General features: G+C 38.7%; 2 protein-coding genes and 1 long non-coding RNA gene across 3 annotated transcripts in view; 2 read left to right on the forward strand and 1 right to left on the reverse strand.

Annotated features, from left to right (window-relative positions):
* Positions 1 to 839, reverse strand: part of LOC120424330 (uncharacterized) — a 21544-nt gene extending 20705 nt beyond the window's left edge. The window contains exon 1 of the long non-coding RNA XR_005606364.2: positions 704 to 839. This is a non-coding gene — a long non-coding RNA (uncharacterized LOC120424330). The remainder of the gene's footprint in view (positions 1 to 703) is intronic.
* Positions 840 to 10538: 9699 nt separating this feature from the next.
* On the forward strand, positions 10539 to 14340 carry LOC120424327 (POU domain protein CF1A). Its single transcript, XM_039588423.2, is given in 1 exon segment — positions 10539 to 14340. A coding segment is annotated over 1 exon segment (1602 nt). The 5' UTR covers positions 10539 to 11985; the 3' UTR covers positions 13588 to 14340.
* A 2594-nt stretch (positions 14341 to 16934) lies between these two features.
* LOC128093226 (uncharacterized) lies at positions 16935 to 82316 on the forward strand. The gene is made up of 3 exons (XM_052709234.1): positions 16935 to 18400; positions 81100 to 82124; positions 82192 to 82316. Exons 1-2 carry the CDS (start codon positions 18361 to 18363, stop codon positions 81969 to 81971), a joined length of 912 nt encoding a protein of 303 aa, XP_052565194.1. The 5' UTR covers positions 16935 to 18360; the 3' UTR covers positions 81972 to 82124; positions 82192 to 82316.
* The last annotated feature ends 61863 nt before the right edge of the window (positions 82317 to 144179 follow it).

A 144179-nucleotide genomic window follows, 5' to 3' on the forward strand; every position in this document is an offset into this window, starting at 1 on the left:
CACACTGTTGTTGTTGTTCTGTTGTACACATGCCCCGTAATGGGTACGTTCTGACGGGGACCGGACTCTCTTCCCCGGGGTGTTCTAATGTGACCGATGGTGACGAGATTTTTTGTTCCCCGCGCTTTCGATCGGCATTTTGGTTCCGGAATCCGGCTTGGAAAATGTGTATAATTTCAGACTTTTTAGAATAATTTTGTTTGGTAAACAGTCAGTGCTGCCGGAAGGTGTTTATTGAAAGACCGGGACCGTTGTGCTGGACGGTCGTTGTAGTGGACACCAGAGGTGAATTATCAGCAGAAAACACCGAGTTTGTTGCAGCACTTTTCCAGAGACTTTGAATGCAAATTGTGCTGGCTAATGTTTAAAATTTTAGCATTTGAAACATTTTTGAGCCTTGAGTACTACATACAAACGAGTTATTTAAAAATTAATCATCAAAATAATAGAACATATGAACTTTGCAGCACTGAAATGGGTGCTAAAAAGTTGAGCTTTTCAGCACTTGTATCTAAAAGTAAAATTTTTCAATATTTTTTCTTGTTTTGAACGTTGAATTTACTTAGTACATGGATGTTTGCCAAAAAACAAGATTGTTCAGTCGACTTCTTGAAACATTTTGAATTTCCTCATTAAAACACCCAGTTCATTCAAATCGCTTATCACAATTCAATGCTCACGCAAAGTTCTTCCACATGCTTACCTCGTTACAGTCAGTTTTCCATTTTTTCTTCGTTGAAGTCTCCCCAAGGAATTCCGCACAAAGAACTGTAATTGCGCGTTTAGATCCAAATCGATACCAACCAACCGACGACCTTCCCCGAACTCCGACCAGGGCGGTAGACTACTAAAACTTCCCTAACGACCTATTTAAAGCGGAACCATCCCTGCAAGTCGACAGCAGTCTTCTAGTATCGATCAGCTGAAGAACTCACACGGGAGGGGGTCGGGTCATGTGTCTTCCCGAAATTGTTTTAAAGCCTCTCTCCCACCCCCTCATGTGGCTTGATGGGTTGGTTTGCAAAACCGATTGTTTATTTTATCGATTTTCCAGCCAACCCTGAATACTAAAACATTTCCGCGTCGACGACCGAAGGCAAATAGGGCTCAACCCGGTGTAAAAAAAGACACAGTGTCTGTAGGCCCAAGGCTAGAGGGCACTCTGCTGGCAGAAAAGTGAGTCCTGTAGGTTCATCCTGGTCGTGCTTTATCGCATTTCATCACCCCTCTTCGCCGTCGTCCTGTTAAGGATTCCACCCGGTGTATATGTTTGCCTGTGTGCGTTAGGGTGATGTTTTCAATAGTCTCTCGTTATTCATCCAAAGTCGTTCTCTTCTTGCTCTCTTTTTGCGTCCTGAAGGATTCCAATCAGAATTCTTTTGAAAACACGTAATCGTATTAGATGGTGCTGATGATCGTCGGCCGAGAAGGGTGAAAGGATTCAACCACCACTCTAGAGGGAGGGGGGGGGGGGGGAGAGGAACGAGAGCATCAACGAGAGTGAAAATCAATTTATTCACCACATTCAAATTTAACCGGCACACCGACACCGACACAAATGCCATTGTTGTGGCGCGGCGAGTGCGGGGGAGTGGTGTTGAAATAACCTACAACACAATACAATAGAAGCCGGCAGCGGCAGGGCAGGCAACAGCAGGGTGGCGACTCACTTCGTTTTGCCTTCCTCACCTCAATGAGGAAAGGCTTTAAAATCACTCGAAAAATCTGGAGTTTTTTTTAATAGGTCCAAGAAACCAAATTTTCAGTTTTAGCTTTTTGAGTGTTTTTTAATACCCCTGACTCAAGGCGGTTTAAGAAACACCCAAAAATCAAAAACTGAAAATTTGGTTTATGGACATTTAAAAAAAAAAACTCCAGAAATGAACTACTTTATTCCACATCGTAGACCCACCTTCACGTGTATCTATCGAATCAGAATCAAATTCTAAACAAATGTCTGTGCGTGTGTAACTCTGTAAGTCCGTGTACGAAAAATATGCACACGATTATCTCCGAACTGGCTGATCCGATTTGGACCATTTTGGTCTGATTCGGTCCGTCTTGGGGTCCCACAAGACCCTAGTTAATATTATAATGTTCAGAAAAGTACTTCAAAAGTTATGCTAAAAATGATGTAAGCTAAACTTAGGAAAATTGAAAAAAGGTGTTTTTCGTCATGCTACACATTTTTAGAAAGGTATTCAAAAGACCTTTCCAACAAGCCCAAAACTTTGAAGTTCTGACAACCCTATTAAAAGTCATTACCACTTAAGTGTTATTTCTACACTTTTTAGTGGCCGGATCTCAGATATTTTGATGAAAACGTTGACCAGATCTACCATGCCACCTATCGTTGGATGGGTAATCAAGAGATCTTTTCAAAGAGTCCAAAAGATTGAAAACCTGACAACCCAATCGAAAGTTATAAGTACTTTAGTGTTTTTAATTCCATTTTTTTAGGCTGGATCTCAGATATTTTGATAAAAATAAGTGTTATTTATACAATTTTGAGAGGCTGTGTAGTGTAATCACTTTATGAATGTGACCAAACACCTAAAGGTGGATTAAGTATGGTTTTTGAGTCTAAATCTGGGTTATTGGGCAAAAAAAATTAAATGTTACAAAATTGAAATTACAGGCCACGGTATCAACATTTGAATGAAAAGAGTGTTTTAAAATGCATTATATACCTGTCCAGTTGTTTTGCAATCATGACATTTCAAGACATCTAAGTATTGAAAAAAAAAATTTTTTGGGAGAAATTTTTTTTTTTCGGTGCTGCATATTGTAATTTCTTAAAAGTTCAAAATATTTTTAATTGACCCAAACAAGCTAAATATGATTATCAATGCCGGAAAAGGCATTTTAGATTGTTCTCAGTTGATTAGATTTCTATTTCCATTGAAATTTTGATGTTAAAAAAAAATCTTTTTCGCCCCTTGATTTTTTTGACCAATTTTGAAGAGGGGAGCGACATAAACTTTGAAAAATATTTGCAGCGACTTAAATGCAGAAAAAGAAGCAATACATTGAAACAGTGAACCCAAACAAGCAAAAATTTAAGTCCTCATCTAATGCAAATTCTATCTGCTTTTTATCAAAAAAAAAAAAAAATATATAAATAATAAGTTGTGGAACTCGTTCTTGTGAAGTTGTGGATCTCGACTTGTAATGTGACGCAAAAGATACCTGTAGCGTCTCCTAAAACATGAAATATTAATATAAAAAAATTAGATTATTGCAATCCTGTTGTGAAACTTCTTTCTTTTTAAGGCATTCTCAATTGACGAATAGAAATAGTTTTCATCGCCAAAAAACAGTACTGAAAAGTACTTTTTAGCATCCATTCGAATGCTGAAATGTTCAACTTTTAAATCTTTCGTAGTTGGTCGTAGTAGGCATCCACATTTGAAAGTTGTTTTATCCTTATTTATGGTAACATTAAAAATAAGGTCAGGAATGAATATGAACTGAATATTTGAAATTGCTGCAGGGATGGAATAATTGCCAAAAAATCTTTTTCACGAGCAAAATCTTTCACCGCGAAAGAGAGAAGAGACGCAAAACACGCAAAACAAAATCGCTCCCAAACTTTAAAAAATCAAACAGCAGATTATTTTTTTGTGATTTTGATTGTAAGCACCATTTGAATTGATTTATTTAGTTTTGTTTACAACCATTATTCATCTACGAACAATGACTGGTCATTTTTGGGCGTTTGACATTACACCTGCAGGTGTAGTAGTGAAATCGATGTTTCGCTGAATAATCCCTGTGATTATTTTTTTCAGTTTCCATTTACCGATTTTTCGTGCGCCAGAGAGGATAGTCATGTTCCCTTCCGATTTTTCCTCATGATGAGCGATAAAAGAATATCTTTTGATGAAGATTCTCACGGAAAATGCCAGAGTTTGAATAAAATAATAATTTAATATTGGTGCCGATGCTTAATACTAAATGACTTACTGCCTTCAACAAAGGAAATCGCTTCGATGAAGGGGTCTTAGTAACCTTTCTTTAGTTTTTCATTTCTGGGCTGTACTCAACTTTGTGGTCTGGTCATATATTAAAGTTATTGACATTTATTTTACAAGTTTAATTTTTAAAATTTCCACAGATTACCACAAATTTATTGCGTGTTGAAATATTCTAATCTAATGTCGCTTGTTGTAGTCTCAAACAAATTTCCTGAGAATCGAGAGGCTAAAAAATTGCTGACTTCATGCTCATCTCCGCTTTATTGAGGGCAAATAACATTCCAGTGGAAAACAAACGTTTCCCAGGAAATGCAAATCAACTATCTGCAAAATTTGATTTATAGATGATATAAGATCAATTAACAAAATTCAAAAATTTTCAATGGCCTAACGATTTTTTTAAGGTGCTTAAATTATACATGTTTTCCCTGTTTTCCTATAAAATATTATGTTGTCAAATGTTTCAATAAAAACGTGTCTGTATATTTAACAATAAAAAAAATATGTTCTCCTAATTTTACCGTAATCTAGGGCGAATCGGGACTTCTGAATAGGGCAGTTTTTAGAGCACTTGTTGGTCTGAGTCTGTTCTAACTGAAACCAACCAGAAAAATCAAAATATTGTGCTCCCAGTTTACGGTTCTCATACTTCTTAATTTAAGAACGTTGAAAATGGGGAAAATTGAGAACTAAAAGACAAAAAATAACTACAAAATTTCAATGCAAATTACTATTAATGCCTAAAAAATCAATGCCTGAGGCATTGATAAAAGTTCATTTTTTTTAAACGAGTCCAAACATGCTAAATATGATTATCAATGCAGAAAAAGGCATTTTAGATTGTTCTCAGTTTATTAAACTTCTATTTCCATTGAAGTTTTGATTTTTTTCGAAAAAAATAATTTTTGGTCCTCTGATTTTTCGAACCAATTTTGAAGGCGACATAAGCTTTGGAAAATATTTGCAATGGCCTTAATGGTTTTAAAAATAATATGTTTTTGTTGAGATTAAAATATGTATTACATACTAAAAAATTACCATTTATAAGAAACTGATTTATAAAGATTTATTTCATGTTTTGTGTTCTAAGCCTGCTGAATTTCCTATCTAGTTATTATAAGAGAGCACAGAGGCGTCGATGAATTTATTAGCATTTGTCTAAAAATAAATAAATAAAATACGATAGAATACAATTTTCCATCGCTTTGAATGAAAATGATGATTTATGCTGATTGCATACTAGATTTCACTACGTTTTTGTGATTATTGAATAGTTTAGTTAACCTGGAAATTAATAATTTGGATATCTCTCGTGGTTTGAGTTATCCGTTATCAATACATCATACAGAACATAAACATAAATAAAATATTGAATGAAATCTTATTATTGCACTTCAAAAACATTTCTCCGACATTAAAATATCCCTTTTCAAGTGGCCACCCTGCCACCGCCAGGACTCGTGCAAAACATTCCAACAATCGGGTCGTCGTTGTCGTCGCCGTTCCGTTGGTGAGTGCCTCCAGGGCATGTCCCACTCAGTCGACTTGTGTCACTCTCTTCGGGGGCTCCGGAGGGCAACAGAAGAACAGAAAAGTTCCAAAAAAGCGAGCGCAAAAACCCACCGAGAGCAATTTATCGATTTTCCAATTTACTTTCAAACTAGAATTAAATTTCACTTTAACACGAGAGGGAGCGCGCGCCTGCGAAAAGTGCCATTAAAGTTCGAGGGGTCCATCACCTCTTCAACAACGTTGCAAAGTGAGTGAGTGAGTGCGGTAAAGTAAGACGACAACCACCATATTATTGACTTGTGGCTGTGGCTAGGTTTTTTTTTGACGTTCGAATTAGAAATTCAAATTTTTAGCAAACTGAATACAATAACCTCACCTCACACTCGATAGGTCTGATGTCTGCAACGCGGAGTGCACTTGCAGGGTCCGAGGGCAGGCCGGCGGGCAAACTCGCGATGGCCATCCTTCTTTTTTTTTTGCTGTAAACTAGACTTTGGTTGGGGCAGCGAGGAGTGTGGTGGAGGAAAAGACAACACTCAAAAGGTGTGAAATTGACTCAATTTTTTGTTAACACACACGCAATAATCGCGAGCTAAAGCGAGTGACGACATTTTGTATCAGATTCCAATGATCACTTAAAAATAATCTGCAGAATTTTTTATTCTGTGCGTCCTATCCAATACCCGTTCACCGGCAGCGAAATTATGGGAATATATTTGTATCAAACTTGGTTTATGTCGAAACAGCTAGTCTCAGGATAAGCAGGTATTTAATATGAGAAAATGAAATGGTTTATTACTACTGAACAATTCACTTCAAGAATGCAAACCTTCTAACAAGCGTCAAACAAATCTTCTGCTTTTCGCCATACATTTTGACGATTTTTCACATACAAACTTCAAGCAATTAGAGGGAAGGGTTCCAGTGGTCAGAATGAGCTCAAATTTTTAATTTAGTCTAGTGATGGGCCAATCTTTAATTTCTGGGGGAAGCCCGATTTTGGGCAACCCCAATGCTCATATTTTATGATTTTTTGAAATTGCGGTGTACAATACCACAGTAGTACTTTTTTTTCAGCACTACTCAAGTAACCACAAGCACTTAAGAGCGAGTTCACGAGCAAAGCATACCCATCTCGCATCGACCTCACCAATCTGCCACCAATCAGGGGCTGTTTTACATTTAAAACTAGCATCTGGCCAAAGCATGAGCACTCTAGGTCAACGGAAAGTTGGGCAAATCAGGACACTAAAAAGGTTCAACAATGTCAAAAATCTTAAAAAGGCTATATATAATAGGGTGGGTACGTTTTTCAAAAAGTTCTCGGATCAAGTTTTAGTATGGTTCCCCTTGTAGGGCATGCCCATAGGGACTTTCATGCCAAATATCAACTCATTTGGTTGTAAACTGGCTGCGCGCATCAGGGTTAAAGTTTACATGGGAATTACTATGGGAAATTGGAACTTTTTGTTCAAACGCTCCTACAGGTCTGGGAATATCACGCGCCAACTTCTGGTATGGTCAGGCCTATGGGGAATGGTCTGGAGAACACTTTTCCCGAAGAGAGCATATGGATCAGTTGTCCCTAGACCTGGTGCATCGGCAAACAATCCGATGTCTCCGAAATCAACGGTTTTCCCTCAAAAAGCATCAAATTTTCCTTAGCATGCTATGAAAGCTTGATGAACACCGCGACGCCATGTGTCAGACAGCTACCACGTGGGTGAGAAACGTCTGGAATATTTAATTGCAAACCTTCTTTTGACTAGAAAATGATCATTTCGAGTAATCCTGATATTATTTAGTCGAATTCAAAATCTTTGCATTTCAAATTTGTATTTTTTGCAAATATTTCAACCACCATATTATATAACTCAAGCAATTCAAATTAATTTTAAAATTCAAAATGCATCTGAAAGGTCCTTAAAATGCAACAAAATGCAGGGAGAAGCATCCCAATTGGTTAAATCTTATTGGCATTTTAGTGAAAAAATAGCACAATGTTTAAACTCAAATAAAAAAGTGTGCCATCCAGATATCAACTCGGTTCAACCTGCAGCTTGTAGGGGACATCTGGGACTACCATCTGAGACTGAGAACGCTTTGGGTAAGATAGTTTAACATATTAAATAGACACTTTTACTGATAGTGATTTTTGCTCGGGGACCCCTAAGATCCCATTTTCTGGTGATAATTTTATCATATTCGTGTTATAGCCTCTTTTAAGAATTTTGACGTTTCTGAACCTTCAAACTTTGTGTCCCGATTCACCCCACTTCCCGTTGACCTAGAGTGCCCACATTTTGGCCAGAAGCTAGTTTATGTGTACAAACAACCCTTGAAAATTTCAGGCAGATTGGTGAGGACCAAACGACATCCCATACAAAGGGGTATGCCCTGTTCGTGGACTCCTGGACTCGCTCTTAATTGAAGTATTGATTCAGTACTAAATCAGCAGTTCAATCACAAATTTTAGATTTGATCTTTTTATTCTTTTATTATATTCGAAACTGTACCACATTTAAAAGTTGTTAAAACAACTGCATTCCCAATTCACCCAAGTTAACGGTACACGATTAAATTATTTAAGGACAAATTATCAATAAGTTCATTCAAATATTAGGTATGGATATGGGTGAATAGGAATAAGAAGGATAATTTATCTAGCGATTAAAAAAAAGATGAAATATTACATTCGCTGTCGAATATACATTGGAGTAATGAAAACGACTTATCATTCCTGCTACATTTAAAATGTTTATTATCAGTTTCTCGAAAAGAATGCTAGTTTTTCGGAATCAAAAAATATATTTATCATTTTTAAAGTGAAGAAGAAGAAGACTTCCATCATTGCCATGATTTTTTGTTTAAAGATATAAATTTTGCGTTGCTATCAATATTTTGACAAAATTTCTTCTACAAGTTGTTCAGTATAGTGCCCTACACATGCTGATGTCCCTTTCCTTGCAAAGTTGTGGAAATTGTCATTAATCAATGATTTCCAACTAGAACGTCAATGATTGTGCCACAAAATTATATAAATTTTGAAACACATTTGATTTAGACCAAAAATTCTTTCAGTGGCTTCAATAAGGCAACAACTGGCTTATGCTGATTTATTTTGGTGCAGAAATTTGTTACATTTAATTCAATACAGAGAATTTTAGAATGATGATCAACGGCTTCACCTTAAGAAATATTTGAGCTGTTTTCTTTTTCGATTTTACATATTTTTTGTCATAATTTTTCTTGAAATAAAAAAACAAAAAAAACATTTCGTAACCATTTGCTTAAAACAATCGTGTTTCATAATAACTTTTTTTTTGCCGCTAATAACAACATAATCGTTCTTAGCCCCAATGGTTTGACACCAACTGTTGTCTTCACAGTAGGACGTAACATTAGGCGTGTTCAAGCAAAGCTACGTCCTATTGAAATATTAACTTAGAACGGAAACTTTTGTTTTGTTCAGTGGTTCATCAAATTAGTTAAATGATTACTCAGGTTTCCAAGAATATTCGAGTTTTAAATATTTTCAAACTATTCATAATATTGTATGTTTTTCCATCCGACACCTAATGTTGGCATAGAGCTTCTGAAAAGCGTTTCCAATCGATAACAAGTAATAAATAGATTCATTAGAAGTGAGTAAGCAAGTTTTTTTTTCAAAAGTACACATAAACTGTGATAAGCCTCCACTCTTTTCTGGCTAAACGTTAGTTTTCATAAGTTTTGAACTAGTCTAAATGCTGCAATTTTTCAAATTATTTGCTAATTATATACACTTGTCAATTGAATCTGAAGAAAAATATTTGTAGAAATGTACCATGTAACCACTGAACCTAAAATAAGTCACTAAGCTGCCCTGGCACAACGGAAGTGAAAAAATATTTTAAAAATAAAACAGGTATTTTAATCAATCTTCATTCAAATACAAAATAAAATTTTAAGTTTTGAAAGTATGTGTTTTCCAGTTTTTTTTTGACATTAATTGTTTTTATTGGAAGGCAACATTAATCTATCAACACTTCTGACTTATTTCCTCTTAAACTGTTTTGAAAGCTTTGATTATTAATTATAACATAAACTGAACAATCCTGTTGAATGATATTTTTTAAATTACCAAGCAATTGTCTCACATTGTCACTTTACTTCTGTTTAAATGTATCTTTTCCAATTATTCTTCAATTTCTTCACTTTTTAACTTTTGTTACTTACCTTTATTGCACTTAACAACTAAAAACATATATACGATCCTAGTACTAATTCTAACCAGAACCAAGAAATCCACCTCGACGCAGCACCTGAAATTCTCAGCTTCCGCACCTTGCTAAACTATAGAACAGCAAAATTTCCACCCCACGGCAAACAAGAATTTTCACCGTCGTCGGTTGGTTTGCGGAGAGTTTCCGCGCCGAGTCGGCCAAGACCAGCAGCAGCAGGTTGAGCAAAATGAAGCGCGCGCTCTTCGCGAAGTTCTCCCGCGGGTTGGTCCCAGCAGGCTGCCTCTTCCCGGTGGTGGTGGTGGTGGCAGCTCCTGTACGCATGCACCACTGTTTTGTGTTGTTTCTTCTTTCTTTCTAGAGAGGTACCGGCACCACAGCAGCTCGACACAAGTTTGAGTGGTGAAAAACGATAGAAAGGGATGGGGAGATGGAGCGCGTATAGTCGTGTGTGGTGAAGACACGAGGAGAGCAAGGCGCTTGTGGTGGTGTGTACGTGTACGCGTGAGAGAAGTGAGGAGTAGTTGCGCACTCGTTCTGGTACGCAATGGTTGCAGGTGAGAGCGAGGGAGAGCGCAAACGGAAAGGGGTGGAGCCAAGGTTTTGACGTTGAAGTTGGAAGAACGGAATGAGGTGAGATCAGCCAAAGTGGTGAGGTGAAGTGGATTTCGTGCGATGGTGTGTGTGTTGGTGCGATGAGTAGCGAACGAAGTGTGCCTTGAGCGCGACGCTGTGTCTTGTGTTGTGCTGTGGACCAGCTAGGCCTACTGCGAGTGTGTGCGTGGAGTCGTGTGTGGAAGAGCGACAGCAAAAAACGATCGAGTGAGACACGGGAACCACACCGAGTGCGGTGAATAGTTGAATATATTGTTTAGTCAACTTCTATGATTCGGAGCGTTTGCACGTATATGTCTCGATTGTGCGTGTATATTTATTAATTTATTTTTTATTTTACACACAACGTTTCTTTCCTCCTGGAGCGTTCGTCGTGGAGAGTGTGTTTTGCTTGAGATCTGAGCACCGCGCGATGACAGTACGGCGGTCGACGACGTAGCAGCGACGTGAAATCCGTTTTTCACCCGAGATCGTAAAACAATTTGGACAAGCACACACAGGTCGTGAACAACAGAAAATCGTGAACGTGAACGCCGCGAACGAGTCAAGTTCTGGCCAGTGATTGCGTTGACAGCGAAGGTTGGTTGACGCCGCCAAGTGATAACGAGGAAAATTTGAGTAACGAAAAATATCCAGTGAAATGTGAAGATAGTCGTTATCAAAAGACGTACCTGATACCTGAAATCTTGGAAGCGAGTTGATGCAAAAGTCAAGAACCAGCATCAGGCCACACTTGGTTTGTGACAACTGAGTGGAACTGCCATAGCGATCCCGAGTGAGGGTGAAGAAAACAAGAATAGCATCAGCAGCAGCAAGTGATCTAAACCGAAGAGCGCGCGCGGGATGTGTGCATAAGTGTGTTTATGTTTTGATCGTTTTTTTGTCAGTCGCGCGCGAGAGTTCTTTATGGTTCCCGGCCGGAGAGAGAGAGAGCGGGGAAAAAAAGGAACCCAAATAAATGCCACAATTAATTTGAATAATCTTGAATGAAGAAACAGAAATTAACATAATTCGTATACTCGCGGGACGCAGTAGCGGCTTGAAACAGCATCCAGTGGCGAACACCGAACGCAAAGTTGTACGCGCGAAGATACAAACAAGAAACTAAGAATACGGTTGAAAATTCCAGCGCCAGTAAAACAATTTGAAAGAGTTGGAGAGAAGCAAAGAGAAGTTATTAGCGAAGAGTAAACACCTGAGCGATGATTGATTGATTCTAGCTCTGCACTGGAGAATTGAATTATCGAAACTCACACACAGCCAGCAGCAGCAGCAGCAGCTTGGAAGCAAACACACAACTTAAGACAACGGCTCAGCGTGGACGCTGAAAGAGGAAGACAAATAAAACAAGTCTCTGATTTGATTACTTTGACGTGATCGACATTTTTTGTGAGTGTGTCTCCAGCGCGAGAGATCATCGGTGAGAACCAGGCGCGACCTGTTACTGCGGCCAGTGCAGGTTTCGGGTGAAACCTGATAGTAAAACGGGACAGCAAACGCCAAACGCCGGAATAAGGGCAGTGGAAGAAGCGAATTTTCGGTGCCGCTGAGGCGTGTTATGCTAGTGAACCATTTTTGTTAATATCGGAAAACTGAGCCCAAATTTGGAGCCCTACCCCGCCAGCGTGGACGGGCTTAACAGCCCGAGAGCGGTGGGGATGGCCGCTACCACGTACATATCGTCCAGCGGGGAGTTGGATATGGCCTTGGGAGGCGGATATCATACATCTTCACCGCGGAGTGCAGCCGATGCAAACGAGATGAAGTACATGCATCACCACCACCACCAGAGTCACCACCACGTGCCCTCGAGTCCTAGTCCTAACCCAGCCGGTCTGGGTGGCGTGACGGGTGGACTGGGCGGCGTAGGTGGTAACCCATGGGCCGCACTCCAGCCAACCGATCCTTGGGCCCTGCACTCTCACCATCCTCACAGCCACCCGCATGCGACAGACGTGAAGCAGGAAATGCATTTATCGCAACAGGCCCGGGCACAACAGGGCATGGCCTCACCACATGCTTGGCACGCACCGGTACATCCTGGAACGCACTACGCGACCGGGGGATCTCCACTGCAATACCACCATGCAATGAACGGTATGCTCCACCATCCTGCTCATCCTGCTCATCACCAAAGTGCACCACCTATGCATCCCTCGTTACGGGGTGAATCGCCTCAGCTACACATACCACACCACCACCTGCAAGGCGATCGGGACGTGAGTGCCGGTGAGGAAGACACCCCAACGTCGGACGATCTGGAAGCATTCGCAAAGCAATTCAAACAGCGACGAATCAAGCTCGGATTCACCCAAGCCGACGTCGGTCTAGCCCTCGGTACCCTCTATGGCAATGTTTTCTCCCAGACAACGATATGTCGATTCGAGGCTCTACAGTTAAGTTTTAAGAATATGTGCAAGCTAAAGCCACTGCTGCAGAAATGGCTCGAGGAGGCTGACTCAACGACGGGATCGCCGACCAGTATCGACAAGATTGCGGCACAGGGTAGAAAACGGAAAAAGCGAACCAGCATCGAGGTGTCCGTGAAGGGCGCACTCGAGCAGCACTTCCACAAACAGCCCAAACCATCTGCCCAAGAAATCACATCGCTTGCCGATTCGTTGCAGCTCGAGAAGGAAGTGGTCCGGGTATGGTTCTGCAACCGACGGCAGAAGGAAAAGCGAATGACGCCACCGAACACGATGGGCGGCGACATGATGGACGGAATGCCACCAGGGCACATGGGTCACGGTGGACACGGCTACCATCCGCACCACGATATGCACGGTAGCCCCATGGGTACGCACAGCCACAGCCACAGTCCGCCCATGCTCAGCCCTCAGAGCATGGGAGGTGGAGGGCATCATCAGCTTACGGCCCACTAGCAATCAGAGCACCAGGAGTCCAGCAATAACCCGGCGGTATTCCAACCGATACACCATCCGGCGATAATGCAACCGCATCATCACCACCATCATCAGCATACCGCCGCTGCCGTCTCCTCCGTCGCTGGCAACAGCTATAGCATAGCATCGACCACCACGAATACCTCTTCGCCACCGTCGATGACGTCGCCATCTACCGGGGCACCGATGCCCGGCGGATCGCCCTCATCTTCGGCGGCGGCTGCTGCTCAAATGTACATAGATCATAGGCATCACCAGCAGCAACAGCAGATGCACGCTAGACGGATATTTCAAGAATGGACTCTGCAGTTCGGACCAACCGGATCTGCGACTGGTGCACGATATCTCAACTAAGGACCCCCTCCAAGGACGGGGTCTTTCCCAACCGTAAGAAGAAGACGAAGATCAACATTCCCACAAACGGCAACAACAACAACAACAACTGCAACTTATATGAATACAACACACGAAACCAATAAGATGCAAGCTAGTAAAATATTAAATAATTTGATGCCCCCCTTAAATAAATTGTTTAAATAAAAGTTTAAACTCTAAACAACACACAAAAATCAAGCAAAAAGTGGTGACTTAAATACAATTGGTGAAACTCCGATCGAAACTGTGTTTACCTGTACATAGAAAAAGAAAACAAAACAAAAAATATGCAAAGTAAAACAAGTAATGAAAGTAAGCTAAATATAATCAGTACCGCGTAAGAAATGTATGCAAAACTTAGAATTTATAAATGAGATAACAAAAAAACAACAAAAAAGAAGCAAAACACACAACAGAGCTAGTTAGGAATGAATGGAGAGCGCGCGCGGAATTCCAAGAGCAAAACCAGAGAAGTTCTAGTGATATATATAAAAAAATGAGTAAAGTAGCACCGAAAACCCCCGAAAATGATACCACAAAAGTGTGTGAAATGTATAAAAAATGAGCGAAACAAAAAATATACTTTGTGCAAAATAGAAAATCTAACCATCGAAAAGTGAGTTCAAGCTGTAAGTATTCTCATCCAAGTGGGCACTGCGTTGCAGATTTTTCGTGATTGGCCGACGGCAGTTCGTGGCTTGCTTAGATTCCAAACTTTTGTTTTGCAAACAAGTTAAACTGGTGGCAGATTTTTGTACTGCCGGCCAAGGTGTTAGCGTTGCGAGGGAGATCCAACGGCGACGTCCAAAACGATTCCGGCCAAATAATCGTGAAATTGCTCTGCGGCAGACCTTCGGGAATACCCCGGGGTTGTTCGCTCGCTGCCGCGTGTGTGTATGTGTGCACGAGGTCGTAAATTTTTGAAGTATCGTTTTGTTTTCTGGGCCTGCTTTGTTTCTTCCTTGCACATCCTTGATTCTTCCTTGAGTCGATGCGCCCCGCTTGCTGTGTGAGTGTGCGTGACCTGTGTGTCTCGTGCGGGAAATTTCCTGTTCAGGAAATTCCGGTAGTATCCTTTTACGACCCGGAGCCCCGACGGCAGGCCGATTAGTGATGATTGTTTTTTCGTCCTGTTGCTTTCACACCTTTTCGGCTAAAGTGTCCTTTCGTGTTGGCTTGCTAAGCTATAGCCCAATTCGCTAGGTCAACAAGGGGCAGGGCAATCGATGGTTGTGCCGTTCCCTTTTTGCGCTGGCTTCTTCTTCCGATTTCTTCCAATTTCTGGGGATTCTTACGGAATTTCCCCGTAATCGTCCCGGTGACGAGTATTTATAGCTTGTGACCCCCGGGATGGTTTAAACCTGGGAAATTCCTCGCCACACTCTTCGCAAAAAAGGTGAAAGATTTCCTAGTTTTGGGTGTCTGGAACGGATCGTGTGTCCACCAATGTATACCGAACCCCCTTGGTATACATAAACGCAAGCAAAATATTTGTAAAACAAAATGTGAGATCAACCATAAAACAAACACTAGACAGATGTAGAGATGCGTCAGATGGAATCTATAAAATCAATACAAAAAACTGTGTACGAAACAATTACAAAACATAGAATACCAATATTTGTAAGGTCGGATAAGATCTACGAGGAGAGTAAAATCCCCAGCAAAAGTGCGTTCATCAAACATTCCAGAATAAAATTCCTTGTTTATTGCTCAAAAGTACATACATTTTTTGTTCTTTTTTAATTTCGTGAAATCCCTCAAACTTGATATTTTTACACTAAAACCCCGATGGTTTGACAACGATAATTGCCACCTCTTTTGTGCGAAGCTCATACGCTCTACCAATTGTTAGTATTGCTAGTGTGCATGAGCGTCGTGTAAAAAGTGACAGGTCATCATTTTAGTTTGGCTTTATCAAACCGACGGAATGCAAACTAAAGGATCAAATTAAATGATGTTCAATCAGTAGGTTAGTGTAACATGTTTTTTATCTGTTTTCACAAGCTAAAAATTCAACTGTTGAAAAATTCTTTCAATTAAAAATATTCCTTTCTTGTTTTTTTATGGAATTGGTTAAGAAGTCATTTGCAGTTTGTAAATCAACAAAAAATACTAATTCATTATCCATTCAATTTGATACGCATTGTTTTAAAACGAATTGGGTTCACTCTTGATTGAAAACATTAATTATAATCAAATACCATTGATTTATTAAACAACTAACTAAATTCAGATGTTTGAAAACTATTTGAAACAATTGCATTAAAAAAATACTCTGCCGTTTTTATTTGAATATCTTTGTAAATTTCTCCTTAACTAATTCTCCCACAGTTTGGATGACATAAAAATTGATTTTAGAAAAAACAACAATGGCTGAATTTTTTGCACTTAGAAAGATTTTTTTTTACATTTCCGTGAATTTGATTTTTTAAACCCTACATTTGACAGACATGTTTCATCTCATTTGTTTCCGAATCAAACCAAAACATTTCGTTGTTACGCAAAATTCGCACAATTCGGCAGTTTCGAAACCTCCTACTTTCCACGTGCAACACGCATTTTATACGACGAAGCAAAATCGAGCAAAGAAAAAAAAACTAAGCTTAACGAATAGGTTTAAACAAAAAAGATAAAAAAGACAGGGTAAAATTATAAAAGTAAATGAAAATACCAACCAAGGTTTACGTTTGCGTTCTCTAGAAATCAATTTCGCTCAGTTTGGCCAGTAGAGCCGTTCCTGAACATAGGGCGGTATTTGTTTGTTCTTGGGTTCTTGTTACAGTCTTCTCACTCACAAACTTTGAATTGGGTCATTTATTTCTCGAAAATCTTGGTGTAAAACAACATTTAATTTTTTTCTCAAGCTTGGCAAGCGAAACAAATAATAGACTCGGAAATCGACTTAACTCTATATTTATGTGTTACACGTTTTGAATCAAAAATAAACTGTAAATCGCGAAATCTCATTTTTGTTATTTAATGTGTAGAGAAGAAAAAATAAACGAAAACGACGACAAAGAGTTTAGAGATGAGGATAAAAAACAAAAGCTTATAATTCTACGATTAGTTAATTGTGAAATCGTGAAACATGATTAAACTTAGTACGAGTTTAAGTAAAAGAAAAAAAAATACAAGCAAGTCATGTATAAGAAAGCAAAACGTACATTACACTTGATTATTGAGGAATCTCCCGCATAAGCAAAATAATAAGTGTAGAAGTGAACAAACAAAAAATCCAACCCATGCAAGTATATATAAAGTGAAAATACAAAGCAAAATTGTACTAAACATCTAATAAGTTTTGTCGACTGTAAATACTTGTAGAAAGACGTGTTTCCGCTCGGTTTGTTTTCCGTTTCCGTATTTCACTCCGTTGCTAGTGAAGAGAGTTCAAGAATTTTCTCGTGAACTATTAGTACACTTTTTTTTTCTTGTTTTGTGTTTACATACGTAAATGAGATTCGTTTGTTCAAAATCAAATTAGGCAATGCAGAAAAGAAAATCAAATACTTTATTGAAAGTAAAGTCAGCCCGTAAAGAGTTTAGTTTAAAAAACGCAACCAACATTCCAGTGCGATTGGAATCGATCGCAAATTCCCAACAGAGACAGGACTTAATTATTGGTTTAGTTTTATTCGTGTCTCGTTTCTTGCAAAGATTATTTTTACTCTGATTTGTAAGCAAAACAATGTGACAAGAAAGCACACACACACAGAGAAGAAAGATTAAGATAAGTAATTAATTATTAGAGTTATTATTATTCTATTATAATTATTATACACGAAGAAAAACCAATTTTATTAAAAATATTTATGATGAAAACAAAAATACCCAGCATTTCCTTTGATTTGACGCTTCGAAAAACAGACAACAAAAAACTCTCAACAAAGTTTTCCATTTTGGGGTTGCTTGTCTCGTTTTGGTGTTGGTGTCTTTTCTCCCCAATTCTAAACGATGTTGGTGGTGGTGTTTGTAGCTTTTCCTGGACCAAATCTCGCAGTCTCCCCACGAAAAACTCCAAACGGTGACGACACCAACACCAGCGCAGTCAAAGCAGGCGTCGGAGTGGGAAAATCCGAGAATCTCCAACAAATACACCCACAGTGGAAGAGCATGCCATGGCAAGTTGAGAGTGAGAGTACCTGCGTTTTCCTCAAATTTCCACCGTCGTCGTCGATCTTGCGGGTTGTGTGTGTGTGTGCGTTGGATGCTGTGCATGTCCTTTCTGTCATGATGTCCTCCGTCGCGGGGGGCTTCCGACGATGATGGCCAATGATGACGGTTTGGGGGGGCTAGCCGACGTTTCCATGGAAACTGTCTCGCGCTTTCCCCCTTGGAGCATCTGTGTGAGTGAGTATGAGTGTGTGTGCGTGCGCACCGTGAAAACAATGTACTGCCGCCGGTGACTTGGATTTATGTTGCTTTTCTAGTGCTAGTAATGTGGCCTACTACGATGACTAGCTCTCATCGCCGAAGAAATTTGCGTGCGTTTGCGCGCGTGTGTGTGATGGCGGCGGCGGCGACTGTTTGTCATTGTCACTGTGGTATGGTGTGGTGTGGCACAAGTGTCATCATCGCTCAGTGTCATCACGCGTGAGACACGGTCGACTCTGTCGCCATTTTAATGATGATGGAGGCGGTTTTGTCGTCCGCACCACCACCACCAGCGCCATCTCGGAGAGGCACCTGAAACGAACCGACGGCTGTTGGTGTTGTTGCTGCTATTGTTATGCGTTCCGGTTGTGTTGGATGAGTCGTTTTTGCGGTTGTTGGAATGTACAACGCGGCGGTAAGTACGACCCCAAGCCAGCACAACTTTACTCGCACACTCTCTCGTCGGTTAGCTTGAAGTTGGAATAGCTGAGCAGAATGGCTTTAAAGTTTGCTGGAATTTTGTCAGGTAAAGTCGGGGGTGGTTTGTTTGGGATAAAATGACTAAATTTAAGCTAATAATTTTATTTTTTGACTAAATAACTATACATTTTAATGCATTCTTAATAATTCTTACCAACAGCTTCTTTGGTCTTTGCTTCTTTGCTTTCTTAAATATGGTTGTTGATAATTTGATAATAACTTTATTTGTTTGGAGAACAAGAGCGGTAAAAAACAAACCATAATTTTGCTTGATCTATGTACAAGCGACGAACCGCACTATTTCTTCAAAGAAAACATTATTCTTCTTAACAACTTTAAGTTGAACTAAAAGTAGGTCTTGTCTTCAGTTAAGGTGAAACGGGAAGGCATCGCCATCTTGGCACCTCGACTCGTGTTTTAGGGAAAATGCTGTAACTTGAAAATGTTCTGTGTGTTGCAGACGATAAATAACACGATACAATAACGAGTTCAGACATTGATTTAAGTTGAGCAAAAGTTTTCTAGGAACTGGTTTCCCGTTTCACGTTGAGTGAGAATTATTTAGAATACTTTATAATAGAATAGAATTGAATTGTCGAAGTAGCTATGTCGGCGACATAACCGGAACGGTGGAGTATTTCATAATTTATGTCGAACGAAGTTGACTTTATAGCTGTCGGCCACCATTGCTAGTACCAACCACTAGTGTCTTCCTTTTTATCTTCAAGGACTTCGCCGCCCTGGGCTCCTAAGTGTATGAAAGTATGGCACGGAGCGACGGCGCCGAATACCCATATTTACACAAAGAATTTTAGAGCGCCCGCCGCGGGATTCGAACCGGCGACCTCTGGGTTGTGAGTCCAGTGCGCGGTCCGATTGATCCACACGGGCGGGACAACAATTTATGTCTGTTTAGTAAATATCGTAGCATCTCCAGGACATTGAAAATGTTACGATATTTACTCAAATGGAAATCAAATGAAAGTGAATATTTTTACTAAATACCAGTTTTAGAAGTTTTTTTTTACTAATGTAATTCTATAAATTTGATTTAAGTCACGTGGATTTGCTGATTGTATCATTTTATCAATTTTAGGAATTGTTTGATTTTATGTATATTTGGCCCATCTTTAATGTATTTGGTGACATGTTTTTGCAAGTTTTTTTTTTTTCTGTTAGTGTAAATCCCAACGTAATTTTTTTTAATGAATTCTTTTAAATTGAGATAAAAGCATCAGTCATAGCTGAAAGGATCTCCCAAAAATCTGTTTAGATCCTATTTGTTTATTGAAATAGCCTAAATTGAATTCAAGCCAAACATTTCATTAGGGTACAAAAAAGGGATTCGAGAAAATCGCTTGTGAAAAATGGACAACTATTATCATTTCTTTGTTGAAAAAGAACGATAAAAGAATAATATTCATCTCTTTTTAATGGATTTTGTTTAATGATGTTTTTCGCAATAAAAAAAATATTATCGGCCCATTCATAAATACTGAAGGAAATAAGCTTATGTGCCCTCACGTATTTTTAAAGTTTTTGTTCGATAGGGAATTGTTTGCTATCAGCTTGGAGCTTGGAGGGCACATTAGATTATATTACCATTTTAAAAAACTCAAGTTGTTTTCGGAACTTTTGTTAGAATTTTTTCAAAATGCTTCTCGATTAAACCATTATTTTTCATTTTAATCAAGATTTCATCAATTAAATAATGCCTAAATCATCGTGTACTCTTTCAGAAAAACCAAAAATAGTCAGTAATCGGTCTATGCTTGCCATGCGTTTTTCTTAGCTTACTGTTTTTACATATTGGACAGTTATGCGAACACGGGCAGCTTACGTATTTAAACTTAACAGCATATTTGAGAAAATTGTATAAATTGAATCACTCGTAATTTTAATTCAAAATGAAAATAAAAAAAGGCTTCAAAAATATTATAAAAATATGCGAAACATCTAATCTAGGTTCATTTGAAAAATTGCCCATGAATAATTTTGATTTAATCTCGAAAACATGATTAATATTATTCTGAAAATTTCAAAATATTCAGGAATTCGTTTATAAATATTTTTAATTAAGTTTCCTTTTTTTAAATTATTATTTAGTTTATCAAGTTTTTCCGATGAATGAAAGTCAGCTTTTTTCATTTCATTTTATCAATTTATTTCGTTGTTAAGGCAAAAAACTTTAGAAATGCATCGGCTTTGTTTTACTTATATTCATAGAAAGTTTACGGGTATCATTAAATCGGAAAAAAGTTTGCAATTACTAAGTGAATTACATTTCTTAATATTCACCACAAATAAATGTTGCCAAACGCATGTTGGAGCGTTTTTTAAAAAATATGTCAAAATGCGACCAAATGAAACAGAATTATAACTTTTCGCTAGCGGTAATCGTTGAAACTGCTTTTCTCTATTAAAAAAATCTTTTCTTTTTATTTTGATGAACTAAATAAAAAAATAATCAAAATCATTTAATTCATAATTTTTTTTCTCAAAATCGGTGTCAATGCATGCTATGCTAACATAATCATCCAATATTGTTTTTATCACTCAAATAGCCATTGCATTCTCAAAAAGGTTGAAATTGTGAAAAAACCTTAAGTATGATGTTAAGCCCTTAAAACGAAGGATTGCAATACACGGGAAAAAGTCAATTCTCGAAAAGTTCAATGAATTTAAGAACCACGAAGGAATATATTCACGTTTTAGTGCAGATGCACCATGCTCATTAATGAATTCCTTCTTGGTTCTTAAATTCAAGAACACAATAGAGCTATCTAAGCCCGATCTCACGCACACTAGCTTACCATTTGTTTTTGCTGGCGGGTACAAATTTTAACCTAAAAATCCATCGTGTACGTACACGCAATACATGCGCACGTAGATAACTCTATTCACGATTACGGAACCTTTTGAGAATACTTTGCATCCGGAAGAAACGAGTGTTCTGCATATCGAGCAATAAGAATCAATTTACAGGTGGGTCATTCCAGGTCAACTGAGTACACTTTTGGACTCGACCTTCACCGATTTGGCAGCACTCGGAAGTTCATGGTGTACTTTTCAACAAAAAGGAATGAATCTCGCATAATTCGGTTTTTATATGTGAGAAACTTATTTCGGATTTGAATTCATAGGACAGAGTGCAGTGCAAAATCAAACTTTTTTCAGTAAAATCGCTGTATCTCGCCAATAGTTCATTTTAGTTTGAAGTCTATATTGATTATTATGTAAAATTGTCCGGGGAACACGATGGCGATAAAATAAAAAAAATAAAAATATAATCAATTGGTCAAAACTGAATTTTTATACTTAAAACGTTAAAATAAGATATTAGTGGGCATTTAAGGGTTAAAATTTTATTTTTATCGAATTCCTTGGACAATTTTCTATAAAATGCAACCTGTAGAAAGTCTTTTGCTCAAATAGTTGCAAAGTTATGATTAAAAGAAGAAAAAGTTTTTTAGAAAATCGCCAAAAAAGAGGGCGGTGCCAAAAATAGAGGGATGGTCCAATCAGCACCAAACTTGGGATTTCTGTTAACTATCGATAGATAAACGTTCCCTCCAAGTTTGGTCCAAATCGGTGAAGGTCGAGTCCAAAAGTGTACTCAGTTGACCTGGAATGACCCAGGTGTGATGACTTAAATGATTAGTTTCCAGATTGCTTCTTTGAAAAAAATAAAAAAAACTCGGTTTTACAAAAAAAAAAAAGAATTAAAAGTCGGAATCTGTTCAAAATTCTTGAGAGATAGTATATTTTTCAGAACTGCATTTAAATGTTCAATGATGGCGCGTGAGCAAAACAAAACTCCTACAAGAAATAATTTTTTTTTTGAAAAATTTAATTTGAAAGAAAAAAATAAATCAGAAAAATCCAAACCTTGCTTCACCCAAAACCTTGAGAACAGCCAAAAATAAGAAGAAAAATCCGCTGTCAAAACTGTTGCCAACATCCTCCGCATATCGCGAGCACTTCCTCCGCGATCCGTTGTCGTCGTCGTGAGTGCGCGATGATGTGCGCGTCGTTTTTCGAGATTTAACAGATTTCTGTTTTAATTTCGAGTGAAAACTGCTACCAGAGCATCGGAGTTTGGTCCCGCTCGCCTCCCCGCTTGTCCTTCCATCGTGTTTGACGTTGAAGCACACACACCTTCCACGGCTTGCTTCTCCTTGACTTGACAGTTTGCGCTGCTCACCGGGAAGGATCAAGAGATTGCAAAACGGAAGAGGTGTTGCAAAATTCTCTCGCGATGCTGCCAGGGGATAGAGAAAGAGAGAGAGGAAATACGCGCGAATAAAGACACGAAGACACTGTGGAGTGAGATTTTAAAGCAGCGATTAAGATATTTCTGGGTCTTTCATGGCGCGGTTTAATAAAAATGAAATAAAAATAAAACTTTTCCGTAGCATCAAGAGGGATGGTTCTGCCCGTGTGTCGCGGCGGTTGGTTCATTCATGGTGAGTGCAGTGGAGAGAGAGTTGGTCTTACTGCGGATGAAACTATTAAGCTTTGTAGCTTGATTAGGTCGAGCAGCGGTGTTCTTTTTTGTATTAATCGTTTGTTTGGAACAGTTTGGAATGCATTATGCTTAAGGCTACCAACTGTACGGATTTTTTCCTTACCGTACGGATTTTCAACCTTCTCCGCGGATTTTTAACAGGCCGGAATTTTTGTACGGAATTTTTTGCATAATACGGATTTGTACGGAATTTTAACAACTTTATAAAAATTTCATTGTTTTTTTGATTGGGCCAAAGCTTTCTCTAATTAGATATTTTTATTTAACTGTCAGTTTGATTTTAAAGGGATAACTTGCATAACTTTCCGGGTTTCCCTCAGTTCAAACTTGATTGTCAATGATTGTTCTTTTCAAAATCCTTACAAAACATATTTATTAAATAAAAGATCAAATTTTGGCTTGTGAAAACTTTGTGTTGTGCTTGTATTTATAGGACCTCTAGAAATGTTTTCGTGAAAACACTAACAATGATATTATTCGTAAAAGCAAACTTGGCATTTCGTAAACTTTTAAACGTATAACAAAAATATTTTTAATTCCCAAATTCCAAACTTATCTAAATAATTCCTTGACAGTTTTTGTTATACCATGGTGTCATATCGGTAAAGTATACGGATTTTGGCTTAGCAAGAGTTGGTAGCCTTAACTATGCTTAATCGTATTTTATCCATTTTTCAAAACATTATTTCAACTAAAGTTGTAGTAATTCCGAGTGTCAATTATAACTAGATTGCAGTGTATCCTTAAAGCTACCGTAAATGGTTTAATATACACACAGTAATAAATAATGTAAATTTGGAAGCTGAAATTTTGAAAGGTTGAATATTACCTCTTTTATGATGTAATTTTACCTCAATTTAGACTAAAAAAGTGACACTACACCAGAAAAGTGGTAAAATTACACATTTCCAGAGGTAAAATTACACATTTTTTTCTGACATAAAAGATGTACACCTTCCCAGATGTAATACTACCATGATTTTTTTTTCTGTGCATATTTTAATTTTTATTTTGAATCACTAGAAACATCCGCGTAGAAAGTGTGCAAAAATCAAACTGCAGTTTTGCAAGATCAACTTATAGACCAAATAGGCCATTCTAAAACCACCACAATTCAACCAAAGAGGATGTTCCTCGAGTTGAAAAAGTTGTTTCAGCCTAATACTAAAACCTTCAATCATCATCTTTTACCTAGTAGTATATATTTAAAGTATCAAATAATTGGTAAGAAACTTGTTTAACTGAAAATAACGATAAATTAAGGGTGCACAGCAACCAAAGAAGATGTTATCATCTTATTCCAAAATTGTCAATCTTACGGAACCAATCCTGCAACAATCTGATTGTAAAAATAGACAAATTGTGTTGTAAACTATTTTGAAGACAGTACTTTAGGGGATAAATAAAATATTATATGGATAGTTCTCGTAGTTTTGAAGATACTAAAATATATGTGACAAAAATTTTGGTGTGAAAGCTCTGCACTGTAAAAAAAATCATGGTAAAATAACATCTAAAAAGGGGTACATCTTTTATGTCAGAAAAAAGCTTCAATTTTACCTCTAATAATGTGTAAATTTACATCTGGCAGACGCTAGGAAAAAATATCTGCAATCCAAACAAAAAAAAAAAAAAAAATCAAACCGGCGATAGTTATATCTAGCTTACTAATTCCGCGCCCCAACCCGCACGACCAACTCGCCGCTGTGAAAACTGAACGATCGAAGCCGATTTTGAAATTGATTTCAGCGACTTCATGTTCATATTCTTGATTCGATTATCAGAAACTGTTTTTTTTTTCGAAATTATACACAGCAAAAAAAAACGTGTAAATTTGGAAGGTGTAATTTTAGAAGGTTGAATATTACCTCTTTTATGATGTAATTTTACCTCAATTTAGACTGAAAATGCGACATTACACCAAAATAGTGGTAAAATTACACATTTTCAGAGGTAAAATTACACATTTTTTCTGACATAAATGATGTACCCCTTTCCAGATGTAATATTACCATTATTTTTTTTTGTGAACTTACTTTTTCTGTCATTCTCTAACAACGAAACAGCCTACTTTTTTCTACCAAAAATAACAGAATCGAATAGTAATCCTTTTCAAAAGAAATGCAGAAAAGTTATACCTTTCAGCACTGAAATGGATGCTGAAAAGTTGAACTTTTTAGCACTTATTTGGAAAACTAATACTTTTCAACATTTTTTCGATTTAAACGATTCATTCAATACATAGACAATTTACCTTATAATTCCACTCAAAGGGTGTTTTTCTGAAAATGCAAAACTTGATTTTTTCAGCACTCGTAGTATTTATCCAACTCGGTGAACCTCGTACGACTCGTGCTGAAACAATCTTCTTTTGCAACGTGTTGTATAAACTACTACTTCTTAATATGATCCCTATTGCACTACGCTTTCATTTGGCAGCAACATAAAAATCATAAAAAATAAATACCGAAAAGCCGGGGCTGAATGTGACTAGAAAATGCCTGTTCTGCATATCGAGCCACCTTAATGTGCTTTTGCGATTTTACCATCGATTTTTTTGGTGTGAATTATTCAGTAAAATGAACACTGTACAGATTACAGTGTCATTTTTACAAAAAAAATGGAAAATCATTAAATGCTTGTAGTTTCTGAAATCTTAGAAAACTAGCTTGATGCTTGAGATAAAGAAAAGTTTTTTTTTGTGTTCGAGAAATAAACCACACAAATACCGTGTTTTATCGTAAAATGTTTGTAACTTATCAAATAATTGCTCAACTGGCTATGACCCCCTCGTCACCTACCGATTGATGTTAAACCCCTCAACAACAACGTCAGTGACACGCGAGGGGGGCTTAATAAATGAATGATGGTCTCAATTATCTTAAAGCCGGTCGGATTGCTGGCTAGAATTAACCTAATTATCCGCTGGCTGGTGCTGCTGGACGGATGATTCACGAGGACCACTCCGGAGCGGCGTATTTAGACACACGACGACGACGACGTGTAATTTGCCGTGCGAGCCGATAATTGACAAACGCGGATAATTTGCGTTCATTACTGGAACCTCCGTCGGAAGTGAGCGCGGTACGGGGAGAGGATGGAAAACCGCAAGCGGAAGGTGGGAAACGGGAACGGCACGCGCGCGTGTTAGTAAACGGTTCGGGAAGGACCTACGTCGATCCGCGGATAGCTGGAATTTGGCCAGGTTTGTGTGACAACGCAAATGTTCAATCCTGGGAAAACATAAACAAAATATTGCATAGAACCTTTAGAAAAAGTAGTCTCAAAATATTTTTTTTTTCAAATTCTGTAATATTTCACATATCCAGTACAGACATATGAAACGGATTTAAATATATAAATGCACGTTAATTATCTGAAACAATATTTCAAACCGAAATCCAGCTTCTCAGCGTTCAAATCAAACAAAGCTGTGCGCAAAAAGCGACAAACACACACGCCCTACAGAAGTGAGCAACCCAATCCGCTCGACTTTGGCCGATAAATCAAATCCACCCACGCAAACACTTGGCACTTGGCAGCAAAGCTCTTGAAAACAGCCCCAACAGAAGCTTCTTCCTCTCCGTTGCCCTCCCCCCGCCCAATATCTCTGACGGCGGCGCTCGTGAAATTTTAACAACCCAATCAAAATCAGCTGCACTCGAAAAATCGCACACTCATTATTGCAATCTCTTCGTTTTGGCCGAGCTTTTCGCATCCCCCGCCTCACCCGTCCAGACCGAACTTGGGGCTTCGGACTCAATCTGTCTGATCGTGGCTTCGTCTGGTTCCTGCCTGCCAACTCGAGATATCAACATTGGCTTAAGTATGTTCATCTCCTGATGTCTGGGGATGGCGCGTTTGGCTGTGGCGTTTAAGTGAGGAAACAGACGGTGCTTTTTAAATACAGCTCTTAATAAATTGGTTTATTTGACAGAAGTTGAGAACAAATGTTATGGTTGGTGTCCCTACTGAAATGCTTCATTTTTCCGATGGCTTGGCAAATCAAACTTGTCAAATACTTGACTTGCAAACGATTAGTCTGTTTCCCAGCAAAGGTTGTTCTGGCGACTACAGAACACGAGAGTGCCTTCAAACAACAAACGTTTGCACGTTTTAATTTATTGCATTTTCGTTAGACCCTCGCCCCCTCCTCAACGGTCACCGGTAGCCGGGCTGCCGGAAGCACCTCAGAGGCCCCCCCGGCCACCTCACCACGCAATCAGAGCGCGATGAGCACGCTTTCTGGCCGAGCTTTTCGAGCAGATTTCGTGAGGCACGGCTTGACCACGGCGGCATCACGGTCAATTCCGGACGCATCACACCACCACGCCGGGAACGAGAGTGGGAGATCCGAATCTAAGACATGAACCCACGGGCAGGGTCGCGGGATGGCACATGCTCACGGGATCTTTGGCCGGTCTCAACCACTGCTTGCTGTTTGATTCCGGTGAATTGATTAAGACATAATGCTGGTAATGGCTTTAAATTTCAATGTCATTCATGAACGCGGAGGGGCTACGTGTACGCGATGGAGATTTGGGGTTGGTGGTTCGGATTGGGTAGTTGGGTAGGGGAACTATACCCTTTGTCAGCCTATTTCTATTATCGGCCTATCAGCACTTTGATCATGAATTACAGCTTTCATAACGTGTTTTTGACTGTTCCAAAGTAATAATTAGCTCAAATAAAAGTGAGCAAGCAACTCTCCATTGTTGATACATCTGAAAATGTTGATTTAATAGCGGAAAACGGCAAAAGTGATGAGAATTGGTCGAACGGCTTAGAGTGATTAAAATGGGCATATTTCCCCTAGTTGTAAAAGAAGTTTTAAAATATTTTCTGGTTGTAATTTAACGTCAATATTTTGATATTCTTTTTTATTATCATTAATACTTTTATAAATTCCAACATTGTTTATTTCAATTGTGTTATGATCTGACTTCTAAAAAGTGTCACTTAATTCATGTGACGCATTTGAAAGATCTTTCAACGACCTGTCTAACGAAAAATCTTCGTGATCGTGCTAATTTGTCGCACGTCGATTTAGGGCCAAATTAAGTTGAGGACGCCATTTTGTGCAGTTTCAATGCCTCACCTATTGACTTTCACAGATCCCCAAAATTCGATTTCAATGCTGAGATATTCAACAAAATCCGGAAAAACTCCGTGCATTGTATTCACTCTTCATATGAAAGAAGTTTCGGTATGATCGTGCTATCTTGACACACCCTGAAAATTGCGGTAAGTGCGACACTGCAACAACAAGCCAAAGGGATTTTAGTCAGAGCGCGTTTGACACACGTACATGCCCGACTACTGTAAACATTTCTAATTATTACTCGAGACTTTGGCAACCAAACTTCGGGACAATGCACAGAATGATCAGCCAAATAAAACGTGTTTGTTATTGTTTACATTGCGCGCTCTGCATTAAAACGCGTTTTCCTCGGAATTTCAAATAGCGACGTGCGACAAGATAGCACGATCACTTCAAACTTCAAAGATCATTTGAATCATATTACATAAGATTCAGCTTCACAAAGTATATGAATATCACTTAAGAGGCAATTACTTATGAAAACGCATAATTTTAATTCAATAAAATCTCACTGTAATTGAGCTTCCATTAAAAAAAATAGTCTCTAAGAAATTCTTATGTGGAGTTTCTTGATTTTTCTCAATGAACTTGATTTTGAATCGTAAAAACGGAATGCATTTTCGGATTCTTTGCATTCTCGGATGGAGTGGAAACTAGGAGAAGGTAAAATAAGTTTATAATAATAAATATTATGTGTTATTGAATCATAATTATAAAAAGTCTTCAAACTTATAGGCATTTTCATTTGAACAAATTCCATTTATAATGTGATAAGTTTTGATTCATGCTTCAAATTCAGTTTAAAATGTAATATAAATCGATAATTTTACTAACAAAAATAGTAGCTTGAACCGGATTTCAGGAAAAAGTATGACTTTTTAACAATTTTACCTTTAATTATATATATTTTGTTAAAAAGCTTATAAACTTAGTTTACTTAATATAAACATTGATTTTTTTTTCTAAAAAACTATATCAGCAGCCTTAGTGATTGTACAATTCTTGAGTTTTTTTTGAAAAGGTCCCTTAGTCTTTCATATGTTAATAGGACCTATTCAAAAAAACTCTGGATTTGACGTAAAAATAAAGTTAGAACACCTTAAATCTGATTTTAACAACAACATCTTTGACTATCAAAGTCACCCCAAAATTCAAAATAAGAATTTTTAACGTAGCTATTTTTTTTAAACACTATAGAAAACACTTTTTTTTTCAAAAATAGTGCATGGACTTTGTGTGACCTACCCCAATACATGTTTAAAAAAAATAATAAAAAATAATGAGAAAAACCCCACCAGTTGGAAAATATTCCAAAAATAAATTGAAATCCTATTAATGTCACCCCGGTTTACGGTATCTGAATAGATCTCCAGCTCTCCAAAAAGATCTTTCTCCATCGACTCCGACTCAAGCACAACTCAAAGTAGTTAGAATATATCCGAATCCGACTCCTGCTTCTGAAGTTTTAGTGACTCTTGCTCTGTCTCCGACTCCGGGTTCCCAAAATTTGACAACTCTGACTCCGACTCTACAGCCTCTAACCAGGGTTTCACATTTCCAACTGCCCAAAATTAAAATTTATCCAAAAACTGTGCTGAACATTATAAGGTTGCACGGCCAAATATCCTACTCATAAAATTACTATCGATTCATTGGCAAGATAGTGTAATCAAAGTTGCCCAGTTAAACAAAAACAACAACAGTTGACCAGTAAAATGTGATTAATCCGTGGGCACGTGGGTCATTACACAGTTGCATCCGATGGACAACCTGCTGCTAGTTGATCGTAAAATATTTAGATAATAAAAAAGGGAACATAACAGATAAAAAAAACTGGCGCAGAAAAAAAACTCCAAGTGGACACCGCGTCAATTAAATCTTCTTCCTCTTGGGTGATTTTCCCCCACCTTGGTGTTACCTTTTTGTCCAATCCCGGGCTGAAAATTTTTTTTTCGGGGAGGAATTTTGGATGGCCGGCCACTGATAATGGGGTGCCCCAAACAATTAACTACGGGAAAAAAGCCAGAGACAGCGATGGATCGAAAAACATAAAGTTTGTTGGAGACGACCACGGTGGAATCTTCAGGTAATGTGTAACAAGCTCCTTCCCTCCGATTGGGTTGGGTTGGGTTGATTCGGGAGGAGTAGGGGGGGACCATCAACTACTAGTGGTCGCGGCGTGAAAGGGTGATGTTCAAGAATGCCGGAATCAGTTAACCGAAACTCTTCCTCAAAAAAGAGAGGTTGATAACCGTAACGAATGTTGGATTTTATAGTTGAAGGAAAAAAAATCAAATAAAAACCGACTTTATTGGTAATTAATTTATTTACTGTTGTTTTAGTGGGATCAGATCGGTCATTAAAGTTTTATTTAGGGTGATTTGATACCGGCCGAAAAAGCAGATCTATATTAGACGCAATTACCGGTGAGGAAGCGTAGAACGTGTTTGAAGTCGTTCGAAGATAATGACTAAATTGACCCAGTTCGATGACACTGATGACGCGGTGCATTCGGGGGAAGTACAGCTTCAGGTTGATTTTTGAATAGTTTTGACTGAGATGAGTGCAAGATTAGCAAATTTGATTAAACTTCATTTCATAACTGCACTATTTGTTTGATGCAAAATTTAAATTGCTATCAACTTTACTTAGGTTTTACGGAAGCAATCACCAAGGTTCTAGGATGTCAATCGGGCCAAGTTTCCCGAGCAGGGGTAAATAACACGGGAATACCAAATTTTGGTATTACTTGGGTAAATAACAGGGACCAAAATGTGCCCTTGGTTGCCCAGTAATAGATGGTAAAATACCATGAAATCATACCAAAATCTTGTATGTGGAAGGGCACAACAATACCAAACCATGTTATTCCAAGGGTAAAATAATACCTCAAAATAAAACCATTTCAATACCAAGTTGAGGTCTTCTGGATTTTTGATTTGCTTGAATACCAAAACTTGGAATTGCCATGGTTTAATTTTTAGGTATTCCCACGCCCTTGGAAAATCAGATTTTGGTATTCCTGTGGTCTTCCAAATACATGATTTTGGTATGATTTCATGGTATTTTACCATCTATTACTGGGCAACCAAGAGCACATTTTGGTCGCTGGTATTTGCACAAGAAATACCTAAATTTGGTATTTTCATAAAATTTTTAGTGCAACAGTTGCAGTTAGTGAAAAAACGGAAATGATCCATATGCAACAGCAAAATCTACTCACCTGATGATTCCATGTTGTTCTTAGTGATATTCTTCACCACATTGAATGCATTTGTCATTGATGAACGGCCTGTGCTTGAAGTTCTTGAAGATTCTAAAAAATAACAAGATTGAAAAATAAGTGTTATTAAAATGAAACTGGATTGAAATTCACCAAAATTCAATAATCTGTCGATTAACTCGTTTTTCAAAGTATTTGGTTATCCCAACTTAGAGAAATTTCAACGTTTTAAAAAAAAATCTTAGTGGGTATATAAAAAAAAATTGAAAATCAGCTTTAACATTTTTGGGTTTCAAGTCATTTTAGCGCAAAATTAATTATCTCATCAAAATTTATAAAAAAAAATCCCATAGTTTCAGAGGAATTTGATGAAACCTTTCAATACCAAAATGTGGCATCCTGACTTAGAAAATTTTCCACAATTTCAAGTCATTTCTTTAGGGGGTATATCAAAAATGTTTAAAATCAAGTTTGAAATTTCCGGTTTTCAATGAAAGCATTCGCTTTGAGACATCATTTTAGCGCAAAATTAATTATTTTGTCAAAATTGGTCAAAATTTTCCCATAGTTTCGGAGGAATTTGATAAAACACTTTAATATCAAAAGAATACCAAAATGTGGTGTCCAACCATTGACAAATTCTGCAATTTTGCAATATCAAAACAATACCTTAAATTGGTATGATAGCACATTTTGCTCTTGCATAATCCTTAAGACAAATTTTAAAGGGTCCAGGAATACCAAAATTTGGTATTGATACCAGAGAAAGGTATTATTACACATTTCCCTTGTTATTTACCCATGCTCGGGTTGCTACGATGTTTTGACAACATCATATTGGCTATGCTGGCAGGATCATAAGTGACAACTACGTAGGCTGATTGTAGATAACTCACAACACATCAGGGGGATGGAGGAAAATAAAAAAGGCAGGATGTCGCAACTTTTGACTATTTGACAAGTTGTTCAAAGATTTATAAACTTTGAAGATCTGGCACCCCTGTAGTGAAATATCGTTACTTGAAAGGGATTTATCAAACGGAAATAACTTGAGAATAACATTTTTTGATGTATGAAAATACTAGGCCAATAACATTGTTTGTTATTTATAACAAGATTTGTTATTCGTCGTTATGAATTTTTTGTTATTGGATTGTTATTGTAATAATAGACTAATAACATTTTTAGTTATTCTTCGAACAAATCTTTGTTATCTTTTTTTGTTATTTCAACAACTAATCCGATCATACTAATAACAGTTGGAGTTCTTCTTCCATAACAAAAAATGTTATTCCCAAGTTGTTTTGACTTTCAACCAATGTCAGACCAATAACAATTTTTTTTTGATAACATAAGCTGTTATTAAACTCTTATGCAAAAATTTATTTTTCAAGAAAATTCCATAACATTTTCTGTTATTTTAACAGTATTTGTTATTGAATTGGCATGAATTTTGTTATCACCGTCTGCCCGGGATGTACAAAGCGTAAGAATTTGAATCCATGGAACAGAATCTGATCTTTACAATGGCAAAGTACCCCAAGTAACATTTTTTTCCAGGAGCTCTTAAAGATAGCTACAGCATAGCAGTTTGGACCGCGGTAGGATAAAATTCTCTTAAAAACTTCTACCGCGGTCCAAACTGCTATGCTGTAGCTATCTTGAAGAGCTCTTGTAGAACTCCTGGAAAAAAATGTTACTTGGGACGTGAATAAGTGACTGCACTTGATTTGAAATATTTGAAAATCTACTCTAAGTTGACGTTTCCATATCAAATGTAAACGAACAATTCTTTTTTTTTGTATGTACAGTTGTCCACATAGAGGGGAGGGGAGGTCTAGAATTTCAAAATATGTGCCCACGTGGTTTCTGAATGGTCCCCTATGGATTCTATTATTTAATTATTAAATCATAAAAAAATATTGCAAAAATAATGAATAAAATATGGCAGTTGGATTAGATTATTTTTATTTTCAACTTTAGTTTAAAAAAATATATATTTTTAATGAAAAATGAGAATTTTGTATCATTTTATTTTTTTTGTTCGTTCGTCGAAAATAAAATTATGCTTTGATTTAAAAAAGTAAATCCTTAATCCAACTGTAGCAAACAGCATAAACAGCCTGTCTTATATTTTTAAAGGACGTGTTGAACTATGGGCGTAACGCCTAATGATACGCAAATTTTGCTGCGAGTAAACGACAAATCACACACACACCACCGGTTTTAACTTAACTTCCCCTTTCATTAGCGAGTGCTTTGCGCCGCCGATCGCGGGCTGTCATTCTCCGCGCTGAGCCTAGTGAGAGCCGCTAGAGAGATGGAATTTCTAAACTATGCGATTAGCTACTTGTCGATCAAAGGGGGAGTGAACGCGCAGTCTAGACGCACACTCAGACTTTGGAGGCAAAATTAAGGGCGAACCATGAAACGCGTCTGCCTTTAACGGGGAAGGTGTACAGATTTTTACTATCAGGAAATATTTCAAATTATTAGCCGTTGATTTTACGCCCATGTTTATAGTAGTAGTGGCTGGGTGTAGATTTTTCTTTCCCGACAAACGGCTATAAAATTATTTAGTGCGTAAATTATACACTTTTCTCGTGTTTCTGCTTTTATCGCTTTTTCGGTTGTTGTGGCTTTGGTTTTGATTCGTCGGGATTTCCAAACAAATTTAAGAGCCCAGGTATGAGTCGTCGGGCTGACATTCAAAACAGAGTTGACTCATTTGTTACAGTGACAAGTTGAGGGGAAATATTTTTGGATCAAATGTTTTTAAAGTTAATAGTTTTTTTTTATAAAACCAGAAATTCAAAAAAACTGTTCGGCGAAATATGTATCCAAAAATCCTTACCCATTGCAACACTTAAGACCAGACATCGCTATCAAGAAGACGCTCAAAACGAAGCTCAACGAAAGTCGCAAAGTGAATCGCCACTTTGCCAGACGGTTTTGTCCTGGAGCAAAATTATTTCTGCTAAACGATCGTTTTTTGGAGATGCTGCATCCTTTTTCTCTTCTGCCCGTGTCTGCCAAAATTTGGCTCCAGCCGTCAATCGTTTGCTTGACCACATCAATCAGTCTCATCAAAATTTTGACAATAAGAATCAGTTTTTTTTTGTTTTCTTTTGCTTTTGCGTCTTTGCTTCTAATTTTGCTTTAATTTGCTTTCGTTCTGTTTGTTACTGTTATGTATCAATTCTATAAGACTAACCTTCATCTCTACCTTTTTCTTGCTTTAGTTAAACTATGTTATTGCAATACGTGCTTTGTCCAATCGTGTACTGCGGGATTCTCCAAATATGGAAACCTCGTATTTCATGTAGTAAACCTTCCCCATCCCCCTTTCCCCTACTTGCTCTGGCAACAGTTCTGGTCCCCACCAGAATCACAACTGGAAGGCAGCAGCAGCAGTAGCAAAAAAAATGTGTCGAATTGATTCTACCCTGCCGAACAATGGAATCTAACAATGATTATTTTTATTTCATTTATACCCGTTTAATTCAATCAACAGCTTCGAATTTGTTTCATTTTTTGCGTCCACGATTTTCTTCGTTTTTTCCCTAGCTTGGTCCCGAAAAAAAGTTCGGAAGCAAAGAACAATAATGTGCCCTGGTACTTGGCTTGGCTGGTTTCGGTCGACAAAACTAGCAGAGTGGCCCCGGAGAAACAATGCAATAATGTGCGGCAGCGCGCCTTATCCGAAGGACATTCGATATCTTTTACCACCAGCGCTGGTGTTGCTGGTAGTAAAATCGGAATGCTTACGGCAAACCGAGGAAGTTAGTAAAGCGTGGCCCGAGCAGGAGAGGGTTGTGAAACGAAGGCAAACTTTGATTTGAAACTTTTTTATTTCATATTTTTTAATCTTTGATGTACAACCTGAGAAATTTTGTGTTTTATTTTGCCATTCTTCTTAATTCATTTTGTTATTATATTTTTACAGTATTAACTGTTCTGATTTGGATGATGTTGTTCTAATCGGCTTTGCGTCCCTAAGATCTGGTAACCTGGTCTCAGTAACTATGATCCAAATTATGTTTGGTTCTATCATGTGACCTTTTGTTAGACATGCACTCGACAAATTTTTAAATCGAATTATAAAATTTGATGGTCTTGTAAACTTTTCTTCATATTCATGTGCTTGAGAGATTTATTTATTTTTTTAAATTGACGACAATAATATAAGATTCTTGATGACGGTTCCCATGCCAAATCGACCACTCAAAATCTGGACCATTTCCCACCTTAATGAAACTTGCAGGATCGTCTATCTAACTCAAAACAACAACTTCTGTGTACTGAATTTGTTGTTTTGTGACATTCGAGTTTTAGGAATATTTTTAGTTTTAATTAGATAATTAGCTGAATTATTAGTGACCATAATTTTGTTGATTATCATTAAAATTACGATTTTTAGACATCCTCAAATGAAAATCATTAAAATAAGAATCAATATTAGGAGTATTTCATTTTAATATTAAAAACAATTTTCAAAAAGACAAAATTACTATAATTAATATAGATTTCATTCTTAATTTAAAAAAAATATCTTGATTGCAAAGATCTGAAACTTTCTCACAAGATTGTAACCTTTACCTGCAGCTCCAAGGGGTTTAGACCAGGGGTGCTCAAAGTTTTTGGAGGCCGGGCCAAATTTAAAGCTCAATTACTAAATTATTTAAATTTAAAAAACTCGAAAATACATCTATAAGTTGATTTTTCATTTATTTTCAATTTTCAATTCGGTTTTATTGGTGAATAATCAAGATACAATAAGTTCTTTTGAGATACATAACAGAGTTTTGGAGTTCCTTTCAGCTGTGTGTTATACAAATCCATTTTGGAACCATTATTACTAGTAAATAAAGGTGTCACCAAGAGTAAGAAAAAATAAGAAAAAACTTACTAAAATTGCAAGGGAAAGGGGATAGAAATAGAGAAAGCTTAAAACTAGGTCACAGTTTTTTATCCTTTATAGATGTGCTTGATCATCAGCTCCCCAAGGGCCAGGAATTGATCCGCCTTGTTTCGGCAGGTCCGAAACCGCGTCATCATCTCCCCTGCGAGAGCAAAGAACTCTGGCAGGGTAAAGAGATCTTCCCCGGTAACTTCTTGCTGGGCTGCATTGCCGCTACCGGCAGCGACCACGCTTGCAAACGATCGCCCCCATCCAGGAGGGAACGCTGAGTTGTCCACTGGAACCGTACGATGACCAGCTGCCGGCACGGTTACGCTCGTACTTCGCTGAGGAGGGTGGGACGCTGCTGCTTTCTTCTTCCTCTTTTCCTGCTCCTCGAGGTAGCTTTTCCGTGCGCTGCATCCACGGTAGTTGCTGGTATGGTTACCTCCACAGTTGGCGCACTTGATGCGCGCCTTGGTTTGCTCTGCTTTGTCCCCCAAGTCCGCCTTGCACGGCAGTGCGCACGCCTCCGAGAGGTGTGACTCACCGCACTTCACGCAGCGGGGTGGGAGGTTGCAGTTCCGCGAGCCGTGGCCAAATTTCTGGCAACGGTGGCATTGCGCTGCGTCCGTCGGGTTCTTTGAGTAAAACCGCCAGTTTACCCAAAAACCGTCCAACGCCTTAGTTTTCCGCAGGTCTTGTATTTTGACGGTGCCGCGGTCGAAGTACAACAGGTACAGTGTGTGTGTACCTGTGACTGTTGTCTTCCGCGAGAGGACTTTTATGTCACGCGGCGTAATTCCAGCTCCCGAGAGGTCCTTATTGAGGTCGGAGATCGGGCGGTCTTGGTACCCCTGCAAGACGACCTTAACGGCTGTCTTCTGCACGGGGTCGAACGTGTAGAACTTGAAGTTTTTATTCTTCAATTTCTCCACAACCAGGTCGAAGTTCTTGCTGTCAAATGTGTAGACTTGCACTGACGACTTACCGATTTTCAGACAATATCCGAGGCCTTCCAGCAACTCGTCAATATCGTCCGTCAACGTGTCCAAAACATAGATTGGAGGTGGTCTACGTTCCTTTGGAGGATTGTTCGTTTTTGACGTCGACACTTTTTTCCGTGCACGTCCATCGTATTCGTCGTCGTCGGTAGTGCTGCTACCGTCGGTGTTGTGGTTGTTTTCTTCGTCGTCACTCAGCATCTGGAACTCGTTCCTGATGGGAATGTTGGCGGATGTTGACGTGTTGGTCGTGGCACCGGAAGTACCGGAACGGGTTCGCACTGGTGATCTTGGAACATATCCGGGGTGTAGTAACTTTTTGTCGATTCCATCTGCGCTCACGCTCCCCTGCGCGATGGCGGTCGACACGGCGTTGGTTTGTTTACCTTTTTGCACACGGCCGGTAGACGAACTTCGCGGGTTTTTCGAGGCCGCACTCGAACTGCCACGGCCACGGCCGGCCTTTGGCATGCTGCAGGTGCAAACTCGCGGATAATCACGGTAATTTACGGCGAAAAAATCGAAAAAAACGATAGAGCACTGAGCACTTGACTGCTGCCTGCTCTCGTGCTTACACGGAGGTGTTTTTTTTTTTTTTCATTTATTTTTTGGACACTTTCGGTAATTACAAATAATAGTTTTGTATTTATATTTCAAAGTGGTGACATGTAAACTGATCAATTTATATAACGGGGTAATTTTATCTTCAAATCGAGTGTGACTGATGAAAAATCGTTTTCAATGATAGAAAATGTTTTAAGCAACCGTAAAGTTAAACTGCAATCATTATTTTCAAAAAAAAAAAAGATTCGACGAAATTTTTTTTTTTGCGAAAAAACATTGATTCATCGAAAATTTAATTTAATAAACCTGAACATGCTCAAATGATTCTGAACGAAGAAAAAATCATTTTTAATTTATTTCAGCTGATCGTACCTAAGTTTCAATTGATTTTTCGATTTTTTATAAATATTTTTGCTCCTTGTTTTTTGAGCCAATTTTTAATAATTGGGGAGGGGAGGGTCGGTCGACAAAAGCTTTGTAAAATATTTGCAATAACCTTGATCCTCCGATTTCAACATTGTGTCTACCTGAATCAGATGGTAGTCAATCAGATTCGTTATCTAACTGTCATGAGTTCGAATCCCGGTTTCTAAGTGTAAAGTTAGTTTGAGGGTCAGTTCATAAAAGGGTCATTATGACTTTCAAATTAATCTAGAATACTTATATTTTTAGAATAATTACAGGTTTCTACCTAAGTCAAATTTGAACGTTCTATAATTTTTTTTTTTATGTTTGATGAATGGTTTGACGATATTTATTAGTTTCACTCACATTTAACCGTGTGAAATTGTTTTAATTAAAAGGATTTTTTGACAAAATATGTGTGTCCTAAAATGGGGATCAAAATATTTATAAGTCATTAGCTTTTTTATTAACAAAAAAATATAAAAGATAAGCATAAAAATGCTTGAATAAACCCTATTTAAAAAAAAAAAAGCATAAAATCACTTTACAAGTGGTCAACGGGCCATTTTACGTGATCATTCAAAATGGGTCCGTGGACCACAAAGAATCACCTCGCGGGCCACGTTTGGCCCGCGGGCCATACTTTGGTCCACCCTGGTCTGACGAAATTTCATGTTCATGCAACACGTTATGATTTTTTTTTAATCTAATTCATTTCAATCAATGAGAGAAACATTTGAGATTCCAATTATCATTTTAATGTCCGCATTGTTTTGAATTATTAAAAAAATATTGAAAAAAACATTTTGTAAAAGTTGGCACGGCGTATTTTTCAGAACAAACTTAATAGGAAAAAATATTCTTCGCTACTTTCTAAAGTGTCTTATAAGACACTTCAGCAATTCTCTACGAAATCAATCGATTTCGACTGTTTTTATTTTTTGTATTTTTTTATTTGCCTTAAAGTTTGAGGTGGTTTTCATATAATTTTGGCTGCTGTTCATGAAAATGTGTATCTTTTCAAGATTTGAATATTTTTGAACAGTGCATCGATATAGACTCTTAATGTTTTATTTTGTTTGACAAATTTTCGTTTCGATTTTTTTTAAGGTGTCCATGATTGTCCATTCCTATAATTATTTTTTATCGAAAATTTGAGAAAATTTTCAGTAAAATTGTCTAAGAGACATTGGAGATTGGATTGTGGAAATACAGCGATCAAAAGAAAAGAAACAAGAAAATTGAAGTTTTTTAAGTCTCACCCAAACAGCCTTTTAATTTTAGGATCGATATCTCAGAAACTAAAGAGCTTAATATTGAATCAAAATCAAAACTAAATTACTAGTTTTATACTAACGTAAACTTAAAAGGTTCACAAAAAAGCATAAACTAATTATTTTTTTAGGAATTATAAAATCACTTTCCATTTTACATGATCATTCAAAATGGGTTCGCCGGCCTAAAAAAAATCTCGCCACAAACTACTACTACTACCTTTTTTATTTTTTTTATATTTTTATGTCTTATGATAGTAAAGATTGCAATGACTCCCTGCTTTATTTCATGTGACATCTGGAACGAAAGATTGAAATTGTGAGAAGATAGCATCTTTGATTGAAATCACTTTTAAGTTGGCTAATCATACATTGAACATTATAAAATATGCCATGAAATGTGTCAGAATGAAATTTAGTTGTTTCGAATTGCAACCGACGCCATTCCACTGGTCGGGACTCCGTCGGTGTCACCGTGTTTCTTGGGCACAAAATCCATTCTTACGACCCAGTCGTGATGCCTCCGTTAAGCACACATCCACCACCCAAGACTCCAGAACGTGGAAAGCGCCAGCACCAGAATTGCTCCACACTTTCTTGCTGCAAACAAAACTAAACCGGACTTGCTTCCGTTCCCGCCAGTTCAGTTCTGTATGGAAAAGAAGCAATATCCTTTCGTCTGAATGTGTCCCTTCACGTTCTGATATTTGTTCATGTGACAAATGAAATCGGCAACCCTCGTCACATCCACAGTCCACTGAGCTGTGTGCGGTGGGGTTTTCCTCAAAAGAAAGTGAGCGCAACAAAACCCCGACGTCGTCGAAGAAAAAACACTGCAAAAATACTTTGTTATAATTTGTCTTGTTGTCAGCAATTACGACCAAGTTATGGTGTTTCCCTCTATATTAGATTAGGGAAGCCCACCTACAGTCAGTTGCTCGAAAAGGGTGAATTTGAATTTGTATGAAAAACGGTTTAATTAACCATTAAGAAAATTAACATTATGCTGTTCAACATTGCATCAGAATATGGTCCAGATGATTTCAGGATAATGCAACTGAGTGTACAAGCCCCTTATGAAATAGAAGCCACAGCTCCGGAAAACCTGCCCGGGTGCGCACCGGTTCTGGTTCCGATGGCGTCTTCTGCTGACACTGGCTGCTAGGCTGAGAACCCGTTCTGCGTTCCGGCCACCGGTTTCTCATAATCTTCATTCAGCAGCAGCGGCGGCACCGGGCGTCCAAGGTCCCTGAAAATGCCAAATCTGTTTGACTACACACACAACAGAAATAGTCCAAGCCATTTGGAACAGGTTTCTCTTACCTCTTTCGATGGGTTTTGTCTTTGGACTTTTTTTTGTTGTTCACTATTCTATTCTCTATCATATCGATTGAAGAAAGGGACCGAGACACACGGAGATATGGAAGTAAATTTATTGACTAGAAAGAACCGCGTGAAAAGAACCGTGGAGAACTAAACAACATGAAAAAGCCAAGGTGGAAGAAGGAAAAAAACCTGATTTTATGGCTAATAAGAAAGCACATGTGTGGTGTCTCCTGTGTTTATTAATCGGAACGGGCCACGACAAACGCGCAGGACAAGTCTTCGACAACAGATTCACATTCACTTTTTTTTTACTTTACTCTTCTAACTGGGGCCTCTTACGGTCATCTCATCGGAAGAAATTCTCTATGAAGAAAATAATATTTCTTTATCAATTGAGTTATCAATTTCTGGTAACTTACACATTTAGAAATATCTAAGAATAAATGGAAAATTATGAATATTGTAACTAGAGGGTGACGATTCTCGAGATTTTCAATTTCAATTTTTCAAATCGAGAGTTGATCTTGGCAATTTCCCGGGAATTCCCGGGACCCGGGAGTTTTTTTTACTACGCCAACAGTGTCAAAAATTTAAAATGAAAAGTAATAAATTTGTTTCTTTTAAATGAATTCAGTTACTGTTAATTCATACTAATTCTATGAAACGTTAATTTAAACAGCCTCATTGTTTTGAGGAACTATATAAAACTTTTGATTATTTTTTTTCTGAATCTGCAAAAACAAAATCGTTTGTTCATAGATCTAGGGTTTTTTTCTCAAAATTTATTTTCCCTAAAAGAGCACGCAGCTAGCAACATCTAAACTTAGAAACATGTACCCTCCCTGTAAAGGCTTATGAATTGATCTCAGTTGAAAGGTTCTCCAAATCTCTGAATTGCAAATGTAACATCCTGGAGCAGAACTGTTAAATTCTAATAAAAACACAATTGAATTGAATTGAAAAAAAATCGTTTGTTGAGTTTTTTAAGACTCAAAATTGTAGTTTAAAATATTTACGAATCTTAATTCGCACTGAGTGATTTTTCAAAAGTTTCACAAAATTGTTATAAGATTTTTGTTAAAAAATAACTAATATAGCATATATATAATTTCCCACTATCGGGAATTTTGCAATATGATAAAAAACGACTCAAAACAACAAATTAAATGTTTTTTTTTTATTTTTAAGTTCAACATTAAATATTCATTGAAGAAATATTTACAGTTATCAGGAAAACCCAAATGTTCACAAAAAACTAGATTGGATTGCTATGCTCAAGAGAAGATATGGAAATTGAACTTAACTTGAAAAAGCTTTTCCCTTTTACAAATAATTAGAAAAAATAATATTTGAAAATAAAACATTTGATTTCATACCTGGGGTGTAACTGCTAAATAATTTTTAAGGTAAATTTTTGGGTCCACCTTTTTTTGGCTTCTCTAAATTATAGACAAGTTAAAATTTACACTTTCTGAATAAGAAGATTAGAGAAACATTGGTTTATTCGAACTTGAACATCGAACATTGGACATTCAATGTTCTAAACAATTTTGAATTTTTTAAATGTTTTTTTTTTCTGATTAGTTCACATAATTTTGCTTCGATATTTATAAGTTTAAATTTCCCGGGAGTCTCGACCGAATTTCCCGGGAATCGAGAGGTCCAAAAATGGTCAATTTCCCGGGAATTCCCGCTCGTCACCCTCTAATTGTAACAATTCGATTATCAATTATTTCGATATTATTCTTTTTTTCAATTTGGCAGATTTCCATACAAATTGCCATCAAAAAAATATTCAATATTATTTACATATAGAAAGACTATCCTGCTCACGCCATTTGATGTTTACATTAGGAAAGAGTAGAATAGTCTCCTTGTTTGCATTTCGACATTGGCCCAATTAAATTGTTTTGCTAGAATTATGATAGTTTTACATGAAAGAAAAAACCTATTGTTTGTTTCCAATCCTTAGTTTTTCTTGAGAACCCATCGTGCTACCGACTTCTTGGTCAGTATTTCAGTCGGTTTCTGCGACGGTTTCTTTTGTTGTCCGTTTTCTTGATTTGAGATCCTCGCCAAGTCTTCAGCTGTGACGCTTATTCCCGCGGGAATGACAAACTTCTTCTGACGTTTAGTAGCACCCTCAACAACCGCAGTGCGTTTTGTGTTCAATAAATCCCTGATGTTGTCTGCGGTTAGATCCGGCGAGCTTGGCACACTGGAAACGCTCTTAAGCAGAGGTTCTACTGAGGTCGGGAAGATGCCGCTTTTTTGAAACCCGCCTTCATGTTGTGCTTTGGTTCGGTTTGTTGCCCTCCATCAACTGGTTGACCAATCCGGGAAATGTGGTTTTTGTAGAGTTGTCACAGAGTTCGAACTCTTCTCCTTGTAATAACGAAGAATCTGTCTCCACAGCTTGGCTGACTTGTACTCCAATTAGAGAGGCAAAACCTCGCCAGTTGCAATTCAGGCCATCATAATGGAAATATTGCTTTTGGAAGTGTCCATTACATTCGCGGGATACTTGACACTTCGCTTTACGATACACTTCCGGCTGCCTAAGTCGTCCGTTACGTTTGACTCATCAAAGTATCAGAAGTTTTCTGGGGGTACACCAATGGCCACCTCCAGAAGGTTTTATGTAGTCCGTCACTGTACTCCGTTCCGTTCCACTTTTGTAAGGTAGTGCTTCACAATATAACGGAGGTCATCCTCGGTTACCGGAAACCCGAATTCTGCCACTGTGACCAAGCATTTCACGAAAGCACGCTGGTCTTCATCCGTGAAAACGGGCTGTCCGCCATCGTCCTTGGTCCGATTTGTGTAGAGCGTGTTTCCGATCGTGCTTTTTGGAATTCCGTAAGTCTCGGAAGCCTCCCGGTGCGTAATTCCTCTTACGATCGCCTTGAGACATTTCTGAAGGTTGTCTTCCTCGTAATCTCTATATGCCCGTGCAGCGGGCGTTCTCTTGTACATGCAGGGCATTGTGCTGAAAACTTAGCTGAAAATATTGGTAAAATAACTTCAAAACATGAGCTAAACTTTCAAATAAATTCTTACTTACATCTCAAAAACACGCCGGTTTGATTGTGCTGCAAATTGACAGTTTGAATGCTTGCTCTTTTGATTATGTTGGTGCGATTCTGAAATAAAATGCAATTATGATGGTGTGAGTAGTATGCCAAGGTTGACCTAATTTTACTCATTTCATTTCGGTGAAGTGTTAGGTACATTAAGTTTAAGGAATATTTTAGTAAATGCTAGCAGTTTTTATGACTATATTGTTCATTTCACAAATTGCTAAACATGTAAGCTGTCTATTGCATATGATTTTTTTTTAAATGGTTTACTATTTTCAGAAAAAAATATCAATTTTTGGCCCAATCTCACTCCCCAGAAATGTCACCTCTAAATAAAAAAGGTAATAAAAAAGTATAAAAATTTAAATTACGAGCCAACATTTTAGTTTTAACATTTAAATGTAAAAATGATTAAAAATGCATTATAATAAACCTGTTCAATTTGTTTGTAATCATTAGTTACCAAAATGTGTAAGTATTGACGAGGTTAGGGATTTGCTTCACATTCCATCCAAGTCGTCGATTTTCACTAATTAAACAATTGTTTTTTGCTACAATATCGATGGAAAATACCCGGGGCCCGTGTAAGCGTGGTTGCCTCTCACCCAGTCGGCCTGGGTTCCATCCCAGAAGGTCCCGGTGGCATAGTGTAGGAGTGTAGGAGTAGTCTCCTTGGGTCCTGTCTCGGTGGAGTCGATGATAGGCAGTTGGACTCACAATCCAAAGGTCGTCAGCTTGAATCCCGGGGTGGATGGAAGGTATGGTGAAAAAAGAGGTTTCCTATTGCATCAACAATGAAGCCTTCGGACACCTAGTTTCGAGTAGGAATCTCGCAATCGAGAACGCCAAGGCAATGCTGTAGAGCGAATAATTTGATTTTGATTGATGAAAACTTACTTGTTTATTTCCGGCTGAGCTATTTAGTACTTGTTTTCATCGAAAGCATCTTTTAGAGGATTGTACTGACCGTCAAAAGGCTGATATGCCAACGTTAGATACTCAATGAAATTACATGGTGTTTTCGAGGGTTGTTACGGCGGTAGACTCCAAGATCTGTATTCCAGGACACTTTGGAGGACCCAGAACATCCCAAAAGTGGTCCACATAGCTCATAGTGTTGCCAAAGGGTCCCAGGGACATCACTGAATATGAACCATAATCGGAAACTTGGTAGAATTATGTTGTTACGGCGATAGACTCCATCTGCATTCCAGGACACTTTGGAGGACCCAGAACATCCCAAAAGTAATCCACATAGCTCCGAGTGTTGCCAAAGGGTCCCAGGGACATCACTGAATATGAACCATAATCGGAAACTTGGTAGAATCGTGCTGTTATGGCGGTAGACTCCAAGATCTGAATTCCAGGACACATTGGAGAACCCAGAACATCCCAAAAGTGATCCACATAGCTCATAGTATTGCCAAAAGGTTCCAGGGACATTACTGAATATGAACTGTAATCGGAAACTTGGTATAATCGTGTTGATACGGCGGTAGACTCCAAGATCTGTATTCCAGGACGCTTTGGAGAACCCAGAACATCCCAAAAGTGATCCACATAGCTCATAGTGTTGCCAAAGGGTCCCAGGGACATCAATGAATATGAACTTTAATCGGAAACTTGGTATAATCGTGTTGTTACGGTAGACTCCAAGATCTGTATTCCAGGACACTTTGGAGGACCTAGATCATCCCAAAAGAGATCCAAAGGGATCGAAGTGGTGCCAAATGGTCGTGGGGATGTGACTGGAAATAACTAAACTTTATTTACCTGGAAAAATCGTTGTAAGCCTGAATTTCCTTCAACATTTTCTAAAGTTTCCGAATTTCAGGTTTTCAGGATGTTCTAGGTCGTCAAAAAGGCCATTAACAACCACTCAAAAAAAAAAAATGTGAAGGTAGAGCAGCTCATAAATTACAACTTTGCTATATGTTTTGAGCACCTTGTGATTTTATACAACTTAATTTCGGTACGGGTCGTATATGACCCATCAGGCCTGAAAGGGTTAAATAAGACCGTTGCGGCCCCAAAAATCACGGGGCAAAAAAATACGTTTTCAAAAAACTTTTAAATTTTAATGGACATGGAAGTCTAATCAACTGAAAATAATTTGAAACGCTTAGGAAATCATATTTTGGTAGCATGTTTGGCATCGATTAAAAATATTTGGAATTATTGTGAAATTGCAATGTTGAGTACAGCAAAAAGAGTGCTCATGTGTCTAATTTGGTGTTATTCTATTGTTAAAGAAACCTTTATTTTCAAAATTCTGATTTCCTGGAGAAATGCTCCCAAGCACCGTTCCGTTGTCTACCTGCCAGCACCACAGCCGCTGAACCCATCGAATAGCGCCCTTAAAATGCCCCACATCTCTTTCTCTCTACTCTCCTCCAACCCGAGTGCCGAAAATCTTTGGTCCAGTTTATTTCAGTGGAATTTCGTCGTCCTCATGTGCGGAGTCTGTGTCCACGGGGGACATTCCGCCGTCCCCCACTGCCCCTTGGCCAAATTGGCGGGTGAATAAAGTGACTAAAATTCCTCCCAAAAAATCCCGAAATTTGTTCCTAATAAAAGGATCAATCAAAAGTGAGGTAGCAGTTTACAGCGGTACAGATTCTGCTAAAGAGATAAAAAGAAAATTACAGCCCAGCGTAATATGGTTGGGGTCCCCTCTGCCTTGGTCATCCGATGATTTGGGCCAATCTGCCCGGGTGGAATGTGAAAAATTTCGATTCAAAAATAATACACTTATTAGCGGAGGACGAGCTTCGATGGGTTCTGCGAACATCGATACTTTTTTTTGCGTTTTTGCTACTTGTACTTTGGAAGAGGGTTTTTTTTGTGTAGCTCTCAACGGTTTTAGCAAAATCCCGAGCACGTGTTCCAAGGCCAAGTGCATTTTTATGCAAGGTAAACTCTTGTGGCGTTCGGATGTTTGGAACGTGCTACGTAATTGATACCCGATTTGGAGAATTTTGGAGGGAGATGGTTTGGAAGATGATTCTGCGGTATTAAAGGTGAAAACATAATTATTTGTGGTACTACTTTGTACTCTGAGGCATGCAATCTAACATCAAAAATAAGGATACATTTATTCGTGAATCAGAACTTTTAGGGATCCTTGAGTCGGAGTTGGAAAATATTAAGAATGCGTTGCCAGAGTTGACTTATTTTGATCTTGTTTGAATGCCAAGGTTGGTGTCGGTTTGATGGATTGTGTACGAGCTTAATCTCGATTTTTTTTTCGAAAGATCATTGAAATATTTTCTAAACAGTATTAATAAGTGCATGGAATAAGTTTAAACAGATATTATGACTATTTTGAGTAGTTACATGACATTAAACACATATGACTATAATAGCTGCAGTTTCACTTTCCCCATAAACTCGCTCCACCAGAATTGCGGAACTAAACGCTCATTTCTCAGGGTAGGTACCTGTCCTGTCCCGGCTCCCCCGGCGACCTTTACCGTTCATGATCAATCAGCAGATTGAATGTTGTTTGCTGGGTGTTTGAACAATTTCAGGTTCAAGCAAGTACCACACTCTACTCTACTCACCTGTGCGCGCGACTAGTCTTGACTTGAGGCTCGCTGGTGAGCTTCGATTTGCGCCGCCACACGCGACCCCTAGATTCATCTATTCTTCCAGAGATGAAACCGGTGGTTTGGGACTAGATCCAGATCTAACGGAATAGGTCTGGTAGATGATTCAAACATAACTTCATCTACCCTAACGTGTGAGAATCGTTCATTAGATAAATTAAATGAACGAAGCAAGTAAACTAGGAAGGCGCAGAAGAGGAGTGGAGAAAAAAGCTCAGAAAAGCGTAGGTGTCATGACTTTGCCTGTCTTACGAGAGCGCGCGAACTTCGCCTTGGTGGCAACGCTCAAAGTGGCAACAGCAGCAGCATCCAGCAACTCAACGTTCAGAGTGGTCTCGAGCAGCGGACGGTTGCGGAGTCAAGTAGCAAAGTTGAACGGCGGCAGTGTGAGGTGAGCGCGGAAGGAGAACAAGATTCGAGCGCACAAGAATCTAATCTCAAGTCGTCGTGTGGAGTGGTGGCCTGAAGTTGAAGGAGCGCACACATGCAGCCACCTCCGCCGCCGCAGCCACCACCGTGGTGACCTTGTCCGATTCCGATCCCTCCCGCTACTCCCGACGACCTGCGTTGATTGGGATCTACGACAGGGCAGTGTGCAATGTTGCACTGCACTTTGGGTACACACTAAAAAAATATGAAATTTACACATAACATAATCTGGAACATGACATAAAATCAGAACACGGAGTTGCAATTATAACATGATTTTACATCTTACTCAACGTAATCTTCATCAGAACAAGAAAAATATAAATTTGCAATATTCTGTTAAATTGATTTGAAATTTATCGTTTACTTCATGTAATTTCACGTCTCTAGTGATGCACATAGCTGGAGCATCAAATTTGACTTAATTTTACATTTGAAGTGTCATAATTTTACCCACATTTAACCACAAAATTGTTGACTCGCATCGCAGCGTGTACGTACAAGTGTCACTGTCAGCCATCTTGGGTTGAAGCGTTGCAAAACAAATTTGTTGTGCGGAGAGAAAATTTCAATTTTATTCGCGTTTCTCACCAGTTTTAAAAAGCTTTCCCCTTGAGGACAACATTTTGTGGATGGCAAATTCAGATCTCTTGCCAGAACCGGAAAGATCTGGTGAAATTCCAGTTTACGGAATTGGGCTCTCGAGCGAACAAAATCAGAAAAGCGCCGTCTTCGATGGCCAGCCAAAACAACTGTCCCACGGTAAGATAAATGAATAATTTCAGATCGATTCTTGATTAACCTTTTCTTCTTACAGGTGCGGCCGAAGTCGTTAACCTGCCGGAATAAATTACGGCGTATCAGAACTGTTTCGCTGGAAAATAATCCAAGCAACTCTATCCGGAACCTAATATTTCCAACACGAGGAGGAAACCCGCTGGTTGCAACCTGAAGCTGATACCGGTGATAATCCCGAAGCGGCCTGCCTGGGATGACGGCTCGACGGAACTGGTGGGACGTGGTGTGTGATGGTGGTGCGACAAATCCGTATCCGGAACGAGACAAGTCATTTCTAAAGTCCCTGGTCAAGAAGAAACTGCGCTCGGGTGGAAATTAAAAAAGAAACCGGTTCGAAGGAAACTCTTCCTCCTTCGGTCAGAAGTGTCCTTCAATGAGCGGAACTGGTAACGCTCAAGTGCGAATCGCGGGAACCGGAAGAGCTGACTGACTCCAGAAACCAAAAATGTTTCGTAGACGATCTGCCGCCGGAGTAACGCAACCCGGAGTGGCTGAAGACAAAATGGGACTCGTTTTTCCAGCAGCAACACTATCTGGCCGCCATTTCGGTGTACACGGCGGGAACCTGTCGACGGCACATTTGGCGCCTGAAAATTTACAACGTTATGAAAATCAGTGCAAGTTTAAAAAATAAAATATGTATGCTAAGAAGTCAAAGTAAATTGAAATGTTTTTAAAATGAGCGTATAACAAATTTATTTATTCATAACCTAGAAAGCCGCTACCCTTTTTTCATCCATTTAAAATTACATCAATATGAAAATTACATCAACGCAATATTCAATGCCTAATCAAAGGCATGGAAAGGTCATGTAATGTTCAAATGTGATGTAATTTTCGGTGAAATCTGACGCTCCAGTTATGTGCATCAAATAAACAGAATATTACGCGATTATTTTTTGGTGTGTAGGATTCCATGACGTCAGTGTTGCTGTTATGTTTAGATTTGTGATAAAATATTTAAAAAAAACATGACTGTATAAAAATGTATGTTTTGTACAAATATTGAAAGGAATCTCACTTAATTTAAGTTCAAAACGAAGCCATTCATTAGATGTTATTGATCTTCGAAGTTCAAATTAGACAATGAAATACATGCTTCTCTTCTAGTTTAGGCTCATTGAAGAATTATTGGATACATTTATGTTTACTAGGCATTAGTGCTGATTGCATTCGTTGATCTTAGAATTTGATTACATTTTATCGCAATTAGTTTTTTAAAACGATTTCTTTTCTAAACAAATCGTAGAATCTTGGTTCAAATCTTGTTCAGTATTCTGTTAAAAATCGATCTGTTACACTATCAGCTTAGCGATGAATTCCAGGATGTTGTCATCATACCACGTATAACCTTCAAAGTGCCAATAAAAATACCACCACTGTGAGGTGATGGTTACTGATAGCCACCATGTTTAGATGAGATCAGCCCGGCGTTCGTTTCGAAAGACGCCAAAAACTGAAAACCTAAACTTATTTCAAAGATTGAAGAAAAAAACACACACTTTCGGTTAGAAAAGACCGAATCTGTAGCAATAACAATAAATTAGCTAAATTATTTATATAGTACGAAAGCTTCAAGCCCCCGTCAGCGATACTTTAAACACTTTGGCTCCCGCGGCTGCTCTATTCTCATCGATCCTCATCGCGGTCTTCCTCATCTCATCGACATCACCATCAGCAGCAGCGGCAGCAGCAATCGTCGTAGCGTCTTTTATTAGCTTAGCTATTGATGCCGTGACAGTGAATTCAGCGCTCGCGGGAAACCTAAGCCTCTTTCCCGCCGTTGGTTGTTCCTTATGCCTCACCGGCTACCATCGAACCAGCTCAGCTTCGGACTTGAACCAACCTGCCCATCGTCTAACCTAACTGTCTGCCGAACATTGGGCACTCCAAAAAGCATGGCGAGGCACGCATTGCTGGAATGGTTTTTACTGTGAATTTGTCAAACTAAGTTTTTAACTTGAGTGGAAACGAGTATAATTATGCCGTGGAGCCATCAGTTTAAAAATGGAAAACTGCAATTCCAGCCGCAGATGTTTTGAAAAATAACAAAATCTTTGAATATTTTAAATCTGTTAAACTAAACATAAAATTTCGCTTAAAACAAAAACGACATGTAAAGTTTTTTTTCACGGAATAACTTAGAATCAGAGGGTGAAGATTCTCGTGATTTTCGATTTTCCGGGCATCGAGAGTTGAATTTGGCAATTTCCTGGGAATTCCCAGAATCTGAGAATTTCAGGATTTATGCAAAATAATTGATTTGTTGCTAATTTTATACATTTATAACAATAAAATTAATTCTAGTTTATTTAGATAATTGCCAATATAAGCAAATAATTATAGTTGACTTCCGGTGATCAAAAACAATGTTGTATTTTTTTTTCGTAAAATCGCGATAACTTGTGATGGTTGCAAGTAAATCCCTTATGTTTATATATCAAATTTTTGTAATTGTCTACTTAGAAAAAAAAAAAACACGAAATTAGAAAATGAAAAAAAGGTTCTAAAATAAAAAAATACTTTCGCTCCGCCCCACTCTCACGAGATATCGGATAATTGACTTGATATCGAATCGGAATTTACGGTTTCGTGAGAGTTGGCAGAGATTAACCCAAATTAAAATTACAGAAGGTTGAATGCCAAAAGAATGATTTTACAAAAGGTCGAAAGTTATAGGTCAAAACGTATAAAAATAGAAGTTGACTTTATAGCTGTCGGCCACTATTGCTAGTACCAACCACTAGTGGCTTCCTTTTAATTACAAGGACTTCGCCGCCCTGGGCTCCTAAGTGTTTGAGTACAGCACGGAGCGACGGCACCGGATACCCATATTTACACAAAGAATTTTAGAGCGCCCGCCGCGGGATTCGAACCAGCAACCTCTGGATTGTGAGTCCAGTGCGCGGTCCGATTGATCCACACGGGCGGAACCACACATCAAAACGTATTAAGATATAATTTGAAACAATTTATTCATTTCTCTGTAAATTTACATAAAATCAAAACTGTAGGGTAGAGTAGTTCTCAATGAGACACGGGGAACAATGATAAAATGGCTCTCACAAGACGTAGTTTCAACCAATCAGGCTCATATTTGGGGGAAAGGTGTGTCTACTAGATACACGTCTGCCATAATAGTGGCTTCGGTTATGGACGCTCCCTTGCAAAGTTATTCATACATGTTTGATTCTGGGGTGTAAAAGTAAATTATGACTAAAAATTACATTTTCGCTCATAGACTGCCATTAACACAAAAACTAATATTTCTCCAAATTTCTTTCGTCATTTCACAGGGCATTAGTTGGGCTACAATGTCCTTTCATTAGGTTTGGCCAAAATTTAAAATATACCCAGAATCCAGGGCTGTCTCATTGTTCCCCACTCCTTTCAGCCCATGGGTAACAATGAGACACTTTGATTTTTCTTCATTAAAATTTTCAAAATCTATGGAAATCTTTCAAAACATGAATTGGAAGTGAATTTTGGCATATTTAGTGGGTTTGAACTTCATTTAACCAAAAATATAAAGTTATTTGGTAAAATATATGGATTTTACAAAATTTAAATATTTTTTAGTATAACTGTTGTTATTTGAAGTTTCATGTTGACAAAATTGCTTGAAAATTTTCAAAGCAAGTCATCTGCAATGGAACAATACAAAACATGATGTTTTACTAGAAAACTATTGATTTTCATAGAGTGTCTCATTGTTCCCCAGCTGTCTCATTGTTCCTGCCAAGTGCGTCTACAATGAGACAGTTGAATAACTCTGGCTGTAGAGGTCGGATCGATCTCATATTTTGGTCAACACATTAAAAGAAAGAAAATGCAATAAAAAGCTCTTTAAAACATGCTAATGAAAAAAATACAAAAATCGTTGAAATTAAAAACCAAAAGTGTCTCATTGATGACTACCCTACCCTACTGTTTTTTTAAGTTTGCTGTGGTAAAGATCTGAATGCATGTATATTTTTATAAATTTGATAAATTAAGACAAAATATATTCTTGGTTCAATAGAATTTTAAACATAAACCGTTCTTAAATAGGTTCAATAGAATTTTAAACATAAACCGTTCTTAAATAGTTTTAGGTGATCGTGATCAGGGACAAAAGTAACTTTTCCCGATTTCGTGTGAGTTGGTAGAGAATTACCCAATATTTATGTGAGTTTTCCATTCGTTCAACATTATTGATTCTTGTTTCAGATATATGTTTGTTAGGTACTTTCTTACGTAAGCAGATCTTTATAAAGTTAAATGAGAAAAAATCTGAATGTAATCACATTTTGTCCGATTTCGGCCATCGATGTTTTGTCTTTTAACCTGTTTCATACGTTTAAATTGAATGTATTGGCGTTAATATTTAAAATCGCACCTTATTTCAAATTTTATCAGAAACATCTTAGTTTACAGAACATAAATTTAACTCAAGAAAATTTACCAATAGTTCCTTTCCTCCTTTGCGCGTTTCAACTCCAACCGACCGATCCCTCGACGATGAAACTCGCGCGCCACGACAAAAAACATCGAACGCGGCCTGACCCGGCCCGCCGAAGCAACAAAGTGCTTGGCTGCGGCGGAGGAGACAGGTTATCTAATTAATTTGTGTCTACGAGTTGGTGTGGTGTGCCCCATTCTCTCCTGCCTGGTGTGGTGCGCTGTCCCACGCGTGTGTCTCCGTCCCAGTCCCCTCTCCCACACGTGGGACACCCCCCCTCCCCCCTACCCTTTGGGATCACTTCGAATCGGGCCTGTTATAAAAATATATAATCTGCTAGATTACTTCTATATCTAAATCTAACAATGTAATAACTTATATTCAATGTCATTTGTTAGAGCTTTTCCTCCTCTCCGCTAAGCTAGGCTCCAAACTCTGGGACGGGGTTAGTTAAAGCTCGGAGGAGGTTAGTTAAGGTGGAACTGCGGGGATGGGAGGGCAAGGTGGACCAGGCGGCTTTCCGTTGGCACTTCTAGACACGGCTATCGAGTGTCGTCGGTCGGAGGTCGGACACGCTGACCGGTGAGGAGAAGCGAACTGACGATCCCACAGCGATGGCACTTGGGGTGGAATTTGTCACGACAAAATGTTAAAGGAGGAACTGAAACTTACTTTGGGTGCAGATTGCTATTCGAAATCATGCGAAAAAAAATTTAGTCAACATTTTTTTAATTTCCCAGGTAGGAAAAGGTTAAAACCAAGCACGAAAAAGTTAAAACAACTGAATTAAATTTACCAAATTCTCCTGATATAACACCAGAATAAAATTGCACTGCAATTCAATGATGAGAAGGCTTCTGAAAGTATTTTGCTACAGTTTGGATGTAGAAAGAAACTATCCTCAATAACACTTCTCAAAAGAACTAGGACACTGCCTTAAGCTTTAGCAATATGGGAAAGACACGTAAAATCTGGATCAATTTCTTCCCCCACTGGTAATAACCCCTATAAAAATAAGGCAAACCTCCAGAATTTCACCACATACACATATCAACAGAGTCGTTTACTACCACTAAGTAGTTGTGGTGCAATTTGCTAATAGAACCTAGAACCTACAAACAACAGAGCCCATCCCGATATTTCTGAGTTTTTTTGTGTTTGTTACGATAGTCTCTTCTTTCAGCTCCCCTTCACCACAGTCCTAGGTCTGATCCCAAGGCATCAAAGAGAGTCGCTAATTTTCGCCACCGCAATTTCTTCAACCTTATTGTTGTGAGCGGCTGTTCTACCGCCGTCGTCGGTGCATGCTTATTTCCCAGTGGAGCAGCATTTTGGCTTGCCTCTCCGTCGCACTCCTACTTTTGCTGGTTTTATTATTTATTATTTGAATTTATTGCCAGTGATAGCAGCCAGCACACTTTATAGACGCATGTATCGCTCGAGCAACAATTTATGAGAGCATTTTTCGTGGCAAACATAATCACACACGTGAAGACATGCGGTTACCAATTTGGTCGGCCTATTGTTACGTTGTTTCCAGAATATCTACAATGTTAATAGTTGGAAACTGTATGTTGACAAATTTATCAAAAAATCATCATCAATTTACATATCAACAATCTCTCATCTCTCATCTCTCATCTCTCATCTCTCATCTCTCATCTCTCATCTCTCATCTCTCATCTCTCATCTCTCATCTCTCATCTCTCATCTCTCATCTCTCATCTCTCATCTCTCATCTCTCATCTCTCATCTCTCATCTCTCATCTCTCATCTCTCATCTCTCATCTCTCATCTCTCATCTCTCATCTCTCATCTCTCATCTCTCATCTCTCATCTCTCATCTCTCATCTCTCATCTCTCATCTCTCATCTCTCATCTCTCAGAACAACAAATCAACGAATCAATAATTTTCCAATTTACTTCAGAAATTATCATTAGGAGATGTTATATTTTGGAATTGATATTTTTTGGAAGGTTCAGCCACTTATTTCAGTGCTTCCTCCACACCACAGATTACACAATTGCATAGTTTCCGCCGATTCAAAGCAAATCATCATCGTCTTCGCCGTCCCATCTCTAGAGCATAAACGGCCACCAGGTCGACCTAGTGATCGTAATAAATTTAAATTAGCGAAGAAAAGACCCGTATCCTCTTCCTTCGGACGCTTCGTTCTGCATCATCCAGCAGTTCTACTACATTCATATTCTGTGTGATGTGTGATGCATCGTGCAAACAAGACCCACCCACCTCGGCTCGTGTGGCGGCTGCACTTTGAATGCAATTTTCGTATTTGCTAGGTCTTGCCACCAAGACATCAATTACTCGGCCGCTTTCTAGGCACACTGACATCACCCAGATCTTGGAGGTGAACTTCATCAATCATCTGGAGCTGGGCGACTAAAAAGAAATAGAAGAAAGACGGCTGTGAGGTGGAACGAGGAGATTTCTTGGATAAAATTTGAAAAATCCCTGAAGCTAACTGATCTCAAAAACAAACAACTCAATAAAATTATAGACCAAATAATAAACGGAAAGTGACCTGTAATTGAAAGGAAGCTATCCGATCACGACTACCGTGAGATAGTCCACAGACAAAAAAGAGTTACTTTGAAGGCACTTTGGTCAAAAACTTTGAACATTAACCGCATACTCAGATATCCTGAACTGCCTCGAGAAGCTGAGAATCATTGCATATCTAATAATTTCTTCTCCCTTCGACGCTACCAAAACGCTAAATAAAAAGTCACGTTATCTTTCACTACCGAGCTGCTGCATTTTTGCGCGCTCTGTCTGGAACCCTTGGGCGATTCATGATGATAGTTGCAGGTTTTGGTTTCCGATCCCAAGAGTGTTCAAAAAGGTGACCAGATCAATTCCTTGAAATTTGAAATTCTAACATTTTTTTTTTTCCATGTTAGATTATCAAATACATAATGAAAATTAAAACACATTTTGACATTTTTTGATTCAAAGACTTTTCCAAAGAATCTTCTACCCAAGTGTTCAAAACTCTGTCATCACGCCATCTCTTCTGATTTCGGAGCTTCCCCTTTCCTCTTCCAGCCAACCCTTGCTTGCTGCTATGCGCTTTGATGCACCAAAATGCAGTCAGTAAGACACGAGGCTTGGAGGCGCTCCCCGAAAAAAACGGTTCCTCCTCTCAGATGTTGCTGCAATCCGGCACGACATCATGTAGGACGACGTCGAGACGAAACATTTTCGCAGACAGTGCAGAGCGCGCAGACTGATGCAGACTGATCTGGTGGGAAGAAAGAGTTTAGTGAAATGTTTAGAGAGTGAGGAGAAAGAAAAGACACGGTTAGGAGGTCTCTGGAACTGCCTTGGGAGAAATTTCTGTCTGGATGGGCGGCCAGACACTGGTGATGGAGAGAACTAAATTGTGTTGTAGCATGAATCTAGGTTTTTGCTGCAACTAATTGTGATCGAGAAATGCAGACAGATCGTCAGGTTCAAGGTTTCAGGTATGCCGAAGGAGTTGCCTCAAAAGTAGCAATACAACAGTAACACGACTGTTGAAGGCAGCTTTAAACCAACGTTGAATCTCGGTTTTTTTTCACCTAACAGGTCCCAAGTAATTCAAAGTATACTGAAATGCGCAAACCGCAACCGGCACTAAACTGCGAAGAGTAGCAATAGTCCGGGGAAGAAAAAATAAACATCCATACGCCACCAGAATCCTAAACGATATCCGTGCTAGGCGTCAGTGGCAAAGGTGGACGAAGCCACGGTGCGTTATAACTCCTATCCCTTGGTAGATTCTATCCTTTATGATGAATAGATAATTATTGGTAAAAATATCTAACAAGAAGTAGACAAATTGCCAACTTATCAGCTCAAAAACTGAACTGAACTTGAACTTATCAACTTATCACCTTATCAACTCATTGATTCATCAACTCATCAACTCACCAACTCACCTACTTATCAACTCACTAACTCACCTACTGATCAATTCTGGAGTTTTTTTTGAAAAGGTCCAATAAACCGAATTTCCAGTTTTTTGCTTTTTGGGTGTTTTTGAAACCGCTTAGAGTCAGGGGTATTCAAAAACACCCAAAAAGCAAAAACTGAAAATTTGGTTTATTGGATCTTTTTAAAAAAACTCCAGAATTTATCAACTCACTAACTCATTCCAGATCAACTCATCTCTTCTCATCTCTTCTCATCTCTTTTCATCTCTTCTCATCTCTTCTCATCTCTTCTCATCTCTTCTCATCTCTTCTCATCTCTTCTCATCTCTTCTCATCTCTTCTCATCTCTTCTCATCTCTTCTCATCTCTTCTCATCTCTTCTCATCTCTTCTCATCTCTTCTCATCTCTTCTCATCTCTTCTCATCTCTTCTCATCTCTTCTCATCTCTTCTGATCTCTTCTGATCTTTTTCCCAAATGATGAGCCAAGGACCACCAAAACCACTGGCGGGGCTACCGCGCGTAACCACACCGTCATACGCTGTACTACACGCAAGCGATTGCCTCCACCTTCCTGGGTGCCCACCAGAGCAGCGAGTGCTTGCCACCAACAAGTTGATAGTAGATATTGGTAGCACCACACATCCAGTAGTTTCGGGGTCCTCGCGCCTGCCTTTTTTTTCTTTGCCTATTCGCGATTCCAAACATCACGACAAAAGCAAAAATCGTACAAAAAATAATAAAAAAAAACGCCAAAGAAGAGACGCTCTCTAAGCGCTTGGCTTGTTGGTTTGTTGGGCGGTCGGTTGGCGCGATCCGTCGATATTTATGCATAAAATCTACATAATATATTTAACCGTAACATTGAAAATCCATCGCACCCCGCGCATATGTACGCGATGTGTTCTGTTTGTAAATGGTGGAGTTTATAATGCAAATTCGCGTTATTACCTCGCTATTATCGGCTTTCGGTATTATTTTCGGAGAAATATTTCTTTTCACCACGCGCGGCAAGGAGTGTAATGTACGACGTGTACGGCGCAACGCGACTTTACCGGACCCGGGTGGGGGCAGTGTTGCCAAGTGATTGGAAAAGGAAATACAATCGACTTTCTGGTCGTCAACATCGAAGGGACCATCGAGGGAGAGAAGCATTAGTTTACAGAACAATGAAAAATTACGACTGGGTAAACATATATTTTTTCTGATGCCCAGCTATGAGAATAGCAGCATCGGCAACATCTAGCAAACAAAAACAATTTTTCTAATCAATGTCAAAATCTCTTCAAAGCTCCACGGATTTATTTATTTATTTATTTATTTATTCGTCAAACATACGTAGACTACATGATCGTTGCTTAGTTTCTAATTACAAGGGGGGAACATCTATCTTTGATTGTAAAACTGTTTTTTCATGGTGGATTTTGTCATTGTGAAATCGATTATGTTATTATATTTGTTATAAGTTTCCATCATTCTATTCATGGGCCCGTGTTTAGCGTAGTCAGTTCTGTGAAAATGCAATGCGAATGGCTCACGTGCTCTCAATACGCGTGTGGGTTCATAGAAATTTAATGTTTGTAACAACTCTGGAGAATTAATTCGGTTTGCAATAAGATCATTTACGAACGAGAGAGAAGCGAATTCACGACGCTTTACAAGTGTTTCTAAGCTTATTAACATACTGCGTGCAATATACGAAGGAAGGGGAAACACTGTCCTCCCTAGTTTACGAAGAGCAAATAGTAAAAATTGTTTTTGCACTGATTCAATACGGGTTTCGTGTGTTTTGATGTGTGGACTCCACACGACGCTACAATATTCAAGAATAGAGCGAACATAAGCTATGAACAATGTTTTCAATGTATAGGGGTCCTTTAAGTTATAACTGGATCGTTTTATGAAGTTGAGCATATTAGTTGCTTTGAATACCATCGTGTTGTAATGTTCGATGAAAGTCATTTTAGAATCAAGTATGACTCCTAAATCTCTAACATTTGAACAGGTTTCAACTATCTGGTTGTCTAGTTTTACGTTTATATTTGGCTTATTTATTTTTCTGCTGAACAAGATCGATGTACACTTTTTAATGTTAAGTTGTAAAAGGCTACGACAGCACCATTCAAAAAATATGTTGATTTCATTCTGGAATCTTGAAGCGTCAGTTTCGTCTTTAATTTTCATAAACAATTTCATGTCATCTGCGTAAATCGAAACGTTGATATGCTTAAATATAAAGGATACATCATTTACGTAAAGAATAAAAAGTAATGGGCCTAAATGAGAGCCTTGAGGTACCCCGGAAGTAACATTGATGAGCCTAGATATGAGGCCATTACATTTAACACATTGCGTGCGTTTTGTTAAGTAAGATTTAAGCCATGAAAGTAGATTAGAATCAATTCCGATTTTATCTAATTTGAAAAGAAGCATAGGAATGTCCACTCTGTCGAAGGCTTTGCTAAAGTCAGTATAGAGTGTCTGTACAGAGTTTTTGTTATCCATTTCATTCAATGTGTAGTTTACGAACGAGAGAAGATTAGTTGCTGTTGAGCGCCCTTTGAAAAATCCATGCTGTTTTTGTGTTATGTAGTCTTTTAATTGAGCAAACATTTTGTTGTTTACTATTGCCTCAAAGAGCTTGGGAATACATGAAATAAGAGCAATTCCACGGTAGTTTTTCACGTCAGATTTTTTACCGGATTTGAAAATTGGAACTAAATATGATTTCTTCCAAGCACTTGGGAATATTCCTGATTTTAATGATAGATTAAATAGCCAATAAAGCGGAGAAGCCAGTTCAGAGGCTACATTTTTCGCAAATTTTGGAGATATTCCATCTGGTCCGGTACTTTTTGAACTGTCAAGAGCTTTAAGAGCCGCCTGAATTTCATCTAAGGATAAGCTATCGACTGTTATTTCGTTATTCGCTTGGGGTATAAAGGAAAAGTAGCTTCGGTCGCGATCGTTTTCATCAAAAGAGGTGTATACGCTTTCAAAAAAGTTTGCAAATAGTTCACAAATTTCTGCACTGTTTTTGCCAATTTTATTGTCGAGAGACATATTTGACGGAAAATTACTACTTTTTAATTTTGATTTGACAAAATTGAAAAACTGCTTGGAATCACTCTTGATTTCCGATTCTACCTTTCTATGATACTTTTCAAATTCAAATTGGATGGTGACTTCTAACTGACTGCATATTTGTAGATACTCATCAAGTTTTTGGCTATTGCTTTTGTAAGCTTTGTGAGCTTTTTGTTTTCTATTTTTAAGGTTTTTAACCTCTCTTGTAAACCAAGGCGGGTGTTTGTCAATTGTGCGTCTTTTTCTTCGTATTGGGACGCTTTCATCGAGGATGTCGAATATAATGCTATAGAAAGTGTTAACTGCTAGCTCGATGTTCGTTTCTTTCTCTAGTAATGCTTTCCAATCAACTTCTAATAGTCTACGTTTGATTAAGGGATAATTGGCATTATTGTAATCAGGAATTTCTTCGTAATCTGAACCATCTGGTCTGTTAATAGCCTTATGCACGAAAAGTGAAAATTCAATTGCTGTGTGATGAGCTTCATTTTTCCAAAGTGGATTATTTGCTTCAGTCACACAGAAGTCTTCAGTCATATTAGTAAAAAGAAGATCAAGAAAGCGATTATTTTGATTTTTAACATGATTAATTTGATTTAGGCCGAGAGAGTACATTTTATCAAAAATTAATTGTAATCTATCACTTTCCCCCAAGATGGGAATAAGAATAGACTCATTTTCTGCGTCAACCATGAAGTCGACAGCACTGAGATTGAAATCGCCATACGATTATTGTTCTTTGTGCAAAAACGAAGCTTTTTGTGTATAGCAATCGATGGTTTGCGCGAAATCATGTTGTGGTAATTTTTTGGGCCCTTTTTTCCCACTGTGCAACGATTGCTCCTCAATTTTCGTAGAACATTTTTTTAGGGATTAAGCTGAACCCATATTCGCAAAAATCTACAGAATGCATTTTCAGCAAGTTGAGAAAATAAACTTGGAAGTTTGAAAAAGTATTTCTCATCAATGTTCAATTCGTAATTATTTCATATAATATTTATGCAAGAGAAATGCTCTTATTTATGCTTAAAATTACTTTCCATTGAAATGTGTCTTAAATGATTGCCTTTGCTTTCACAAAGTATTCTAAATGAAACAGAATATGCAAACATTTTCTTCATAGTTCATTAAAATGTTCGCATAACAGCTGGATCGATTATGCTATCAAGGTATATTAATATATTAACCATATATTGTAAACAAATCTAGAGATTTTTTTAAAGGTCCTATATGCTATTGTCTTTCATATGTTTTTAGGACCTATAAATAAACTCAAGAAATGTTGAGTGGAAAATAGACATTTTTTCATGGTTTCAAAAAATGCATACATTCATATTTTGATTGATTCGTTTGACCATAAAGTAATAGAAACCGGTGTAAGTCCTTAGGGATGAGAAATTCCTTTTAAAATCTGAAACTTTGACGAGTAAAGTAGGTGAGTTCAGAACAAAGCAATACCAAGCAAGAGTAATTCAAATCAAATTATTCGCTCTATTCTCGATTGCGAGATTCCTACTCGAAACTAGGTGTCCGAAGGCTTGATTGTTGAGGCAATTGCAAACCTCTTTTTACACCTTAGCTTCCATCCACCCCGGGATTCGAACTGACGACCTTTGGATTGTTAGTCCAATTGCCTACCAGCGACTCCACCGAGGCAGGACCCAGGGAGACGACTCCTAACACCTGGACTGAGCTAACGACCTAACCTTTAGGTTAGTCCGGGCCAACATTTACTTCCCGTCCGACGGAAGGCGTGATCAGACAAATCTCGTCTCGATAAATGCCACCGGGACCGTCTGCAGCAAGAGTAATTAGCAATTCATATTTGTACGTTTTCCATATTTGACAAAATATTACATGAGTTTATGAAATTTTGGAATAAACAGGTAAATATTATTAGTGTAGATTGAAATAACCATCTGGCAGGAAACAATTCTTTCCCAGAACCTTGGTCAAAATCGACAAAAATGCATATCGACGCTGTCGTGCTATCTTGTCGTATCCGCCATTTTGACGTTCCTAGAAAAACGCGTTTTGATGTTTGACCTTGAATAAACAAAACACGTTTTGTTTGGCAGACCATTTTGTGCACTGTCCCAAAGTTTGGTTGAATTTGGTTGTCGGAGTCCCGAGTTATAATTACAAATGTTTACAGTAGTCGAGCATGTACGTGTGTCAAACGCGTCTTGACCTGAAATCGCATTTTTCCAGTTTTCGCACTTACATCAATTTTTAGGGTGTGTCAAGATAGCACGACAAGATTGAAACTTCTTTCATATGAAAAGTGACAAAAATGTACGGAGTTTTTTTTCGGTTTTTGTTGAATATCTCATAGTTGAAATCGAATTTTGGAGATATGTGGTCAAAAGGTGAGGCATTGAAAGCTGCACAGTATTGTGTTTTCATCTCAGTTTTGCCCAAAATGCACGTGCGACAAGATAGCATTTGCTATTTCTTATCATTTGTTCGTCCATAAAAATCTTCTTATCATTTTAGCATTTTAGTTTAAACAAAAATGCTACCAAAGTATTAAAAAATCGGGTATCACCGATTTCCGATTTCAAAAATTTTCAGTTAGGCTTTGTTTTGACCTCCCAAGGTTTTTACTTTGATTGAAAATTGAAAATACGAACATAAAATTATCGGTTAATAACTTTGAAGATAGGACTTACGGTTATCGAGAATTCGTCTTAAAATTACACCATTAATCAAACCCGTTTATCTAATTCCATGAATTAAATTTTGTTTAGAGCACCCTAGCTAATCAAATACAATTTTAGTTAAAAGTATCCCATTTGATTAACGATTGAAAACAATGATTAAAGTTAACTGGGACTTTTTTAATGTTAGAAATATTTTGCGAATATTTTTTTTAAATAGGTTACATCTATGTAAAAAGTTCACTGAACGAAAATGTTCAAAGATATGTTGTCAATTTTTGTCAACATTACAACACTGTGCGTAATAAATTACATAGTTCTTTTTTGAAAAGGTCCTATAAGCTATTGTCTTTCATATGTTTATTGGACCAAATCAAAAAAAAAGTCGAGAATTGTACCTAGGCTTAGCCACCCCCAAAATCCGAACTCCTTTCCCAAGTGAACCTTGGCAACACTGGAACCATGAAAGCTCGCTTCGAGTTGTACCCACAATGTATTGGTGACGAGTATTGAACCCACCACCCTAGGAGAAGAGTGCGAGGGAACGCAGAGAGGTACAGATCCGGCGCACATCGCGCGCCAAAATGCGGGAGGACCTGCTAAATGTGGACATTTTTCGTTTTTTGCTACTATCCAACAAACGTGGAGTTGCTGCTGCTAGCTGTTGCATGTGGTCTTCCCATCCCCCCTCTTCCCCTTGGGGTAAGAAGTGGCAAAGTATACAACAGAAGTCACCACGTTTGAAGACGAAGAAACGCGAAACGTCGCGCGCGCTTTTTGCCTTCCTCGCCTTACTGAGGAAAGGCTATAAAATCACTCAGAAAACGAACTTCTTAGTTTTACCTCCTAGACCCACCTTCATGTTTACATATCGACTCAGAATCAAATTCTGAGCAAATGTCTGTGTGTGTGGTGGGATGTTGATCAAGAAAATTTGCACTGGATTATCTCGGCACTTGCTAAACCGATTTGGACCGTTTTAGTCTCATTCGATCCGACTTGGGGTCCCATAAGTCCCTATTGAAAATTATGAAGTTTAGTAAAGTACTTCAAAAGTTATGCTAAAAAAACGATTTTAACAAAAGTCCGGAAGATTGTAAAAAGGGTGGTTTTTGTAAGAAAACCCGTCATGCTATACATTTTCAGAAAGGTAATAAAAATACCTTTCCAATGCGTCAAAAACATTTAAGATCTGACAACCCTATCAAAAGTTATAAGCACTTAAGTGTTATTTATGCACTTTTTGGAGGCCGGATCTCGAATATTTCGATGAAAACGTTGTCCGGATCTCTCATGCGACCTATCGTTGGATAGGTAATCAAAAGAACTTTGCAACGCGTCCAAGACATTGAAGATCTGACAACCCTATCAAAAGTTATAAGCATTTAAGTGTTATTTATGAACCTTTTAGAGGCCGGATCTGATATATTTCGATGAAAACGTTGTCCAGATTTATCATGCGACCTGTCGTTGGATAGGTAATTAAAAGCCCTTTGCAACGAGTTCAAAAGATTGCAGATCTGACAACCCTATCAAAAGTTATACGCACTTAAGTGTTATTTATGAACTTTTTTCAGGCCGGATCTCATATATATTGTTGAAAACGTTGTCCGGATCTATCATGCGACAGGTCGTTGGATAGGTAATCAAAAGACCTTTCCAACGAGTTTAATAGATTGCAGATCTGACAACCCTATCAAAAGTTATAAGCACATAAGAGCCCTGAATTATGAAGATCTGACTATACCCAATCTGACGGTATGAATAATGAATCAAGTTGATAGAACACTGAAAGGTCCGCCCTTTTGTATCTATTTTGGATAGCATTACCCTCTAAATGTGAGGAAGGCACCAACCACCTAAGGGTGGATTAAGTAACGTTTTTTTGATGAAAAGATATTGTACTCAACTCATGTAGGATATATTGTTTGAATACGAAATGAACTCAACGGTCGCTGCTGCTGCTGCTTTTTTGACGCTGGGGTCGTACTGAACAGTTACTTTTATGGTTCTTCTCTCTGGGGCTGGGGCAATATGTAGCGAAATTGATTTTGATTGATTTGACTACTTGCTGGTCGTGACAGAGCTCTACTTTCTGACTGACTTGGCCTAGCATTACGCGGATCTTGGACGGACAGACAAACACGTCGTCGTCCAAAGTGGGGGATATCCTGATGCAGATGCAGGAAGAGAGCTACATGTTCGGATTGAAGGCATCCATTAGACGGCGATAGCCTGGGGACAAATTCGCTTGCACTACGGGCCAAGTTTGCCAGGTCAAAATTTGAAAAATCTGGTAAAGTATCGACAAAAATCTGGAAAAATCTGGCAGACGAAAATCTAACAATTTTGATTGGTGAAGGGAGGGAGGATATAAATTCATTCAAAAGTTTGTGGAATGCAAATGGTTAAACTAATTTTATGGCCTCCAAAATGTTGAATTTACATTTTCTATAAGAAAAACACATTCTAATTATGTTTTGATTATCAATTAACTTCATTCATTTTGATCAAAAAGTTGTTCAAAATGAGCATTCAGTGAAAAATCTGGCAAAATCTGACAATATCTGGCACAGAGAGGAGTGAATCTTTATTCTGGCTGACGCTTGGAAAAACTGGTATTCCCAGATTTATCTGGCAACCTGGCAACCCTGCTACGGGCTGGCCAGCTAGCCGATCAAGTTCTAACCACTTCGACAACTTCTCAGGCGGTTCAGTCTGGTAGCAGCACACACTGGGGAGAGAGAGAGATCGAGTTCAACAAAAATGACAACATGCTCAATTAGTATGCATTATGCAACGATAATTGCGGGTCTTGCTTGGAAATATAATTTTAATAAGTACTTTTGAGAAAAGAATTAATAATAGCTATAATCTTCTCATGGAAGAGAAGCGGTTTGTAGAGTTGAAGAAGATGCTCATGTTCCTAAACGATGCTTATCGTAATCCTTACTCCAAGGTTGGCGTGAAAAACAAGTCGACTCTATCAACTCGCATATGAGTTTGGCTGATCTCCAATGTAACGTTAGTCCCACATGAACTACCCTAGTGCGAGCAACTCATGAGCACTAAACAGGTCTATTAACACTTGCGGCCAACCGGGATGATCGCGTGGTCAACCTGTAAAGGGGGCACCCCCTCGGGTACTGCCGACTGTTGACAGGTGACCTGCGCGGGGGGACAAATCGCAAAAATGTCGTATACAGAGGGAGACCTCCGAATGAATTGGATTAATCTTAACACTTTTTTTTCGCTTGCTTCCTTAGCTTATAAATATTGAAAGTAGCTTATGAGTAATTCTCGCTGAAAGTGGACCACTATTTACACAAGGTGCTCAAAAATCAAATGAAATGTACTTTTCCAATAGCCCCCACCAAGTTATGAACGAAACCATGTTTGGTTGGTTGAATTTGTCCTCACCTCGGCGCCACGAACTTTAAACATTTTTTTTAATTGGTAATTTTTTGACTTAGGCGCGCCTACAAAATTGCTAATAACTTTGCAAAACTTCAACGAACCCTTGATGTTTTGGGGTGTTTTTAAAAGGAAATGGCCAGAGCTTTCGAATGAACTTGTCAGAAAAATACCGTTCCATACATTTTTTAGCCACAAAACACCAATGTATTTTTAAAAGTCATTTTTGAAGGCCGGCGCCCCGCTTTATCGAAAAACTGACAAATCCATTCGAAAGCTGAGACGATTTCACATAAAGGACCAATAAATCTAAGGTGTATGTTCCTCCTATCTTTTTTAATCTAATTTTGATTCTGCGAGCACAGCGCTCCGTTCGCATTTCGGGCACCCAAAATGTTGCAATTTGCTTGCCCCATTTTAAGGTTTTGTCAAAAAATATAGGTGCTCCCTTTTAAAATGATAGTTTATTGTCCAAGGATCGAAATGCACTTTCGATAATTTACCAATATTTATGTTTTTGGGTTCTTCCAGGCAATTTAATGTCGAAAAATTGTTTTTTTTTGCTTTTTTTTTTTGTAAAATGCTCACTTACAATTGGGTGGACTTTTTTCAGTAGAACTAATGAATGTAGCATGTAGGAAATTTCACTACGAACATTTTTCTCTGAAAGAAAACGTAATTTCGATACTCCAGTGCCAAGATATTTTAGTTTTAGTGAGAAAAAAAGTGCCAATTTTACAAATTTCTCGGAATCAACAAGCACGGCCTATTATTTACATGCGGCATATGTCTTGGAGGCCAGAGTATGGTTTCTTATAGTTATTTTGGTCGCTGAATTCGGATCTGGAATCAAATTTCAGATTAACTGTTAAATTTGGAGCAACGCCCAAAAGTTATTTGCGGTAATATGCTGTAATTTTGATCGCTAGTGAATTCGGTCATATTTCATCTTTCGCTCACCTTTAATTGATATTTTACTCACGGTATTTTTCATGGAATTTTTTTTTTTCAACTTCTGATTGTTTTAAGAGGCCTCGTAGCGCGGTGGTTAGCGGCTTTGGCTGCCGATCCCTAAGTGGCTATGGGGAATACACGCAAATAATATTTGAGCGTGGCTAAAATATCACGGTTCACTGTTAATCTGAAATTTGATTCCAGATCCGAATTCAGCGACCAAAATAACTATAAGAAACCATACTCTGGCCTCCAAGACATATGCCGCATGTAAATAATAGGCCGTGCTTGTTGATTCCGAGAAATTTGTAAAATTGGCACTTTTTTTCTCACTAAAACTAAAATATCTTGGCACTGGAGTATCGAAATTACGTTTTCTTTCAGAGAAAAATGTTCGTAGTGAAATTTCCTACATGCTACATTCATTAGTTCTACTGAAAAAAGTCCACCCAATTGTAAGTGAGCATTTTACAAAAAAAGCAAAAAAAACAATTTTTCGACATTAAATTGCCTGGAAGAACCCAAAAACATAAATATTGGTAAATTATCGAAAGTGCATTTCGATCCTTGGACAATAAACTATCATTTTAAAAGGGAGCACCTATATTTTTTGACAAAACCTTAAAATGGGGCAAGCAAATTGCAACATTTTGGGTGCCCGAAATGCGAACGGAGCGCTGTGCTCGCAGAATCAAAATTAGATTAAAAAAGATAGGAGGAACATACACCTTAGATTTATTGGTCCTTTATGTGAAATCGTCTCAGCTTTCGAATGGATTTGTCAGTTTTTCGATAAAGCGGGGCGCCGGCCTTCAAAAATGACTTTTAAAAATACATTGGTGTTTTGTGGCTAAAAAATGTATGGAACGGTATTTTTCTGACAAGTTCATTCGAAAGCTCTGGCCATTTCCTTTTAAAAACACCCCTAAACATCAAGGGTTCGTTGAAGTTTTGCAAAGTTATTAGCAATTTTGTAGGCGCGCCTAAGTCAAAAAATTACCAATTAAAAAAAATGTTTAAGCTTCGTGGCGCCGAGGTGAGGACAAATTCAACCAACCAAACATGGTTTCGTTCATAACTTGGTGGGGGCTATTGGAAAAGTACATTGCATTTGATTTTTGAGCACCTTGTGTAAATAGTGGTCCACTTTCAGCGAGAATTACTCTTATAGTTGTTAGGAGCTGGTGGTGGCGCGAAGAAAATGTTTGAAAAGTTGACCGCCGCCGCTGAGAACAGGTTTCGTTGTCGTTGTCACCGAAGTTGTTGTTGCTTGAAAGGTCCCGCTCGTGTAACATATGTACCTACTGACCTTGGGCCAGATGATTCTAGAGAAGGTGGACACGGTTGAGAATTAGAAATATATATAGTACTCGTTTCGGTGGAGGTTTGGTGTTAAAATATATTAATTTGTAGTTCGATGTGAAATTATTAAAAGATCAATTGCATTTCAAATATGACCTGAAATGGATTTTTTCCTTAGCGCGTCTTTTCTAAAGTTACAAGGGCTTTAACCTGAGGTCTTCTTTAAAAGAGGATATTTCTCCTAGTATTCGGCAGCTTCCATAATGAGTTCTTAACATTTTTTTATTTGTATACAGCAATTCCCCACGAAAACAGCATGGAAAAAAAAACAAAAGTGCTCGGATCGGGCTCAAAAATTTTCTGGGGGTTCCCTGGCCGAAATAATTAGACCTGTGTTTTTTTGTTTGGCCATTAGGGTGACCTACGCCGTGTTAGGGTGGTCTGAAAAATGGCCATTTTCGTCAATTTTCGCAAAAACTAGTTTTTCAAAAAATCATAACTCCTCGCAATTTCAACCGATTTCAATTGTCTTACACGCAAAAAAAAGGTGATAAGTTGGCCTTTTAAAGAAAAATAGTAAGAAGTTCCAAAAATCTAGCCTAACATATGAAAAGGTCGAATGAAACTTTAAAATGCCGTTTTGACGGTGTCTGGACCAAAGAGTCTGGAAATATTTTTATCGGATTCCCCGGACATTTTTACATAACATATTAAAAAATGGGAGGAGTTCATTAACAGGATTCCGAGATATGATTTTTTGAATATAAAATCCGTGTTTTTCGACGCGCCGCGCGCAAAAACACAAAAATGGCAAAATCGGCAAAAAATCAACTTTTTCCACTAAAACTGCGATAACATAAAAATATCAGCGATGACCTATACATGATGAGCCATCCCAATTATATGGAGAAAAGCTTAGAAAAAATCGAATGACAACGAATGATTCTTCCTAAAAAATTGAACAAATGCACTGATCATCGATTCCTAGCGAAGGGAAGAGAAAATCTAAAATAAATCATAAAAAAATGTTTTCGTATAATGTATATAAAAAAATCTATGAATTCAATAAAATATTTCTAACGATACTATAACTCGTCGGGACGATAAAGATAATCTATCGTTATCGTCTGGGTGCTGAAAAGACAGAATGCGTAACGTGATTTTCGAATGCTCCCCACTGCTCCCCACTAATACGAATCTATGACATTTCCCCGAAACCCAAATTACCGAAGGGACTATTCCCCGAATGCCACTTCCCCGAAAAGACACTTCCCTTAATAGTCATTTCCCCGAATTCCATTTATCCGAATTTCCCATTTCCCCTAATCGTTCACATCCCCGAATGCCATTTTCCCGAATGGGCCACAATCCCGAATGCCACTTACCCGATTAGTCATATCCCTGAATGCCATTTCCCCGAACGCGGTCTTCTTAAGATGTATTGACTTCGAATACCTTAATAGCTCGACGCCATCGACTTTTTTATTCCTGACAAAATAAATTATAGATCGATCACAATACTTGCCACTTCTTGGTATTACTTTGTTACTTTCGATGTCAGATTGCAGCAGGTCGATACTCGACGAACATCTGGATCAATTTGATGGTTGTTTTTGCGAGAGTTTGCGTAATCAGTGTAATGGCCTATCTACAATCACTTTACTTAGAAAACTGCACTTAGCTTAGAAATTTGAACCAAAGGAAATGAATCTGATCTTCTACCATAGAAAAGTTATAAAATTAGAAACTTGACTTATTTTTCCTTTGGGGGGTAAGTTGTTCAAATCTACTGTCAGTCGATAAACTAAAGAAATAAACTGAATTGAATTGAATTGAAACTTGACGTATGGTTTGGAAAATTTCAAAATCTACGAAAAGTTGACGTTTCCATATGATAGGTAAACAAACAACTGCATAGCAACTTATCTAAGCACAGCAAGTTTTCTAAGTTGATTGTAGATGACGGCCGTAATTTGCATACTTTCCTAAGTAACTTAACTATTTTACTTTACTTAACAGTTCTAAGCTAAGTGATTGTAGATAGGCCATAAGTATTAGTAATTCTGCCAAAGAGAGGTATGGACAGCATTTTTTTGCTGAAGTATGGCGTTCTTAACAGTAGCATGAGGTTCAGTTTCAAATGAATACATCAACAATCTCACAAATTGCCAAATTTAACTCATGATCCGATACTCAACTGTACGCGTTCGAAACTTGTCCTCAACGCTGCCAACAAAGTGACCAAGTCACGGGTAGCGTCCAGGGGCCATCAACAAGAAGGGAAGAAGCGGTCGTCGCGATCGTCGTGATCGATCGATCGCGACACACGGCCCGGCCCGGTTGTGGAACGTGATGTGCCTGGCCGCTAATGGCCTCCGGAGGTCCACCGCGTGCGCACAAAGTCGTGTGCTCGAGTGCCCATTTTCGATGCTTTCCAACCGTGGCCGAGTGGCCCCACTCCGCCTGTTTTGCGCAAAATGTTTGTCTACCACGGTCATAGACGGTTTGTTTCGGTGGAAGATGTTAAACCTGGATAGAAGTCCTGCCCCGGGAGGGTCGTTGCATCGTTCTTCGAAGCCAAATACACATGCGGTGCATTACAAACACATTAAAACAGCACACGATTAGGAAAAAAGTTAATGCGTTAACGGTTGCTACCGGGAAAAATGAAGCCATTAGCTAATTTTACGTACAATTTACGCCCCAAGAGGTGCCCATATAAAAGGTGGGTAAATTATTCAATTACTGTGCTTGTGCATCTCCGGTGTGTGTGTGCCGGTCCCATAATTCGTCGTCGTACTGCGAGGGATGCTGCTCCACCACGTGATTCTTCTTGACATCGAACGTCGAGGTTCAACAGCAAGCCAACCAACCTACTCGTGATTCGGGTGGCGCAACGCCGCAAAATATTGTCGATCATCACTCCGGTTTTACGACCTCCCTGTACTAAGCTGGGTTCTATGTGGAGGGGAGCATTCACAAATCTCGTTGCGAAGCCTTTTTGTATAGTTTCATAAATTTCTAACAGAGCTTCAAAAAATTTCTTCATTTTTTTTCTAATATTTATTAAAAACATAATGTTAACCTTCAAATCTAGCGTGAAGTATAATCATAACTTTTGTGCGCCGGTGCTGCCCATGAATGAGATTCACGTTGCTCGTAAAAAGGCAGAACAGCGACGCACGCGGCCACAATGAGTGCGAGGGTGGAGTGGAACGCACCACGAGGCAAACAAAAGCTGCAGTCGTGTGCTTATAAATAAAAAAGGAGCATAAAAAATGGAATCGAGTGCCAAACCTACCTCAATTTTTATGCTCGCAACTTGCTCACAGACAAACAACAATAGCGGAGGAGGGCAGGGAGGGACGAGTTTCGAGCAGGAGATGCAAACGACAAACAGCTAAAGAGACAATCAGCCAACGCACATTCGCGCCAATCGGTCGTAGATCATCGACGGTGAGACTTTACAGAAAATAAAAATTAAAAAAAGTTAATTACAGTAAAACGAAACCAAAACAGTAAAAGATGAAGAACAGAACAACAGAACAACAGAACAACAGAACAACAAAACAACAGAACAACAGAACAACAGAACAAATTTGTACTTTAAAAAATGATTTTCTGAAACAAAATCTCCCATTTCCCACGCCGCACTCGACTGAAATCGTTCCCAGCAACAAAGTGGATAAAGTCAAAGGGGTTTGGCCACATATAGTCGATTCTCCTTACGCAGACATTAGACGGCCGGTTCCTTCGGAATCTACCGCACCAAGGTGGATGATGACGACACGGTTTCGCCTTGATGACACTGCCTTTATAAGGCTGAGAAGATGGGATGGGGTGGGGTAATAGCTCGTGCGCGCGGGCTGTGTGTTGATAGTCGTAAAAATATACGAAACTAATAAAAATCAACAATTTTGAAGATACCTGCTAGCCCTGATGGCAGACACGTCATTTGTTAGGTTGGATTTGTTGCTAGGTTGCCTAGTGTTAACTTATTGGTGGAACACTGTTGCACATTTCGAGATATTTGTTATATTTTAGTGATTGAATTTGATCAAACTAGCTATAAAACTCGTACCGTAAACTGGGGTCAATCGGGACACATGGGGCGAATTGGGACAGCAGTTTTAACAATGTTGGAGCACAATATTTTGATTTTTCTGGTTGGTTTCGGTTAGAACAGACTCAGGCCAACAAAATGTGTACATCCATTTCCAAATTTAAAAGCTGTACCTAAGTGCTCTAAAAACTGCTGTCCCTATTCAGACTGTAGTCCCGATTCACCCCAGATTACGGTAGTAAAATATTGACAGTTGAACATTTTTTGTCTAAAATTAAAAATAATGATTCTAATTAAAAATTAAACTTTAAAAGTGTCCTTTTTCGAATTTCCATTCAATTCTCATTCGATTCCAATTTCGCTCTTCCTCAGCTCACCACTCTCGCATACGAATCGAAGGGAAAGATCTTATTAATAACCGTTTAACTTAATCACACACCGTGGGGTCAATAATTAGAACAAATAAAAATAAAAATAAAGCAAAAGGAGAGCACGAGAATTAAAAAAGAACTGCCCTTTTTCAGCCAGAGTGATGTAAATCAGCGCTCGCGATCATCACAGCAGTCTCGGAGAATTACTCTCTCGCAGACGACGACGAAGTAGGCTGATTGTCATTCATGCTTTTTTATTGGCGCTCGCGCTCACTGCTCGCGAGTTGGGCTCCTGCTTCTCCTAGCTCCTAGGGGCAACACATTTCAGCGCAGTGATGGTCATTGATTGGCCCTCTCCTGCCGGGGGCCCAAGACGCCAGCCAGCAGTGTGATGACAATGGCTGACTGGGTTGATTGGCTGACTGAGAGAGGATTGCGTCGCAAAAAAGGAAGCATAAATCATTTCTTTACAGGGTTGGGAGCAGGAGGAGGAGGGGAGGGTTGAGGGGTAATCACTGCACAGGAAGAGAGGAAACTCATTGAGCCAGTTCTTGTGTGTCATTGATGAAACTACCGGTATTGGGGCTGAGTGATGGCTATCGAGGGCGTTTATTAGAACTGTTCAATGATTGGGGGGCTAGGCACCTTTTAGGGTAGTTCAGTTTACTGAAATTTTCTTTTTTACAAAATTTATTTTTCTCTCTCACATGATTCTTGGATGAATTGTTTCAAAACTTTACCCCAAATTAATAAAATGAACCACCCTACCGAACCATTAAATTTTATTTTTACGCTTTATGCAGGGTCTACCCCCGATGGGGCTCGAGACGGCCGGCAGACGGGAAAAAGCGAGAAAATAGTGAGGAGAAAACGCAATCGACCCACGGACAAACGAGAGCAAACCTGAACGTATGATTAATCCTATAATTTTTCAATTAATCATTCATTTAGGAAAATATCAAATTAATCACGGGCGGCCGTCTAGACGAGAGAAGGCTGTTCGAGCTATCAAAATAGTGTTCAGGACAGTTTTTGTAATAGGTTATTAGTTTTTTTTTGTGGGAATTATATATTTTTTCAGTAAATTTATGAAAAAGGGATGAATAATTACTCCATAGAAAAATTAATCAAAGTTAATGTTTTAATATGAATTTCCATAATTATTAATACAGCAATACGAATAAAACGTAAGTATTTTTACCGATATTGAAATTTCTCAGTTTTTAGTCAATAAAAGTAATCCCTCTACAGCCCATTTTTTTCGTTTTTTTATTTTTCCCTTGTTTGTCTCCCCTTCAAAATCGACCAGAAGCCTAATCAACTGAAAAAACATTTGAATTGAATTTCCTACTTTGATAATCATAATTAGAATGTTGGTTTAAAAATATTTTGTTTTTCTTTTTTTGCAAAGTTTCGATGTACAGTCTGAAGTCTTTTTCGAGAAAAAACTTAGATTTTTTCACAATTCATGATTGCGAAACAACTAGACTAATGAAAACTAAAAAAAGCGCCCATAATGAAAATTAATATTATTCTTAATTTTTGTTTTTAACTTAAACTGAGGAAATCGTGACCAATTTTCTACAACCCAATTTGTTATATTTTTTATTTTGCTGAATATGGCTACAATGGTGGGAAAAAAGTGACAATTTTGTTCAGGGCATTATTTTGGCAATTTTTTTTCTATACCAAAAATTGTTGGAAAGTTAAAAATTTGAAAGTTGTTATTTAATTATTGTTATTGGTGTTCGTAAAGAAATATCCCAAGATTTTTTTAAACATTTCTTTAATTATTAGTGCATTAAAACATTTTTTTCAAGTTGGTTGATTAGCACCGCATATTTATAGCTTATGGGATTTTGACTATGTTGGGAGACATTCCTATGAAAAATCGTCAAAACTTTAAAAAATTATAGTGTTTTAGAATTGGGATGATATCAGCTATTTCAACTTTAATTTCATGAAAATTTTCACAAAAACACGTATTTTTCCTGCGCAATTTCTGCTCGAAAAAAAAATCTGAATATCATTGCTTTTGCAATATGGGTATCAAAAGATCGGGGTTTTTCATACATTTCGGAACCAATAACACAAATCTTTGAAAATACTTTAAAAATCACAAAACTACGTAATTTTGAAAAAATACCTTAAATTTCAGTTATTTAGAATATGGGTCTCAAATGATCAGGATTGTTTTCATATACCAAAAGTCGAGGGGGGGGGGGGGGGGGGCACAAAAATTAAAAAGGATAAAAATTGAAATTACGAGCCATGCTTTCAACATTTTAATGAAAAAAGTGTTTTAAAATTCATTATATACCTGTCCAGTTGTTTTACCATCATTAGTTTCCAAAATATCTAAGTATTGACGAAAATTTTATTTTTTGCGAAAAATATTATTTATGCGGTGCTGTACATTGGAATTTCATAAAAATTCAAAACATTTTTAAACAAGCCCAAACATGCTTAATATGATTATCAATGCAGAAAAATGCATTTTAGATTGTTTTTTGTTAATTAGTTTCTATTTTCATGGAAATTTTTAAGTTTTTAGGAATTTTTTTTGTCCCCTGATTTTTCAGACCATTTTTGAAGGGGGGGGGGGTAATTTTGTAATTTTGAAAAAATAGATTACATTTTGGTAATTTAAAATATAAAATTTCATTAAAAAAACTTTCATAAAATTACGTATTCTCGAAAAAAAATAATAAAAATTTCAGTATTTTATAAGTGATTGGGATTTTTTGCATGTTTTTCGAAAGTAACAAATTTTTTTTGAAAGTACTATTTTTTTGTAAAATTTTCAAAACATTTTAATTCAAAACACTATAATTTTTTGAAGTTTCGATGATTTTTCATTGAAATATAGCCAATGTCTCCCATAGAGCAAAAATCCCATAAGCTCAGCTCTGTGCTTCAGTTAAGCACTGGGCCGTGCTTAACCGAGGCAGCTGTACGAATCAAAACCGGGACAGTGCAAATCCGAGGCATGCAAAACCGGGGCATGACTTTATCAGGAACATGTTTTTCTCTGTTATTATTTTGTTTTATTTTAACATCTTATTTGGGTATTTTAATAACAAATCCTGAGCAATGACAGAACTAGAACTTATTCAGTTAATTAAATTGAACCAATTGAATTGATTTTTTAAACTTTTCCATCACTCTATCCTTAAAAATAAAATGCTCAACAAGAGATTTTTAAATCTTATGAAGGTTATCACCGAAGATCACATCTATTATCACAGTGCACATCGTGACATCACCTGTGCGACATCATTCTCGCAGAGGCGCACATTCTTCTAGTGAAACGGAACCCAAATACTCTGACATAAATAATAATGGTCAAAATAAACGGCCAAAGATGACCAAAACCAAGCGAGAGAGAGAGAGACAGACCACAAAATATTGAAGATGAAACTCAAAACTCATTAGCCTCGAAACCGTTATCTCCATCGCTCTCCCCCGAGTCTCGCTAGTCCAGGCGCGATCGGGTTAGGCCGGCCGAAGCCTATCGACATAGTTTCAAGTGGACGGGACGACGAGACCCCGGGCCAGAAGGATGACACTTTTTTTGTTGGGAACGCGGAATCCCAAAAGGTGAGGATGATCAGCACGACACTAGCGCGCTAACGAGAAACGAAATTGTGTCCACTTTATTTCTGGGGTTTTTTACCTCTCTCCTCGCCACGCGAATAGACCACATAAAATGTATGTGTGTGCTAGCGTGTGTGTGTGTGTGTGTGTGTGCTTGTATGTGCGTCATCTGCCCAAGCTGGGGGTCGTTTATAAAAATTGTCATTTTGATTTGATTAATATTTCATACGATTTTAGGAGAAGGTTCCGTATTTATCGTTTCGTTTCGGGTGCTTTCTCCGAAGAATTTCCACCGGGTGATTTCTCAACCCGGGTTGTGTGTCTCGGGTTCTTCCAGAGTTTTATTGCCCCCATAGTCGAAGTCCACCCGTGTGCAGTTGTTTGTCCCGATATGAATTAGTGGGCAGAGTCGAAGCCAGGGTCCCTCGACTCTGAATTTCGGGTATACCACTGGTCGTGGCCGGCGTCGGTATTGATCAGCACGATAGGGACCTTTGAATATTGCGAAGGGGTGATGATTGGTTCCTACTTTTCATCTGTGGTCCACGGAGCAATTTTTGGGGGTCCTGGTCAATAACGACGTAGCATCTACGGGTAGACACCAATGCACTATGGGGTATTTCCATATAAGCGAGCGGCCAAAAATATTTTTTTGCTTTTTTGTGACTTTTTTGTGTTGTTTGTACTTAGTATAATGAAAACAAATGAATTTTGATATTTTTCCAAAAAAAAAAGTTTAATTTTCGATTTTTTCATATATTTGAGGCCACATGCATTAAAGTGGTGAATTTTAATATTCTTGCTCTGTCTATTTGATGCACGGAATGGCGGTTTATGCTATGTTAAAGTTTCTGATTTACGTTCAATCTCCCTCCCCTTCTTCTTGAGTTAAAATCCACCTCTCTTTGAAGACCCCCCCCCCCTCCCCATCCAATTAAAATTTGATTTTTGCGGTGTTTTAGAATTTTAGACGGTTTATTTTATGGAACATTGTATGGATTCTCGTCCACGTTTTTTGTTGATCCACTTGCAAAATTCACGTTTTCCACGATAAATTCTTCTAAATCAAAATCACTATGTAACCGATTGTCGTTAGATTACTTAAAATATGAACTTCTTCTATGGGCTTTTGTATACCTCGTTTTGAAGCTACAGAACAACATGCGTAGTTTTTCCTCTGTGGTTTTTCCCTGAGTTGATCATGTGATGGTTCTGCAATGTTGTAATTCTTACAAATATACTCGAAAGCAGTTCTCACGTTTTCAGAATAGTGCTTCGTTATATCGTACAGGGACACTACGGTATTATTATCCATGCTTTCAAAAGAACGAACTGATATGAATATTCGACGAATCGTTTCTGTAAAATACTTAGAATAGGAATTTCTAATTTTATTAAACGTACCTAAGTACCAACAAAGTCATGAATATCAAATCAATTTCAAAACATACATAGCAGGTACGTCATTTCTGCCTCCGCAGGTAAATAATGTGATTTTAACCAAGCGTATACGCGAAATCATTAATTTTCTTGCATGAATCAAAATGTTCAAAATGGCATAACTCAAAAAGTGCACATAAGTGCACTTTGAAATTTGGAGACAAGTTAGGACATGGTTCAAATTTTAAGCTGCAAAATTTTCAGATCGCACAAATGCACACAAAAAAGTACTCCATTAACAAAGTTGAAAAAAACTAAATTTTGAATAAAAATCCATCTTTTTTGATTTTTATTATTTTTTTTAGCCTGTAAAAGTGTGTTTTGTAAAATGTTATTGAAAAGTTGAATCAATTACCTTTCTGAATATATATAATGATGCAGGAAAAAATACATAAACAGCTACACAGTACAACTATGAAAAATAATCATTTTTTTGTCAAAAAACATGTTTTTTCTTACCATTTTCGCCTTTGAAGGTCTGCAATTCAGTGAATTTTGAACCTACAACTTTCAAACTCCGGATTTTTCTTAGTTAGAATGTTTATTTTCGAAAAAAATACCAAAAAAATAATTAGAGTATGTCGGTTTTTCGATTTATGGCCGCCTGAAACCCCATAGTGCAATGCTTTGCTATGCTATTAAAACTGTAGGTAAAAAAAAACTTCAGATACCCATTTTTTAAATAATTTTAAGGATCACCTGAAATTTAAAAAAAATCTCCCTCATTCCAAATACAGTGAAGTGGCAATGTCACAGGCAAAACCAAAATGACGAAGAACGAACAAAGACATTCTATTTCAACAAGTAGTGTGTGATCTCCAAAGAGTTGAGTTGGGGATAAGATTTTATTTGGTGAAATACTGATCAAAACATATTATCTTTGAATTCTTTGAATTGATGATGATGAAATCATTCAAATATTTTCTAAATAAAATTTGATTTTATACTAAATTTTTACAATAAAACATATATGTTAGATTCCTTTCTCCAAACTCCTACCCTGGACAACATAGGCCTTATGGCGCTGGTGCTGCCGCTCCAGCTAGCCCTGTGCCCATCCGCCAAAAGGTATTTGACCGCGTCGTTCCACAACCTCCCTCCCCCCGTCTAGCCCGGTCTTCGTTTTCTGGACAACAACCAAAAAAAATCACCTGCCTTTCGATGATTTTATAGTGAAATTTTATTGCCGTTTTTTCTTCATCTTCTTTTTGAAAAAAAAAATAAAAACGGGGGGAAAAGCAGTCAAGAAACAAGAACCATTTCAAAAGTTTTGGAAGAGGTGAGGGTGGGGTGTGGGGTCAGAAGAGAAATGCCTTTTCTATGACTGGGAAAAGGGGTACAAGGGAGAAAAATATGGATAGAATGAGCCAAGATAAACATGGAACCAGGGCCAAAAGTGCTCGAAAGGTGTTTTCGGCGGAGGTTTCTTTTTTTTGGCAGCGAATCTCAATGGTTCGAAAAATTTAGCAGCCTTACTGTTAGTAGGTAGCCCTCCTCCTAGTACAAAACGAAGTGACTAGCTCATCGCCACCGGTGTGAGTGGCAAAATGGCCATTTGGAATCTTTAAGCCCCTCTTGGACCGGGCTGGACGGTTGAAGCTGAAGCCTTGGGAAGGGTGAAGGGAGCAACGCTATAGAGATAAGGCATAAAATATTAAGCAGTGATTTATGAAATCATGAAGATATACTATTACTTACAACTCGTAAATTTCCAAACTTTATAATAGTGATGATGAAACGACTGGGACGTTATTTTTCAGTCGCTGCGCTGTGAGAATTGTGGCCACGTGCTAGAGGAGGAAGATTCAGGCTGGGAAGGGGGTCAGTCGGAAGACTGGAAGGCCATCCAAGCCAAAGGGCATTTGGCCAAAACGAGAGAGAAAAAAAAATACAACTGCTAACAATCTACACACACAATGGGTTCTGTTTTAGTTTTACGCCATCCAAAAACCACCAGCGAATCCGCAGCGATGGGCGAACATTTCCAAAATACAGCTGAAAAAATCGCCACCGCACCACGTAAGAAATAGGTTACAATTTTTATGGCCCTCGTGAAGGCGCCGAACTCAATTCCGAGCCGCAATTTTCTAGCGATAGAGGTCAGCGGATTTAAAAAAAATATCGGTTCATATTTGTTCCTTGTTTTATTGGTGCACAGAGTTTCATAATTTTATAACTTCAAAAATGCGTTGAATACTCTCAAAATGTGGTACGACCAATGAGAATTATTTTCCACTTATCCGCCTTGAGATAGTTGAGATAAAAGTAACTGATGACATCGTTCAGATACTGATCGATCGCCAAGCATCACCCTTGCCATGGGGGTAAATCAAAGTCTTCCTAATCTCCGTCACGTCACCCGTCGAGGCGTTCGTCGTCGTGCTGCAAAGACAACCCCCAACATTAATCCTCCACCCTAAAAAAAATCACAGCCTCAATTCTTTACTTGTTCGAACTGTTCACTGCTCAACCGCACCAACAACTCGTTCGCGCTAATCTCCTCGATGCGCTCCGTCGAAAATATGCTCTTCAGAATCGACTTGGACTCCCCCGTGACGCGATCCAACACGAGTGTGATCCTCCGGTGGGCATCGTCCTTCCGGCAGACCGGATTAAAGTACGGCACTGAAATCACATCCCAAAATAAGTTCACAATGTCCTGCTACAATCAAGTTCCGGCACTCACATGGATCTCGAGACTCTCGCGGATGTAAAAGCCACTCGACGGAATCGTGGACCACCGCCTTGACGACCTAGTGCATCTGCTGGTCTAGGATGATTTTTCAGGCCGGGCGCATCAGGTTTGGCACGATTATGCGAACGTCCCACGACGACACTGCCACCTAGGTGGGAGAGGGAGGGCAGATTTGTATCAGTCGGAATTTCTTGCAACGCTACCAAAATTACTTACTGAAAATCGCTGATCATAGTAGCCAACCGAGGTCCACCCCCCGAAAAAACAATGATCACCAGGGCCGGCCGTAACCATGGTAGCCATAGTTACCAGAAATCAACAATTCAACAAGCTGAAAAGTTATAGTGGTCGAGTGCAGACCCCCCAACCAGCCATACCCGCTTGAGAGGTTGTAGTGAACGGACGCTACTAATTTTTCTCTCTTTCTCGTTTCAGGAATCATCGCGATGGGAGCGAAAATGTCTCGCCGAAATGGGCGTAGAGCGGCCACGGCTACTCGGGACGACGAAATGCAGACGGGGGGGACGGAACTCGACCGGGTTGCGAGTAGCGGACGGGTCGATGCCAAGCCGGAGGTTCCGGGACCGGATCTGCCGGTTGTCGAACAAAATTTGAATGAAATTTCTTTTGAAAATTCCGACAATCCGGCAGATTTGGTTCTGGAATCGCCGCCGGTAAATGATATTTCATTAAATAACTGTTTGGACATGACTGCGGCGGATTCCATCTCGGAACCGCCTGCAGATGTAAATTTTTCTTTACAGGTTGTGACGACGACATTCGAGGAGGTGGTTCCAATGCCGGATCCACCGATAGAGGAGCAAAATTTGATTAATGACGATTTGGAAATTTCCGAAAAATCGGTGGATCCGGCATCGGAGCCACCGAAGACCGACGGCGACTCAAACACGCTTTCGATTCCAACAGCGGCGGTGGTTTCCACCGTGGAACCGCCCGCTGACCTAAATTCATGTAAAATTGAAATCTCTCTTTCAGATGACAATCCGGAACCTCTTCCGGAACATACGGAACTAAATTTAGAAATTATTTCTTCCAAAATTCTAGATGATCCCGGACAATGTTCCCACTCCGTTTCGGTCGAAATTCCTCCGGAAGTGGTTCCGGAGCCACCACCAAATCCCAAATCTGACACAACATATTTTTGGTGCTACGTCTGTCAAAATTCAGGTACAAACACATTGCCATGGTTGCTTCGATTGAAGTATTCCAAGCCGGCAATGTGTTTGAAATATTTGTTTACAGGCTCGATGTTTTGCATTGCTCTGGGTTTGCTTGTTATTGTTTAACTTGTTTGTGTTGTTGTTATTTAATTGCAGGTTGGCGTTTCGTGTTTCCCAAGCGATTTATTTGTTACCGATGTTGATTTCGATGACGATGATGATGATGACGATACTGACCATAATATTTGATGTTGAGGAGATTATCGAGTAATTTACAAGGTAATGAATGTAAATTTCGTTACCAATATAAACAACTGTAACTAATTTAGTGCTCTACTTTAAACAGGCCGACTGGACGATTAGGACGAGGGCGAAGCAGCATGATGACTGTAGCGGATGATGGAAGACTTGGCGAAGTTTATTTTTCTTATAATGAATTGTAATATATTGATCTGTACTGATATTTGATTTTTTTTTGTAATAAACGAAAAAAAAGCGAACACTACTGTTTTAATTTTACATATTAGAAAGTTAACCATTTAAGCTAGGGGGGGATCCAGTTGTCTGTGATCGGAGCCGGTTCGTCGCCGAGGAGCTCCGCCGAATTTTCGCGTTTTTATTGTGTTTTTGACTAGTTTCGGGCGCGTGTGTGGTTTTAGAGTGCAGATTCGGAGGGCTGTTATCAGATTTTCACGGAGTTTAGTGATTTACGCCGGAATGTAGTGCATTTTCACTAAATTTACTCAGATGATTGTGTTTTCTTCTTCCTGTGCAAAGGGAAGGAATCTTTTTCTATCGACAGTTACGTCGACTGTTATGTCGACTATCAGGGGCTAACCTCACGAACGGGAACGAGATGCTCATCGGTTGTTGTTGTGACAGTTCAGGAAGGGTGCAAAGCGGAAGGCTAAAATCCAATAAGATTGAAATTTTGTTGGCAAAGAAATTATTAAAAGAAGGGAAAAGTGATGTTATCCTGTGTTTTAGAGACTTCTAAGATAAAGTGTGGGTGATCTAGTTGAAGGCTGACTCCAGAGCTGTTCTGCGTGTATGAATGGGGTTTTTTTAAACAGCAAATCCGGTGAGTTTGTTCCATATTATTTTCTTATTATTTTCTCATTCACTTTAATATCTGATTCTTTTTGTTTGCTTGCTTGCTTATGTGCAGCCAAACTCCCTTATGCATGATTTTGGGGCCCTCAAAATCTGAATCCGTATTTCAAAAGGCTTAATTGGGTCCTCAAATCTAATATTATTATATTATCTCATATCATAATTTAGTAGTTTTAAAAATAATTAAATCACCAAAGTTTTTTTTTTATCTTTTTTGAGTCATCATTTGGTTCTTTGAGATCTCTTGACAGAAAGTCTCACAATCTTTAATTAAAAACAAAAATAAAATCAAATTCAATTCTTTTCATTTTCAAATGAAGCTTCATAGCTTCAAACATTAAAATGTAATGTATTCAACAAGAAATTTAAACTTAGTTTAGTTTTTGGAAAAAAAAAATGTCTGGACCCCGTGCCCGTAATTCCCGTTACAGCTTATATGTATTTCCAACAAAAATCAACAGGGGAAAAAACGGAAATCGGCTCCAAACTGTTTACAAGTGTTATCTTATTGGAATGACTGATGTCACAATAAGAATTATGGTGAAGTTTGAGCCCCTTCATTTGCAAAGGCGTGCGACTGCGTCTTCCCCTGTCAAAGCCAAATCTCGCTACGAATTGTGCGGTCCGCAGTTCCACGTGCGCCGCGGAAAAATAAAATCTTTACTTCCTTTTTCTTTGTAAATTGTTTATCGGTCAAAAAGGATCGTCATGAATTACTTTTCGGTTGATTCATTCCATAATCAGTTCATTCTAACACTTCTGAATGCTCATGATGATTTGACCAGTTTGTATTCGGCGATCGTTCACCAACTGACTAGTAAGTGTAACTTATAATAAATAAATAAAATAACCTCGAGATGAAAAATTCCCTTATCACTACGCTTGACCTTTTTATCATTCTTTACCAGAGCTTTCTCCTGATCACCCGACGCATCTCGAGACGATAACAGTGGTGAGAGAATGTTGCGCAAGCTACCTCTTCAGATACAGCTTCAAATACGAAGACCTTATCCTCTGCGAAGCACTTGGCGGAGAACAGAGATGGCAAACAGACGAGCAGAAGGCAGAGACCATCTTACAGCACACGTCGGAGTTGTTCGCGGGAACAAGACGTGGTGGCTGGGAAGTGCTGGATGCTCTGAGTGATATCCTTGGGATAAGGATTGTAGTCTTTACAAGTCAGCAAGACGCACTCACGGTCTTCGGAGAACCTGTTGGAGTATCTAGCCGGGAGATAACCATTCACTTCGATGGAGTCAACCGCTTCAGCAGCATCGTGGGTATCACGGATGGGGAACTGCAGATCTCGGATCTGCAAGGATGCATCAGCGGCGTTTCGGATTGCGAACTAGTAGCAAGTTATCCAGCAAAAGTTACCGAGATTACATCGGCCGCTCAGCTATTACAAGCAGCACGTTGCGATGCAGCTACCCTTGTAGGTTCGCCTCTGGAAACTGGACCAATCTCTGCAGCCGGAATTGAAGATCACGACCAAGAGCCTCATCCGAGGAATAATTCTGTGCAGGATTTAGGAATCTGTCAGCAGGAGTCGCCAGAGAATAGATCAACAGTGGAAAGGGAACCTCGCAGTGAAAGGCCAATCCGACGAAACCATGCGCTAGGTGTGAGTCTGACCGGTACACGGACGGAACAAGGTGATACAACGGCTAGTGTTTACTATCACATAGTTACAAGCTACGGTGACAACCTGAAAATGCTACCAGTACCCGGGGACGGGAATTGTTTATTTGCGTCTCTAGTACATCAGTTGGAAAACCTAGACAGCAAAAGCCCATCGCACAAACCAGCGGTAATCGAACTGAGACGGAAAAGTGTTGATTACCTGGAACGACACTGGATGGAATACGAGCTTCAAATTCTTGCGGAGGCGGTCAAACGACGAATGATCTGGCCAAGTGAGCAGCAAAAGGTGGAGATCATCAGGAAGCATATCAACAACCTGCGAGAAGACGGGTTTTGGGCCGGTTCTGAAGTCATATCTGCGATTGCTGACATGCGGAAAACACCGATCAAGGTGTTCACTCGCCGGGGGTTGCCGATGGTCTTTGGTGAACACTATCCTGGCCGAGTGGCGCGAATCTTCTTCAGCGGGGATCACTACGATAGCGTGGTGGATCTAACTAACGCCCGGCACGAGGAGCGTGCCGTTCCGCTAGTAGGCGATGATGGCTTAAGGTACGGTCTACTACAGATCCGAGACTGACTACGTAATAATATACAAAACTCGTTGATGCAAATAATAGGTCGGCCGCGGAATGTTCAACCAAGGGTTCTGCTGAGCACAAGGGGAGGGGTACGTCCCCGGCGCCGGATATTCCTGAAGGCGAACTGCAGGTAGTTCTCTTCGGTACTCACGCGTATAGGCATTTAAAATCTCTATACGCCCGCTCGTTGTTTTTTTTTTTTTTTTTTTTTTTTTTTTTTTGTTTTTTTTTTTTTTTTTTTTTTTTTTTTTTTTCTATAATTCGGACCCGTTTACAGCCGGCCGAAATCATCCAGCGGCGTAATTCGGAAGTTCAGGCGGCGATGGACATGGATGAAGCTGGGTTTCCAGATTTAGAAGAGCAGGTCGAGATGGACATGAACGAATCTGGGATTGTCGATGCTCCGGGCGTACACCCTGTCCTTGACTATGGCATGCCGAAGAAAACTTTGCTGAACCTGGCATCAATCAACTGCTGTGGCTGTTCTACGGATGGAAAGAGAGACAACATCGATACGGAAATGTTTGGACATAAGGTGGACATTTGCGGGGTTCAGGAGACACGAGTGGCGTGGGAAAGCTTGGAGACCAAAAATTATACCTGGTTCTGCAGCCCTTGCGAGTCTCAATCGAGTCACCGTGGAGTCGCAATTCTCGTCAACAAATCAAGTGGAGTTACCCTGAGGAATTTCTGTGCCAAGTCCGAAAATATCTGCACTGCCTGGGTGGAAAAGGGCTCAATCAGACTGAAAATCGTGATTGTCCATATTCCGTCGGGGAAAAGAATGTCAGATTCATTCGCCGCGCTCTCCCAAATCCTGGCCAAAATGCCTCCCGAGGACGGTTTCGTTATTCTCGGGGATTTCAATGGTCGGATTGGAACAGACGATGTAACCCTGGAGTTCCGGCGGTGTGTAGGCAATAAGCTATTCCACAGTGTGAGCAACGAGAACGGTCTGTTCATGCTACAGTTGCTACTGCAGTTTGATCTGTTACTAACGAACAGCTTCGCCAGATCCAAGTCGGTTCTGCAGACCTGGTCCAACGGCAAATCGGCATCGCAGATTGACCACATCCTCGCCCCGTCCAAGTCCCACGTGCTGGTAAAGGAAAAGAGTATCAAGGCATTCCGGCCCAAGACGTTCTTTTCGGACCACAAGGTATTGCTCGCTTCGTTACGGGTCTCCAGCTACACTCCCAACAGCTATTCCGTTCACCAAGAACCATCGAAAGAGATTTGGAACGTAAAACTACTAGCAGACGGAAAAACACGCAGAAAGTTCGAAGAATCAGTGAAAAACAACTTGCAGTTGCGGCGTAACTCGGCGGACATCGAAGCGAATTGGACCAACCTCAAGGAAGTACTAACAACGTCAGCGTCCCAAACGATCCCGCGAGATAAGCGACCTCCGATGTCTCCTAAAACGAAAAAGGCTTATTCTAGACTCCAGCGTACACTCAGTCGTTCGAAGCGCTTCCCTGACGTCGACCTGTACCGGAAGGAGACAGCATTGGCCAGAAGCGAGTTTGAGAAGGCGAAGAGAGATCATACCTGGACCGAGTGGCGGACGTTTTTTGCTAAGGTGGGGGTTGAAAACCCGTTCCAAGTGCTGAAGAAAACCTTCGAGTTTCTGAAGGTTCAGAAAAAGCAGAAAGGCAGACGATTCGGATCAAACTGCAACATCTCGCAGTTCAGATGGCTGGAATCGTTGTATACATCGGTTGTAGAAGGCCAGAACTTACTCCTCCTGCCCGAGGACGGACAGTCGTTTCCTGCTCCCACCCGAGGCGAAGTTCGGGATATTATCAACAATTTCAGAAACGGAACGTGCCCTGGATCAGACGGGATCAACGTCGAGCTACTCAAATGTGCTCCAGACGAGTTCATCGACGAACTACACAGCTTGATTGAGCAGATCTGGAACTCGAATGTTTCACCTGCTGAGTTCTTGAATACCGTCCAAGTGCCGATTCCGAAAAAATGCTCCCCAAAAAGCACCGATGACTTCCGGAAGATCACTCTGTGCAACGTTGTGTACAAGGTGATCGCAACCTTCCTTCTCCAACGGATCGACGACATCACCGGCGAATTGCCTACGTACCAGGCGGCATTCATGGCTAACAGGTGCGTAGAAGACCACATCTTCTCAGCCCGCCGGATATTGGAAGAATATTGGAACCACGGAGTTACGGTGTTTGCGTTAGCGCTGGACCTCAAGCAAGCCTTCGACTCAGTTAGCCATAAGTCAGTGATCGAGGCTCTGAAGGCTCTTGGGGTCCCAGCGTTCATCGTCAACAGGGTCATCAACATGGCGTTGAAGGAAAGGACCTGCCTCCGCTGGCAAAATAAGCGAACTCCCACCGTTGCGAAGGGAAAAGGGGTAAAGCAGGGGTGCCCACTCTCGCCCCGCCTGTTCAGCTTAGTGCTGCACTGGTTGCTCCTGCGGCTAAGGGAACTCCATCCGGAAGTGAGCCTGGTCCACGACCGTGGGCTACGGACACCAGTCATCCTCGCATACGCGGACGATTTGCTCATAATCTCCAAGTCCCCGGTCGAGCTGGACAAGCTGGTCACCACGCTGAGACGACTACTGGAGGAGGTTGGATTGCTAATTCATCCCGAAAAGTCAGAGCTGATCAAAAGGGATCCTTACAGCACCAAAGAGGCTCCACGGGAGTCATTCAGCGTTGGAGGTATCCAGCTGGAATCGAAACCTTCGTTTCGGTACTTAGGAACATATCTTACCGCGACTGTCAACAGACCTGCTTCGGTGAAGCAGCGTTGTCTGCAAGGAACAAGAGTGAGCAAGTCAATCCTGCCCTTCCTGCTCAAGAATAAGATTCCTTGGGACATCGGCCGGAGGGTATACGACACTGTGGTGGTTCCGACGGTGATTTTTGGAATGAACGCAATATCTCTGACAGCCCAAAATCGTAGATCGCTTAGGCGCTTTGAGAGGAAAACGGTGCAGGAATGGTACCGGGCGTGTGGAGGAGTTACATTGGTGTCCACCAGAAAGCTGCTGAACAACCGGACCATTGTTAACCGGATCAAGGCTGGAAGGGTAATGTTCTGGTCGCACATTTCTAGACGCGAGGAAAACCATCTTCTTCAAGCTGCATTCAATTTCAAACTGGATCTTCCTAAGCGAAAATGTCGTCCTTGCGACACATGGGGTCAAACGCTGGACAAGGATCTGGCCTCGATTGGAATGGTTCGAGCAGATCTCGCACATCTGCTTCACGACAAAAACAAACTGAAGAAAGAAATTAAGAAACGGTACTTTGTTCGAGACCCGTCGGACAGTGAACTATCAGAGGAATCCGATTAGCTAACCCTTTACAAGTGACAAATAAAGAAACCCAAAAATAAAAAAAAATAAAAAAATAAAATAAAAAAAAACAGTTTTTGTTTGTTTTGTCTTTATAATATATTAAAAAAAAAAAAAAAAAGTTTGATCCTCATTAGCGTGCTGATAGCTTAAATACGATAATGTTTAATAATATTTATAAATATATTCATACATTCATTCAAGTAAAATACGATTTAATTAAACGACACTATCCTTACAGCTAACCGCTCTTGAAAGAAGTGTTACCGATGGAGATACATCAGCAGTTGGAAGTGGAGACCGTTACAAGAAGTGTAACCAACGGAGGACACCAGCTGAACAGAGCTCCACCTAATATCCTTTTGCAGAGAATTTGTGATATTTCTTTCTTAAATATTTCACTATCTTTTTTTTTCTCTTTTTCTTATCTTTCTTTTTCTCATTCAATTTTAACTGCTTCTACTAGAGTATCTCGCGAAATTTTCATTCGAATCCTCAACTAAGTCTCTCGCTCTATAAAGCCTTACCGTTTCTTTAATATTCTTATCTAAAAAAAGGTTTTTCACGTCCCAACTTTTCTATTACTATTCGCTTTGTCTCAATCAATAACAAACCACTTTATAGCTTTTCAGCTGGGTATGAAGGTAATCTATTAAAACAAATATGATATATGATATATTGAAATTCTATAAAACGACTATTACTACACTTGACATACTCTACACAATATCTATGCAATCAATAACCGGAGCGTTTGGTACGGTATGTCCACGCATCCCTCCTCCCCTGTCGATTCTGTGAAATGTGATCCGTTCTCAGAATCCTCTCTGCGGTAAACACAACGCAGTAGGGCTGGCCGCTTTAATTTTTGTTTTACATTTTCGGGTGTTCTCGGATGTACTGCAATTATTAATATTGACAAGAAAAGTGCTTGGGGCGTCATCTAATCACAAGACTTTCCAGCATGCTTTCATCGGACTGGCTGCGTTTGTGTTACATTAGATTAGATTAGATTAGATTAGAAAGTTAACCATTTAAGCTAGGTTAAGGGTTGATGGTTTTGGCACAGGTCACCATAATAATTTATATTCATCAAGACAAATCCAAAATCTTGAATAAAAACTTTTGAAGTAAGAGGTCCATTTCAATAACAAACCCTTTTAAAATAGCTAATTTCGTTATGAGAAAATCATGAGAAGAAAAAAAATACCATTCCCAAAACTTTGATTAAAAATTATTATTGATTAGAACTTTTGAGAAAATCCTAGAGAGTAAAACAATAAAATAAATCATGGCACAAGGAAAATCATTCAATCATTGATCGCGTTATTCATGTGATATTTCAACTTTTTTTAAACAATCAGCAGTCATAACCAAGTTTTTCATTAGTTTTCATATTTTTTATTTTGCTATAACTTTGAGTTGGTACTTTCAAACATTATATTAAAGTTTTGCTTACCTGGATATTTTGCTTGATTTAATTTTTTTTAAATGTTGAACCAAATTGTTTACTGTTTATTAAGCGTTTGAAAATATTTAATTGAAACAAAGTAATTATACAAAAAAATGTAATTAGCTAATAATTAGATCATTATATTAAAATGTGTTGTTTTAATAACAAGTCCTAACCTCCTGACAGAAGTTGAACTTTTCCAATTATTTCCACCTGTTCGGGGTGTTGTTTAAAAAAAACTTTGCTAGGCCTGTTAAATGTTTTTAATGTCTTGAAGTTTTTATTGAGTGGTTTATTTTGATTATTTTTTTCTGATAGTAATTTACCTATTCCAAGATTTATCTATAATCTAATCATTCTATTTTCTGGCATCAAATGTGTATAATGTTGTTAAACAAGTCACGGTAATTTTTTTTGAGAACATAAGAAAAATCAGCAGGTCTGATATGAATATGCCTTGAGAGACTCTAAATTACATAATTCACCAATTATTTACCTCTAATGTAAAGTTCCCGGATTAAATTTTACAGATTTCTAGCATTCATTGAAATAACGCCAAATAGGTAAATGTTCTTGTTATTTGTCATGAATTTTTTTTACATGGTGCCTTATATCAGACTTGCGATTTTTTTTATCTGAAATTTGTTGTACAAAACACACCGTGATTGTGTGTTTAGGCGAATAATTGTATGGAACTTTTATTTTTGACAAATCTTTTCATTTTTTCCTTTTTCTTTTCTGGGTTTTTTACCCACAAAACTTTGAAGGTTCAATAATTTTTTGCAAAGTTATGAGCATTTTGGCTTCAAGCAGCCCAGGGAGCAATATTCAATTTGTAGAGCGAGGTTTTGAACATACGTTCCATAGTCTGGGCACCCTAATGCACAGTGGTCTACCTTTCCGCGACGTAACACGACCGCCGACAACGACTGCCGTGGCGACAACGTGAACCTCAAATAGGAAGCGTGAACTGTTATCGAAACAAGCATTGTCAAGCTCTGAAAATTGAATAAATTTGCCAGCCGGCCGACCTCCAAGACTTGTGACTTGGACGGCGTCGTCGTTGTTGTTGTTTGGGGCAAAACAAAAGAAACCTCCTCAAATAGGGCGTTTCGGAAAGGAAAAGCTCGTGGGGTCATCCGCGATGCCCGTTTGGGTATGACACCGAATGCGTGAACAACGACGACGACACCGGTGGCCATGAACAGGCAGCTGGCCTTTTGCGGGTGCGGTTGGCCAACGAGGACGGAAGCCCGAGAGGTCAAAAAGTGACAAGAGCTTCCTACCGGTTGTGGCTGTAACGACAATCGTTTGGCGTTGAGCTTAAGCTGGTTTGAGCCATTTTTGAACGAATTGCTTAGTTCTTAGTTAATCCAACCAATTATTCGATTTTGAGTAGAATTGATCTTAAAAAAATAAATATCGTACTTAAACATATTTCCCCAAAATAAAAAAAAAAAACAATGCTATAGAAAAAGTGTCAACGAGAGAAATGGTAACAATAGTGGAGGCAGCAGCAACTAACGAAAAGATTGCCCAGTGTGTGCGTGAGTGGTTGAGTGGAGGCGCGTCGTAAATCATATAAAACTGCAATAATTTTGATTAGCCTACATTCAGTGCCGGTTCTGAGACCAGCACTGAATGAAGTCAACTTGTGGGGCTGAGGTGCTAGCATAAAAAGAAAACATAGATAAAAATGTTACTTCAGTGGTGAGGAATAATCAACACAATTAGAAATTAAAGAATGTGTTGTTAACTTAATAAGAGTAACTAAACAATAGCTAACAACTGCAAAATGAAGATGATGAGATTGCATTAGAACCGTAAGGTGCAGGAATCTGCGTGGTCATCCAAAAAAGGTAAAAAAAGTGAAACCTCAGGATGGTCGGGCAGAAATTATACTTTGACCCATTTTATTAACGCCCGAGAATTGATACCCCGAAACCCTGTTTTCAGCAAATTAGTGAAAACTTCATTAAATATGTTAATTTCCGTCTGGTTCAGTTCAGCCAGCAGCACCAGCAGGGTTGTTGATGTTTATGTCCGTCGCATCCCGCACCGCCCCAGCCAGTATCACCTGCGTAAGGCCACGATGACACCGTGGAAGAGGGGGGAGGGGGACCTTCTCAATGTCGTCACGGCGACGGCGGATGACCAACCGGCTTTGACGTTGAAGTTGCCACCGTTCGTTCTCCCCATCAAGGCCAGGCATTGAATCAACTAGTATTTGCGAAAAAATAGCTAAAGAATTTCTGCTAAGGTGTCAAGTGTTTCGCCAAAGTCAATCTAAACTAGTCTAATTAACGCCCCATATTTCATTCGAGAACCGGTAACTCTACTCTAGTTTTTAATTTATGAATGAATAACTTTGAATGAATACTAAGTTATGCTAAGCATAACCCGGTCCTGCTTTATAGAATGCGCACTTGAACGACACCACGAGAGGCTGATATGGGAGGGCGATTTTTGTACGAAATTTACATACCCACACGCCCCCGTCTTTTGAATATCTTCTAGTTGTTGAGTTTGCCTCGCGAACCGGTGTGTGTACTGTGTCTGTCACCGGGTGGGTCATGTGGGGTACGATGGAGTTACCATCAGTAGATTTATACTTGGCACAAATTTTATTTGTTAAAAAAAAAGATTAATGATACATAATAAAAATTACAGGACTTTGACTTTGATCACTTAGGAATGGCTAGAAAGTTATTTGAAAAACGAACTTCTAAATTAAACTTCCTAGATCTACCTTCAACCGGATGAATCTGGGTTCGATTCCCATCTGCTCCAACCTTCCATCGGATGAGGAAGTAAAATGGATGGTTTGATTTTTTTTTGATTTTGAGATCTACCTTCACGTATACATATCGACTAAGAATCAAATTCTGAGCAAATGTCTGCGAGTAATTGCCCAGAACCCTCTTCGATTTCCTTGAAACTTTGCTCTTAGGGGTAATATTGGTCCCTTATTACGAAACCGAAGTCTGGATTTATACTAAGACACTTTTTCGGTAATTTGTAGCTTGATACCGTCAAGAGATAGAAATTTGGTGTCAAAGTCGGGTTATCAGGTCAAAATTTGACAAATCTGGCAAAGCATCGATCTTAAATCTGGAAAAAATCTGTCAGACGAAAATCTAGCAATTCTGAAAGAAGAAGGGAAGGGAGGATATAATTTGTTTGTAGAATTTCAATGGATGAACTGATTTTCTGGTCTCAAAAATATTGAATTTACATATTCTTTTAGAAAAAGTCATTCATTTAGAGTGCATAATTGGCAAAGGAAGCGCATGGTCGTAAAAAATATTCGGAGTGAAAAGTGATTTTTTTTGTGTGCCTTTTGTTTCGCATTTTTGTTGTGAATTGTGTGCTGCGAGGAGAAGATTACCCTCTGAAAATGCAGCGTCATCAGTGCATAATTGGCAAAATGAGCGCGTGGTCGGAAAAAATATTCGGAGTGAAAAGTATTTTTTTTGGGATTTTCAAAGCCCTTCCTATATCATCGTTGATCTTAAATTTTAAGCTAAAATTTTTCGAATAAGGTTTCATTTCTTTGGTGGTGAAAAAGCCATTTCTATGTAATGATCGAAAGACGCACTGACAATTTGGATCGTTGAGTTAATAGTGGAGCAAAATAACTGTGTGTGAGTGATTTTGTGTGTTAATCAGAAAGACCTTCCCAGAGCATCGTTGCTCGGAAGGCTCACCGACGGATCTGTTATGAAAGTCCTCCCCATAGCGTCGTAGCTCGGGAGGCATCGAAAAGCCAATACCTTATCCTACTAACCCAAAAAATAATAATCACGTGATGCTTGAAGGAGATGCTGTGGACTCAACAGTCTCAAGCGGTATCAACAAGAATATAGCGAAAAACTATGTGCTTGATGAGTCTGCAACTTCAACTATCGGACTAACATTCCTCCCTTTCGTTAAACTGCAGGCTTCTTGGGAGGGTGCCGGTAGGGATCTTCAGAGGTTAAACAGTGAACGGATGGTTGGCTCCCACTGATCATTACTGATTCATTGTTTAACTTCAGCTGATCTGTCAATAACGGAGTAGCAGCTCATTGGCAGTCAACCATGCTCATGCTCATGCTCATGCTTATGCTCATGCTCATGCTCATGCTCTTTTAGAAAAAGTCATTCATTTACATTCGATCAGTTAATTCAAAAAGTTGTTAAAAATAAGCATAAGGTGAAAAGTCTGGCAAAATCTGTCAATATCTGGCACAGAGAATAGTGAATCTTTATACTGGCTGACACTTCATAAACCTGGTATTTCCAGATTTATCTGGAAACCTGGCAGCCTTGTGTCCAAGGGATTTTTATGAAAATTGGACACCCGATTTGATGAAAAAACGTGTTTTACACCAAAGAAGTTATAAAATAGTTTTAAAACTACTGCTATTTCCCGTAGAATGCTACTGTCAAAAATCGAGAGAAAAGTCATTTGATGGGACATTTATTGTACTGTTTGAATCTGCAATAACCTAGACAGATAATTTTTTATTTTGCTAAAAAAAATATTTTCAAATTACTTGGTTTCGTAACTTTGCAGGGTTACTTTGTATGGTGTACCAATTTTATATTAAGAGCGAGTTTTTCACCAATGTGTAACAGGTCGTATCGAAGTGCTCCGATTTGGAATCCTCGGACAATTTCACGTAATTTAGAAGTATTGGAGTTGTAAATTTGAGTGGAAAAATTGCCATTTAGAATGAATTAAAATACTTTTTAACAATTTGTTGGATTAGGGGTAAAACAGGTTCTCGCCTACTTGTTACAGCATTTGACGTATTAATCATAGGGTAAATAAAATCTATTTCTTTTTTCAAAAATGTTTTATTTAATTATTTTTTAAATTAAAATTACAACTCCAATACTTCTAACTTACGTGAAATTGCCCGAGGATTCCGAATATGATAAAATTGAGACCAAAAAGTGCCGTCTTCTTGGCCTACAGGGCAAAAACTAACGTTGCAAAATGTTTGTTCTAGAAAAATCGAAAAACTATGAGAAAAACTGGGATTGGCCAATAAGTTAATACCGTAGGCTCATAGTCCATGAAATTACCTATCTTTTGACCTATGGGAGTATGGGTGTTGGAGGTTGTTGCAAAAAGATATTAAGGTTTAAAAAAAAATCCATTTTTGACAGTAATTTGCAAAAGTTAAGAGTAAAAGTCATACCAATCCTGGATGTCTATGGCTCATTTTGAAGTGCTTCAAAAGACCTTTCGAATGCATCTAAGAGAGTTGGAATTGATGAAGTTTTACGGGAATGCGAGCAATTTTAAGATTTTTTTTTATGTTTTTTTAACCTCAAACTTCAAAGCCCGTTTTACCCCACTTCCCTTTGTCGTAGAGGGCTCATATCTGGCATGAGTTCATCTCATGTATAGACAAACAAGCGCTGAAAGTTTCATCCAAATCGGAGCACCTCGATACGACCACCAGAACAAACCGAGCAATATTTACAAATACTGCCTCTTAAGTAGTAGTTTTTTTTTGAAAAAGTGATGATTTTGACCATTTTTCAAAGGTAGCGAATAAAATTTAACCCTTAAAACACAAGCACATCTGCAAATATTTTATTTTCGAAAAGTTCAGCAAATTTTGCATAAGAATGACCCTTCAGACCGTTTCTTGTGACTCTCTGTGCACTGCTTGAATTTAGAAATTTTTCGTCAATTTAATAATCAAACCAGATACTACCGCTAATTATACAAATAATTAAGACAAACTTTATTCTAGAATGCACGAATCTCAAGAAACGTCCAAGGAGCTATTCTTATGCAAAATTTGCCGAACTTTCTGAAAAAAATACTTTCAAAAGCACACGGTTGAGTTTTAGGGGTTGAAACTTCGAAAAAAAAAATGTCAAACATTGTCACTTGATTATCTTGGCATCTGTTGAAGTTTTAAAATCTGACAATCTTATCTATACGTAAGAGCGCTTGAGTGAAATGTTAATACTTTTCAGAATCCGGATCTCAGAAATCAACATAAAAAGTAGTTAGATAGGTAATCAAAAACCGTTCTAACTAGTCCAAATGATTGAAGATCTGACAACCCTATTTGAAGTTATGTGCACTCAAGTGATATTTTTGTACTTTTTAGAGGCCAAAATCTGGTTGAAATGATGACCGGATCCATCATGCGACCATTCGTTAGATAGGTAATCGAAAGACCTTTCTTATGAGTTTGAAGATCGGACGACCCTATTTATAGTTACGAGCACTTCAGTAAAAATATAGTACTGAGAAGTCGGATTTCAGAAATCATGATAAAAATGATGGCTGGATCCATCCTGCAACCCGTTGTCAGATAGGTAATTAAAAGACCCAAAAGTCCTTTGTCGCACTTGCATCAATTTTCAGGATGTGTCAAGATAGCACGACAAGATTGAAACTTCTTTCATATGAAAAGTGGCAAAAATGCACAGAGTTTGTGTTACGACAGTGACGAATTGCTATCAGTTTTTCATATATTTTTTAAGTGAGTGTTCAGCTCATCCTCGAAGCTCCTTACTGGTTTAACCCCGCATTCCCCCGCCCAAGACATCAAGCAATCATATCATTTTGCGCTTCTGTAGTTGCCTCCACCCCTCTCCCTTCCTTCGAAGTTCCCCACCTCGATCAAGGCCCAGGGCGATCGCGGCGTCCGTGTCTTGTAGTTACGGACGGAAGGGGGTGGGGGCTGGGCCTTAAGTTCACTATCGCGCGCGCACTCATTTGAATGTTGTGCGAGGTGAGTGTCTGGCCACCGCCTGTGTGTGTGTGTGTCGTATGAATATCGCATTATTTCTTGGTCTCAGTGCTGCTTCTGCTGCTCGTCGGTTGGTAGTACACAAACCGGTGTGGAGAAGTACCGCTTGGCTGAATATAAATAAAATGTGCGCTCACACACATATGCATGCATATTTTATCAAATAAAATGACCTTGACCATATAATTTGACCTTTATTCCTTTGCTCCTACTGTTTATTATATCTTTAGTACCGGCTCAGTTAACTGTCTTCCGCCTTCTGTTGTGTTGTTGTTGTTTGCTTTTTGCTTCACTTATTTATGTGAGCAGCTGAGAGAAATGATGCGCTGCTCGAAATCAGCTGTTTCGTTGTCGGTAGTAGCACGATGTTATTGCAGAGGAAAACTTTATTAAATCAAAATATGTTTTGTTTGAAACACTTATTGATACGTATTTTTAGGATTTCATACAGGCGTTTCAAACTTCTTTTTTAAATTGAATAAATAATTAAGATAATACGCTTTTTAACATTTTTTTTCTTATTTTCGAGTTCATCAAATAGTTTTTTCGCAAGGATTATGTAACATCTCATCTCTGAAAATCTCTATATATAAAAAGAATCGTCCAACTTAAAGTGGAAGAAATAGACATGTGATACAAATAACTTTTAAAAGCTAATTTCTTCACTACAAAATCAGACTTGTTACTTTCAAATCTCAGGAAAGTTACCATCTTAAACCCCTTTTTTTTCAACACAATCTCGCGTTTTCGGTGGTGACAACATTATTTTGGGTTGCCGTTAATGAAGATGGGATTGACGAGGTGGTGTCAGGATTTCCGAGCGCGCACCCCGCAGAAAGCTTTTAAAGTTCAAAGCTCACTTAATACTGGGGTCCTACTTGTCTTAATTTTCTTTTGTTAAATTTAAGTTCAAGAACTTCATTGTGAATTTTTTTTTGTTTATCTCAAAATTGGATTGCAAAACTATTTGCAGCGATAGAAAAATCTCTAGTTGCGTATTTGAATTACGATAATTTTGGTACCCGAACATGCTAGATTTTTGAATCTTTTAACTGTTTTTTCTTTTTCTAAAGACCTATCTAATCATCTTTCATTTTTTTTGAAAAGGTGGTTTTTGCGAAAATCGACGAAAAAAAGCAATTTTTCGGACCACCCTAACATGGCGTAGGTCACCCTAATGACCAATAAAAAAATACTGGTCTGAATATTTCGGTCAAGGAACACCCAGAAATTTTTTGAGCTCGATCGATGAACTATTTTTTTATAATGCTGTTTTCGTGGGGAATTGCTGAATATTAGGTTAACGAAAATTTTATTTGAAGTTTTTCTCCAAAAAATCAGGGGGTAAAAAAGCATTTTTTTCTAAAAATTATAAAATTTATTAAACAAGGTAATCGATTTTGAAACTTTCAGAATCATCTATAAATCGCTTATATTATTTTTTATATGAAATTGGAGTTTCGGCACAACGAAAAATCTTAATTATTTAGGTTTTAAAAAAATATTAGACGTTCAATTGCCCAAAATGGATGAATTTTTAATGGCTGGCAGAACAAATTCTACATAAAGCAGTGTTGGTTGAATCAGGTTGCACAATAGAGTAATCTACGTGCGCATGTATTGCGTGTACGTACACGAAAAAGATTGAGGTTAAATTTTGTACCCGCCAGCAAAACAAATGGGGTGCTAGTGTGCGTGAGCTCGGGCTTAGATAACTCTATTGCCTTGTCCTCGAGATAACAGTGGTGCTTTAGAGCAACCATGGACGTTATAGAGTTAAGTTTTTACAAAGTTTTCATGTTATGGCCACATATCGGATAAGAAGGGTACAATTGTTTTAATGAATTGATAGATTTTTCCATGTTTTTTTCATAGTGAGATGAGCATTAACTTATCCTGTCATTCTATAGTGACGAAATTACCATCATCTTTAAAAATACGGTGGTTAAATGTTCAATATGGAACTCATTGCAGTGCTGAAAAATTCAACTATTATTTTTGTTGGTTCGAAAAATACTTTTGACAGTTTGACGAAAAGTATTGTTTTCCCGAAATAAGTGCTGAAAAGTTGAACTTTTGTGCACTCAAATGAGTGCTATAATAGTAGTTTATGCAACAAGTTGCAAAAAGATGATTTTTAAGCACGAGTCGTACATTTATCCAACGAGGTTCACCGAGTTGGATAAATACAACGAGTGCTGAAAAAATCAAGTTTTGCAACGAGTTCCATACAACGTTTTTTTGCAATTCCGAAAAACACCCTTTGAACAGAATTATATGACAAATGTCCATGCATTGAGTCAATAAATCGTTTAAATAAAAAAAGTTGATAAGTATAACTTTTCCAAACAAGTGCTGAAAAGTTCACCTTTTCAGCATCCATTTCAGTGCTGAAAAGTTGAACTTTTCAGCACTTCTTTTGATTCGATTCTGTTTTTTTTGGTACAGAAAAGTAGGCTGTATTGTCGTTCAAGAATGACAGGAAAAGTAAGTAGTTTCACGACGGAATTGCAATAGTAGTTTATGCAACATGTTGCAAAAAGAAGATTTTTTCAGCACGAGTCGTACATTTATCCAACGAGGTTCACCGAGTTGGATAAATACGACGAGTGATGAAAAAATCAAGTTTTGCAACAAGTTCCATACAACGTTTTTTGCAATTCCGAAAAACACACTTTGAACGAAATTATATAACAAATGCCCATGCATTGAGTCAATGAATCGTTTAAATCAAAAAAATGTTGAAAAGTATAACTTTTCCTAACAAGTGCTGAAAAGTAGAACTTTTCAGCATTTGTTTTGAAAAGGGTTACTATTCGATTCTGTTATTTTTGGTACAGAAAAGTAGGCTGTTTCGTCGCTCAAGAATGACAGGAAAAGTAAATTGTTTCACGACGGAATTGCAAAAAAATAACTTTTCAGCATTGTTATTTTTGGTGACGATAAATAGGCCATTTCGTCTGTATATCGATGCTTTTGTACTCTCTTATGCTAACTAGATAGGAAAACCAGCGAGCTTAGCTCAAGAGAGCACATAGGCATCGATGTAATGACAAGAAAAGTAGGTATTTGCTAAACGGAATTGAAAAATTAAAACTTTTCACTTGTTTCACAAAGAATTTCTGGGGAATTGTCCTTCGGGTTTTGTTTTTGGCTGTCAAATTTCGATAGTTCAAAATCAGATTAATTTATAGATCAGAACCAAGTGCGAAGAATAATGATCTCTAAATTCTAGAATAAATATAATATATGGGTAATTCTCTACCAACTCACACGAAATCGGGAAAAGTTGCCCCGACCCCTCTTCGATTTGCGTGAAACTTTGTCCTAAGGGGTAACTTTTGTCCCTGATCACGAATCCGAGGTCCGTTTTTTGATATCTCGTGACGGAGGGGCGGTACGACCCCTTCCATTTTTGAACATGCGAAAAAAGAGGTGTTTTTCAATAATTTGCAGCCTGAAACGGTGATGAGATAGAAATTTGGTGTCAAAGGGACTTTTATGTAAAATTAGACGCCCGATTTGATGGCGTACTCAGAATTCCGAAAAAACGTATTTTTCATCGAAAAAAACACTAAAAAAGTTTTAAAAATTCTCCCATTTTCCGTTACTCGACTGTAAAAATTTTTGGAACATGTCATTTTATGGGAAATTTAATGTTCTTTTCGAATCTACATTGTTCCAGAAGGGTCATTTTTTCATTTAGAACAAAAATTTTCATTTTAAAATTTCGTGTTTTTTCTAACTTTGCAGGGTTATTTTTTAGAGTGTAACAATGTTCTACAAAGTTGTAGAGCAGACAATTACAAAAATTTTGATATATAGACATAAGGGGTTTGCTTATAAACATCACAAGTTATCGCGATTCTACGAAAAAAAGTTTTGAAAAAGTTACTTTTTGCGTTTCTCTTTGTTTCGTCGTCTGTGTCTGTCGCGGGTGACCATGAACGGCCATGATCGATGACGACCAACTTTTTCAAAACTTTTTTTCGTAAAATCGCGATAACTCGTGATGTTTATAAGCAAACCCCTTATGTCTATATATCAAAATTTTTGTAATTGTCTGCTCTACAACTTTGTAGAACATTGTTACACTCTAAAAAATAACCCTGCAAAGTTAGAAAAAACACGAAATTTTAAAATGAAAAATTTTGTTCTAAATGAAAAAATGACCCTTCTGGGACAATGTAGATTCGAAAAGTACATTAAATTTCCCATAAAATGACATGTTCCAAATTTTTTTACAGTCGAGTAACGGAAAATGGGAGAATTTTTAAAACTTTTTTAGTGTTTTTTTCGATGAAAAATACGTTTTTTCGGAATTCTGAGTACGCCATCAAATCGGACGTCTAATTTTACATAAAAGTCCCTTTGACACCAAATTTCTATCTCATCACCGTTTCAGGCTGCAAATTATTGAAAAACACCTCTTTTTTCGCATGTTCAAAAATGGAAGGGGTCGTACCGCCCCTCCGTCACGAGATATCAAAAAACGGACCTCGGATTCGTGATCAGGGACAAAAGTTACCCCTTAGGACAAAGTTTCACGCAAATCGAAGAGGGGTCGGGGCAACTGCTGTGTGAGTTGGCGGAGAATTACCCATATAATATACGTTATCTGGCCAAAATATCCTCACAAAAGTCAAATGTCAAGCGAAAACTGGTCTCCAACATATTTCACAATCAGCACCAGTTTACAACAGCAAAACTTGCGTCACTAGCAGCTGACCAGGTAGGTCCACAAAACTGTAACGCAATCGGCTAACATTTCCAATATATCACCACGGCTGAGACCAGCCCCATGTCGAATCGAATCAAGGTCTCCGGAGCAAATGGATCTTCCAAAGCCGCGAGGGTCAGTCGCGATTTCTCGCTATCAACCATGGTGGTCGCAGGTCGCAGCTCAGCCCCGATAAGCTGCTATTTTTAATCGCCTTACAGTTAATGATCTAGAGGTGACATCAAAACAGAGCAACGTGGTTTTCCTTGGGATGTGTGTTTCTATCGGAAATCTCTAGTTTTTGGATGCTACGCTTCAGATAAGATATAACTTCTTTTAATTTACATGAATTTTCATTGTAACCTCAGTTGTTTATAGCGTAACTGTGTAGAATTTTTCTCGACACGTTTCAGCGTATCATAAAAACCTTCAAACGATTTATTACATTTATAGCCACTGCATTCATTAATTATTACTTTCTTCCTCTCTCTTTCATAGCATTTGTACGTTTTTATGAACATTTTTTAAACATTTTTCAGCACACCACAACAATGTAAAACTGGAGATGATAAAACAAATCACAGACCAATAGTTATGCTCAACACAACTTCAGACAGCATAAACTCCTCTTGAAAAGATTGAGCGCGCACAGATTTCACGGTCAGTCATATAAAGATGTTCGTTGTTTGTATAGTTTTTATGTCTGGCATCGTCGTCCGTCTTCATGCCACGAGAATGCTTTAAATTTTTATGGCATCAATTTAGACCACGCGGGTCAAGCCCTTCCGCGCCAATTGAAGTCGTCGTAGCAGAGATCAATCTACTCTTTGGCATTCTGTTTTTCATTCCTAAGTGATGAAGAATCTTTGTTCCCGGAAAGATTCTACCGTCACCTGGTGACCCCCAGAAGGTGCCAAAATTAAACAACAACGCGATGCTTTGTGCAGTGTGAGATCCCTCCCTTCCCCTCCCTCACCTCTGCAACCCAGTCATTTGCCTTTTTATTTGAGCAATTTTGGGTAAATATTGACGTTTCCCGCGTTTGCTCTCCTCAAACTCGAGACTTCTTTTTATGGTTTTAATTGAGCGAGGGGGGCTCAATTTTAGCTGGAATTTGTCAAAAGCTTTACACAATTTTTCACGGTCTCTCCCTCTCTTTTGTTTTGACGATCTCGGTCTGTCCGAAAATTTCAAGGTTCGCTCCTCTCGGAGGTAGATATTTGACAGTGCATTGTGATTTGACCAGCTGGGTGTGAGGGTCAGTGGATCGAAACTACCGGGTTGGGATTGAGATGAGGGATGATTTTTTTCTTAGTTCAACTTTTAAGTTCTAAAATAAATGTGCCTAACTGTTACCTTTTTTTCTAGAGTTAAAGTTTTCTTAATTAATAGCTAGTGTTCTGATTTGCATTTATAAAGAAGATCCTGGTGTTCAAATTTTGGTTCATTCAAAGGCAATAACTTTGAAAAATTTCAATGTATTAATGATTTTTTTACCAATGTTTCACGTCGTTTCCTATGTCGAATTTATTGAAAGTTTTTTCAGCTTTTTGAAAAAAAAGTTCTGAAATGGGCACTCATGACACTATTTAAGAAAGATATATAATTTGATAAAGACAAATTTTACTACAATTTGAAAATTTTATTTTTGAATTGAAGCAAACCACAAGACAAGCATGTTGTAAGCAGCTGTTCAAAAAATGTTGTGCAATTCCGTCGTGAAACTACTTACTTTTCCTGTCATTTTTGAACGACGAAATAGCCTACTTTTCTGTACCAAAAATAACAGAATCGAATAGCAACACTTTTCAAAATAAATGCTGAAAAGTTCTACTTTTCAGAACTGAAATGGGTGCTGAAAAGTTGAACTTTTCAGCACTTGTTTTGAAAAGTGACACTTTTCAACATTTTTTTGATTTAAACGATTTATTGACAATATAAATGAAAATTTGACTTAAAATTTCACTCAATGGGTATTTTTCGGAATTGCAAAAAATGTTGTATGGAACTCGTTGCAAAACTTGATTTTTTCAGCACTCGTCGTATTTATCCAACTCGGTGAACCTCGTTGGATAAATGTACGACTCGTGCTGAAAAAATCCGCTTTTTGCAACTTGTTGCATAAACTACTATTAATAATTGCATGATTAAATCAAATCTCATTTTTTTAAGATATTGATTTTAAAATATCTCAATCGAAATGCTGATTTTTTTTTGTAAATAAGGCCATTGCAAATATTTTTTAAAGTTTATGTCGCTCCCCCCCCCCCTTTAAAATCGGTTCAAAAAAACAGGGGGCAAAAATTTTTTTTTTTCAAAAAACTTCAAAATTTTAAAGGAAATAGTAGCCTAACCAACTCAAAACAATTAGAAAAGCATTTTGCTGCGTTTAAAATCATATTTAGCATGTCTGGGATCGATCAAAAATTCATTCAATTTTTGTGGAATTCCTATGTACAGCACCGCATAAAGTTTTTTTTTTCGGCGAAAAAAAATCTCCTCAATAAATATTTAGATATTTTGAAAACTAATGATTGTAAAACAACTGGGCAAGTGTAAAATGCACTTTAAAATCCTTTTTTCATTCAAATGTTAAGACAATGGCTTGTTATTTGAATTTATTATTTTTATTTTATTTTTTATATCTCTGTTAAAAAATAAAAAATAAAGAAAGAAAATTAAGCTTTTTATTTAATTTTGTCGTTGATGAAAATTGTTATTATCAATACCAAATGCTGCAAACACTGTTATAGATGGAGCTTTGCCTAAACTTATTCGAAACAATCAAATATTATAATTCTACCTTTGTTGAAGTAAGAATGGTTTTCGTTTGGAGAGGCTTTAGCAAATTATTTTGATATTTAAATTTTTAAGCCTTGCATAAAACTAAATCTGGAAAATATTGAATTCATACAAAAATTGCAATGAATATTTTGTGTCAGGGGGTAATATTTTGGTTTTTGAACTATTTTTAATTCGCAAAGTAGCTTTCCTTTTCACAATAATACTAAAATAATATAATTTTGCAATTATTTCAAGCAGATTTTCGAGTACCGTGAAATTCCAATGTTTTGTAATTGGCATGCCACGAAATTTAAATTTTTGAGCCGTGAAAAATCACAAACCCTAGAAATAGAGAAAGTCCCAAGAAAAATTGCAGGTAAATCGGAAAATACAAAAATTAAATATCATCAAATTTGCCGATGAAACATCAGACGATGAAAATTAAGTTTAATTTTCAGATTAAAAATTTCTTCTAAATAAAAAAAAAAATCTCTCTCTTTCTTCCCACACCTGTGAGTTACTAATTCTTCAAGGAAGAGAGCAGGCATGGAAACTCTCTCTACTTCCGGTTTTTGCCTGATTGTGTGTAACTGCCATTATGAAATATATTGTTTTTCTTGCAGTGACCTACCTCTATGTTGCTCCCTCAGTGTCTGTATCTGTGTGTCGTGTCACCGAGGGGTCGCAACCCCCTAGTGACCCAAGATCGAAAGCAAGAAAAAAGAAAAGTTTGCCCCATCGAAAGTCGGTTCCGTTTGCGTGATTTACGGCGGGGTCTGATTATTTTATTGAGTCAAAAAACGACCAAAAAGGAGCGAATACTTCCTCTTCGAAAAGGGCGTTTGTGGGAATTAAGCATTCAGTCACCCCCCGGTGGTGGCAGCGGCGGCGTCGAGTTATGGAGCTCTAATTTTTCAAACCTTTACCAACCGGTGTCCTCTATGTCGATGGCAGACACATCCTCGGATCCTCAGGACTTGGCCAGCGTCGTCGCTGAGTGGGGCGTGCTTGGTAGCGTTGAAGGCGATGTCGGCGTAGTCGACGTCGCCGTTTTCCTTCCCGAAGAGGGCACGAAAGATCTCGCTTTGTTTGTTTTCGTAATTTCCTTCAATTTATTCCACCGAACGGATGATTAATGCTTTGAACAAACCAATCAAAGATTGTTTGCTGAACAGCAGAACCGTGCAGTGATGGCAGCAACAATAACAACAGCAAAAAGTACTGGAAAGTGTTGGAAAAGCACGGCTACATAGCTTGTAAGTGTTGCAAGTTTAAATTACCGTAAAACGGGGTGACTTTGATAGGTTTGAGATTTTTCCACAAAATAAAAAGTACAATTGAAATACGTACGGAATGGTTTAGAATCATACTGACCGTGGTAGAGAAGTGTTCAAAGTACCACAAGAAGAAACTTTCATAAAATTTTGAAAAGTTTAAAAAGTTAGTTAACTATAGTTAAGAAAATGTTGACGAAAGTTATTATTTTAAACTTCTCAAAGTGTCATGATTTTCTCAATGAACATGATTTTAAATCGGAAAACGGAATGTATTTTCGGATTTTTTGGACAATTTTCCACTAGGAGAAGGTAAAATAAGTTTGTAAATAATGAATAATATGTGTTTTTGAAACACAATTAAAAAAAATTAAAATTTAGAGACAATTGCAGTTGAACAAATTTCATGTAAAATGTGAAAACTTGTGATTCGTGCTTCGAATTCAGTTTAAAATGCAATATATATCGATAATTTTATAAAAAAAACTAGTTTTAACAAATTTTAGGCAAAATTTCGACTTTTTAACAATTTTACCTAAAATTTATATATATTTTGTTAAAAAGCTTATAAACTTAGTTAACTTAAAATAAACATTGATTTTTTTCTTACAACCTATATCAGCTACTTTAGTGATGGTACATTTAACGTACAAATAAAGTTTGAACATCTTAAATATGATTTTAACAAAAAAAACTTTGACTATCAAAGTCACCCCGGAATTTAAACTAAGATTTTTTAACGTAACTATTTTTCTAAACACTTTTGAAAAAACTTTTTTTTCCAAAAAAGTGCATGGACGTTGTGTGGCCTACCCTAGTACATGTTTTAAAAATAATAATCTTGAAAAAAACCTTACCTGTTGGAAAATATTCCAAAAACAAATTGAAATCCTATCAAAGTCACCCCGGTTTACGGTATTTGTTTTTCACAAATGACCGAACAATATTTTGTATTTTGCATGAAATTATTATTTTTATTTTCTTTTTGAATTCGAGCTTTTAGCACCAATTTAACTGTTTCACCGATCGATTTAAAATTTCAGGTCTGATAAAAATAACAAATAAAGAGTATCGTCATCTTGGACGCATCAAAACATTTGGTTCAAATTGGGACAGCTGTTTGATGGCAATTTGCTTTGCATATTTTTCATTTATAGAACAGACTCATAATATCAAATTATCAAAACCAAATTTTAATATTTGGTTGATTATTTTTGGTTGATTTGCTCCAGTTGACGGCATTACAAAATGGTTTTCATATGATTAGGTGAGTTTGGGGTAATTTGTACTTTCTTAATTTTTTCTTGTGATAAGAAGTGAAAATGGCATTGTAAATTACAAAGCCAGTTCTATTAAAGTGTTAGGAGTATGGATAATCCATGGACTCATGGAAAAAGACAAGAAGTTTTGGTACAATCTGCAAAAGTTTCCGATGGCATGTTTGCAGTTTTTTAAATTATAATATTTTTGAGTTGGAATCGTTTCATTTCATTTCATTTCATTTTATTAGGTTGCTTTAACAATTTACATTGGTGTAGTTGTTATCCTGAGCTGAGATATGGACTACCTTTCAACAGCTGATTTGTTCAAAATGGGTAGAGAGTTTACTGGTACTAAGGAGAACGAATTGCAGAATTGCAAAAATTACCTTCGAAATAGTTAATAGATGTGGGATAGTTAGAGGAAAGGAGGCATTACTTTTTCTAATATCACAGCTCAAGGGGACAACCGCTGCTGAGTTGGAATCACAAATTTCGAAATTATATCCTGAATACTCTTTAACAGTATTTTTTTTATAAATGCTTCATGCATTTTAAACGTTTGTCAGTAGAATGCACCCCAATGTCTATTAAAGTTTTGAGTTTTTATTATTTGTTTGATTTTTTTCAGGCGAATGTTCTTTTATCATAGAAGGAGGGTGACATTTACAATACAAATTATCTATTACGACCATTTATTTTCAGAGTTTTTTTTAGAAAATATCCCATAAACTATTGTCTTTCATATGTCTTTCATAGATTTATTTTTACATCCAAAAGATTGAAATTAGTATGAAAAATCACGACATTTAATACAATTCTATAAAATGATAAGAACAGATTTAATATAACTCTGAACAAAAGATGTGTCTGATCCAGGATCAAATTGCTTAAGGGGTTACATACATGTAGAAAATCACAAAATTTCATATTACAGAAAATGTATTAAATCCACTTAAAAGATGATTTTCAACCACTCCTGAAAGTTTCATGAAGATATTTCATGTTTAAACTGAGTAAGAGACGATTTACGCTCAAAATTTTGCCATGCGCAAAGCCAACTGTCTAACTTTCTGAGCGTTTTTCTCTAAACACCAAGTTGATTTACGGGTGCCACGATATCTCGAGATGGGATGGACCAAATTGGCTGAAATTTTGGGTGAAAACTCCCAAGACATATCCCTTGTGCTTGACGAAGTCCGATTTTGAAATTTTGAATTTTCAAAAAAAAACAAAAATCAAAAACTGGCGATTTTTTATATGAAACACAGAAAAATATTTTTATCTTTTTTTTTAAACAAACTTTTTGAAAATCGGGCTTCGTCATGCACACGGGACCAGTTTAACGAGTCTTCACCAAAATTTTGAGCCGATTTGGTCGAAGCAATGTTGAAATATCGTGGCACCCGTTTTTTGAAACTGCCAACTTCAAATAGCTATATCTCGGCAATGATACAACCAAATGTCTGAAAATGTATATTTTAATGTCCTTAAAACAGATTTTGGAAAAGTTTAAGTTCGTGCTCAAACCAACCTCTGACTTTTCTGCCGATTTACATGTATGTAACCCCTTAACTCATTTTGAACATCTGATTCTTTTAATTACTCTCAGACATATAAAAATACTTACCTTTATAAATAGATAATATTGAACCATCAATTCTATTTAAATTAATTTTTTATGACATCAATTCAATAAAACTTTAAAGTATTCTTAAAAAATTCAAAGGGTAACGAAATATTATCAATTTTAAATATTCAACACATCTTTCTAAATGTGTCCAAGTGCAGGCTCATCCATAAACCACGTGGCATTCTGGTGGAAATTCATGGGCAATACAAAAAGTTAAGATTTTGTTTGATGAAAATGGCACGATGATGGGAGCGAGGATTAAATGTACAATTTGGAGGCCACCTGATTTATACGAGCCCTTGCTCCACAAAATATGTTAAAATGCCCCGCAAATTATGTTCAATTTATCCCAATGTGTTTAATTTAACCCAAAGAGGGGTCCAATTTACCTCAAGTGGTGTCCATATTATCATATTTAATACATTTTTTTTGGGATAATTTGGACACCTTTTAATTTTTCCATAAACATTTATTTTGAAATAGATGAAAAAAATGGTTTAGGTATGTTGATAAAAATTCATAGTTTCAAAAATCCATCAACATATTTTCCAAGATGCTCAAAAGTTTCAATGGGAAAAGATCAACCCAAAAATCAACTAAAACTGATATAAGAGCATTTTCCTGTGTTGATGATCATTTTCAAATTGTTTTACTTCGGTAAAACAAATTTTGAAAATCAGTAAAAATCTATTATCAGTATAGCAATGTTCTTTACCGAAAAATATCATTTTATTGAAGTTTAGATTTATTTTACATTGGGTCGTGGAGGTGAAATTGGGTAATACAAATTTCAGCATATTTGTATGACTTAATCTCATCACCAGACCCAATGTCACCCTTGATGACGGTTCCGCTGAACCGTTTATTTTTGCATTTTACAAAAAAAAAAAAAAATTATTTGTTATTTGTTTTTTGAGTGGAGGGACATAAACTTATATTGGGCTTAGTGTCTTATCTCAAGAATAAGGATAAAATTTACGTTTAATTCTTAACATGTGACATGAAATTTAAGACGTTTTTAAGAACCTACAGATTATCAACTGTTACCATAGTAATGATTACTTACGTGATATCATTAACGTGAATCTCAGAATTTTTGTTGAAAATGATGTCGGATTCCCGTCATTCGATAATTAGAATTCATTAGAAAACTAGTTTGATGATCTTAACCATTTCTCGATTGTTTAAGTTTGAAAATTACACTCGGAATTTGAAATTTTGTAGTTAACTAAAGATAATTTTTGTATATAATATTTAATAAAAAAAATATAAAAAAAATACTTGCAGAATAAATGACAAGTCATCTGAATAAATGTTCTCCGCCAACTCACTACAACCCTTTCCATGCATGTAAATGATTCACTACCTTAATATACTTATCAGCGCTTCCTTTTTCCCCTCCCATGGTGGTGACGCGAACACATTTTAAGCGTGAAAAGCAAAATGTCAGCTGGGGAAAATGTGTGTGTGCACGGGGAGGCTCATAATTTTACGGCAAAATTTCACCGTCACTGTCATTCGCCGCACCGTTTTAAGATTTGCCCCGATAAGATCGTGAAATGTGTGTCAGCGCTGGAGATGAATTGGTGGTGCAGATTAAATCCTCACATGTCCTGGGAGCTGCGATTAAGCAGGAAGCTTGATGGCATAATGTAGCAGCAGCAGCTCGGCTTGAACTGTACCGCTGGGACTGGCTGGTACGGGAGAAAGAATAGGACATGGCCCGGGAGCCGGACTCAGATCCAGATATTGCACCCTGGCGGGAAAATAAGAAGACGACGACAAGATGGACAATAACAATAATCGTAATCATATATGCAAAGGTTGTTAATATCGCTATAATTATTACGGTTATGATGATGATAATGATGATTATCGGTATGAAAATCTTTGTCCAATTTGCATACCGCACACCATCATTGATGGTCCCCCGTGCTACGTCGCAAACCGACCGTCTCGACCTCCTGTCTGGGCAAGGTGGCCAAGGTGGCATCGATCCAATGTTCAGGAATACCCTGATAGTTTGACAGTTGTCCCAACTAAACTGTCACTTTTAATTTATCTAGAGGTTTATCAATATGTCAAACTGGACATTGTCGAACCACCAGGGTTTCACCGTACCGGTTTGGTTCTGGGCCAGGTCGAAGATTATCTCTGCCGGGACTTGTCGGAGTTTTTCGGAAAGCGGAAGGCCCTGGACGTGGGGCCGTGCGGGAAATTGTTATTTTCTTCTAATGGCGGGTCTTAACGACCACGCACGCTCGCATTATTGTCCTCTGTCCGGGAGCAGAACCCACCACCGGAAGGACAGATGTTTTGACCTGTGAGTGTGTTAGAGAGAGTGTTGGACAACTTGAATCGACTGCTAAAGAATAAATCTCAATGTTGAAAAAAAAAAAACTTTATGCAGGTGGAATGCGAAAAAAAAGGAAAATCTCGGCTGAAATTGAATTAAATCTTTGCGTTAATCTCACTTTGTGGGGATCAGGTATGGATTAACGAGGATGCAGCTTCATAAAGTGAGCAAAAAAATGGAATGTAAATTTATTAATTTGCCTCAATTAACACCAATTAGACGGAATTTTACCCTTTTGAGAGGGAAACATAATGAATTCCGAGGAGCTGTGTATATGAAATTTAATTTAATGTTTCAATTTTCAGATATTAATGCTTGAAAACGTAAAGGAATTACCGTCCTTTATGCCCAGTCAACAGATTTGAGGCTTTAACACACTGAAACTTTAATATGCTTTTAGAGAAACATACTTCGAACAAGAAAAAAAAATTCAAGAAATTAGATTTGTAATTTATCAGTTTGATGTTGAAATGTTAAAAACACTGACAACAAAAATTGATTAAAAATTTGAAATAAAATAGGCTATTTGAATATGATTTGTATAAAAGATTTGGCAAAACTTTGCTAAGTTATGAGCACCTCAACAAATTTACATATTTTTGTTCTCTGTGGCAAAACTGCTTTGAGATTTCATGAATTTTATTGATTTCAGCCTTTTGTATGCTAGATGTGAATTTTGCTCCACTAAAAAAATATTGAAAAGATAAGACTTTTACTTATAAATACTTTATACATTTTATGCCATTACATGTTTTTTGCCTCCCCCTCTTTCAAAGATCCCAAAAAAATCAGTTGCTAATTTTTTTTATTTTAAAACATTTATACAATTGATTGTAAACTATCTGAAATACATTGTATAATTATGGTATTAATATACATTATTTTTGATAAATTTTTACAATATAGTTTTGAACATTTGAACATTTGAATATTTGAACATTTGAACATTTGAACATTTGAACATTTGAACATTTGAACATTTGAACATTTGAACATTTGAACATTTGAACATTTGAACATTTGAACATTTGAACATTTGAACATTTGAACATTTGAACATTTGAACCAAATACACCCCAGAACGTCCCAGCTCCCGTCAACAATGGAAAACACAAATCGCCCCGAGATGTGTACGTCTACAACAAATCCACAGCGCCTTTCCCCCCAAGGCTGCCCCCTGCCTCTGGCATTCAGGGGGAGCACGCGGTGGGTCCATATCGCGAGCTCACCTTAATTTATGGTCCCCGGATGGTTTTTCCGACGCTGCTGCGTTGCGTGTCGTGCCGAAAAGCAAAAAGCAAATTCCAGGGCGGTCGCCTCGCGAAAAGGATAGACACAGCGAACCATATCTAGAACGACATAATTTTCATGATTCTCCACCGTCCATGGGGTGGGGGTGGTTTTTGGTGGATGATGGTGATGAAAATGGCGGGTGATGATGATGATGATTCATTAGAGGGTTTCTCTTTTGAAGTCTTCTTTAAGGATTTCTTTAATTTCTTAGTCTTTTTTCATATTTACTTTAGCATACTTCAGCAAAAATTGAAAACTATTATAAAATTCCTTTTCAGCAGAACCACCCTAACCCTGGCCTGCTACGATGATGATGCCGTCATGGCCAGCCCCGAGCTCGGTTATGAAATATCTGTACGCGTACGTGTACTCTGTGTCAAAAGTGGGATTAGAGAGGATCTACCCCTCCGCCTCAGATCGTCCGTCATTCTTCGTCTGGCGCGGCTCCCCTGCGAGTCGTGCAGCATCCCAAAGAAACATGGCGATGGGTGGCGAATCCCTCCACACGTTTTCCACCGGGCTTCCACGTGCGACCGACCGGAAGTTGGGGGGAGGAGGTGGTGCTGCGAGACGAACGAAGCTTCCCTTCTTTTGATATGTAAATGAGCAAATTTATAAAACAAACATTCCAACACAATGAAAGTGAAACATGCACACATACACAGACATACAAAGACACAAAGTGTGTGGAGGAACGTGCAACACATGTGTGTGCAAAGTCACCACCAACACTGAGCTGTTTCGTATTGTGAGAGTCGCGCGCGAAAAACGGGATGTTTGCGATTTTCCTGTGTGAGGTGTTGGAGAATGTGAAAGGGGATCACCAACACACAGCCAACTGTGGTGTCTTCACTCCATTGTTTGGCGTTGTTTTTGGGGGTGACTTTTCCGAACAGGGTGGGCAGATGGGATGGAATTGCGGCTTGAAATTGTGAAAGGTCAATTTAATTACATTAATTCACATTCTAAAAAATACGTTGACACATTAACTTTTAATAATAATATTTATTTTGAAATGTAACTACACAATAAAAAACCATGGTAATAAAACGTCTGGGAATGAGTACATTTTTAATGTCAGAAATATTGAATGGTCCTTTTATGTGTATTTTACCTTAAATAATGTGTAAACTTTCTAATATTTGAAATGAAAGCAGTAGCGTTGGTTTTTTTTTAAATCGTTTATTCAATAAAAATATCAATTATCAATACATTCCAATATATGTACAAAAATACATTAAATTTCCCATAAAATGCAAGTCTCATCGTTCCAACAGTCAAGTAACGAAACATGCTAGAATTTTTCAAACAATTTTTGTATTTTTTTCGATGAAAAATAGGTTTTTTTTTTCGAAATTCTGAGTGCGCCATCAATTCGGGCGTAAATTTTACATAAAAGTCCCTTTAACACCAAGTTTCCATCTCATCACCTTTTCAAGCTGCAAATTATTGAAAAACATGTCTGTTCATAATCAGGGACAAAAGTTACCCCTTAGGACAAAGTTTCATGGAAATCGAAAAAGTGTTGGGCAACTTTTTTCGATTTCGTTTGAGTTGGAGACTCGCTTGAGTCTCTTAATGCATATTCAAAAGAAATTTGATGGATAAGTACTTAAATTCAAGAATGTTGTCCCTTAAAATAATAAAAAAAACCTCTAAAATAAGTTTCTCTAGACCCCCCGACAAAACATTTCAATTCACCCCGCAAAAATCTTCCTTTCATGGTGCCAAATACCAGACCTGCAGATATTTTTTATTTTCTCATAAAAATACAACGTGATTTTTTTCACAAAATTATACATTTTTGATGCCAACGTGACGCAAAAAGAATGGTAAGCTTATAGGGAAATCATAAAATAGGCCAAACACTATCAGTAAAAATAATCAAAATATAACAATTAAAAAGCACTTTAAAACATAAATTAAAACATTTAACAAGCTAAGCAAAGTTAACGCAAAACATAACACCTCTTTCCTACATTCAGATTTTTATTCTAGATTTAGGATCAAGTTTTGGATTTGTCTTGATCAATATAAATTATTATGGTGACCTGTGCCAAAACCATCAACCCTTAACCTAGCTTAAATGGTTAACTTTCTAATATGTGAAATTAAAACAGTAGAGCAATTCTCTACGAAATCGGTCTTTTTTCTTCAATTTTAATTTTTGTATTTTTTAATCCGGCTGAAACTTTTTTGGTGCCTTCGGTATGCCCAAAGAAGCCATTTTGCATCATTAGTTTGTCCATATAATTTTCCATACAAATTTGGCAGCTGTCCATACAAAAATGATGTACGAAAATTCAAAAATCTGTATCTTTTGAAGGAATTTTTTGATCGATTTGGTGTCTTCGGCAAAGTTGTAGGTATGGATACGGACTACACTGGAAAAAAATGGTACACGTTAAAAAAAAATTGGTGATTTTTTTATTTAACTTTTTATCACTAAAACTTGATTTGCAAAAAAACACTATTTTTATTTTTTTTTATTTTTTGATATGTTTTAGAGGACATAAAAAGCCAACTTTTCAGAAATTTCCAGGTTGTGCAAAAAATCATTGACCGAGTTATGAGTTTTTTAATCAATACTATTTTTTTCAAAAAATCGAAATTTTGGTCGCAAAAATTTTTCAACTTCATTTTTCGATGTAAAATCGAATTTGCAATCAAAAAGTACTTGAGTGAAATTTTGATAAAGTGCACCGTTTTCAAGTTATAGCCATTTTTATGTAACTTTTTTCAAAATAGTCGCAGTTTTTCATTTTTTAAAATTAGTGCACATGTTTGCACTCTTTTGAAAAAAATATTTTTGAAAAGCTGAGAAAATTCTCTATATTTTGCTTCATCGGACTTTGTTGATACGACCTTTAGTTGCTGAGATATTGCAATGCAAAGGTTTAAAAACAGGAAAATTGATGTTTTCTAAGTCTCACCCAAACAACCCACCATTTTTCAATGTCGATATCTCAGCAACTAATAGTCCGATTTTCAATGTCATAATATGAAACATTTGTGAAATTTTCCGATCTTTTCGAAAAAAATATTTTCAAAATTTTTAAAACAAGACTAACATTTTAAAAGGGCGAAATATTGAATGTTTGGCCTATTTGAAATGTTATTCTTGATTTGAAAATTTTGAAAATATTGTTTTCGAAAAGATCGGAAAATTTCACAAATGTTTTATATTATAACATTGAAAATCGGACCATTAGTTGCTGAGATATCGACATTGAAAAATGGTGGGCTGTTTGTGTGAGACTTAGAAAACTTCAATTTTCCTGTTTTTAAACCTTTGCATTGCAATATCTCAGCAACTAAAGGTCGTATCAACAAAGTCCGAAGAAGCAAAATATAGAGAATTTTCTCAGCTTTTCAAAAATATTTTTTTTCAAAAGTGTGCAAACATGTGCACTAATTTTAAAAAATGAAAAACTGCGACTATTTTGAAAAAAGTTACATAAAAATGGCTATAACTTGAAAACGGTGCACTTTATCAAAATTTCACTACAGTACTTTTTGATTGCAAATTCAATTTTACATCGAAAAATGAAGTTGAAAAATTTTTGCGACCAATATTTCGATTTTTTGAAAAAAATTAGTATTGATTAAAAAATTCATAACTCGGTCAATGATTTTTTGCACAACCTGGAAATTTCTGAAAAGTTGGCATTTTATGTCCTCTAAAACATATCAAAAAATAAAAAAAATTAAAAATAGTGTTTTTTTGCAAATCAAGTTTTAGTGATAAAAAGTTAAATAAAAAAATCACCAAATTTTTTTACCGTGTACCATTTTTTTCCAGTGTAGTCCGTATCCATACCTACAACTTTGTCGAAGCAACCAAATCGATCAAAAAATTCCTTCAAAAGATACAGATTTTTGAATTTTCGTGCATCATTTTTGTATGGACAGCTGCCAAATTTGTATGGAAAATTATAAGGACAAACTAATGATGCAAAATGGCTTCTTTGGGCATACCGAAGGCACCAAAAAAGTTTCAGCCGGATTAAAAAATACAAAAAAAATCGAATGACCGAAATCCTAGAGAACTGCTCAGTAGTGTTCGCTTTTTTTTCGTTTATTACCAAAAAAATCAAATATCAGTACAGATCAATATATTACAATTCATTATAAGAAAAATAATCTTCGCCAAGTCTTCCATCATCCGCTACAGTCATCATGCTGCTTCGCCCTCGTCCCAATCGTCCAGTCGGCCTATTTAAAGTAGAGCACTGAATTAGTTCAGGTGTTTACACTGGTAACGAAATTTACATTCATTACCTTGTAAAATACTCAATAATCCCCTCAACATCTAGTATTATGGTCAGTATCTCATCATCGTCATCGTCGCCATCCTCAACAATTCAATCTGTAATTTTAAACAAATCATGTTGTATTTTTGTTTATCTAAAGTTACCAATTCCATTAATTACACTAAACATCTCCAGTCCAATTAACGCATCAACATCAACATCGGTAACAAAGAAATCGCTCGGGAAACAAGAAACGCCAACCTGCAATTAAATAACAACAACAAAAACAAGTTAAACAATAACAAGCAACCCGAGAGCAATGCAGCACATCGAGCCTGTAAACAAATATTTCAAACACATTGCCGGCTTGGAATACTTCAATCGAAGCAACCATGGCAATGTGTTTGTACCTGAATTTTGACAGACGTAGCACCAAAAATATTTTGTGTCAGATTTGGAATTTGGTGGTGGCTCCGGAACCACTTCCGGAGGAATTTCGACCGAAACGGAGTGCGAACATTGTCCGGGATCATCTAAAATTTTGGGAGAAATAATTTCTAAATTTAGTTCCGTAATTTCCGGAAGGGGTTTCGGATTGTTATCTGAAAGAGAGATTTCCATTTTACATGAATTTGGATCAGCTGGAAGTTCCACGGTTGAAACCACCTCCGCCGTTGGAATCGAAAGTGCGTTTAAGTCGTCGTCTGTCTCTGGTGGCACCAATGCCGGATTCACCGATTTTTCGGAAATTTCCAAATCGTCATTAATCAAATTTAGCTCCTCTATCGATGGATCCGGCATCGGAACCACTGCGTCTAAAGTCGTCACAACCTGTAAAGAAAAATTTACATCTGCAAGCGGTTCCGGGACGGAATCCGCTGCAGTCATGTCCAAACTGTTATTTAACCTGGCCATGGTCTTCGTTTTCTACATACACGAATGGTATTCCGGGTCTATAGGACCCAGAAATGTTTTCAGCTGCCAAAATTCGAGATTGTAACCGATTTTGGATGTCTTGACCGCAAATGAAAGGCTAGGATGTCTACTTTCTGAATCCGACCGGCAGAACCGGTTTTGGACACCGTGGCCACCGGGAACCTGCTATAACCGAAAAAAGTCCTTTTTGAGGCCCCTACTTTGAGGACCTGTATCTCCGAAACGATTGCACATAGCAGGTTGCTTCCGGTTGCATTCGACAGATAATAACCTGAATTTTAAGCCCCAGAAAAAATAATTGGTCCATAGTGGCCACCGGTTCCGGTAACCCGGAACTTCCGGAAAACTTGATTTTTGCAGTTTTTTACATAAAACCGTCACACAGACCAGTATTTTGAAACGGATTATTTTGCAAATCATTGCAGAAGGATACTACATACTACCCTTGACTGTTTGGTATCGGTTCTGGCCAACTCTGGCCAAACCGGAACCGGTTCCAGGGTACCACTAAAACGGTTCCAATAATTGTCACGCTAGAAACCCGTCATGTTGCATATCAAACTTCATGAAATTGCATGTTATGACCATCTGAGGTCATGCCGATGTCCTCTGACCCATCCTGGTCACTCCGGAACCGGTTACCGGTGACCACTGGGGGACACTATCGGAATATGCAATGAACCCTATCATCCGACGTGTCAAACTTCATGAAATTGAAAGTTATGACCATCTGAGGTCATGCCAATGTCCTCTGACCCATCCTGGTCACTCCGGAACCGGTTACCGGTGGCCACTGGGGGACACTATCGGAATATGCAATGAACCCTATCATCCGACGTATCAAACTTCATGAAATTGAAAGTTATGACCATCTGAGGTCATGCCGATGTCCTCTGACCCAACCTGGTCACTCCGGAACCGGTTACCGGTTGCCACTGGGGGATACTATCGGAATATGCATAATCCCTATCATCCGACGTATCAAACTTCATGAAATTGAAAGTTATGACCATCTGAGGTCATGCCAATGTTCTCTGCCCCATCCTGGTCACTCCGGAACCGGTTACCGGTGGCCACTGGGGAACACTATCGGAATATGCAATGAACCCTATCATCCGACGTGTCAAACTTCATGAAATTGCAAGTTATGACCATCTGAGGTCATGCCGATGTCCTCTGACCCAACCTGGTCACTCCGGAACCGGTTACCGGTTGCCACTGGGGGATACTATCGGAATATGCATAAACCCTATCATCCGACGTGTCAAACTTCATGAAATTGAAAGTTATGACCATCTGAGGTCATGCCGATGTCCCCTGACCCACCCTGGTCACTCCGGAACCGGTCACCGGTGGCCACTGAGGGACACTATCGGAATATGCAATGAACCCTATCATCCGACGTATCAAACTTCATGAAATTGCAAGTTATGACCATCTGAGGTCATGCCGATGTCTTATTACCTAACCTGATCACTCCGGAACCGGTCGCCGGTGGCCACTTGGGGACACTATCGGAATATGCAATGAACCCTGTCATCCGACGTATCAAACATCATGAAATTGAACATTCTTACCATCTGAGGTCATGCTTACGTCCTTTGAACTTATCTGGTCACTCCAGAATCGGTTACCGTTGGCCACTTGGTGACACTCTCTGAGTATGTAGTAAACCCTATCATCCGACGTATCAAACTTCATGAAATTGAAAGTTATGACCATCTGAGGTCATGCTAACGTTCTTTGAACTTATCTGGTCACTTCGGAATCGGTTTCCGATGGCCACTTGGGGACACTTGTGGAATATGCTAGAACCCTATCATCCGAAATATCAAACTTCATAGAATTGAAAATTATTACTATCCCAGGTTATGCCGATTTCAACTAACCTTACCTGATCAATCTGGAACCGGTTACCTATGGCCACTGAGGGCCACTCCGGGACCGGTTACCAGTGGCTTTTGGGGAACATTATCGTAATATGCAATGACGGCATATAGAACAACATGAAATTGAACAATATTACATCTAAGGTAATTACGCTAACATCCCCTAACTCTATCTGGCTTTTGGAATCGGTTACCGGTGGCAACTGGTGTACACTTGTGGAATATGCGGAATAGAAACCCTATCGTCCGACATATCAAACTTCATGAGGCCGTCTTTCTCTCAAACCGAGTGTTGCCGAGATTTGGGTGCAGAAACTCTTTCATCTAACTTTTGATTTTGATATTTTAGAAATTATAGACACGCAAAAATCGGTATTTTCTCGGATAGCTAAGCTGCACTATTGGCGTTAAAATCCTCTAAATGCGAATCCAAACATGTTTGGAACTTGCTACTCGGCATGTTGTTTTGGGTACCAGGATATTGCGGTATTGAAGGCATTGAAATGGCTGATGAACTTGCCAGACTAGGCTTATCAAACATATTCGTGGATCCCGAGCCGTTCCTTGGAATCTCAAAACGTGCCGTGAAGCAAGAAATAACTAATTCGTCGCTTGTGTGCTATTTATCTCCTATCTTTTTACAGCAGACGTTTACAAGATAGCACAAGTGACGAATTGAGGACAATCGCAAATTGCTTCAATCTGGGGCGAGATGCGTGGATTGAGACAAACGTAAACTTTTATCACTCCAAGTCCTTCAATTACCAAGAAACATCTTGGCTTAAACCATAGGGAACTACAAATACTCGCAGGGCTTCTAACAGGACATTGTCCTGATATATATCACCTGCACCAAATCGGCATGGGGCCTAACAACCTCTGTCGTTTTTGTTTAACTGAGCTAGAAAGCTCGGCACATTTACTCTGCCGGATAAATGGATAAACAATGTCGGCAAAATAACCTCTCGTCTACCGATCCCATGGATACGAGTAATTTGTAGTATGGACTGTAACCAGGGTACATTACAAAAGATAGCCTTCTTAGGTGGTCGCACAAATGCCCAATGTGAAAAAACGTTTAATATTGATAGCCAGATTAAAAACTATAGTAGTGAGAAAATGGTGAAAGATTTTGTGTCAAAAATATGTGTAATATTACATCAGGATTTGGGTATTTTTTATCAGTTTCTGGTGAATTTTCATTAGGTTCACATTTTTACACATTTTTTAGGTAAAATTACTCAAAAAAGTGGTTATCCAAATTTTCAACATTCCAAAATTCACATATTTTTTGCTGTGCGATATAGAAGGATACAGATGTTGGCATAACCTGGGATAGTAATAATTTTCAATTCTATGAAGTTTGATATGTCGGATGATAGGGTTCTAGCATATTCCACAAGTGTCCACAAGTGGCCATCGTAAACCGATTCCGAAGTGACCAGATAAGTTCAAAGGACGTTAGCATGACCTCAGATGGTAAGAATGTTCAATTTCATGAAGTTTGATACGTCGGATGATAGGGTTTATTGCATATTCCGATAGTGTCCCCCAGTGGCCACCGGTAACCGGTTCCGGAGAGACCATGATGGGTCAGAGGTCATCGGCATGACCTCAGATGGTCATAGATTTCAATTTCTGGAAATTTTATACGTCGGATGATAGGGTTCATTGGATATTCCGATAGTGTCCCCCAGTGGCCATCGGTAACCGATTCTGGAGTGACCAGGTTGGGTCAGGGGACATCGGCATGACCTCAGATGGTCATAACTTTCAATTTCATGAAGTTTGATACGTCGGATGATAGGGTTCATTGCATATTCCGATAGTGTCCCTCAGTGGCCACCGGTGACCGGTTCCGGAGTGACCAGGTTGGGTCAGAGGACATCGGCATGACCTCAGATGGTCATAACTTTCAATTTCTGGAAATTTGATACGTCGGATGATAGGGTTCATTGGATATTCCGATAGTGTCCCCCAGTGACCACCGGTAACCGATTCTGGAGTGACCAGGATGGGTCAGGGGACATCGGCATGACCTCAGATGGTCATAACTTTCAATTTCATGAAGTTTGATACGTCGGATGATAGGGTTCATTGCATATTCCGATAGTGTCCCTCAGTGGCCACCGGTGACCGGTTCCGGAGTAACCAGGTTAGGTCAGAGGACATCGTCATGACCTCAGATGGTCATAACTTTCAATTTCATGAAGTTTGATACGTCGGATGATAGGGTTCATTGCATATTCCGATAGTGTCCCCCAGTGGCCACCGGTAACCGGTTCCGGAGTGACCAGGTTTGGTCAGAAGACATCGGCATGATCTCAGATGGTCATAACTTTCAATTTCATGAAGTTTGATACGTCGGATGATAGGGTTCATTGCATATTCCGATAGTGTCCCCCAGTGGCCACCGGTAACCGGTTCCGGAGTGACCAGGATGGGTCAGAGGACATCGGCATGACCTCAGATGGTCATAACATGCAATTTCATGAAGTTTGATACGTCGGATGATAGGGTTCATTGCATATTCCGATAGTGTCCCCCAGTGGCCACCGGTAACCGGTTCCGGAGTGACCAGGATGGGTCAGAGGACATTGGCATGACCTCAGATGGTCATAACTTTCAATTTCATGAAGTTTGATACGTCGGATGATAGGGTTCATTGCATATTCCGATAGTGTCCCCCAGTGGCCACCGGTAACCGGTTCCGGAGTGACCAGGATGGGTCAGAGGACATCGGCATGACCTCAGATGGTCATAACATGCAATTTCATGAAGTTTGATATGCAACATGACGGGTTTCTAGCGTGACAATTATTGGAACCGTTTTAGTGGTACCCTGGAACCGGTTCCGGTTTGGCCAGAGTTGGCCAGAACCGATACCAAACAGTCAAGGGTAGTATGTAGTATCCTTCTGCAATGATTTGCAAAATAATCCGTTTCAAAATACTGGTCTGTGTGACGGTTTTATGTAAAAAACTGCAAAAATCAAGTTTTCCGGAAGTTCCGGGTTACCGGAACCGGTGGCCACTATGGACCAATTATTTTTTCTGGGGCTTAAAATTCAGGTTATTATCTGTCGAATGCAACCGGAAGCAACCTGCTATGTGCAATCGTTTCGGAGATACAGGTCCTCAAAGTAGGGGCCTCAAAAAGGACTTTTTTCGGTTATAGCAGGTTCCCGGTGGCCACGGTGTCCAAAACCGGTTCTGCCGGTCGGATTCAGAAAGTAGACATCCTAGCCTTTCATTTGCGGTCAAGACATCCAAAATCGGTTACAATCTCGAATTTTGGCAGCTGAAAACATTTCTGGGTCCTATAGACCCGGAATACCATTGGTGTCAGTTTTTTTTTGGTGGGCACTTCCGGTGGCCACCGGAAGTTCATTTTTGGCCAGAATGTGTGTCTTTGTAAGATACACAAAGTCACAAAATTTCAGATCTCTAGGTGTTTTTGGTCAAAAGTTACAATTACTTTTATAGTGCTACTGGGTCCTATAGACCCGAAGACCATGCCCGGGTTAATGAAACATCAATTACCGACGGCGATTCCGGAACCAAATCTGCCGGATTGTCGGAATTTTCAAAAGAAATTTCATTCAATTTTTGTTCGACAACCGGCAGATCCGGTTCCGGAACCTCCGGCTTAGCATCGACCCGTCCGCTACTCGCAACCCGGTCGAGCTCCGTCCCCCCCGTCTGCATATCGTCGTCCCGAGTAGCCGTGGCCGCTCTACGCCCATTTCGGCGAGACATTTTCGCTCCCATCGCGAGGATTTCTGAAAAGAGAAAGAGAAAAATGTTAGTAGCGTCCGTTCACTACAACCTCTCAAGCGGGTATGGTTGGTTGGGGGGTCTGCACTCGACCACTACAACTTTTCAGCTTGTTGATTTGTTGATTTCGGGTAACTATGGGTAACCATGGTTACGGCCGGCCCTGGTGATCGTTTTTTGGGGGTGGATTTTGATTGGTTACTATGATCAGCGATTTTTTTTTGAGTTGACTGTCAAATGTCAACAAATAGATTTTTGTAATTTGAGCTCGGCCGAAAAGTGCATCCTCGATCTGCAGCTACGCGAGGTCTTCAAGGCGGTGGTCCACTTTTTCACAGCCATAAACGTGATCTTCCTGTACACGCTTCCGTCGTGTGGCTTCTACATCCGCGAGAGTCTTGAGATGGGTCTGCCGGACGATCCATGTAAGTGCCGGAACTTGATTGTAGCAGGGCATTGTGAACTTATTTTGGGGTTTGATTTCAGTGCCGTACTTTAATCCAGTCTGCCGGAAGGACGATGCCCACCGGAGGATCACGCTCGTGATGGATCGCGTCACGGAGGTGTCCGAGTCGATACTGAAGAGCATTGCGAGGGACGCGAACGCGCTGCTGGTACGGGAGTGCGGAACCGGCACCGCCAGGGAACGGAAACCAATTCGAACAAGTCAGGGATTGAGGCTGTGATTTTTTGAAGGTGCAGGATTAATTATAGAGTTCAACATTATTTTAACCAATTTGGTCATTTTTTCAGCTAGTGTTAATGTGTAGGTAGACGGGCATAAGTTCGAATAAATCAAACGGTCTAAACTATAGGGGGTTTTGTGTACTTTTTTTTAAATTCTCTTTAACAATGTTGTTCCGTCAGGTCACATTTAAAAAATGTCTTGATCTACAAAAAAAAAATAAAAAAAAAAATAAAAAAATATATTTACACAAACTCTAAAAATGACTGATAACATTAAATAACAAACTTCAAACATAAGGTTTTGCAAAGTCTAAACAATGCATTTCCATCTGCAACTGCCAAGAATAGTGTTTCTGAACGCGCCCCTGCTTTTGGCCTCCCCAGTCAATTGAATTATGGAAATTCGGCAACACTTTCACTTTTGAGCATGTTCATTTCCATGAAAAACTGTGTCTCTGTGTTCGTGGTGTAGTATTCTCGTTCTGCTTCTCGTCCAGCCACATTTTGTAATCCAAACGCGTTCTGTTTCCCATCCCCTCTTCCCCTTCATCTTCATTTCCCCAACAAACCACCTGGCCAGTATCCTTCTCAGCATTCAACGGCAGAAAGATGTGCGTGTCTGAGAGAGGAAATCGGCTTCGGCTTGAGTGTGTATTGGTGAGAGCTTTGGAAAATATGGAGGCTCCAACACACAGAAGTCGACGCTTCACCGTCGCTTTTCCACCCGCTCGAAAAGGTTGCCGGAAGTTGGCGAACATGCGCATCTTCATTGTTTTGCTTCAAGAGTTTTGAAGCTCACGGCTGAGTGTTTTGGGGGACTTTTTTGTATGCCATGGTTATGCCTCTCTTGGGCAGGTCGTCCTCGTGGGCGTCCTTGGCTGGCCAACGCAGAACCGCGCTGAAAGAGAAAACGCGCGCACTCATCGGTCTTGACGGGGTTCAGACATGATGGAATTGTTGTGATTAGAGTGGAAGAGGTAATTATTGTCTGGTAGGTTGTTTGTCTTTTTGAATTTGGTATTAGTGATCATTATGAATCAAGAAAACTAGAGTTTTGTTTTCAATAGGTCCTATAACCATATGAAAAAAAAAAAATGCTTATAGGTCCCCTTCAAAAGAAAATCTTGATATCAAGATTGTTTTTGTGGGAAATAATAACAGAACAACATAATAATAACTATTTGTTTATGTTTTATGTAAGAGACCGATTCTTAGTACTTGTTTACCAAGCAGTCATATTTTACTTTTCGGTTCAAGTATTGAAAAGTTGAACTTTTCAGTCCTCAAATGGATGCTGAAATAGTAGTTTATGCAACAAGTTGCAAAAAGAGGATTTTTTCAGCACGGTTCAGCACTTGTTTCGAAAAGTAACACTTTTCAACATTTTTTTGATTTAAACGATTTATTGACAAAATACATGAAAATTCGACTTAAAATTTCACTCAATGGGTGTTTTTCGAAATTGCAAAAAATGTTGTATGGAACTCGTTGCAAACCTTGATTTTTTCAGCACTCGTCGTATTTATCCAACTCGGTGAACCTCGTTGGATAAATGTACGACTCGTGCTGAAAAAATCCTCTTTTTGCAACTTGTTGCATAAACTACTATTTCAGCATCCATTTGAGGACTGAAAAGTTCAACTTTTCAATACTTGAACCGAAAAGTAAAATATGACTGCTTGGTAAACAAGTACTAAGAATCGGTCTCTTACATAAAACATAAACAAATAGTTATTATTATGTTGTTCTGTTATTATTTCCCACAAAAACAATCTTGATATCAAGATTTTCTTTTGAAGGGGACCTATAAGCATTTTTTTTTCATATGGTTATAGGACCTATTGAAAACAAAACTCTAGTTTTCTTGATTCATAATGATCACTAATTTTTTTTTTTTTTTCAATAAAATATAGTTTATTTGTTGGTATACTTAAAAATAAGAACGAATTTGATAACCTAATTTGGATATCCTAAAAATTCAAAAATAAACACTTTTCTCTTCTGGGTTGCTGTTTCCGTTGATGATGGTGTTGTACTGGTCGATCCTGGTCACTTGTTGAATCGTCCGGGGTTCAATGTTGAGTTCGTCCGAGGGGATGGGGGTTTGCCCCTTTTGCGTCCTCTTCCAGGGGTCTCAGGAGCCCGGGGGGTTGTCCCTATTCCACTCCTCCAAAGACTTGTGGTTAGGGGGGCCCCGGGTCTCCCGAGCGCCTCCGTGGATCCTTCGTTGGGGTGTCGGTACCAGGCGCCCCGGAGGAGCCGGAGGGTGTTCCCTGTTCCACTTTTCTTGTAGCTTGTGGTCAGGGGGGCCCCGGGACCTCCAGGCGCGACAGTGGTTACACTTTCAGATCAGGCTCAGCTCAAACTCTAAGACAGCTACATCAATAGAGGTTGTTGCGCATTTGTCAACAAAGACGATGTAGTTAATGAATGCTTTGAGCAGTTTTGCTCTTCTTTTAACTTCGATTCCAGCCAGAACAGGTCTAAAGAGCTCGTCAAATGAAAACTGGCGTCTTCTTCCACCGATCGTCGTCAGCCGTCGCTGTGCATGCGCCCAAGCAGCTGCCACTCGAGGGCACTCGCTGAACTTATGTGTCAGTGTTTCTTCGGTCACCGCACAGTGCTGGCAGTTCGGCCCGTCTGCACGCTGGATCACGTGCATCAGCCGACGGTGCTCCGTCTTTTCGTTGACCAGCAAATACAGCGCGCTGCGTTCGCCGGAAGTTAGTCGCCGGGACGAAATGTTTGTCCAGATCCGCTTCCAGTTCAGGTTCGGCTGCTTCGTTTCGACCCTGGGCCGCTCTGTTCCGTTCAGGAAGTGCTGGTGGATTCGATCGCTGGAGGGGAAGTTTTGGATGTAGGCGGGGAGCAAAGGCGTTTGCTCACAAAGGAGTTTTAGGCAGGGAAGGCTTGTCGGGGGAGGAATAGCTCGGTCGAGGAAGGATTTGTAGTAGGGAAGGGAGTCGATCTCTTGGAGGTGGCGATTGATACAAAGTGCTTTGCATTTTATCGCCGGTAAATGCAGCTTCAGCCCGCCGTCTTCACGGCGTCGCGCCAGCTGCTGCATCGGTATGCGTGCTGGGAGGCCCCGACACAGGTACGTCCCCATCGTTGCTGTCAGCTTCGCCACGTGCACCTGGTACGGTGGAAGAGTTGACGCCAAGTACCACACCTTGGATGTGATAAAAGTGTTCAGCAGAATCACCTTCTGCTGGAGTGTTAGGTTGCGCATCGAGTGCATCCAGATAAGTTGCGCCACCTTAGTCACCTGCGCGTCCCAGTTCAGCTTAATCATCAGTCGTATCGAGTTGGCGAAAAAGATACCAAGCACTTTTACCTTCTCGACCGTTTGCAACCAGGGAACGACCAGCGGTCTCCCTTCGACGTGCCCCACGTCAATCGCAACAGTTTTTTGTCGGTTCAGGCGCGCGCCCGCGGCAATTTCGAAACGATCAAATAGTTGATTGATTGCCTCGATCGTATCTGTAGCTGTGACTACCACACTTATATCGTCTGCATATGCAACGACTAGATCTCTAATACATATCCGTTCTAGTGCGACCAGCAGTGGATGCATGTATAGGCAAAACAATACCATCGAAAGGGGATCACCTTGGCGCACAGACTTTTTTATGTCGAAGCGTGGGGACAAAAACCCGTTAAGAAGAATGCGGGATCCAGCTCGGGAGAAATGTCTCTCCAGCAGAGACACGAAGTCGGGATTAATCCCGAGAGAGAGCATCGTGCGGTAAAGGAAGGGCAGTGATACTCGATCGAAAGCATGGTCGAGGTCAAAAGAGATCAACTTACCCTTTACCTTTCGGGCCAGCAGACTGGCGATTCGGTCCTTCAGCGCGAGAGTGGCCTGGAAGATGCTCCGGCGCTCTCCGCACTTCTGCGAGACGGTGAGAACGTTGTGTTGTTGCAGCACCCTGGTCAAACGACGCCGCATGATACGGCTGAAGACTCGAGTTTTTGCACAGACTGATGGGACGATACGATGAAATTTGCTCTGCGCTCCGGCCGCTCTTTTTTACGAGCACGATGGTCCCTTCGGAGAATTCTGCTGGTACGGGCGCCACCAGCAGTTCATTCATAACGGCGTGCAGTTCGCGGTAGATGACGTCGAATGCCCAGTTGAGCCACTCAGCTGTTAGTCCATCTCCCCCAGGACTTTTCTTTTTTGGCGATGATAAGATGGCAGTTTTAATCTCTTCGAGCGTGATCTCTTCCATGAGACTTGTGTTGGCGCCGTCGTCAGCGGGGATAATCCTCTCGCAACCGAGGCCGGCGTCGATCTGTGGTGCTCTCGCAGGGTCTGCGGCGTACAGCTCAGTGAAGTACTGGAGCACGTGCTGCTCAATTTCGGGCTGTGTTTGCAGAACTTCGTCGCGCGCATTTTTTAGGCGCGTGATCGTCGTCTTTTTCCTTTGTCTTTCTCCCAGCTGGAACGTGGACATGCTCTCGCCGGCAACGCGGGTTTCGCGCAAAATTCTGTGTGAACTCGCGCTGCAACGTCAGCATCTGCGCCTTCACGCGGTGGATGGTGGTGAGGATGGCGGGATTCTGGTAGTAGGCGTCGTACGCCTCACGTAATTCTGCGTACAGCTGCTGGTGCCGCGCATGGTGGACACGGTAGACTTCGTTCGACTTCCACTTGAAAAAAGATTTTATTTTTGGTTTCGCGAACGAAATCCACCAGTCCAGCGCAGTTCGGTACCGGTTTCGCTGGCGCGTCCAGTACTGCCACCGTACGGCGAATTCTTCTTTATTCTCCTGGGTCAGAAGGTGGGGGCGCAAACTCCAAAACCCACGGCCGCGTTCGCCGCCGAGGTGGGGGAGGCAGATACGTACGGTCAGCGCCTTGTGATCAGTGAATGAACACACATGCGTGGCCGCAGTTCTCAGCTGATCGCACAGTCCCGCGCTCACATACACGCGGTCAAGTCTGGACTCGGCGTTATGTACGACGTACGTAGGTGCGTGTGTATTGGGGTGCAGCTTCAACCACACATCGTGCAGTCGTATTTGCTGAACGGCCGTCTGTAGCGCGGCGCTCGGGTTCGAGCTCGAGGAATCGCACGGTCGTAGCACGCAGTTAAAATCGCCGGCGAGGACGATGTGGTCGGTGTTGTGCCGAAGGTAGTACGCGAGCGTACCATTGAAGAATCGCTCGCGCTCGGCACGGAGTGCGGTACCCGACGGAGCGTACACATTGCAGAGCGTTGTGTTTTGGACACGCAGCGCAATGAGGCGGCCGTCCAAACTCTTTTCGACGTGCGTGTAAACGATGTGATCTTTTAGAGCGATCGCGGTTCCGCGTCTGGCGTGGTCCACGTTGCAGATGACGTTGAAACCGGGGATCGTAAGTCGTTCGTTTTCAACTTCTTGCATAAAAACGATGTCTAGCTCTAACGTGCGGATGAAGCTTCGCAGGGCGTCGACCTTTGTGGCGTTGGTGATGTTGTTGATATTTATCGAGGCAAGGTTATAAGATGAGAAATCGAAGGTTACAGCACTTCTTCCTCATCTTCCTCGTCGTTGTCGTCGTTGTCTTCGCTGTATTTGGGTTTTTTACCCTTTGGGCGAAGTTTTCTGCTGCTTGTCGACGAGTCGGTATCATTGCCATCGGATTTTTCATGGCCAGATTTTTTAACACCTGCACCTCCAGCGGGGGTAAGCCCACTGCCCGATGGCTGTACGTCCAACGGTGGGGGCATCAAAAAAGATGAGTCGTTTCCCTCGTTGGCTGGTTTGAGTTTCGACTTGCCGCCGTTTGGTTTCGGTTTGGGCTGGGGGTTAAGCGGTTGCTGTGGGTTGGGCGGTAGCTGCGGCAGCGCCGGTTGCTGCGGATTCGCCGGTTGCTGCGGATTCGCCGGTTGTTGCGGCTTCGCCGGTTGCTTGACAGCGTCAGCAAAGGTCTTCTGCACTAGCAGTTTTTTATTTTGCACGCAACCCACTCCGACATGGAGGTAGTCGTGGCAGTGTTTACATGTTTGGCGCTGGCCGAAGTAACTAAGGTTAGTTAATTCGGTGTTAATTACAACCCAGGAACCGATGTTCTGCTTAACAACCATCTTGGCGATGCGGACACCTGTGTAGGCGCCAGCGAATGCTTGGGCGTCGTCGAGCGTTTCTTCGTACACGTCACGCACTTCGCCGTACTGTTCGAGGAACTTTGCGACGGCGGTGTTCGGGACGTCCTCCGAAAGGTCGTACAGTTTCACCAGCACTGTACCGTCTTCGATGGTGATGGTCACCGGGTGTTGCTTCTTGTCACTTCCGGTCAGCTCGTGTTTTTTGTTGTGTTCCTCGCACACCTTAAGAGCAAGGTCGAGGTCAACAACAGTCACGAAAGTTACCCCAAGGGCGCGGCTAGACTGGATGCGGATCACTTCACCGAGTTTCAGTCCGAGTTTTTCGGCGCAGAAAGTCTGCACTTTTTGCATTACCGGTTTGTTTGGTAGAGCACCGTAGTCGATGCGGATCGTATTTTGTCTTCCCATTTTTCAACACTCGCGACGAGATCGCGACGCGTAATTGGAAGCGCACAAAAGAAAAAAAAAATGCACAATGGTTCGGTCGACTTCTGCCCGGCGGAGAAAAAACTAAACGCGTCTACTCGCGGCAGAGGTGTGACGCTGAGTAACTAATACCAAATTCAAAAAGACAAACAACCTACCAGACAATAATTAACTCTTCTGAAAAGTAGAACTTTTCAGCATTTATTTTGAAAAGTGTTGCTATTCGATTCTGTTATTTTTGGTACATTGGCTATTTCGTCGTTCAAGAATGACAGGAAAAGTAAGTAGTTTCACGACGGAATTGCAAAAAGTACTTTTCAGTACTGTTGTTTTGAATTTCATCTTAAGGTTTTGAATAGAACAAACTCCTACAACTCTGGATTTTTTATTTAAAAGGTCCAATAAACCAAATTTTCAGTTTTTGCTTTTTGGGTGTTTTTTAACAACCTTGACTCAAGGTGGCAAAAACTATAAATTTGGTTTATTGGACTTAAAAAAACTCCAGAACTGATCAATCCACCCTAAACAAAGTCACTCACTGAATCGTCCCAACCGCGTGGCCGTCGTGAGTGAAAAACAAAACAAGCAAAACTTTCCTTTCTGCGTGACAATCCTCAGCAGACCGGGGGTGAGCTTTTTGCACAAAAGGGGGTGGAGAGCGATACTATTTGGACACTCTTTCCCGTGCTTTTCTGGATGGATGGGAGGGAGGCAGCTTTGACTTTGAATCTGCTCCCGAATGGCAGCTGCTAGGAACAGATGACAGTGAAAATTTATGCGCGCCATTTACGAGCATTTTCGCGGGCGACTCCACCGCGAAAAACGTGGCAGCTCGTCGATGCGTAAACACCAGACCAGAGGTTTCGGTGGAGCTTAGCGGGTTGGAATTAGATTTGGAATGTTTGGATAGGTTGTGCTTTGTAAATTATTAGTGTTTATGTTTTACTTTTTAAGTTTTGACTTTTTTTAGTATGCAAATTTTCTGGTATTTTCATTACAAAACAATAATGATTATGTATTTGAAAACACAAATTTTGAGTGATTTCAGAGTTTCCTTGAGATGATCAAAAGGTCGTTAAATCCTAGTTCAGTCTGGTCATGATATGTCTGTCATAACCATTCAAATATACAACCTGCCGAGCCTTCAATAACACATCCCACCACGATTAGTCACCAATCGTGGCGTTTCGCTCCTCGGTTGTGGGGAACCCACAGAAATGGACGGCGAACTCGCAAACTATTTCGGAGTATAAATTGAAATAATCTTACCTTTGATGACAGCCATATTTTAGATTAGGAATAAACTCGTAAAGCGAAAATGACATCAACCGAAAATTTCTCATCCTATCGATTTCAGTGGACGGTCAAAGGACTGTGGGTATCATCACAACAAAACATATATTTTCGTGAAGTGGATTTAGGTGAATGGTTCACATCAAATCAATTCACAAACACGACTGGATTCGAGGTACAGCATCAATTGATTCGGCTGTTGAGAGAGAGAATTTAAAATTGTTCAGATTTGTTTATGTCTGGTGAGGAATTTGCAACGAATTGCTAGCATTATAGTTGAAAATATTTAAAATTATTAATAAAACTCAAAAATTATTACGTTTTTCAAACATTCAAACCAATCATTTAAAAAAAGTCACAATTGAGCACCTGAAACCTTTAGCCAGCTAGAAATATCGTATCAATTAGATAATCAAAGCCGAGCTATTAATTTTGGGCCCCCATCCTTGAGCCCAGCAATTAATCCTAACCCTGGGACTCCTCGGATCGCAACATGTCGTTTCAAGAAGGTGGGCACCATAAAATGAACAGTAAAACGAAGAAAACACCTCCACTGATTAGTGCTATTTCGACTTTCGGTGGTTTCATTTTTCTTTCCATCTTCAATGGGTCGCTCTGTCTTGCTAGTGCTGGCCTGATAATAAAATACGACAAGTTATTGGAGCTGCAGCAGAAGTCTCTTCCCCAGGCAGAAGGCAATGATGAAAAAAAAACTTGGGGTTTTGTTTAGAAACAGAAGAAAATAAAGCACCGACCAAAGACGCACGAGAGACACAGAAATGGCCACGATCCACACGGTGGGCTTCAGCAACTTAAAAAGAATACTTGGGAGAGAAACAGACAAGAGCTTCTAAGAGCGTTTGACTTATATACTAGTAAATATACGATGGCATTGGTGACGGATTAACCTGGTTTTTGCCAAATATGAACAAATTCAAAATTAAAATAAATTAAAAGTTCAGCTTAAAAATTCAATCTAAAAATTTAATTGATATCTAATACATTATATTTTTTTCATCATGATTCAAATTAATTAAAAACTTTATATATTTTATTGAATGCAATGGAAATCAAGCCTAATTTTGAAAATTTGCAGGCAAAAAGTAATACTATTGTAGTTATGCAACTGTTAAAAATTTCATAAATTAGAAATTAAATTTACATTGGCCTTAGTACACAGAAAAAAAGTTGAATTTTGGAATGTTGAAAATTTGGTAGGTAGAATATTACCTCTTTTTTGAGTAATATTACATAAAAAATGTGTAAAAATGTGATCTGGACATAGTTATCGTTTAATTTTAGAAGATTCAACTTCAACTACCGTAAAACGGGGTGACTTTGATAGCCGAGGTGACTTTGATAGGTTCGCAATTTTTCCGCAAAATGAAGAGTACAATTAAAATACGTATGGTTTAGAAACAAACTGACCGTGGTAGAGAAGTGTTCAAAGTACCTCAAGAAGAACTTTTCATAAAATTTTGTAAAGTTTAAAAAGATAGTTAACTATAGTTAAGAAAATGTTGATGAAAGTAATTTTTTAAACTTCTCAAAGTGTCATGATTTTCTCAATGAACATGATTTTGAATCGGAAAACAGAATGGATTTTCGGATTCTTTGGACAATTTTCCATTAGGAGAAGGTTAAATAAGTTTGTAAATAATAAATAATATGTGTTTTTGAAACACAACTAAAAAAAATCTACAAATATATAGACAACAAGCCTTACCCGACAAACTTCGTTCTGCCTTTTTTCGTTTGTTGACGTTTTTATCTGTTTAGCTTATTCGGCCTCCTGTGATCAAAATTTGATTTTACGTAATTTTTCCCATACAATCTGCAGATTTTCCGAAATCGGTTCCAGAGTGGCCAAAGTTGTAACTTTTTGGCGTAAGAACCTTCCTTGGGCTTATACGAACCCAACGCAACAAAGAGCACCTCGATCCGACGCTCCGTATTGAACTGATTCGCGTTCGAACAAACCCGTCGAAATTTTTTATATATATAGATTTCAGTTGAACCAATTTCATGTAAAATGTAAAAACTTGTGATTCGTGCTTCGAATTTAGTATGAAATGCAATTTAAATCGATAGTCTTATAAACAAAACTAGTTTTAACAAATTTTTGGCAAAATTCCGACTTTTTACCTAAAATTTATATGTATTTTGTTGAAAAGCTTATAAACTTAGTTAACTAAATATAAACATGGATTTTTTTTTCTTAAAACTATATCAGCTACTTTAGTGATGGTACATTTTACGTAGAAATAAAGTTTGAACATCTTAAATATGATTTTAATAAGAAAAACCATGACTATCAAAGTCACCCCGGAATTTAAACTAAGAATTTTTAACGTAACTACTTTTCTAATCACTATTGAAAAAACTTTTTTCCAAAATAGTGCATGGACTTAGTGTGGCGTACCCCAGTACATGTTTTAGAAATAATAATCTTGAGAAAAACCTTACCTGTTGGAAAATATTCTAAAAACAAATTGAAATCCTATCAAAGTCACCCCGGTTTACAGTATGCTTTTTCGAAGAATTCATAAAATTTTTTTATTTAGTTTATTTTAGATTTCATACATAATTATTTTATTGCATTTCAAGAATCCAAAATCCAAAACCAAAGAAGTTGCAATACTTGTAATACTACCCGTCTGTCATAATTTTCAAAATTTGCAATTATGTCTATCAAGCACATAGTTCACTTATGCGATCAACGCTACTAGGCACACACTTGATCATAGCGGCGGCTGTGGGTCTCTAAGCCAAAGTGGTCGTAATCCAATCGGTAGATGCCCCACTGTTAGCGTTCGACAAGGGGTGGAGGGAGGTCCAAATCGATCCAGAGGAGGGGGACAAAAATCAAGCAAAAAGAAGCGACCTGTGTCGAATTTGAAAAATATATATTTTTCCCATCTCCACGTATATTTTATTTCTTCGACGTTTTTTATGTATATTTTTCTCCGTTTTCTTCAAATCTGCTCTGGCTAGATCGCTGGAAGTGAGACTAAGAGTGTGGGGCCAGGTCACGAAGAGGTGGCTCTGCGGGAGGCCACAGTTACTACCAATACTACCAATACTACCACTATTTTTGCTGCTTCTTCGGAGGGGACGGTCAAAAGAAGATGATACTGTTGGAAAAATATGCCAATAATTTAACACTGTTTGTATAATGAGTGATGGCGCTTTCAGGTGGACAGGTGTAAATTTGCTCCCGGCAAGTTTGGATGCTTTGCTGATTTGTGGAGTGGAAGTATTTTTTTGTAATATTTTAACTTGATGATGAAAATAAGAAAACTTTTATTTTACCTGTAAATGGAATGAATTTTGTTTTCTATTGACCTATTAACACATATTTTTGCTTGATTTACAAGTTATCCTTGATTTTCGCTGGACCATATTCAACGAAACCAGTGATTACTGATCTCATGAATTATGCATCGAACGTGTTAATGAAGTATTCAGTGACTTTTTTGAGCACCGACTTTTTTTCTCAAATCTTCAAACAACCGCAAACGATTATTTATCCTTTGATTAATGATAAATTAGCGTCACTTTAAACCGAACCACGATTTGCATACGTAACACGACAAGGTGATCCCGCCAACTGGGCAGACTCTTGCGAGATTAACATACGAAACCCATAAGCAATATTTTGGACATCTTCGACATAAACACAAACAGGTGCATCATTTATTCATGCATTAATAGCAACTTTTGCAAATTGTGTTCCGTCATTAGGGGTGAATAGGGACACATGAGTGACGTGTTCTTGCACGTCATTTTTGTATTTTTGTCTGATTTAAGTTCAAACAGATACAGATCAACTAAAATCGACTAGAGCTTTTGCTCCAAGATTTTTGTTAGCGACATTTTAGTATCTTCAAAAATACGGGAAATATCGATAGGTTTTTTATTCATCCCCTAAACTGCCCATGTTCGCATAAATGTCCCCTATGCAAAAACAGCAAGTTGAGAAAAACGCATTTGAAGTTTGTCCCATACATAAAGCTACGTGTTAAGTTTTTGAGAAAAAACTGGATTTCCTCCTGATTTCTAAAACAAAGTACTGGATGTTATAGGCTCTTTTGAAAGAGCACACAATTCTGAATCAAACTGCATCAATAACCCGAAATCGATGAAAATGCATATGGGACATTTATGCGATCAGGGGCAGTAAAGTGCTGTCTACAAAATAATTTACAACAAAGTTTGACTATTACTACAATCAGATTGTTCTAGGATTGGCTCCGTAAGTTTGACCTTTCGGAATAAGAAGACAGCAACTTTCATGATTTTTGTACATCTTTAAATGCTTTTAAAACTGCTGTTCTTATTCAGACTGTAGTTTAAATTCACTCCGGTTGATGGTACTCTTAAAGATGTTTTCAAAAATTTCATTTACAAATTAGCCTATTGCAAAAGAATGTTTATGGTTTGAGAATATATTTTCAACGAATTCCCCAAAAAAATCTTCTAGATAGTATGAGGGTAATTCTCCGCCAACTTACACAGCAGTTTTTTTTTCGTAAATCGCGATAACTCGTGATGTTTATAAGCAAATCCATTATGTTTATATATCAAATTTTTTGTAAGAAATTCATTTCACAGCTAGCTTCTCATTGATGAGAACCTTCCAAATGACATCAATCAAAAGTTGCAAACACGCATGACGCAAGGTGATCCCGCACGATCTGTCACCACACAACCCCTCCCCCAAACTTATAATTATGACTTATAAAATCTTAATCAATTTCCAAAAGGCAAAAGGGTCTGTTTGGTGGGATGACTCCACCACCGCCGTTCGGACGATAAATCCATCATTCTTTTTTTTGGGTTACCAATGGGTCGATTCATTTCACATTTGCCTATAATTTACCCATCCAATTATGTCATAAATTTCGTGACTGTTGGTTGGCACACGAAAAATTTCCAAACTTTGTATCATCAGCACATGCGGGGTGCGAGCTTGGAAAAACTTGTTTCTTGTGTACAACGTCGTAAAAATTTAAATAACAATGACGCCAAGTAACAGCAATAAACTCATCATTCTCACGTTTACCTATCAATAAATTTGCTTCGAAATTGGATAAATCAAAATAGATGAAACATGGTCCTCGTCGAGATGGGCTTGCTTAAGGGGTCACTTCCTTGACCATTTTGGCGTGACGCAGATTTCTCTTTTAGTAGGAGCGCGACCTCGCCGAACGAGACCCCCAAAACCAAAATCGAAATTCGAGTTCGACCAGGATTTTGGAATGGGTGGTCTGCGGCATCTTCATTTTTTTCGCTGTTATTTTTTGGAAATTTTATATCTAGTTTTGCTTTCGCATTAGTCGGTTTCACTCTTTTCGAGAAAAAAAACGGTGGAATTTTGCGGCGAAATGTAACGCTTTCCCTCTGCTGACATGGGGGAACCCAGATAAAAAGACATAAATTCAGTCCACATGTTTTAGGAAATTTTTGGCAAGGCGGTTTATTTTTTATACGTTGTCACGAGTGAGTGTGTTAATATTTTAGCCACTTTTCGCCCAGCCAGCGGTCCCGGCCACAAGGGCGGCGGCAGCTCTTCTGCCTCACTACTTTAATAAATGTCGAACTAATGACTATAAATTTCCAAACATGACGCGATGGCGCGTTTGGCACTCAAGCAGCGCGGTGAAAGCATCCTGGTTTGGCAGATAAATTCGGTGAAATTTGAAGCTGGACTTGGGCGCGCGCGCGCCAAGATTAGTCGAGCGTCGCCAATTAAATCTTTCGACTAGCCTTAAAGAGAGCTTATAGGGCTGGGGCCAGAAGGAGTGAAAAAAACGCACGCGAGATAACAGAAAAAACGCCAACTTTTGGCCCCAAAAGACAAATGTACCGTTAGTTAACAAGCGGAAAAAACTTAAAAATATTAATGTTGTTGTTTTTTGTCGCTGTTATCAAGCCCACTTCATTACGAAGATGTCACCTTTTTGGGTGGCAGAATAGCCCCAAACTTTCTATATGATATGGCCACCAGCATGTGTCGTTTTTTGGGTGAAATAGAAAAGATTGGTCTAAATTATGAGCGTTTATTATCAAAACATAGACGAAAATAACACATATTCAAAAACAAATCCATATTATTAAAAATATAATTTTCAAACTTTTTGAGTGTTTTTCTTTAAAAACCGAATAGATTTACCCTTCCACGTGGAACCCTTTCACGATATCTCGAGATGGGATTGGATAGGACTTTCAAGACATATCCCGAGAGAGATGCTTAAAATTGTAATGCTTTATTTTGTTCCTTATATATATTCATAAAAAAAAAACTAATTATTGATCACTATAGTGTATGACAGAAAATATATTCAATAATTGTGAATATTCATAGGTGTTAACGCACATAAGAGCGTCTGGTGCTTGGTTCGTGGCATAATCGGATCTGAACAGAACTGAAACTCGCGGGTTAGCTAGTGCACAGTAATTTGTAATGAAAACTTTATTGCTCTTGGTTTCTGTCGGTTTATTGAACTGTATTGGACGGTAATTAGACAAGAAAACTGTAACTTTCTACATCTTGAGCTGTATTTCAGAACAGGACGGTTCTGTTCTGTCTGATCTGTTCTGTACTGTGTCTCGCGGAGCAATGGCCACTTCTCGAGAAGATTCTTGTGACCAAAGCTGGTAGTTCTAGCGGGAAATTCTATAACAATGCCAAGAACTCATTTGGAGATGCTTAGAATTATTCTGTAGTACTAGATCTAACTGAACTGATACAAATCTACAATCTGAACCTTTTGCATGCGCAAACAATAGGAATAAGGAATCGTGTTTAAAAATTTTGCAGAAAGTTGATTAAATTAAAATGAATGTACTTTCTTCTCAAAACGTGGTTCTACAATCTGATTGAATCAAGAAAGTATAGTCAAAAGCGTGGTTCACGGATGTATGAAAAAGACAAAAGTGTTTAATTTTGAGAGCCTCAACCGAGATTTTCAAGCAATGCCTGCAATTTTGAGCTCATTTGGTTAAGGCTTAGTGCTTCCACCATTGACCTGAAGTTAGTTTGGAACTTCTAAACATTTACTATGGGAAATTTTCATTATTTACCTCTTCTTAGAGAAAGTTTCCTATTCTATCAATGTTTCATATTCATATATATGTTTTTTATAGGTTTTAATCCGGGGAACAACATTGTAGAACATCGCTAAGCTCTAGAAATTAATCCCAAAAATATACAGGATATTTTTTGGAGTATGGAAAAAATTTAAAACATGCTCTAAAAATTTACCTCTACTTCCAGGATTCATTCCTAGCGCTTTGCAATGTTCTACAAAGATGTTCTACGGATCAAAACCTTTAAGCAATCATTAAGGTTAAGGTCAAGGGTGCAACAACTAAATCTTAACCAAATGTGCTCAAAATTTCAGGCTAGTTTCTGGGGCCATATTCTAGAAAATTCTAGTTGAAATAAAACACTTTTGTCTTTTCATATATCCGTGAATCACGCTAAAAGTCGAACATAAGAATTTCAAAGTTTATTTATAAAAAATTTATTATCAAGTTTTGTATGAAAAATTAAAAAAATCGCTGTTCAACGGTTACATCATGTTTTTTTTTTCATTTCATTTATTTCTTTGTTTAAACTTACTTGTGTATAGTAACTATCCTACACTGAGATGTGGACTACCTTTCAACAGCTGATTAATTCAAGATGGAAACAGATATTGCGAGTGCTTAAGGGGTTACATTAGGGTGCGTCACAAATGCAAAAAGTTGAGCTAGATCGGATAGGCGTGCAGAATATCATAGTTGCATATCCCTAGAAGCTCTCCTGAAAATTTCAACCAATTTGGTTGAGAATTCGAGGTTCCCATTCGATTTCAAATTTGTATTGGATTTTGGACCCGTTAGTATGGGGAAAACGGTACTTTTTACATTTTATTCCTCTAAAAATGCAAATTTGAACCAATTAAAATTCTGAGCGAGGTATTTATAGATTTTTATATGGGAAACAACTTTGTAGAACATTGCGAAACGATCTGAGCGGATCTGGCTTAGTTATAAGTGGTTTAAGTCAAGTGGTTTTTTCCAGAGTTAACCTCAGGATTAAAGTATAGCCTTTTTATCAAAACGGTCACTATGATCAAAGAAACAAAACTGTCTGACAGGTGAAAATAGTAGTTTATGCAACAAGTTGCAAAAAGAGGATTTTTTCAGCACGAGTCGTACATTTATCCAACGAGGTTCACCGAGTTGGATAAATACGAAGAGTGCTGAAAAAATCAAGTTTTGCAACGAGTTCCATACAAAAATTTTTGCGATTCCGAAAAACACCCATTGAGTGAAATTTTAAGTAAAATTTTCATGTATTTTGTCAATAAATCGTTTAAATCAAAAAAGTGCTGAAAAGTGTTACTTTTCGAAACTAGTGCTGAAAAGTTCAACTTTTCAGCACCCATTTCAGTGCTGAAAAGAAGAACTTTTCCGCATTTATTTTGAAAAGTGTTGCTATTCGATTCTGTTATTTTTGGTACAGAAAAGTAGGCTATTTCGTCGTTCAAGAATGACAGGAAAAGTAAGTAGTTTCACGACGGAATTGCAAAAACTTGTTTTCATTTGTTGGAAACACAAACTGAATTCGTGTCGAAATTGAGGTAAGTGTCGATAATTTCCGGAGGATTTTCAACTTTTTGACCATCAGTCCTTTCTTTCTAGCCACGGTTATCACAGTAGGAGCTTATGGAAATGGAACAGAGTGCCAATTTAGGAGCGGGTTGGCAGTATGGCGGGAAAAGAGATTTGTATGAAACCAACCAGGGCTAAGGTTAGCCAAGACGACCGGTTCGCGAATACCGATGGGGGCAAACAGATCAAACCATCTCCACACAATATGGGATCCGTGTGGCCCAAACTCAGAAATGTGACTCGGACGAATTTAGAGAAAAATTAGTAGTTAGGCGACTTTCAACGGATGGTCAATATGACCAATGCGAACCCGAACCGAAGCCTCAAACTAACCGTGGCCAACTTCGAAGTAGCTCACGGAACGAAGCCGCGATGGAACCGTGCGTTAATGACAGCAATCCAGTTTCATTTCTGTTTAGAGTTAAACACACTAATTATAATTGAAAATAAAAAAGAAATAAATAATTTTTTTCTTGGGTTGGGGTCACTTTTTTAACATACAAATATATGCAGCTTTAACCTTTTTTTTTTAAAAAAAAATCTTTTTATGCGAGGGCTTTCCGTTTTGCATTTTGCCAATTTTTTGGATCAACACATATTTTTTTGCAAACATAAGCAAACTGGGACCAGATATCGACGAAGTACAAAGCGTAACGCCATCGCATTGAGAAGTTTAATTTTAACATCTTGATTAATTAAAAACCAAAAGAGCTAGGATTACATACATGTAGAAAATCACAAAATATCATATTACAGAAAATTCACTTAATTCACTAAAAAGATGATTTTCAATCACTCCTGAAAGTTTCATGAAGATATTTCGTGACTGAACTGAGTATGAGACGAATTAAGTTCATAATTTTGCCATGCGCAAAGTGAACTGTCAAACTTTGTAAACGTTTTTCTCTTAACACCGAGTTGATTTACGGGTGCCACGATATCTCGAGATGGAATGGACCAAATTGGCTGAAATTTTGGGTGAAGACTCTCAGAACACACATTTAAACTATTTATTTAATCTTTTTGCAGTGCATTAAGATATATATTTTCATCTATTAACAAAATAAATATGAAGACATTTGGATATGGGTAATTCTCCGCCAACTCACACAGCAGTTGCCCCGACCCCTCTTCGATTTGCGTGAAACTTTGTCCTAAGGGGTAACTTTTGTCCCTGATCACGAATCCGAGGTCCGTTTTTTGATATCTCGTGACGGAGGGGCGGTACGACCCCTTCCATTTTTGAACATGCGAAAAAAGAGGTGTTTTTCAATAATTTGCAGCCTGAAACGGTGATGAGATAGAAATTTGGTGTCAAAGGGACTTTTATGTAAAATTAGACGCCCGATTTGATGGCGTACTTAGAATTCCGAAAAAACGTATTTTTCATCGAAAAAAACACTAAAAAAGTTTTAAAAATTCTCCCATTTTCCGTTACTCGACTGTAAAAAAATTTGGAACATGTCATTTTATGGGAAATTTAATGTACTTTTCGAATCTACCTAGAAGGGTCATTTTTTCATTTAGAACAAAATTTTTCATTTTAAAATTTCGTGTTTTTTCTAACTTTGCAGGGTTATTCTTTAGAGTGTATCAATGTTCTACAAAGTTGTAGAACAGACAATTACAAAAATTTTGATATATAGACATAAGGGGTTTGCTTATAAACATCACGAGTTATCGCGATTTTACGAAAAAAAGTTTTGAAAAAGTTGGTCGTCGTCGATCATGGCCGTTCATGGTAACCCGCGACAGACACGGACGACGAAACAAAGAGAAACGCAAAAAGTAACTTTTTCAAAACTTTTTTTCGTAAAATCGCGATAACTCGTGATGTTTACAAGCAAACCCCTTATGTCTATATATCAAATTTTTTGTAATTGTCTCTACAACTTTGTAGAACATTGTTACACTCTAAAAAATAACCCTGCAAAGTTAGAAAAAACACGAAATTTTAAAATGAAAAATTTTGTTCTAAATGAAAAAATGACCCTTCTGGGTCAATGTAGATTCGAAAAGTACATTAAATTTCCCATAAAATGACATGTTGCAAAAAATTTTACAGTCGAGTAACGGAAAATGGGAGAATTTTTAAAAAATTTTTAGTGTTTTTTTCGATGAAAAATACGTTTTTTCGGAATTCTGAGTACGCCATCAAATCGGGCGTCTAATTTTACATAAAAGTCCCTTTGACACCAAATTTCTATCTCATCACCGTTTCAGGCTGCAAATTATTGAAAAACACCTCTTTTTTCGCATGTTCAAAAATGGAAGGGGTCGTACCGCCCCTCCGTCACGAGGTATCAAAAAACAGACCTCAGATTCGTGATCAGGGACAAAAGTTACCCCTTAGGACAAAGTTTAACGCAAATCGAAGAGGGGTCGGGGCAACTTTTCCCGATTTCGTGTGAGTTGGTAGAGAATTACCCTATATCTTTGCCGAGATATAATTATTTCAAGTTAGCAGTTTTAAAAAAACGGGTGCCACGATATCTCAACACTGCTTTGACCAAATCAGCTCCAAATTTTGGTGAAGACTCGTTGAATCGGTCCTGTGTGCATGACGAACACCGATTTTCAAAAACTCAATTCTAAAAAAAGATAAAAATATTTTTATTTTTTTTCATATAAAAAAACCGTCAATTTTTGATTTTTGCATTAAAAAAAAAAACAAAATTTTAAAATCGGGCTTCGTCATGCACACGGAATATATGTTGAGACTCTCTGTTCACTGTTCATACCAACCTCTGACATTTTTGACGATTTACATGTATGTAACCCCTTAAAGAATCGAGTAAATCTACTGAAGGAAAAAAGTTACAAATTAACCTTCGAAATAACTAATAGATGGGATAGTTAGAAGAAAGGAGATTGAATCAAGTTTTTAACTGAATAAGCTAAATTATAAGCTAAAGAATAGTGAAGAATATTGAATATTGAAAATTGAACATTGATGTGCTTTTTTAGCTAAACGTAAAATATCGTTCAGATAGTCGTAATTAGAAATAAATTTTATTTTTTTCGAAATTTTGATCGTTATACTAAAACTTGTAGCACCTGTATCAAGCTTCAACTCCTTGGAGGTCCCTTCCATTGTTGGATAATGGCAGCTACTGAAGACCCATCACTTGAGAAACTCCTTCGGCCTCATCAGCTTCTGTAAGGGCAGCAGCAACGGTAAGAATTTCTTCTTCGACTCATTCGTCACTCTAGAGAGTAAGGTAAATAAGCAGCTCGAGCTCAAGTTAGCAGCGAAACACAATAGTATTTATTACACGATTAGTCAGCAAATCTTCGACATCGACTGGACTGAACCGATGGTGGCACATAGGTCCTCCAGAGAGAGTGGAGAGGGTGGTGGGGGGCAACCACTCACACCCCTTAACAAGGGGAAGCACTGGAGCACTAATGCCTGGAACTGGGAGTTCGATTCTGACGATTGCTGACAGCGAGCAGAACTTGAAGAACTTTTTCGAGTGCTTTCGGATGAAGAAGGAAACATCGACGAGGTAAAGTTTTTTTTGTTTTCCAGTGTTTCTTCCCTTTTTGAACGCTGGAAGAACCCGGCAAAGAAGATCATCTCATTCGTCAAGTGCACAAAGTCTCTCTCTCTCACATCTAAGCAGGAAGTTTGAATTGGGTGAAACTTCCATCAACAGCAGCAGAGGAGAGTGTGCCACAGTGTCGGGCATTATTTATGCTAACGTCTAATTCGATTCAACATTCTAGGAAAAGCGCACATTTGAATAAAAAACATTTCTGATCCGAGCTGCTCTTCGATGACGTCTCTCCCTTTCGGGAAGATGGTTTGAGAACGAAAAAATCTGCAAATAATTTCCACTTTCACCAGATTTATGAGATGTTTCACTCTCCCCAACTAATGATTTCTTTTTGATGTCCTTGAGAACTGATGGCGTCTGATATGCAGATTAGATTAGAAGAAGGCCAGCAGCATCCGAGGGAAGAAAATAGAGAGTTCGTTTGTGGCAGTCAGTCCAAGATCAAAGGCGATGTGGTGTTTGGAGAATTGTTTCCCTTCACACTCACTCCCCGGGGCCGCGTATAATGATGTTAATATGTTGTTGCTCTGGTCAGAGAATCAGT

The sequence above is a fragment of the Culex pipiens genome, chromosome 3 (assembly GCF_016801865.2).
Source record: "Culex pipiens pallens isolate TS chromosome 3, TS_CPP_V2, whole genome shotgun sequence".
NCBI classification, from domain to species: domain Eukaryota; kingdom Metazoa; phylum Arthropoda; class Insecta; order Diptera; family Culicidae; genus Culex; species Culex pipiens.

Coding starts and splice junctions, on each gene's coding strand:
- LOC128093226 (XM_052709234.1), top strand. CDS start 18,361: ATGAGTCGTTTTTGCGGTTGTTGGAATGTACAACGCGGCG. Junction 18,401..81,099: donor TTGGAATGTACAACGCGGCG/GTAAGTACGACC, acceptor TTCTCGTTTCAG/GAATCATCGCGATGGGAGCG.